The sequence below is a fragment of the Heloderma suspectum genome, chromosome 2 (genome assembly GCF_057233095.1).
Source record: "Heloderma suspectum isolate Gila_16-S chromosome 2, 16-S_ref, whole genome shotgun sequence".
In the NCBI taxonomy this organism is placed as follows: Eukaryota; Metazoa; Chordata; class Lepidosauria; order Squamata; family Helodermatidae; genus Heloderma; species Heloderma suspectum.
This window is the reverse complement of record NC_139459.1, coordinates 222,478,558-222,597,317: the sequence shown is the minus strand read 5'-3', so window position 1 is coordinate 222,597,317 and position 118,760 is coordinate 222,478,558. Positions and strand designations below refer to the sequence as shown.

The window sequence follows — 118,760 nt, the reverse complement described above, 5'->3', positions numbered from 1 at the left end:
TTTCATTTCCATATTTTTTCGTTGCAGTCTCTACACCAGTGGCAGAAAAAGAGTTTCACTGTCCTCTGAAGCACAAATGGGGTGGTTTTTTGCACATTAGCTGCGCAACCTATTTGTGATGGTTGTGCACTGACTGTCATAACACTTGTGTGCTGTGGACAAGTGAGACTCATCTCTGACTGTGCTGGGAGGGGAGTTGGTGACAGTTCATTCTGTAGCAGCATGAGGAACATTGCAGGTGTGGATGCTGCTCAGATCTATTGTAGAATCACCCTTTTCCAGCAGAGGGCAGTACACTGCTGACATTATTAAACCAGTTAGTATTTAACCAAACAAATGGAAGAGATTGGCCTGTTGAAAAATGGACACACTTGATTAAGTGCTAGGCTTCATCAACTCCAAGAATGGTGTGGCCTGAGTAATAAGGATATTAGACAACAGTGGTGACTACTTTAAACCTGATAATGTAGATGATGGGAGGAGGAACCAGCAAATGCAAAATCTTTGGCAAGCTGCGCTGCAACTTTCTCCGTATGGATTGCCTTGACCAAAGCTGCACAACCCTTTCCCACACAACTACTGAGTGAATTTTTAAAATGATCCCCACTTATTATCAACCTGTAGCTACTTGGTTTTTCTTTCAAAGGTGCTGAGAAGAAAAACCTGTTTGAAGGGGAGATGATGTACTTGCTTTCCAAAAAAGAAGTTTTTCAGGCACTTCTTAGCTAGGTACCCAAAAGTCAGAAATGTCCATATCAAAAGTCTCTCAGTGAATCATCTGAACTCTTAGGCATTTCCAGTGCAATCCTAGGCATGCCTACTCTGAAGTAAGTCTTAATTGAGTTCAGTAGGGCCTATTCCCAGGTAAGGATTGTAGCCTTGTTTCTACAAAATGGAAAACTGGGCATTAAGCCATGATCTTCTGTCACTGAAGAGCTGTGTTGGCTCCTTTGTAACACAGCTTCCTCTGTTCAGTCAGGGCAAACTGAAACACAGAAGTCAAACACTTGGATAATCTGACCATATGTTAATCAGATCAGAGAATTGGAAAACTAACAGATGCCAGCTCAGTCTCCTTTTTTAAAAACTCTAGAAATGAAACTGGAAGGCCAGACCTTCCCAAAGGTTTGAGTCAAGCAGAGAAAAGGTAGACATGTTCAAACACTGGAAGGTAAAGGCCCCCATGTTTACAGAGAATTCACATCCCTTTGTTGTGTTTCATGTTTTCTGCTGCATCTGTGTTTCTTTCTGAACTGCCAAACCACAAAGGCTGTGCCTTGCAGGTGCTCAGGGTAAGGAAAAAAGAAATATCTACCAGTTGACAACGCTGGTGGATCACTCCTCCTTATAAATCTTATACAGCTTATAAATCACTCCTCCGTTGGGCTGTGTTAGAGTCCAGCTCTGTTGATCCATCCCTGTGACATACTGAGAAGATGAGCTGTTACGGCTGTTTGTTACTAAGAATACAATTATCCACATGCTAATGATCACTGCCTTGATAGGATTACCCAGAAAGATAATCACAGCTACAACCCTGGAGACATTGTCTTGTCCACTTGTATCTAAAGTGGATTTACTTGGTCCTTCTATCACAAGAAATGAGTGAAATATGAGTTTATAAAGGCACACTCCAGGTAGGATTTATGCCAAAACCATTTAATCTAGTAGGACTAAAACAGGCTAAATAAAATAATTTGACTTCCCTTCAAGGTGGAAAATGAACCCAGTCCTTAAAGCCAGAGGTTTGGGGCATGTTTGAAAGCATACTTGGAAGTGTGACCGTTGGGAAATTGTCTCCAGTGTGGGTACTGTAGACAACTATGCCCTCTGCTACAAAGGAAGACAAAATTGGTTTGATGTGGTTTGGTTGTGTTGTGTTGTGGTTTTAACTCTTAATAGAATGGAATATTCTGAAATGTCAAGGCATGCCTTATTTTAGGAAATTGGAGCAGCCCTACTTACGCAACCCCATATTGCTAAGGCTAACCCCTTTCCCTTTGGCCTGCAAGCTAACAGCGTAAACTGAAAGTGTGTATATTAGGTGGCTGCAAGCAGCTCCACACACAGGGATTGGGTTCGCATGACACACCACAGCTCATCAAGGCTTAAATAAACCACAACAAACCGCAGCCTACACAGACGCGTTCCTGAATATTCAACCCCCTCCTGGCAGGGGTTATGCAAGAGTTAAACAACCCTCACATAACCCATGGCCTGTTCTAGGGTTATGCAAGGGTTACTTAACCCTCATTGCGGCCTCAATAAACCACAACAAACTGTGGCGTGTTGTGCAAACAACCCTCTAACCACCTAGCCCACCATGCAGTCTCCTGGCAATTCCTGAAGCCTGACTGCCCCTGAGTAGTGATTATCTTTAGTGAGTCAGCAAGCCCCGTAAGCGCTTGCTCTCTCTCTCTCTCTCTCTCTCTCTCTCTCTCTCTCTCTCTCCCTCTCCCTCTCTCTCTCTCTCTCTCTCTCTCTCTCTCTGTGTGTGTGTGTGTGTGTGTGTGTACACTTCAGCACAAAGCATTCCATCCACTGCCTTAAACAGAAAGTAGTTACTAAGGCTGCAAATCTATACACAATGGGAACAAGTCCCATGGATCTCAGTGGTGCTAATTTTGGAGTAGAAACATATAAGACTGCACTGTAAATATACCCCAGATAAAACTAGGAACTGTAACATGAAACATAGGGACTGCTATCTATCTGTAAGGGCTTAAATGGTTCATTTATACATACCTGTTTAAAACTTTGGGGCATTTTTTCATGGAAATGAAGAGGAGTTGTGGATGAAAGCCCAAGTCATTCCTTCTCTTTTCTGCTCTTCCAGAGTACTGCCAAATGTCATAGTGTGTATTTTGGTTGGCCTACAATTCCATGTCAACAAAATTGGAGAGCATATTAGAATCCAAACCAGCATTAGAAGCCACTACCTTTCAGCAACAAAACAAAACACCTACCCTCAAAATCTTAAAACGGGCCAAAGCAGACAGAATGCTACCTGTTCGTTGGTGTAATTTTCAACATTAGACATGAAGAAGAGTAAGGTGGGGGGTGGGAGGACTAACACTCCTGCTATAGTTTCCCTTCTAGATCTTTGCAAATAGCATCAAAGCAGACACCCTGTACCATTCCTGCCTCCCAAGGCTCCTCAAACAGTGCCTCTCCATGTGCCTGGCAATAACTCAAGACCAATAAACGTGATGGTTGCATCTGCATTGACTGCAAAATTATGGTGCCCGTCCTTCCCTCCCCCTCCCCCTCTGGCTGAAGCAGAACAGGGAACTGTAGGATTAAGAGCTCCTGTTTACAGGAGAGCACATCAGCCCCAGGATATGAGCTTGGCATGCAAGCTTTAATTTCCCTTTCCTGCTTCTGGTTTATGCACAGGCCATGGGACAAATCCAGGAGTGCTGGGGCATCATGGAAGTGCTTTATGTGGGTGGGGCAGGGGGTAGAGAAGCTTTCTGTCACTTTGTGCCTCATTTCATGGCACATACATTAGGGATTATTCTTCTGGCCTTGCTAAGCAAGGTATTGTGATGGTAACTATATTGGATGGTGTAAACTCCTTGGGAACAGTTCTGGAGAAGGCTGGATAAATGAGAGAGATCACATTATTTATACAGATTCCATATTAGGGGAATACTTTTTATTCGACCAACTTGAAGGTTGCTGTGCAAGCTTTCGAGTTCCCCAGAACTACTCTGTTGCAATCCTGTGCATGCTAAGACAGAAAGAAAAAAAAAAGTCCTACAACTCCCAGTATTCCCCAGCCAGCTGCTGCGGGGATGCTGGGAGTTGTAGGACTTTTTTCTGTCCGAACATGTATAGGGATTGTGTCCTTAATCAGGTAAAATGGTAAATAATGCAAAGAAAGAAAAGGGGGAGGGTAGGTGGCTGATGTTCAAGCCACGGAGCCTGCCTCCGGTTACAGCCTTAAAATGGAAAGTGACAACATGTACAAGTCCACAATCGCGGGGGGCGGGAGGAACAACCCGAAAATCCCCAGAACTTTTGCGGCCCGAGAGGCAGAAGTAGCAGCTGTGGGCAGGGCCCAAAGGTATGACGCGTGTGTTGTGAAACCCTATCCAGCTTCAGAAGCGAAGGGATTTCATCGGCGGCTGCTTCTGTCAGACGGTCGCGCGTGCTTGTAGGCCGCTGAAATTAACCAAAGCTGGTCAGTTGCACGGCAGCGGAACAAGGGAGGAGGAGGAGCGAGGGAAACGATCCGTAATTAGTAGGGGCAGCTGCTGCTGCTGCTTCCTGGTCCGTTGCGGCGGGCAGTGGTCTCGAGCCTCGTCCAGCTTAGGTCTGCGTTGCCGCCAGAGGAGGAATGGACGTAGGGGTCGACTTGTACATCGCGGTCCCGCTGCTCTTCACCGTCTTGGCGGTTGTTCTGGCATCGGTCTTTGTGAAGCTGCGATCCTCCTCGGAAGGGGACAAAGCTGCGGAGGCGGCTGCAGCAGCAGCAGCAGAGGAAGAAGGCGAGCGCCGAGCCCACGAGGACGAGGCGAGCGCTGCTGCGGCAGACGGAGGAAAGAAAATCCGGGACGGGGGCGCAGAGCCAGGCAGAGACGGGCTTCCGAAAGGCGGAGTGGAGCCGGAGGCGGTCAGGGGAGAGGTGAGATGGGAGGAAATCGGGGCTGAGGAGGACGAGGAGGAAGAAGGCGAGGAAGAGCAGCGCCAGGAGAAGGGAAGCGGCGCGGGGGAGGCGGCTGCAAGGACGGGACAGCGGAGTCACCCCCCGGAGGCGAAGATTTCCAGCCAGGCTGCTCCGGTGGCGGTAGAAGAGCAGGAGGAGGAGGAGGAGGAAGAGGAGGAGGAGGAGGAGAGCAAGGTAAAGGAGGGGCGGGGCTTTGAAGCCGGCACGCCGCGCTTTCTGCCCCCGGCGCCTGGCGCGCCTGCCTGCCTGCCTCTTGGCGTGTGTGCCGCCGTGTCCGCGGGCAGGATGGGCGGAAGGGGCTGAGAGAGCAGAGGGCGCATCCTTGGGAAGCAAATGCCCCGCGCCGGCCAGCCGCCATGGGAAGCGCTTGGCTTGCGGGGCACTTGGCGGAGATGAACGTCCTCGGCTCGCTGCTTTCCTTCCAAGGCGATAGCAAAGCCACCCACCCAGGGAAGGGGCTGATCGCCCCTCAAGGACCCTCTCGCCCTTGCCCCTGGCCTTGCTGCTCAGCAGCGCTTCATGGCCGCTCAGTGTTCCAGGCCAGCGCTACGCAGAGCCCCACAGCAAGGCCATCGTCCTATGCAGTGCAGCTGCTCCTAGGACTTTTGCTGATCTGTGCAGGCTGCCTTGCTCACGGCCCCTGAGTCAGCATGGTAATAAACCGGGGGGGGGGGGGTGTCTTGGATCTCTGACAGCATTGACCCTGATCTTGGCTGTAACAAGCAAGCTTCCTTGACTTCTCTTGGTAGATCCCACCCCGTCTACCAAAGGGACCTATGCAGTCTTTCCATCCCGCTCTCCCACAACACCCGCTTTGCTGTTACCAGCTCAGAAAAGCCCACCTGTTGCTTCAGAAAGTGTGAGCGACGGCTGCTAAAAGCAAAGGTCTGGTTTATTAAGCCTCAGTCACTGTCATCCCCCATTCAGAAAAGAGACTCTGAGATTCCCAAAGAAATATCATGCTTATTGATGGTGGCGGTAATACTTCTATCATTAACTTATCCCCAGCAATGTATATAGGACTTGACAGAAGTCATGTCAGTACAGACTAGCGTGCTTTCCTTGTGCTGACTTTTGTGAATCTGATTTATAAGGAGCTTTGCCATTTTTGTCATCGGCCTTCCTTCCAGAGAAGGCAAACTGGGCTCTGCAGTTTCCATTCTTCCTCTCTCGTGCATAAAGATGAGATCCCCCCAGGTGGCCCCTTCTCCAGCCTTGACACATTACCTCTTCTGCTGCAGTCTCGTGTTTTCCCATAGAGTGAGATACATTGTGATGTCACTGATTTCCCCAGAAATGTGCCCTGGGTATGCGCAAGCAGCAGGGCAGGAGGCGGTGGTATGCAGTGAAAGCCAATCATCCTGCCTTCACAGGCAGTCCTGGGTTGTTTCTGATTAAAATATAAATGAGCAGTCCTAAGGGCACAAAGGGGACAGGCAGCCTGCCTCGCCAGCACACACCTGGCTGTAGTCCAAGGGAGGAGGTTAGTTAGGTTTTTCTTGCCCAGCCCCAGAAAACTGCAGGGATGAGGTTTCCCCATCTCCCCTCCAGATTTGTGTGGGAGGGTTTCCTCCTCCCTTTCCCCGAGTGTTTCATTCCCTTTTGCATTCCTGAGGAAGGCTGGATTGGGACTTGTTTTTGTTTTTATTTTTAAAGGGAGGAGTAAAAATCTCTATTGCTTGGACTCTGAAGCAATACCAGTCACCTGGGGTGGATTGCATGAGAGTGGATCCAGCAATTCCAGGCTCTGTTTTTATGAGCAATGCTGTGCTTAGACGGAAAAAAAAGTCCTACAACTTCCAGCATTCCCCGGCCAGCATGGATTCCAGGGGAATGCTGTGTGTTTTTCTTCTTCTGCAACATAGACTGACATGGCTACTCTGTCCCTCTGGAAATGGTTCCAGAAGGTATGCTGCACATTCATTAGAGACATACCTAATCTTTCCTTTCAGCAACAAATTCGCTGTTGAGGAAAATCAATCATTCCATATCGAAAATAAAGGTAAATCACACACAAGAAGAGGGGGAAAGTCTTATGAAGAGACCAAGTCCGGCCTCACCACTGCTCTGGCATGACTCCCTGGGAGTGGGGGACACTGATTCCTCTGGATCGACCAGTAGATCTGTGGGGGATTTCTGACTCCCAATTGTTTAATAATAGCAGCAATATTATACTGTTGAACTGAAGAAAGCTTGGGATAACCAGGAGGGGCTTTTTGTGTGGACGGAGAACTGTGACTTCCATTCAGTTCTGGCGTTCAAAACACATTCCTGGGCTCAGAATTCTAAAATACTAAGGGCACAAGCCTGGCTGACTAGGGTATGCTGGGAGTTGTAGGCCTTTTTTCTGTCTAACCTTGCATAGCATTGCACCTTTAGTGTATGTTTTTTGCACTAGACAAAAACCTCAGGGTTGATGGACCTCAGAGTTCTAGTAAAAACCAAGGTAGATCTCACAAGCCTGACATCTGCCCACCCCTGCTGTAGACAATATGATCTGCAAATCAGGAAGTGCCCAGTTCAAATCTCACCTCAGTGATGATCTCAGTAGGAAACCACAGTGAATCTGAATCTGCATTGCTTATTTACCCCAGACACCGAACATGTTCACCTATAACAACACACAAACTCCATTCGATAAATCAGCATGTTTTATCATTAAGGGAGACTTATCAGCCTAGCCTTATGATTAGAACAGTCCAAAAGACCAGGGCCTGATTCAGTATATGTGAGTCTACCAGGCCCAGAGGGGATATAATGAGCTGTGGACCTGGCTGGGGTCCAATCTAGAATGCTTTGATTTAAGATGATCTAATCCCATTGAAGTCACTGGCTTAACTAGTTTGTGTTGTATACTGTCTCCTACAAAACTTTCGGTCTATCAGGCCCAGCCTCCCTTCTGTAGTAGGGGACTAATAATAATGGTCTGCTGTACAGGTCATCAGAAAGGTTAACTGAGATAATACATGTTAAATTCTTTGAACCCCGCCCCCCAAGTGCTATATGAAGGCTAGATCATGACGCTATATAATGCACTTTCAAAGCTGTCAAAAATAATAGCTTAGGGAAGGCAATGTTCTTACTTCAAACCTCTTCCAGGTCCCATCTGAGGCCTCGCTTACTCCAAATCTCGCAGAGACCCAAAGTCCAGTTTCACATCGGAGTCACAAAGAGATTGCATAGCCGGCCTGACAAATGAGTCCCATGTTTGCTCTGCTCATTTCTGCTTCTTGTCCTGGAGGAGCCTCGGAGGCCTCTCTCTAGGATAAACACTGCCTTTGCTTTGTGAAGTAAATGCAAGCAGTGCGGAGTCAGCTCATCTTAAAAACAGGCCCCTAGCGCCCGGATGCCATTGTGCAAAAATATGTCCATTTTTTAAAAAGCATCCCTGGGTCCTGTTGATTACTTTTCACACCCCTAGCTTTTGTACCTGTGCCTGTTTATGCCTTTTTCCTTTGTGTGATTTCCCAGGGGAAACCTTGGCAAGACAGAAAAGTTGCCCTGAGCAGGCAGTCCTGCTGTGTTGCTGGTAACCAGATGGGTTTCTCTGCAGCTCAGATGGCAAGTGAGCGGCATAGCGCTTGCTGGCTTTTCTGGCTGGAAAGGTACAGCATAGGCCAGAACACGGCTGACCATAGTCCACAGTCCTGACAATGTGCTCAGCTGGAGTCTCGCCGCAGCTGTTGCAACATGGCTGAGTTTCGTGCTCGGGAAGGGGTGACCTCTCTTCCTCTGTCATAGGGCTGGCCGGCCCCTTTTCTCTGGTGTTCCAAATGTTTATTTTCTCTGTAATAGTCTCAGCTTATCTATGCTTTCTAAGGGCATCTACAAAAACATTTACCCTGGATGTGTATATAACATTACCTTATTTTACTGGCTCTTTACTGTCTGTGTACCCAAATACATCCTTGTGGTATTGCCATGTTCTGCAAACTAAAGGGCAGCTTCCCCTGTCTCCTAGCCTTCACCAGCACGGCCGTGGTATGGAAATGACTCTTTTGTGATTCCATGCGAAATTTGGTACAGAATTTGGATTCCTGCCAATCCCAGTTTTCATTTTCCTCCTCACCATCCCGCAAAAAATAAAAGTTGCTAACCATTACAGTTCTGAGATAATTTTAGCAAAGGGTAGGCAGAGGTTCTACCTTAATTCGCTTTGTGCACAGAAAAGCTAGCTGTTCTGTTCCCATCAGTGTCTCCCTCACTTCCTGCGTGGACCACCAGCACCTCTCTTATCTATAAATATAATCCTTCTCTGCCACCCCGTATTTCCTTGTCTTCCTAAGATCACAAAGGGCACTATTCAGTGGTACTCCTACACGGACTAGACCCACTGAAGTGAATGGGCCTGGTCTGGGTAGGACTACTATTGGATCCTGCCCCAAATCTGCACTAATTCAAGTCTTATGCTGTGGCTGAAGTAAACAAATGTGTGCAAAAATGAACTTTGCATTGCACTTCTTAATTGTTTTGTGTTGCACTTATTCATTGCTTTACGTCATTTATTTGACCTATAATTTGGCTTTCTGGCCATTCTTGCTTCTTTAATCCCTATTGCTTCATATTTCTACCAAAAAGGTGCCCTGAGCAATGCACAAATGCCAGGACAAGAACAACAAGAGACCTTCAGCTTTTGGGCAGTGTAGAAATGTAAAAAAATAAATGAAATAAACAACCATAAAATTATAGCATTGCTTAAAACATGCATAAAGAGACAATCCTATGCACATTTTCCTGGGGGTAAGTCTCCTGGTACCCAATGGGACTTATTTCTGAGTAAACATTCTTAGGACTGCACTGTAAAACAATAAACAATAACTTTTAAAATAGCAGCAGCATGGATCACATCCAAGTGCCTGGTGGAACAGATAGGTCTTTACCAACTTTCCCTTGTGGAGGGTATTCCCCAGCTTTGGTGGCATCACCAAGAAAGCCTTGAACTTAATTTCCTGGGAGGGGTAGGGGAATGGATGGACGGACTTGGAACAGGGTTTCTCCAGATGACTTCAGCTGGCAGAGGCTCAGATGGGAGAAGACTTGGGTACACTGGGCTCAGGCTGTTCACAGGTTAAAAACAGTGCCTATTCCATCATTCCCAGAAGCAAACTGGCAGCTATGAGAGCTCCAATGTTTAATGATCACTACATCCCTGTCAAAAGATTGTTTAAAAAACAATGTTTTGCACCCAGATGAAGCTTCTGGACAGTCTTCAAGGGCAGTCCCATGTGGCACGCCAGGACTGGGAACTAAGGTGGCCACCCATCACCAAAAAAAGAGGAAATGCATCACCAAAAACGGTGGCTAAAAAGGAGATGGATTTGCAAAACCGTGCATGTCCTGATTTATATGCCTATGTCCACAGTTAGAAATAACTGCTGTCATTTAGGAAGCAATTCAGTACATCTCACCATAGTGGGGAAAACTGACCAAGTGACCTATGTTCTTGCTCAGTCCGCTGTCTAGGTGCCAAGTGTTGATGGGCAACGTCAAGGCCCCTGCTGCTGCTCTCCCTTCTGATGGTTCTTCATCTTTAAACTGGACTTGGACTGGGCAGCCCTTCAAAGGGTAGACTGTTCTATGTCTAGTAGGACACCCGATTTGGAACTGCTGACAAATGAAGGCCGGGAACCTTGATTCTTGTTTGGCCGGATGTGATCTGGCATCTTAACTAAAACTGAGAAGTGGAACAGGGTAGGAGATAAATTCCACTCTCCTGGCTTAATTTGCCCTAGTGGTGTGAACCCTGCTTTCTGCAAAAACTGAGATTGCAAAAAGGTGGGTGTGAGGCAGGGATAGTCGGCCCTTCTACCATTTTAATTCAGGGTGGGTTCGCATGTCACCTTTAAGCCATGGTGGTTTATAAGCTACTCCCAGTAGTTTATAACCTACTGTATCCCCCACACGGTTGGACAAATTACACTACTATGTGTAGCTTATTTTCCCCACCCTTGCCTCTCCTCCCTCTACAGTCCTCCTGATCAGCTGGGTTGGTATCCCAGCTTTCTTTGCACTGGGTACCACTCCCTGCCCTCACGCTGCAGTTCCTGTCTCTGAGTTGCCCAAAGGAGTAAAACACAAACCCATTTGCACCAAAAAGGGAATGGCATCTATAAACCCTTGGAAGTTTGCAGGATCAGGACAAAACTCCATACATGGTTTCCCCTAGTAGGGAGGCACTTGATGCACCATCAAAACCATGCACGATTACACACAGAGTGAAAAAACCCAGTGTGCACCAAAAAGAGGGTGGTGTCTATAAACCCTTGGAAGTTTGCAGGTTTAGCACAGAACTTCACACACAGCTTCCCCGAGTAGGGAGGGACCTGATGCTCTGTCAAAACCCTGCATCCCCCCTTTCACCTGCATCCCTTTCATTTCCCCTGCGGGCAGGAGCACGCTTTTGACAGCTCCTTATTTTTACTTTGCACTATGTAGCGGTATCGTGGTAGCACTATTTCACAGTTGCACACTTCCATACTTGGGAGATAGGGTGGTTGGAGCTATGTAGAGCAGCTCTCTTTTTAATTTGCACTATGTCATGGTAGTGCTATTTCACCGTTGCATGATTGGAAGATTAGGCGATTTGCGCTATGCAGAGGAGCTGTCTTTTTACTTTGCACACTATGTCATAGTAGCACGGTTGCCCTATTTTGGTGTTTCAGGGCGGTTTAGAGCTTTTGTCGTTGGCTATCTGTACCTGGCTGCTAGGCAGATCTCAGAAACAGAGATCTGCCAGCCAGAGCAGAACGGTGGCAGCAGGTTTGTCCGCTCTTGTCAAGCAACTCTGTAGAGGACCTTTAAACCACTCTTTAAGCCACTGTGGAGTACCAGACGACACAATAAGCCATGGTGGTTTAAATAAACCTTACCGCAGACCATGGCTTATCAGAGTGGCTTATTTTGGCTTAATAAGCCACCCTGGCAGGGGAAAACCACTCACAGACAACATGATAAGCCATGGTGGTTTATAAGCTACCATAAGGAGCTTATAAACTACCATGGCTTATCGTGATGTTCGAACCCAGTCACAGTCTACTCTACTCAGGTCTCTTGGAATCCACAACCTTACACCAAACTGGCATCCGCATTGCTTCTGGAATAAGCCTACACAAATACCTTGAATAGAAAATATGGTCTTCCTAGATCAACAAGCAAATTCCATTTGGCCCAGCACAGCAGTATCTGTGATCAGAGATGTATCAGTCTAGCCTTCTAGTAAGAACAATCAGGGAGGAAGGGTGCTTGGTTAAGTGTGTTTTGAGTCTACCCCGCCCAGAGGGGATTAATGAGGGCTGGGCTGGGCTGAGATCTGAGCAAGAATACTTTGATTTGGGCTGATCTAATCCCATTGAGGTCACTGGCTTAACTGGTTTGTGTTGTAGTTTGTATGACAGCCTGTACATGTAGCATGTTCCCAAGAGCATGCAGCAATATTTTAGGGTTGGAAGATGCCCTGTGTGATCAGGGACAGGCCATGTTTCTGAAAATCACAACCCCTTTGAGTACAATGCAAACCACTCCAGCATCCCTTATATTTAAATTCTTCAGCTGGTATCCTTAGGGCTTTGGCAAGTTGGCAGATCTTCTAAAGTCAAAAGACATAGCGTTTATTATTTATTCATTTTTGCTTTGAAAAAACTTCTACGGAGTAGCTACTACCCACCGGAAACCTTGTCTACATTATAAACGAAACACAAAACAGCTTAGGTTGGGATAACAGGGATCATCTTCACGCCACAGTCTCGCCATCTCATTTTGTCCCTCCCACACCACTGGACCTCTAAAGCATGTCCAAATAATCCGATTTATGACTTCGCCACCATTCGCCGCATGTTGCTTGTGGGAAGAATAGCCCCATTTAGGCTGCTTGCTTTGCATTGCTTCTTTTGGTCAGTTTCGGAGGGAGGCTGTGCCTGATCCAGAGGGAGGGACATTTTTCTGTCCTGAGTAAGCACTTGAAAAGACTGGGCTGGCACAATGCATCTGAGACTTGGCGTGTGGCAGGGCTCCTCTGAGCAAGCTATTTGTTTAGCTGGCACGACAGTAAACAATGCCCACTGAATTTAAGATGGGAGGGGGGTTGCAGTTGTTGCAGAAACATGCTGTTCCGTAGCCTTTGAAAATATGGCCGGTCACAACTCTCACATCCCTCATGTTTCTAGCTAGAGTTGAAATAAGCTCACTTTTTTAAAAAAAATTTAGTGTAGCTGAAATAAGAGTGTCTTTGAATGGATGCTAATTGTATTTTAACTATTTAATCCCAGGCAGGGTGTTCAGTCCCCCGAAGGAGGTTTCTCGGCAGTGCCGGCTCCAGGTTTCTGAGGGCCCTTGGGCAAGACCCCCTCCCTGGGCCCCTCCCTCAGTGTTTCGGCCTGCTCACCGCCATTGTCCCCAGCTGCTCTCGCTCCTCCTCCTCTTTCTCCTCATTGCGCCCCCTTGCTGGCTTGGCGGGCAGAGAGCCAGGGAGCAAGGGGGCTGTGGCATCTGCTGCCCCTCCTCTTCACGCCACCCTTGTCTGGGCCAGAGCGAGAGGCAGGTGAACAAGCAGGCTTCCATGGTGAGGAGGAGGAGCAACGCCAGGGGCCTCTTGTCGGTGGGCCCCTGCTGGGGTTTGGGAGCTTGGCAGATGCCCAGCCATGCCTACTCTTGACGCTGGCTGTGTTTCCTGGATTTAGAACATAGGATACTGCTTTATGCCAGCAGGTCAGACTAACTGTCCATCTTGCCCAGTTTGGTCTGCTCTGACTGACAGCAGCTTTCCAGGGTCTCTAGCAGGGGATTTTTAACTGGAGGTGCCAGGGCCTGAACTTAGGAACTTCTGCATGCAAAGCATGTGCAGTTCCACTGACCTATGGTCTCTTCCTTCTTTTTTCTCTCTTTTGTTGTTGTCTGGGCCAGCCCTGTGAATTCTGACCACTTCTCTGGTTTTATTTTAGGGCATTTCATTGGTCTATCAGATTCATTCAGTCATTTTCTCATAAACATCTTCCATTTGAGAATATTGTTGTAATTAATATTCCCTGTGAAATCCGTAACATCCTATACTCACTTGCCTGGGAGTAAGTCCCATTGAAGTCAATGGGGGACTTACTTCTGAGTAGACATGTAAAGGATTGTGCTGTAAATCTGGATTGGGACATTCCAGGTGCTTCCAGGCAAGGCTTTTACGGTGCCGTTGCCCTGCATCATTCACAGAATTTTATAGGACGGAGTGTGTGTGTCCAGATGCCTTCATTTTCAATTCATAACTGCTTCTTGCATCATTTCTCTTATCACAGATAATCCGTTAAGAAAGAAATGTTTGAATAGATCATAGAATCATAGGGTTGGAAGGGGCCTACAAGACCATCGAGTCCAACCCCCTGCTCAGTGCAGGAAGCCTAATTCCCAGGTGGTTCCCCATCCAAGTACTAACCAGGGCTGACCCTGCTTAGCTTCTGAGATCAGACGAGATCAGGCGCATCCAGCCCTTGCACAATGGCTTCTCATTGGTAGTGCTAGGAGCCCTCCATCTGGAAGCACCCTCCAAGTCAGCCACATTTGAGAGAGAGGGACTTCAGCACAAATAGCTGGTTTAGCTGTTCATGGTTGACTTTAGTTGTTTTTACACACAGAAAGGGAATGCTACTCAGGTATTTATCTATCCCATACCAAAACCGAACAAAACCCTGTCAAGCAGAAAAAATTGAAAGAAGTATTAAGCAGATGTTCACCTTAAAATACACTGATTATTGGGACAGAGGCTTAGGAGAGGTAGCCAAGAACTGGAGCTGTTTAACCATGGAGATTGGGTAAGGGAGTTGAGCCATTGCTATCCAGATGGCTGCTTAGGAAGGGCCGTTACCCAACAACTATCTCTGAATGCCTGGAAGCGTCCGGATATTCCATGGCATTCCATGCCTCATGGCTAATTGTTAATCTGTGGCAGGCATGATTTATTAAAAGCATTTTACCTAATCCCCCAAACCCCCTCTAGATATACCCACTGCCTGAGATTCCTAGACATGGTGAGCTCAGCCATCCATTCCATAGCAACCTCGGGGCTTTTCTGGGCAGACAGAAGGTCTCTTTTAATTGAATCACTACATCAGGAATGGCCTGGAAAGAAAGGATGATTGCCTCTTTTCCCTTGAAGTGGCTGGATCATCATGCATCAGGACATGCAAATATTAATCAGTCAGCCAACTAAAACATTCATTGATAAAGATGTTCCTAGGGTTCATGGAGATTGGTAGGCTGGTTGTTCATATCACAGCTTTAGAGGTCTTATCCCATCCATCTTCACAAATGGGAAGTCCAAAAGGTAGCCAGCCCATGTTTGTTCGTCATCCTGTTATCCATAGTTATTACTATAGCAATATCTTTGAATATAGTGCTTTACAAAGTCACATAAGCACCATCTAACTTATAAGTAACAAACAAAAAGGGCAGGTCCTCCTGGCATACTGCAATAGTAAGAGATGACCTGCATGGCTGTTTGCAGCCCCCCCGATGCCCCCTAAGACAGCTAAGTCCAGGGTCTGAAATTACCACTGGTTAGCAGGGATATGAAATCTCTGTCTGTGTGGTGTGGTGTTTGAGCTGTAATGTAATTACATGTAATGACATTGCATGTAATTCACACATACAAGTCAACCCCTTGCTGTTGCAGCCATCAAGCGATGAACATGTGAATCATCTCTTCCTCTGGATGGTTTTCCTTTAGTTTCTTGGCTCAGAAATATAATACAGCGTATGGCTCAGCTTTTACACCTTTGACATCATTGCTTGAGAGAGTGATTGTCCACTCATACAGAAAAGCAAGGGTGTCTCTGACAATTTAGAGAGAGGTGCATTCTACTGACTCAAGAATGAGTATCTACAGCAGACAGATGGTGGAAAGAAAGTAGACAGATGAAGCTTGATCTCTTCTGCTGGAACAATAGATACTAGGTGTGTGGAAACTTGGTGCCTGAGATCCACTGGCATTTGAAAACTGGTCCGTCTTTGCCCACCCGTCCATGAACAAGCAATAAATACAGTCAGGCAGTACTCATACACTGCTCACCTCAGTCTAGCACCTCTTATTTGCCACATACATTCCCCCTGTCCCCGATTATTTGAGACTCTGAAGACTCAGTCTTGAGACAGAAGAAGATGGCTCATAATTGTATTTACCACAAAGGCGGAGTACGCAAAATAGCACCAAGCTGTTTTGGTGGAGTATGTTTGCCATTTTTTGTTATCAACTTTCTCCTGACCTGAGCTCAGGCTAATATGACATCGAATGAAGTGCAGAAATAATGCATAAACGGGTCCTATCTGCCCGTCCTTCCATCTCTTGTGTATTTTATTGTTATTTTATTTAAAGTATTTTTATCCCATTCCTCAGCCCGCCCGCCCCCCCAGCTTCTGAAGAGGCTCATAATCAGTAAAATAAGACGATAGACTTACAATCTAAAAAGATATGACACACATGGAAAAGGGGATGGAGAGGGTTAGGGGAAGAAATCAGTAGATTTTCAGTGGCGCTGGTGGAATGGCCCTGCTTCATCTCTCATCAGCCTTGGGGGGTGGGCAGTCCAACTGGAGCAGGCCATGATGTTCCCTCTGGGAGCCTTTTTTTGGCTGACGAGTGGGATAAAATACTACTACTACTACCAGTAACAACAACAATAACATACACAAGAGTGTGAAGAAATTGTATTGCTTGTTCATGTTTAGTAAATGACTTGTTGAGAGAGGGCGAGGTATATCAACCTCTGGACATGAAGTTATCCAATTGTTTCCCTCAGATTTGACTAGGGACACAAGCACCTCTTCCATCACCCATCCATCATGTCAGCTGTCATGACTGAGCCTGTTCAGTTTGTTAGTAGAAGAGACCCATTGGAGAGAACTGTTTTCTTGTGATACGGTCGGTTCTCTTAAAAGGATGAGTAAATCTAGCTATCAGCTGTAGGGAGGTTATCAGGTGGAAGCTCCCTGGCCTGATTTGTTGGCCACAGAATTTGCCTCAACAACTCCGTGGACTACTCCACAAGCTACTCAGTCATCCAAGGGCCTACTCCACAAACAGGAACAATAGCCTGTTTGGAACAGGTGCCCCATCTATGTCACTTGTTCCAAACAGGCAATTATGCCTGTTTGTGGAGTAGGCCCTCACTTTGCAAAAGTAACACATTGCAAAAGTTCTTTACAATTGTTATAGATGTAGCCAACAATGTTTTTGTGGATAAAATCCCTAAATCCTCTCCTGCCCTGTGAGCTGGATCAGAAGCAGGTTTGTGCTTCCCATCTGCTCATCAGGCTGCAAAGCTTTGACGCAGAAGCCATTTTAAACAGGATCTGGCATCCGGCTCAAAAAGGGTACTGCAGTTCAGATAAGAAAGGAACCTGACCCCCAAGCAAAGACTAGACAAGACTAGATACAGCTGTGTATCTTAAGGCCCCCTTGTTCTCCTTTGCCTGCCATGCATCCTGCTTTGGCTGAAGTTGCTGAAAGGGAACAGATGCTTGCATTTATAACCATTCATTTCCCCAGTGAGAGACCCTCAGAAACCCACAAATGGCAATCTGTGTTTCAAGTCAGTCATTTCTTCAAGCCTTTTCAGGGTGCTCCCCTGCTCAGCGAACTTAAACATGGATTTAAAACAGGGCTTGTAAATCCTCCCACCCACTGACGTAAGATGGCCAGCTGACCATGAGGCAAAGTGAGGCATCTGCCTCAGGTAGCAGATGCTGCGGGGGGCAGTGGGGTGGGCTGAGCAGTGGCAACTATGTATGAAAGGATAGGGTGCTGTGTGCCACATGGCCTGCCCTGTACCCCCTAAACTAGCCTGCTGCCCTCACATACAGTGGACGATGCAGTCCCATCCCCAGTGCTGAAATAAGGTTCAGCTGCCAGTCCGGCTGGCTTCTCTTCATGAAATGGGAGGGCGCCATCTTGTCCTTTGCCTCAGGCAGCAAAATCTCTCAGGCTGCCACCGCCACCGCTGATTAGCGGGAAAGGAGAAAGCCCTCCTCACCGCTCAGGAGCTCAGTTGCCCTTGCATGTATTCATACAGAAACTAGCCCTGCTAAATACAAGTCCAGCCTTCCCCAACCTGGTGCCCTCCAGACATGTTGAACTGCAAGTCCCATTATTCCCAGCCAGCATAGTGCAGTCCGCATCTGGAGGGCAGCAGGTTGGGGAACGCTGCACAAGCCCTGCCTGCTAATCTTGCCCTCCCACCGTCGTTCGTTGTGTTCTTAAACCAGTCAGTCAAAATGATTCCACGCTGGAAGCTTTTATATTGTGACTCCCATTTGCAGATTATTAACCCAAGGTTGTAGTGCATGTGCATTTTTAATTTTACAAGTATTGCATGCTGAGCAAGCAGATGACCAAGCAACAGAATGTGCAGCATCTCGAGAGTCCCAATCCAGTTGCTTAGCCACTAGGCCTTGGGTATGAGAGGCCAGCTGGTGGTGACCTAAAATGACCTATCAGACCACTGCGCTAAGTGTTATTAATAAGGCTCGTATCTTTTCCTGAATCACAAATGCATCTGCCCATGTAGCCTTCTTTCTCTCCGTTCCACAGATGCAATGCTGTGGCGCCTTTCGACATCCTTACTTAGGAATGAAAGATGTTAACTGGGAAGATGGTCTTCTTTGAAACAAAGAAGATGGGCAGTACGCTTGAGCAAAGGAGCATCTATACACGATGTGTTGCTGGATGCAAGCTCAGATTATAGACCCTGACAGTTTTTTGCTTTGGTTTGGCTTTTAAATTGAGACACAGTGCCAGTAAATGGACAATCAGTAATCTGCATACATTCACATGAGTTTACCAGTGCAAAAGCAAATGCAGATATGATTCAGGTAGTGGTCATGGGGATATGAAAAGTCTGGGCCTAACCTAAATGCACTATTGCTAGTTATGGGCAACATAGGCTAAGCATTCTGAATAGCTTTAGAAGCCTGATCAGCAACTAAGGGCACAATCCTATGCATGACAGAAAAAAAGTCCTACAACTCACAGCATGCCTAAGCCAGCATGGCTGGCTAGTGCATGCTGGGAGTTGTAGGACGTTTTATGTCTAAACATGAATAGGATTGCCCCTAAGTCTGATGACAGAAAGGAGAGCAGCGCATTAAATTTCTCCACAGTAGACTGCTGCCTTTAAATCCCACAGCCGTGGCTGCTGTTCCCATGCCTCTCCCCATTTCACCTCAACAAGGAGACCATTTGACAGTAGAGGTTGCTGATTGGCTGTGGCCGCACGTGTTCTGTGTTTCCGAATACCCTGGAAGCAGTAAACAAGGTGGTGGAGCTGTTGCCTACGAGAGAGTGAAAGAGGGAGAGATGAGGGGGAACTATCAGGTTCAGGACTGAACATAATTAAGAAGCATGGCACTTTTCACCTGAATTTCTCCTGAACATCTGGCACTGGTTCCAGAATCCTCTTCAGATTCTGGAATTGCCATCCCAAGAGCCGAGACGGGACTCAGAATAGCCTGGGCTTTGATAGGCATTTACTGAGACCTCTAGGCTCTGACATGAGCTGATGAGATTGTCAGCCTATGTGAAGAACAGGAGGTTTCTGCATGTGCATGGCAAGGTTTAGAGAGGCATGGCGGCTTAATAGAACTTGATAGAAATCCTGCCAGATGTTGGTAAATCCTTGTCCCAGTTCAGCCAAAAATCACCCTGATTGGTGGGGATGATGGGAGTTGTAGTCCAACACATCTGGAGGGCATCCGGTTGGGGGAGGCTACTCTAAACAAACTCCATCAAATGTTTTGGCCTACATCTCCCATCAGCACCAGCTAGCATGGACAATGATCAGGGATGATGGAAGTTGGAGGCCAAAACATCTGGAAGGACTCCGGATAGGGAAGGCTGAACTTAAACCATTCTGAGAATGTATGGAGGAAAGCTGCTCCGCTGGCTTAATGTATCCCGTTGTCTTCCTAATGATCTATGTTCTGAAAAGACTCGGGTCTTTCTTGTCTCCCTATTGCAGCCTTCCCTGATCTGGCGTCCTCCAGAAGTGATGGGACTGACTACAAGCTCCATCCTCCCCAGTCAGCAGGCTCTTGACCATGCCAGCTGGTGATTGTGGGAGTTGTAGTCCCACCACATCTGGAGGGTGCCAAGTATGGGAAGGCTGCCCTATTGGTCTATTTGGCACTGCAATATATACACGAATGCCATTTTCCATGCTTCAGCTCTCCATCTGTTATTTGTCCAAACTATTACAGTCTTCTGTGTCCAAGCATTGTGGATTGCTCTGTTGTTGTTTGTCGGGGTCCTTGGAAACTAACTGAAATCGGAAAGAATGTTTAAAAATGACCGATGTCAGTGGAGCTTAGGGTCAATTTGCACATGGGCCTGCAGCCTCCAGTGATGACTTGTACACGTGAAAGGGCCATCAGAGAGACAGACACAGCATTCTCTATACTTGCGGTCATTTTGCCAATATATATTTCCCTGGAGGCCATTCACACAGTCATCTGAGTCATCAGATAATATAGACTAGGTGAGGTCTATAGATGTGAATCGGTCCTTAGCTACTCTTCCTGCCTTGTTGAGGGTTAATTAAAAAACACACACCAAGATCTGGAAGAGCGTGCCTGTCGCCAAGCAATCAAAGATGTCAAGATCACAGTGTGGCAGTCTTAGTTCCTCAGAGCAGGGACCACCTCTGACAGGCACAGCCATGTGGAAAATGAATTGTACTAGACAACAGCGGTCTTATTCACCCAGTGAACGGACACACCTCCCCCCTCGCAGTCAGCTGCCTCCTAACTCATGCCTTGCTTTTCAAGCAGACAAGGTCCTGATTAATGGGCAGAAGATAGATGTTATCCCAGCTGCCTCTGTGGGAGTTTCTCCGGAGGAGGGGAACAGGAGTTGTGGATAGCAGAGCTGCCAGATATTCCAGTATTAGTATTAGTAACAGTATTAGTATTAAATTCCCGTGTAATGGGTGGGGCAGTGGTGGTCCTTGTTTCTAAACATCTTTTAATTTCGGGATGCAATAGCGGCGCTGAAGTTAATATATAGGGAAGGATTCCTGATCTTTCTCTCTTGAGGGGAGGAGAGATGGGGGCTATCCTTTGGTGTTATGCAATGCAGGATCAGCTCTTGAAGAAGGGGTGAGAAGGGAGGGAGCTGAAGGGTGAGATCAAGTAATTGAACCAAACATAGAAGTTCAATTAAGAACTGTGTAATTATTTTATGCATATTCCGTTCTTTTCAAAAAGCCCGCACATGGTCCGGCTTCTTTGGCTCCATTTTAGCTTTATAGACCATGGACAGGGGCTTGCTATGGTGGCCAGAGAATTAGCTTTTAAGCATCCTATGCAGTCCCATAAATGTATGCGAACTTCCCCAAAATACAACACAACAAACGTGTGATGAGTTTGGGCAATATTAGGGAAAGCTAACATAGGGTGGCCACCTATGGATGGCCAAAAAAGAGGAAGTGCATCACCAAAAGAGGATACCAATTTGCTTAGAAGTTGCATATGCTAATTGATATGTATAGATGCAAATTTAGAAGTAATTTGTTATCATTTAAATAGAAATACAGTACACCTCACCACCGTGTGGAAGACTGTGACCAGGAGACCTGTCTGCTTGCTCTGTCTGCTGTCCATCAACATTTAACCACTGATGGGCAACTTCAAGGCCCAGCTTTTCTTTCTGATGGTTCTTTATTTTTAAACTGAGCTTAGACTGGACAGACCTTCAAAGAGAGGACTGTCCTCTGTAAAAAAGCACACATGGCCACCCAAGGCTAACACCATATTATTGTCATCTTCATGGTTATTGGCAGGTAGTGATCCCATGGCTTTGCTTCTAATTTTTTCTTTTACTTCATGCACTGGCTCTTGAATCCCTTTGAAAGGTGATAGAAACATATTTTTAAATCTCATACAGCGAACAAGGCCAAAACCAGCCCGCCGCCCTCAAATCATAAGGTTATAAACTCAGTCCATATGTACAAGCTCTGGCAATGCCATTCTTTTGTTAGGGCTGCTGGGACAGATGCCATATGCTGTCAGAGTGAGTCCAATTAGGACGGCCTTAATAGGCTACTGTCAGTTCTATTTTAGGGGTCAGGAACTCAGAAAACCTGTTCTGCTGGTGTATATCACACAGTGCTTGATCTCCTTGTAGTGTGGTACGTGACATTAATGACAAACACAAGCAGCATCTTCCCACAGGCCTTCCCCCCCATAATACCATTACATCCAGAATCTAAAATTACTTAACTGCACTACTGTTCACCAACTGTAAATCAGATGGTGGGGGATATAGATCAAAGCCTCAATGGGTGGGCTAGAAAATGTGGGAGATGGTCCTTTAAAGGTGTGATCCTATGCATGTTTAGACAGAAAAAAGTCCTACAACTCCCAGTACTGTAGGACTTTTCTCTGGGAATTGTAGAATTTTTTATGGGGGTATTATGGGTGCTCTTTAGATGGAGATGTATATTACTTCACTTACTTCAAATGTTTGGGGACCATCCATAAGAAGCCATTTGGTAGAACAAGCCAAACCTGACTATATTATCCCTTTTAGAGTATATGCACACAGTTTTGGTTTGTTTGGGCATGTCCACCTCATCACCCCTCTGTGGAGATACTTAACATTTCATTTTTCTTTTCTTCCTCTTGTCTCTCAGGACTACTAGACAGGCCTTTGTGTCTTCCTGTCAGGGGCCACCACATAAGGAGGACAGTCATATCACCCATATAGGACAGCCTGTAGTCTCAGAGTTAGCATCAGGCAGGGTCTGGTTGGCCACTGTTGTGGACAGACTGCTGAACTAGATGGACCCTTGGTCTGATCCAGCAGGGCTGTTCTTGTGTTCTTATGGCACAGTGGTGTGGACACCCTCCATATTGTCCATTTGAAAAAGCTGTGGCCTGTTCTTGCATGGTGCCCTCATGTGTCGAACCTGTAGGAAATGGCAATGTAGTCATAACCCTAAACAGCATGAATTGTTTGATTCTGATTCTTCCCAGAATGTGGTTATTATTCAGGTTTCTTTACTGCTGAGCTATCCCAATAACAGTTGCTGTCTGCGTATAGCTAAAAGGCTATTGTGTAGAAGATGGCACAGACAGGTTTTCTGCTGTTCCAAAAGGCAGGACTAGAACTCATGGGTGAACATTACAAAGAAGTAGATTTCGGCTAAACATCAGGAGAAGCCTTCTAATGATAAGAGCTGTTTGACAGTAGAACAGACTGCCTGGAAAAGGGCGGTCGTCTCCTTTGATGGGGACACTTAAGCAGAGACAGGGCAGCCACCTGTAAGGGGTGCTGTAGGTTCCTGCATTGAGCAGTGATAGACTCCAAGGTCCCTTCCAAGAGTTGTAGCCATTGTAACTCCTACTTAGAAAAAACCCATTGAAATGAATGGGGCTTAAGTTAGACTAACATTGGATACAACCCCAGCTCTAAAATGCAATCCCATGACAAGCTAAATCCAACGGATATGGGTTGGATCCAGCTTCATTTGCACCAGCGGGAGCATTCTCCAAACGGAGTTCCACTGAGAATACTTCTACCAGCAGAAACTGGGTGTGTGTGTGATGTTTGCCGATTTCCCCCTCCCTCTTTAGCCTCCAGCACCACTTCCCCCACTGTTCCAGAGGGACTCCCAACCCTCCAGAGCATATTTCCGGAGTGTAGGGAATAGGGGACTGCAAGGGTGGGGAGAATTGATGAAGATCCGCACCTCCCTTGTGCGATCAGTGAAAATGTCCACCAGATAGGAAGCCTTCCAGAGCCAGAAGGCGCCCATCCACCTCTGGAAGGAAGATGCTAGATCCAAGCCAGTGGTTCTGTAATTCTAATATAGATCCATATTTCATGTGATCCATAACCCTGTGAGGTAACTTAGGATGACAGGTAGTCACTCAGAGTGGTTGACAAAGGGCTGTGATGTTGCTGTTTACAATGTTTCTTGTAGTGGAAGCAGGGCCAGTGTCAAGGATAGGCATAGTCAGGCACCTGCGGAGGGTCCACACCCCACTGACAAGAGGCCCCTGGAGTTGCTCCTCCTTTTTACCTGCTCGTCCACATACCTCTCGCTCTGGCCCAGACAACAGTGGTGTTGAGAGGGTGGAGGAGGAGGAGATGCCACTGCCTATTTGCTCACTGTCTCCGTCTGTCAAGCAAGCAAATGGTAGCAACAATGAGAAAGAGAAATAACAGTTGGTGACAATGGTGGTGAGAAGGCAGACTCACTAAGGGAGGGGCCCATTGAGGATGTCTTGCCCAAGGGCCCTCAGAAACCTGGAGCCAGCACTGAGTAGAAGTAGTAATAAATGGAGCCAGACGTTTATATGTTATCATTTTAGTAGCTTATCCTTTCTCTAAGTAGCTTATTATTTATGACATTTATATCCTGCCTTTCTTCCATCACAGAACTCAAGGTGATATACATGGGGCTCCCACGCAGCCCCTCCTGCAGGCGCTTACTGGACTCAGACCTGCTTAGGTTTAGCAAAGGGGCTCCATCATGTGCCTGCAGACCAGGCCCTGGGGCCCAGCTTAAGGCAACACATATGTGTTTGTCCTGTTTTGCCTAGATAAAAAAAAACCTTTGTGATAGCTTGGACTAGGAAATGGTGGCTTTCCCAAGACCATCCAGTGAGCTTCATGAAGAACCCCGGTCTCCCACATCCAAATCTAACAATTCAGAAAAGACACTAAAAAAGCTCTAGTGCACATGGGGAACTTCCTAAATTTAAAAAAAAAGAAAAAAAGTCAACATTGTTCAAAAGCCATGGTTTCTATGCCCTTATCCCTGTCAGTCTCTGGCCAATCTCTCTCCCAAGCAGTTCTTTGCATGAAAAAAGAAAAATCAGTTTGTAAAAGAAACCAAATACTGGGTTCAGAATAAAGCAGGTTATAAAGACAGCATTAACATGGGCATCCCCTCCAAAGGAAAAAAACTGTTGTGCTCTTAACTTTGCAGTCTGAAATGGCAGCCCAGCTCACAATATTCCACATGCGAACCGGACATAGTTTTGCCGGTGCAAAATGGGAACATTGCTTGTGGCTCTGAAATGGCTCAGAGCAATGACTGTGTAGTACTTTGATGAGAAGCAATGCGTTAAATGGGGATTTTCATTTTTTTATTTTTAAAGTTTGCTACTGAACTGCAGACATGAGCATTGTGTAAGACAAACTAGTACAAAAGAACTCCCTTAAAAAAAAAAAAAAAAAAACCTTCTGGAGAACCTGTGCATCAGTGGATTTGGGGTGAAGTGCCATTTTTATTTAGAAGTTATAGAAGCAAAGAAAGTTGGCATGCTGTGCCCAAGAATGCACTGTAAGTCCCAAACAACCAGCAAATTGAACATAGTTTGCTTTGGGTCCTCAGTCCCGAGGTGTTATCATTACAAACAGCAATGTCCATGGTTTTGAAGCTTAGCTGGAATCTATTCATAACAATGCCTGGGCACAATGACATCGTACGCCATCAGGCAAATGCAGCTGGAGGTCTGGTATTAATGAGCTAGTTTAGAAATGTTATTAAAAAACAGCAGACTCAATCAGCCTAGCAAAGCATCCCAAGAGGATGGGCTGGGTGGTGCTGGGAGCCCTTTGTCAGTGCCTCCCTTTATTTCTACATACAGGGTAGGGACAAATATAGAAGGGGGAATAAATAGCAGATCTGTGTGGCTACATGCCTGCTAATAAGGAATTTGTCTATGATTGGCTCTGATTATCTACCTGGGGATGCTGATACCAAGGTGCTGTTGCAGGTGACTGGCTCCTGAGAGCGATAGTCCCCCCACCCCCCAGGTCATCTTCTTGTCTTCAAAGATCTGTGTAGATATAGTTTGCTGGTCTGGGAAAAAAAATGGGGGAGAAGTCTCTTCTAGCAGCATAACGACGTTGCTGCATCATTACTGATGGCCGTTACAGTCTCAGCCTGTTCTCTAAAGGGAATTGAGTTATTATCACTTGTAGAACACCTTTTAAAGGTAATCTCATCCATCCGCACAACATTGCTGTGAGATAAGTCATTATCCCCCTTTTACAGATGAGGAGCTGAGGCTGAGAGAAGCTTCTCAACCACCTGTGATTTCCTGGGAAATCAGAGATCTGTACCCAGGTTCAAATATGTCCAACCCACCATCCACTGGATCACATTAAGTCACTAGGATAGCAATGGCTGAGGAACAGAGGAAGCTGAGGTCTCTGGCTATGTTCACACAACAATATATCCTGTCGACATGAAGGCCTTTGAGGCCCATTTCAGGATATGGGTTATTGATCAAAAATAGGTCACCTTATCTACTAGAAAGACAACATTACAGCATGAGAGATGCCAAGCAGATGTGTGGAAAGAGTTTTTTTAGACCACCCTCTGTAAATAAGAATACTTGAGCTGGATCCGGATTTAATCATACTTAGACACATTGAAAGCAATGGGGTGTGAGTTATCACAACTACCTTAAAGTCCTATCGATTTCAGTGGGTCTGCTCTAAGTATGACTACATCGGGATCCAACCCAGTGATGATTATACAAGATTTCATTCCAGCCCTGCTGCTGATCAGTGGCTTGGGCGTTTGGAGTCTAGTGCCGGCTGTGCTTGAGGGGAGGAGGCAGAGGCAGGTCTTCTCTCGACTTGTCCTGTTTTATCAGGGCTTGAGGGCTGGTGACCTCCACAGTACAGATGATCTCCACAGATGATCTTTCAAGCTTCAAGGAGCAGCAGGGGGAAGGAGCACCTGGACAGAGCTTATCATTGCAGGGAAAGGTTAAGGCAGTGGAAGCTAAGAACCAAAGCAATGAAAGGGGTTGCAAACAGGCAAGACTGAGATAGCCAGGAGCCAAGCAGCAGAGCCGTCACACTAGCACTGACCTTACACTAGCCGACGATACGATGCCTTGAAATGCATTTGTCTCTACCTGTTTCTACCCCATTCTTCAGCCCTAAAGGGATTTCCAGGGCAGCTAGCAATTAGCAACAAAAATGCCAACGTGGATCACATCAAAACAATAAAGCAACAGAATGCAAAAACAGTGGTGGGTATTACAATCCTTCCACACCCTAAACAAAACAAATATCAGCACCATACCAGCCTGAGCTTAGAGTAGATTTCCTTGGCCCCAACCCATCCTCTGATCAGCTATGGCTTCTTAAAGGACCAAGACCCGAGTTGCTAGTCAGACATGTTGGTGTCTCAGTGAGACATCACATGCAATTATTTACGAGAAGCTGTGCATGTGTGTATTTTCAGATGGATGGGGCACGTCCTATGGGGTGCTCTAAATAACAAAAGTGTATTATGCTAGTGGAATTTTCAAAATTAAGAAAAAAGCTAGGATAAAAAGGTAACAGTGCAATAAGAGAACAAGATGCACTTCTATTGGGGTCAAGGACCTATCTGGATGGAATAAAATGTAAGATGCCTATGCCTTTAATAGCTGTGCAGAAAGAAAAGGTTTTGGCATGTGCAGCTTATCATGTGGGGGATGAGAAAAGATGCATTTACAGAAACGCCCTCTTCTACACAGCTATGAATGGTGCAAGAGCCCTGTCCTCCTTTGTATCTGGAACATAGGGAACGTCTAGCCTGTGGATCCATCCTGCCTGTAAATACTCTTCTGTATATGTAGTCATGCACATGGGGTGTAATGTGCGTGCACGCAGATACAAGGTATCAATGCCTCTCACTTCAACACTCCCTTCCCCCCTTTTCTAGCTTTCCCCAACCATAATTCCCATAATTCCCAGCTATCATGGCCAATGGCTGAGAATGCTAGGAATTGCAGTCCAACACATCTGGAGGACTCCAGGTTGAGGGAGGCTGCCATTACTCTGTGCCACACTTCTTGTGGCTGCGAGACGAGAGGAGGCTCTGCTCCTTTTCAGAGGCGCACCCAGCACTGGCTCCTCAAGTCTCCACTAGATTAGCAGTGATTATTCCAGCGGTCTGGGGAGGTGTTTGTTTTAGCAGCTGTTTCCTTCGATACAATATACAATGATGAAGAGATCTGGATGCAGGATTAGGGTGAGAGGGAACAGGACATGATGTAACCGTCTCTCCAGCCACGCTCATGGAGCGTGCCTTTCACTCCAGACTTCATTCTCTCCCTTTTCCTCTTGCAGTATCTTGCATCAGGCTTGGGTCAGAAAAGCAGAGCCATAAATGGCAAAACGTTACACACTTCTGCACAGTAGCCAAGAGTTCTTTTCCAGGCTGTGCTTTCCATCTTCAATGCCCCTTTCAAAGCTGGGTGTTTCCTGTGCACACTTCTTCTTCCCAGGGACTGAGAAATCGCTCAGATTCCTCTTCCCATCCTCTTTCTCTCTGTCTCTCTCTCTCTCTCTCTCTCTCTGCACTTGACGTTGCAGCTTCAGCTTTAAAAAATAACCACCACAACAAAGCATCTGGCAGGGCGGGCGGGCTTTGCTTCTTGTTTTCCTTCTGCAAGGAGCACCTGGCAATATTAGCGGTTGTTGCTCCACGGAGGCCAGGGGGGGGGGGCAAGGGGGGATGGGGCTGCAGGAAATCAGCAACGGGGATGTCATGGTTCTCCCTCTCTGGAAATAAACTTCAATGTAGATTACAGTCCAATTTCAGAAAAAGGGTGCAGGTTGACAGACAGGGCTGGTCCTACCATTCAGCAGAGTGAGACGGTTTCCTCAGGCAGCAGGTGCTGGGTGGTGTGGAAGGGGTAGCAGTAACAGCCCCCTGGCTGTTTTCCTATGCTGGAGGGCAGAGCTGGGTCTTCCAGGCAACCTGCCCTGAATGCCCTAAGCTTGCTGCCCTCAGGTGAGATGAAGGATGCTGTCCCATCACCAGCGTTGAAGTCAGATTCAGCTGCCATTTCAGTTGGCTTCTGTAGGAGGAATTGGGCTTGGGGGGGGGATCTTGAGGTGGGGGGACCTCAGGCAGCAAAGCGTCTTGGGCTGGCCCTGTTGACAGACACAGCAAGTAAGCTGAGACAAGGTTTTCTGCCCACCATTTCCCTTCCTATCATGCTCCAATGAGTATAACTGTCAACATCTGAAAGTGTCCAAAAGAGGCAGACCCTGGTTTCCCCCTCCTCACCCAGAAATTCCCTTCCTCTGGGACATTAATGTTTCCTTCACACAGAATCCCCAGTCTCTGTCTGAAGCTAAAAGCAAAGCAAAAAGGGAAAAAGAAAAGATGATGAGGTAACAGCATTCAACAACAACAGCATTCCAAAATAGGTTTCACAAAAAAGTGTTTTAAAATAAGTATTTAAAATTAAAATTAAATATTTTATGCTGTATTTGTACATTCTAATCTTAACAGAATTGATTTTAGCACTTGCAAAACATAGCTTGCTCATTATAGCTCAACTTGCAAAGGAGTTGAGCTCCTGCAAGGAACTCTGGTTCGATTTAGCAGCTGATCTCTTGCAAAGCTCATAGTAATTGTTGGTAGCATTGGTTGAGATGCCTCAGTAAATAAATAAACACTGTGTACAACTCTAGATTAAACTGAATAGAAGAAAAGCTAGGGGGAGATAGATGGATTAAAGTAGATTATCCCTAATTATGGTCGTTGGCTGCTCAAACAGGTCCAGTTGGCAGTATCTGTGACTCACTACAAAACAATCTCAGGAGGACATCACAGACAGATGGAGCTGGGCTCAGACAATAGTGTTGCTAAGTACAATCAATTCGAAGAAGCCCTACAGTGGAGTTGCTCTTGTGCTGGCATCCGTTTTTGGGACACACCAAAATGACATGCTTCTAAACTTAGAAACAAAAGACTAGGGTGGTCTGTGTTTGGTGTTCCAAGTTCTTACCTTAGCATCCCACATAGCCCATTACAGCAAATATGCAGATCGCAAATCTCTGTCCATGAGAGAGACATGGCTACATGGTGCCCAGTTCAGCTTTTATTTTACTCCTGGTTACTTCTTACCAGCCTTGAGACATGAATGCCTATCCTACAAAGTCACAAAGATATCATGCTCAGTATATTTACCTATTAACAGATGTGAAGGTCTTGATTTCCTTGATCTTATTTTCGGGCTTTTCTACACAAGGCAATTATCATGCGCTTGTCATTCCCTACTCACGGCTGTTTACGGGTACTTTACACAATGTCGTGACCCTCCAGTTTTGCTTGTGTTTCTAACCTGCACTTTTGGTGAGTTTTTTTAAAGCAGGGAAAATGTGGTATTTAATTGTGAAAGCAGAAAACTGCTTTTTTCACTTGTGTATTTGTGCTATTTCACTATACCACAGTGCCACCTAGAGCCTATGTAGGGGAAAAGCAGGAAAGAAAATGCTCTTCGTGTAATGCTTGGATCTCAGTTTTGTAATTAAAATGAAAGTAGATACAGCCAATTAACAGGCTTGTGTAGAAAAGTTCTTCGTCACCCAAGGGTTCATATGAACAAGGCCCCAGGAGATTGGTGCAAATGGAGAAGGCAAAATGATTGGACTTGGAACAAGCCCTCACTGGACTTGGAATGTCAGGCAGCTGCTGGGCTTGGAGGCCTCTTTATTAATCCAGTAAAGTGATCTTTGTCTGTTACAGCAGCTGTCCAAGCTGCCTATGTATGCAGCGGACCTCCAGATGCTCCCAGATCTGTGCCTCTTTTCTCCTTCGGGCAGGGAGGTTTCTACTGCCCTCCTTCCTAAAGGAAAACCTTCTTGCTATCCATGTCAATGTCGCTCTCAAACCACAGTCAGCAAACACTGGGAGAGCACAAGCCCAGGGGTGCCATGGCCTATGACCTGAAAAAACCGCTGCTGCTGCTCCTTTGCATGCTGCTTGCCAACTGGGTCGAGTCTTTTTAAAATTATTTTCCCCAGACAGGCCTTTCTGTCCTCTTGTTTTGTCTATCATTGAAACAGCTGTTCCATCTTACAAAAGAGCCACTTGACTGGGTAACGCTAAGGGAGCCTCTGCGTGACACGAGATTTCATTGTGGAGCTGAGCAGGGATCAGGCACACTTGCTGTGTGCTCCCAAAAAGCTGCAGGCTGGGCTGATCCTACCATTGGGCAGAGCGAGGCAGCTGCCTTAGGCGTCAGATGCTTAGGGGTGGCAAAGTGTTGGAGGACAGAGCTGGGTGTGTCACTTGGTCTGCCTTGCACCCTCCAAGGTAGCCTGCTGCCCTCAGATATAGTGGAGGATGCTGTCCCCACTGCCCATGTTGAAGTAAGATTCATTTCTCAATCTGATTGGCTGCCCTTGATGGAATGCAGGGGGTGCCATCTGGCTTTCGCCTCCAGCAGCAAAATGTCTTAGACCAGCCCTGGCCTCAGCACACCTTGATCTTGATTGTGAGGAACTACAGACTGGGCATGAGTGCCACATCTACCCCAGCCTGGTGCCCTCCAGATGTTGAAATGAACAGGACTTCAGTTAGACTTACACTGGAGGCAACCCACTGTCTAGGAGCGCACTTACCCTACAATTCTTGGGGCATCTCTAGAATAGTGAAGCAATGGCCATGCTGGCTAGGGATGATGGGAGTTGTAGCTGAACACATCAGGAGGGCACCAGGTTGGGGAAGGCATTCTTACAGGCTGGAGGTGGGCCAAAGACTGCCAGCTGAATGATGGATGGAACGGCGAGATACTGTAGCCAGAACATCAGAACAACAACCCCCACGTATGGAGCAGCATTTATTTGGGCCTGGTGTATCTCTTACTATGCAGGAGCCATCTTGCAAGCCATCTTGTCTCTGGCATTCCTCCCAGAACGATGCATTCGGAAAAACCTAGCTTGCTGGGTCACACTTCCTCTCCCCCAAATATGGGCTAGGAAAGAGATGAATGAAGAGGCGAAAGGAGCTTCCATTTTTGGAAGCATGGACTCAAATAGATTGTGTGTGTGTGTGTGTGTAGGAGGTGGAAATGCAGGGTATGTGTCCGGTTAGTGAGTCAGGAATGCAAGATGCACCCACAAAGGCTGATGATGAGTAATGTACATTCCCCCCGGTGATGCTGCTCATTCAGATCTGGCCTCTGGGTAACACATCAAATTCCTGGTTTCTACCAAACTGCTATTTGAATTCCCAAGATGTTTCTTGCATAGGGAGTACTCTTCTCTCTCCATGTTCCTGATAAAGGCATGGCCCTGATGTTTGTATTAGCTCCCTTTGTTTCTTTCCCCTCTTGACTCTGTCTTCCTAATTGAGGCTGGCAGCCACCCTGGCTCTTCCCCTATGCACGCAACGTTCTCTACAAATACAGCAAATGGTAGCAGCTGTAAAGACCCCGTCCCATTGAATCAAACATGGGAGATTAGATGAGCTGGGGAGGAGACAGGCCCACACAGCATCTGGAAGCTGACTGGCTGTTCCCCTCCTCTCCAGGGATGCAGAGGCACAGAGAGAGAATGTGTGCTACTTGCTGCCTTGTTGTTACGCATTCCAGCACCTAAGTACTAATGAAAAAGTAAGTGTATCTGTGTGCATGTGCACATATGTGTCTTTGACTGGGGGGGGGGGATAGTCACCCTCCCACAGAACTCCATTGACTAAGGTTCCTTGGGGAGAGAGAATGGCTTTTCAACCTAAGCTTGTTGGATAGATACATCCTGTACAGCAGGAGTGGGGAAGTTCAGGCCCTGGGGCCAAATTTGGCCCTCCTGGGCTCCCAATCAAGCCCTCTGGGCTTCCCCAGATGGCCACTTCCCCTTTCCCCGAACCATCAATCGTTTGGTGGTTTCCCAGTTTTTGTGCAGTTTTTCCCCTATTCTAAAAGGTTGAAATGCCTCTCCAGAGGGCTTGGTTACTGGCAGGGAGAGCTTTCAGCTACAATGTGCTGGGTTTGTGTTTTGTGTGTGTGTGTTCCCCCCCCCATTGCTTTTGGCTCCGCCCACAAGCAGAATGCAGCCCCCGAAAGCTTCTCCGAAATGACATTCGGTTGAAAGCGGTTCCCCACCTACACTGTATAGAAAAGTACCTCTTACTATGAGCATTTGCCATTCTACCAATGATTCTGTGAATACATGTAGGGTGCTTCCAGGTGGAGGGCTCCTAGCACTACCAATGAAAAGGCATTGTGCAGCAATTTGTCTCTTCTCCCTTGAAGGTTTTTTTTTTTTCTGGGAAGAAAAAAAGATGGAAAAAGCCATGGGAAAACAAGGAGGGTTACAAATGGAAGAAGATGACATTTCGACCCAGTAAAAATCCAGGCTGATTGCAGGAAGAAAGCCTTGCCTGGAAGCGCCCTTGGACTAGCAGCAGAGGGACTGGTCTGTGCTTGCCATTTTCCAGTACACTGAGATAACACACCGGCACCGCTCACCTACAGAAGGCAGGGTGGGGTGGGTGGGGCAAGCAATGGGTTGTATCCCACCTTAGTCCTGCGTAGAGCAGACCCATTGAAATGAATGGGACTTAAGTTAGAGTAACATTGGCTACAACCCACTGTCTGGAAGCACACTTAGCCTACAATTCTTGGGTCATCTCAGAACAGAAGAAGAGGAGGAGGAGCTTATAGGGGATTCCTTCTTTTTCTCAGCTCACAATCAAAGTGGTGGGATCAGATGTTTATGATTCTCTTTCAATTGCCTCACAGGGTTAAGATATGATGGTGCCCCCAGGTGTTATTTTACCTGCCCCAACGGCCCTAGAATATATTAGGATGCACTCCTATGTATGTTTAGACAGAGAAAGGTCCTGGGAGTTGTAGGGCTTTCTGTCTAAGCATGCATAGAATTATGCCCTTAAAAACGCAGCCATTTTTCAACTAGATTTCAGACTGAGAGAGAAGGAACACCAGCAACCCACTCTCTTCGGCTTTGCGGTATCTATGTCAGCCTTCCCCAACCCGGTGCCCTCCAGAAGTGTTGGGCATGGCCATTGGCCATGCTGGCTGGGGATGATGGGAGATACATTCTAACACATCTGAAGGTTGCCAGCTTAGGAAGGCTGATCCACCCTGATGTGCAGCATCCCTCCAGGGTGTCAGGCAGGAGTCTTTCCCAGCCAGCCAGTCAGCCAGCCAGCCAGCCCTGCTTGGAGATGCCAGAGATCGAACCGGGGACCTTCCACATGCAAAGCAGGTGCTCTGCCACAAGGCTACCCTAGCTGCAGCCCTTTCTGTCACAGCCGAGCAAGTTCCTTATTTATTTTGCTGATTGCATAAGTAGTGAACAAGTGACGACCGCGACAACAAAGGGATCCAGATGCAATGGACAGAGTCGTTTCAGTGGTCATTAAAAATGATTCACCGTCTAAATCAGCTGTCTATATTCTTTTTTAAAAACCCTTTGCTTAAATATTTCCAGATATGGAGAAGTGGACTGATTCTGCTGTGCAGAGATTCTGCATGGACAAAAGCGAAATGTGGCCAATGTTACGCCAGTTTTGTTCCTTGCTACCATTAAAGCATTTGAACCTTCTATAGCAGGGATGGGGAGCCTGTGGCTCTCTGGATGTTGCTGGACTGCCGTTCCCGTCAACCCTCACCACTGGCTATGCTGCCTAGGGCAGATGGGAGGTGCAGCCCAGCAACATCTGGTGCGTTCCATTTAAAAATAAAGGATCATACAAAGGGAGAGCAGCAGCAGCCTTGAACAGGCGCACAGGGCCACTGGCCACAGGCCTCCCCACTATGGTGAGATGTGTTGTATTTCTTTTTAAAGTAGAATTATTATTTCTACATTTGTATCTATTCATTTCAATTAGCATGTGCAAATAGTATGCAAATCTGTGTCCTCTGTCGCCCTCTTTTTTTGGGCAGTGCATGAGTGGCCACCTTTCCACTGAGGTATGGCCCAAGTGTGAATAACATAGGATCATGAAAACCATGACATTTTTCCATGGCCATCTGGGTAGTTTCTCTTGCTACATTTTGCATTCAGCTTTCGTAACCGAAGTAACTAAATCTACATGTCCTATGTTACACCAATGGTGAAAGTGAGTATAGACAAACAATGCCTCCTAGTCCTGATGGCTGTATGTTACCTCCAGTATCAGAGGCAGTATGCCTAAGTGCACCAGTTGCTGGGGAACACAAGCAGGAAGGTGCTGTTGCACTCATGTCCTACTTCTGGGTTTCCCACAGGCTGGCCACTGTGTGATCAGAGTGCTGGACTAGATGGACCTTTGGTCTCATCCAGCATGGCTCTCCTTCTGTTCTTAACGTGTGGAGTACTGGCATGAGGTTTTATGCTATAATCTTTAAAATGTCTTTTTTTTAAAGGGGGAGTATATTTGTGGATGTTGTCAAGGGAGGCGTGAGCAGTTCTTAATTTTTTAAAAGTTACCTGCTGGGCTCAGGTTTTATGGAAGCGCCTGCCATCTGACCTGGAAGGAAACCCTGCTCCTTCATTCTATAAAGTATAGGAACATGCTGCAGCTGTATAGTGGTGAGAGAAATCACTCTGCACATGCTCAGAGGTCCTGTACTGTGCATATGAATTGTATCATTTTTTTAAAAGACATTGGCATGGCCAAAGATGGATGGGGCAGGTTAAAATGCTTACAGTTAGAATAGGAGGGAAGGGCCTAGAAGTCCAAGACTAAACATTCCTTGCAAATGACATTTTTCTATTTACCCCAGTGGTGCATGCATATATAAAATCAGCGGTTTTCCTTTTAAAATACAGAGAAGCTGCCAACAGGAAAGGATTAGGCTCCCCTCTTAGGGTAGCTGCGTGTGCATTCCATGAATGTGTGTATGCATGACAGGAACGGGACAGGAGTCGTTTCAAATTGAATGTGATTACTATCCAATGAAGATTTTGCATCTCTCTTACAGAAGCAGGTCATTTAAAAAACAAAGCAAAAGACATTTAGTTTCCATGTGTAAAAATATGGAACTGGAAAGTTTAAAACATACATACTCTCTCACACACACATACACACTCAGATTTATCTCTTGTAAAAATCTTCTGCCTAGCCCTTGCTGTTGTCCTGCTTTGAGAAACAGTAGGTGTGCCCTGAGGCTATGTTTAAATTAGATTCTATAGATTAATAAGCCTTTAAATTGTATCTCTGCACTGCCATTGCTCACAAGAGCAGTCGAGAGGAAAGTTTAAGTGAATTCAGGGTTATTTAATAATGTGGAACGCTTTTCTATGAGATCCAGCTACAATTCTATCTCTGAGCTATTATGAATATAATTCCCTTGTGATTTCTTATATGGCTCAGTTTGTTTTGCAGGGAGGTCTTACTGCCAATAGCTTTGCAACCATTTTGATGTTTAATTCCTCTGTTCCAGGAGGAAGATCAAGAATCAGAGAACGAAAAACTAGTGGTGAAGGAACCTGAAACAGAAGACGGTAAGTTCTGGGATGCATATTGACTGGAGGGAAAGATATCAGAGATGAAAGCCTTCACAACAAAGATGCAACGAAGAACATCATTTAATCTGGAGACCATCACTTGTGAATATTGTTAATGTAAGATTGGAAGAGGAATGGAGCCATTCTTATTTAGTTATTTTTTCTGAAATTCTCAACCATTATAGTCTGTGGGAGAGAGAAACGGAAGAGGGGCATTTGTAAAAAATAAAATAAAATGGAATGCACATCCTTGTCAGTGTAGGTTTTTGCATTTGATTTACCAGTATGGGAAAAGCAAAGGTCTGTTTTAGTGTCACTGTGAAAACAGCTTTAGGATTAAATTAGATCTGAATTGAAACTGTGAACTGTAGAGTGGATGTGCCGCATCCTCCAGAAAACTACAGCTCTAAAGAATTCCATCGGACCGGTGTTTCTCAAATGGCGTTCCGCACTATGTGAATACGGGTTCTGTGAGAAAATTTCAATGGTAGCAATATTTTTCCTTCTAAAATATTAATTATGGAATTATGAATGTATCCAAAATACTTAGTTGAATAGTATTTAGTTTGTAAAGGCTGCTATTGGGATGTGGCCATAATAACGCCTCAGTTGCTTCTGCAAGTTGTAGCCAATGAAGAAGACAGAGCAACCCACACCCCTCAGCCATTATGGGCGACCTTAAGAATGCAGGGCCCCATCAGAGCATTTGATAGGATATGCATCACATGGCTGGTGTATGCAACCAGAGCCAGGACTCAGGATATAGACTCACCAAGAGACAGAATCTGGACGCAAACCTTAGTCTCTTCTGTAGGTAGTAGCTGCAGGCTTCTGAGCAGAGTCTCCCCCCCCCCTAATTTAATTTTTGTTTCTGAACTCTCTGTGTGTGAGAATGGGGGGTAGCCTGCAAGCCTGTCAGCCAACTTGAATCCTTCCAGACCCTCAGCAGACAGCAGCAGGAGTCAGAAGGTAGGAAAGTTTTTCAATTTTCTTTTTACAACTTGATTGCAGCTCTAGGCTCTGTAAATCAATTTTTAAGGCTTGGGTGCAGCTCTAAGCTCTATAAATTAACTTTGAGGCCTTGGGTGCAGCTTTAAGCCTTGTACATTTTTTGTACTTAATTTTTAATTGTTATTCTTAGGGTTGCTACTCATTGTCCTATCAGAAGGACAGTTGTTCATTCATTCAGATAATTTTCCTTCATTCTGTCCTCTTTATTATTTGACCTTTGCAAAATAAAACCACCACCCTCCACCTCACTTTTAAAAACTCAAATAAAAAATCAGACACATTTTTGAGCATTACATGCAGTGGTTTTTCGGTATGAAAATAGGCTTAATTCCCTCTTTTTAGTCCAAAATTTCCCTCACTCTCCCTTTTTGCCAAGGGTTTTCCGTGCCTCCCAGACCTGCATTTAGGAGTTCCATCAATATATTTCAAGCCCGAAAGTATTCTGTGGTCAAATTAGTTTGGGAAATGTTGCATTAGAGAAATATCATAGCACCATAATGTATTGTCACTTGTTTAGCTTTCGGCTGATGTTCCTAGTTCTTTTTATAACCCGATGGGTTGGTTTGTTTGGATGGTTCCATTTTAGTCCCAAACAAGGTCCATTTTAAATATGTATACTCTTAAATGTGATTCAGCAATATGTCATGGGAGAGGTGGCAACCCTAATTCCATATTGTTTCTTAGTTCTGAAATTTCAGGCTGTTGTTTTAACTTCGGTAGTAGGCCTGAGCAAAGTTCCTCTAGGCCTTTCCTAGGTTGCTTCCTTAACTTTGGACCTGCAAGAGATCTAGGAAACATCGGCAGATCTCTGCCAATGTGGAGCTCCCTGCCTCCTTTCTTTGTGTTGCTCAAGGAGAGTGTATTGTGGGGACATCATTCCAGAACATTTAAACGTGAGTGGCAAACATAAAGCGGCAATCCTCAGCGCCCATAGGTGAAAACAAACGAACACCTGAATCCCTGTCAAGGAAGTAATGTAGGATGTCACTGGATGGAACACCTGAGGGAGACTTCTTGGTTGTGAAATCAGCCCTTATGATGCAATGTCAGGGGCTGGCAAAGAACTCTGGTGTTTATGACGAGAACATGGCCAATTCTACACTTTTCCTCTAGGCCTCTGCCCTGACCAGGCAGCAAATGTGAAAGTCCAGGGAGCTTTCACTTTACATTTCCAGTTCTCTCCTACTAGCAGAGGTGGCAGAAATCCGGAGGGGAAGAGAGGGTGGAATATGCCGCAGCTTAAGTGTTCCCCACCCTGCCTAGCAGAGCCCTGCTTTCTTGTGTGTGAGCTGGAGAGCCTGAGCCCAGATATAGGACAATTCTAAGCTCCGATAAAGGACTAGGGCACGGCTGTCACTTTCTGTACATACTGCCTTGGGTGAAGCAGGGCTGCCGCATCCCTCCTGGGGGGAAGGCAGAGGATTAGCTGCCTGCCCCCAAGCAGCTGAGACTGAAGGCAGGCGGCTTCCTCTTCCTCCTCCTCCTCCTGGTTATTGAGCTGTTAATTCTTTCCAGTTGCAGAGGAAGAACAAAGAGACAAAGGGCAAGGCCCTGCTGGAATTTGTCACTGAAACCTTGCAGGTTCCCCCCCGCCCCCGCCGCTATACGGTGGGGAGGGGGCTAATAGGAGAGGCAGGGGAAGGGATATGAAGATGAGTTTGGCTAATCCTAAACTGTACAAAGGATGCAAAATTGGGCATTGGCTAAGCTTGGAACCAAATAGGCAGATGGCATATTAATACAGCAATTCTGTAAGACTGTGCAAGGTCTAGGACCTAGAAATCAGGAATATGGGAAGGGCTTCCCTAGCACTAGCAAAGGGAAACAGTTCCCTTATTTCCAGTCTCTTAGGACAGATCAGAGATAAAGGAAGGGTTTCCCTTGTTATTGCTGGCAAGGGAATTCTCAGGCTTTCCCCAGCTAGCATTCGCGCAAGTGCTAGCAAGGGAAACAGTTCCCTTTATCCCCAGTTTCAGGATCTCTCTGATCTCTGGATAGATTGGAGATAAGCGACGGGCTTCCCTAGCACTAGCAAGGGAAACTGTTCCCTTATTTCCATTCCGTAGGAAAGACTGGAGATAAGAGAAAGGTTTCTCTTGTTAGCCCTCATGCTGGCAAGGGAAACTCAGGCCACACTGAAAGTGTCCAAGGGCTGCATGCAACGTACAGGCCCTCAGATTGCGCACCCTGGTCTAGGTCCTGGTTCTCACTCTTTGGGGCAGGATGGTAGCAAGAACTCCCTCTCTCTATGATCCTAAAATGGGCCTTTCACAGAGCTTCCTTCCAGATCAAGACTGGAAAACAACTTAGGGCCACTGTGGTTTGTATCTGCTCCGTTGCGTTTCATTGAGCTAGACAACTTAGGATAACATTGTTATCTGCAGTGCTATAATGTTTGACATGATATTTGGACAACACTTGGCCACTGCTTAAGGGAGCAATCCTACCTGGGGAGGGCAACTGAAAGGTCATGGGATGCTGTGGACTTCAGCGGGCAGAGGTCTCCTCATAGCAGCAGCAGAAAGTTCCACTGCCATTGCTAGGAATGTACAGATTGTGTAAAATCCATTCCATCTGTGTTTCGCAGATTATAAGGCACCTTTCATTCCACCGTCCGCCCATCCCCGGAATCAGATTTTTTTTTTGTTCCCAAATTTGCACAAAATCACATTTGCACAAATGTGCATCTGTGCAAATTTGCATGCGCAAAAATGCGCAAATCCCCCCAAATGCACATTTTCACACTTTAGCCTATGGGGGGTAATGCACATTTTTGGCTGTTTTTTTATTTTGCATAATTTTGGATGACAAAATTTGTGAGAAATTTGGGCAAGTTAGAAAATGGGTCCACAAGTCCGCAGAATCCGCCCAACAAGTAAAACTCCAGTCCGCTGTGGAATCTGCAGGTCAGATTCATGAAAATCCAAATTCACTGGATTCCACTGTGATTTCTCTGACATCCCTAGCCATCACTGTTCTGCCTGCAGTGCTCCAGAGTTTGTGGTCCCCAAAATGGGGTGTGTTGGGGGCATGTCATAGGAGGCCATGGATCTGCAGAATCCTAAGCTACCTCATTCCCTGGACACCGCCACCCCACCCAAAGGGGCCCTAAACTATGCCAGCCTTAGAGCTGGGATAGTTAATTCTCTGCCATTGTGGTCCATGTGAGGGGAAAAAAGGGACAGAGAATGGGGGAAAGCAGGTTAGGAAAAGCTGCCCCACCATGACTTTCTGCTGTGGCGGCAGCAAACCAGCAGGGCTTTGGATTCAGCAGTAGATCTGCTATGGCATCCCCTCACCCCACCCTACCCCATTAGGATTGCTCTGCCCATCGTGTTTCTGTGATCTGTGGATTCTTATTATAAATGAACAAAAGGTACACTATCCTAACACATAAAACTGTATCCAAAAAGCCTCTGAGCTTATTAGCCTGGAGGGATTTGGTTCTTAGTAGAATCCAGAGAATCCCTGTTTTCATTTTGTTTTAAACTGAGTGTCCTAGTTACAGGGAACATTTAGCCTAAAATACTAAAGAATCTGAAGCAAAAATAAGGAAAATGACACAATACATGGGTTTCCAACTTCCATGATTTCTAAGTATTGACAGCCACTTTAAACGCTCCTTGCCAAGCCTGGAAGGCAACTCTAGAGAGGGTTATATAGAGCTCTGTTTAAGTGTATAGTCAATTAGTTGATTAAAATAAAATGATTAATTGACTAATTTGGGAAGAAAACACAACATAAAACAAGACAGATGGATACAAATGTGTCTTAAAGCCTTTCCAGACAATTTGAATTAACTCCATATTTTATGCAATGATCAAACCCCAGTGGCTTGAATTCTTGGCTGGATCTACACTTACCGCCTTTTTTCGCTTCCATTGAGGTTTCACTGCCCGCCTTCCACACTACGCAGTAGCCGCCTCGAACTGGAACTGGAATTTCCCACTTCCGTGCTCCCGCTTTCAATACCCTAATATCCCGGTATTTCCCCTTAACATGCTCTGATTTTCCGCCTTCGCTACCATATCCAGTCGTAGTCCCCTCCCCCTCCTGTCCATATGCGGCAGTGTTTGCATTTCCCTCCTGTCCAATCACAGCTCTCGACAGCCCCATGTCTTCTTCCGGCTACCGATCGCATAGCTTCCTCAGCAGCCCCCGTCTCCTTAGCAACAAGCAAAGGGCTGGATGTGCGCGTGCTTGTCTGATCTCGGAAGCTAAGCAGGGTTGGTCCCCGTCAGTGCTTGGATGGGAGACTGCCTGGGAATCAGGCTTCCTGCACTGAGCAGGGGGTTGTTGTATCCCTTCAAATGAGATTAAGTTTTACCCCCTCCTCTCCCCTGCTCTGGATGTTTTTTTTTAAAAAAATCAGACATTATCCTCGCAGAATCGGGGCTTCTCCGCAATGTTTTTTTTTCTAATTGAGGCATGATCTTCGAAGCTTCGAAGATGTGCAACTTCAAAGCTTCGAAGATCTTGCCTCAAATAGAAAAAAAAACATCGCGGAGAAGTCCTGATTCTGTGAGGATAACGCCTGAATTAAAAAAACACACATCCAGAGTGGGGGAGAGGAGGGGGTAAAACTTAATCTCATTTGAAGGGATACAACAACCCCCTGCTCAGTGCAGGAAACCTGATTCCCAGGCGGTCTCCCATCCAAGCACTGACGGGGACCGACCCTGCTTAGCTTCCGAGATCAGACAAGCACGCGCACATCCAGCCCTTTGCTTGCTGCTAAGGAGACAGGGGCTGCTGAGGAAGCTATGCGATCGGTAGCCGGAAGAAGACAAGAAGACATGCTTCACAACTTCGAAGCTTCGAAGATCTTGCCTCAATTAAAAAAAAACATCGTGGAGAAGCCCCGATTCTGTGAGGATAACGCCTGAATTTTTTAAAAAAAACCCATCCGGAGCAGGGGAGAGAAGGGGGTAAAACTTAGTCTCATTTGAGGGGATACAATAACCCCCTGCTCAATGCAGGAAGCCTGATTCCCAGGTGGTCTCCCATCCAACTACTGACTGGGGCCGACCCCGCTTAGCATCCGAGATCAGAGAAGCGTGCGCAGGAAAACAGCGCTCGAGCACAGCGCTCGAGTGTGAACCGAGCTTGCACATTCGATGAAGCACTGCAACGGGGAAAATGGGTGAGTATGAATAATCACGTTTTAATGCGAGAGCGTTTAACCCGACGAGACACCGAATTCATTGTGATGGCAGGCGCAATGTAGATCGGCCCCTTGTGACCCAACTAGGGTTGCCAACTTTGAACTGGCCCTGGAACCTGGGCCTTCAACAGTGATGTGATCTGTAACACTGAGCAGGTATTCTGCCCTTAAAACATCAATTCTTCTGATTTCTGCCATTGAAACGGTAGGAACAGGCCAGGTTCTGTTGGGTTTGTGTTGGGAGGTTTTCCATTTGGCAACCCTAATCCCAATATCCTGTCCCTATGTATTTGAGGCAGCACTGGGTGTGGATTAATCTGAGAAGTTCATCACCTTTATGGAGAGGAAAACAAACAATTTCAACTAGTTTACAAAAAGTTGTCCCAGTGCTTTTTACAGCTTGCCTTGTACTAGGAGGAAATGAAGCAAAATCTATTTATTATAGCCTTTCCCCTTTTCTCTGGGACGTTTAGGATAGTACACATGGGGGCGATTACATTTTGTCTTGACAACATGGCCGGCTCTACCATTAGGCAGAGAGGTGGCCACCTCAGGCAGCAGATGCTGGGAGGCAGCAGCAAGGTATTGGAGGAGAGAGCTGCGTGCCAAGCGGCCTGCCCTGTGCCCCCTAAGCTAACTTGCTGCCTTCAGGTGCAGTGGAGGATGCTTTTCCATTGTCAGTGTTGAAGAAACAGCCCAGTCAGCTTTTTGTGCATGAAACAGGAGGGGGCGCCATCTTGTTCTTTGCCTCAGGCAGCAGAATGTCTTGGGCTGGGCTTGCCTGACAATAACCATTTGAAGTAGATTAGGCTGAGAGATAGCATCCAATGCTATTCAGTAAGCTTTATGTCTGGCCACCAGGGTTCTTCATTCCAAGCCTAACACTTGGTCCACTAGGCTACACTGCCTGATATACATCCCTGGTGCTAGCTAGAAAGATCCAAAGCTAGAAAACCCCTTCCTCCTGACCAATATATCACTGTGAATTCTTAGTCTTCGCCTCTCAGATTATAAACTCTCGTGCCTTTCATGTAGAAAGAGGAAGCTGCACTTTCTTGCCCCACATTCCTGCCGCCCCTTGAGGCCCCATTTCACAGCCACAAGCCTATTGACTCAGGAGGATTATGCTTTTAATGCTTATAAACAGTCTTTAATCCTCACACTTCATGTCTGCAAGGCAAAGGGAGGTATCATCCCTGTTTTACATAGACTGGGGAACATCATGCATAGCATTGCTCCAGCTCACGTAGCAAGTCAGTTTCCCGGGGAATAAAAGACCGAGTTGTCACATTTCTTTGCTGGCCCTGCTGTTGAACCTTTAAAAGCAGCCTGATGGGCAGAGACTGAGCAGATGAACCCTTTCGCCATCATTCATCTTCATGCAAGGAAAACGTGTACTTGTTAATGGCACAAGAGAACGGGCTTGTTCAAAAACATATGAAGCTGCCTGATCCTGGGTCAGACAATTTGTCCATCAATCTAGCGCAGTACCATCTACTGTGACTGGCAGAAGTTCTTCGGGGTCTCTGGCAGCTGATCTTTTAAAAAAACAAACCCTACCTGATGTTGAAAATAAAATAAAATAAACCCTGGAGATGCCAGGGATTGAACCTTGGATCTTCTGCATCGAAAGCATCATGTACTATGCTTCTGAGCTGTGGTCCTCCTTTCCTTTTTTTTTTATTTATATATTTTTATTTATTTTATCTTTATAAACACTACCAAAATTACCAACAACCGACTCAATACTTCAATTCTCATCCATACAATATTTTAGTTAGGACACCATAATAACAGAAAGAGAAGAAAGAAAGGAAAAAAGAAAAATAAACTCCAACATCTCCCAACCTCCAATGGTATTGTATTTTAAAAAACTATATCTATTATACAATCTTACAATTTAGTAAAACAATCTTTTATATCAACGCAACAGTTCTACACTTAATTCCCAAAAGCCTGAATATTAGTAATAATAATAGTAATCAAAAAGAGAGAGTATAGTATTGTATAATAATAAAACTTGAAATAAATCTTCAACAGTTAATATTTTTATACTAGATATTTTGTCTATTTTAAAATATAAAATAGAAGATACATAAAGAGAAAGAGAGAGAGAAAAAAGAATACATAAAGGTAAACAAATATATATAAAGTCATTTCTTCTGGGTTAGCCTAGATCATGAAAACTACACACAAGCAGTTAACAGTACTTGTTTAGAAATTCCATTTCATGGAATTGTGACAGAGTTCTCACGCCTTTTAACATTCAACCAAGCCTCCGCCATTTCATGATTCGTAAACTTCTTCATCTGGTCTTCAGACACAATACAAAGTATAGCAGGATATTTTAAGTAATATTGTAAGTTCATTTGTTTTGCCAGATTCTTTGCTTTGATAAATTGCCTTCTTTTATTCGCCACTTCTTTGATGTAATCTGGGAACAGCATAATTTTATTCTGTTTCCAGGAAAGGCTTCCAGCTTGTTTTGCCAAAGTCAGGATATAACACTTTGTGGAGGCTTTTGCAAATTGAACTACAGTTATATAATCATTCCCTTTAGGATTTGGCACACGAAATGCCTGCTCAATATCAAGAGAATAATCAGAGGATATAGAAAGTATCTCATGCAAAAGTTTTTCCACAAAAGTAGACAATTTCACATCGTTAGACAAGCTTTTAATCCCCACTATACGTATGTTGGCTCTCTTCGTATAGGCCTCCAATTGACACATTCTGTCAGATGTATTTTTGCAAATAACTTGTGTCGTAGTTTCATTTCTTGCCACTCGGTCTTCAAGCTCATTAATTTTGGACTCCATTTTTTTCTCTGACGCATTAATTAAATCCACGGCTCTCTGCATATCAGTGATGGAATTTTGAATTAAGTCCAGCCTTTGAACCAGTACTGAAAATTGCGAAGATAGGGTTTTCATCATCGGAAATAATTCTGCTAAATCTTCTGTTTTCGGCACCTTTGACACAAGAGTTGTGGGAGGTGTTGAAGCAAGCCCTTTTCGCCTCCTCGGTTCAGCCATAGTTTTCTCCAATAAATCTTACAGGTCCTCAGATGATCTCAAATATTGTTCAAAGTTCTTAAATTGTCTCTCATTGGTTGCTGATTTTTCTTGCAGGATATATTGTTATGGAACACGCCAGCCCTGTTTTCTCCTATAAAATAGGAGTCTCATTACAGCTTTTCACATTGATACAGCCCTGGGGGAAACCCTGGCATCCAGCTTCTCCACTATCGCGTGGGGGTTATCTTACTCCAGGCAAAAATCCAGTGCTATTTGCCTTGCCCCCCCTTTCATTTCTAGGGGGGAGATGAAAAGGTTTTTCAACCCTTTAAAAAGCTGTTTGAGAAAGCTCCCACAGAGAGTCTGTGGAAGCTGCCAGGGCTACATCGGTCCCAAACTGGAAGCCTTTCCTGAGAAAGGCTACATTTACTGGATTGTACCTTTGCAGCCTCTAATTTATATTCTGCCTTTCTGTGGAACCCAGGACAGTCTACGTAAGGCTTGCAGGAGATCTCCCATCTAGGAAGTGACCTTGTCCAGACTTGTTGCCACAACATGTGCCTTCGGGCAACAGCCCCGGTTGAAGTGGAACCTACAGTTACAACTCATAAACTCTAGAGATGTCCCAGATTCAAGCATCTATGAAGCTCCTGTATCAGAGCTATGTAGGAGAGACCCTTTGTTAGGTTAGGCACACCTTATCCCTACACTGTAGCACCTTGATGGGAGATGGGAGAAGCTGAAACCCAGGAGCAGTAGCATTAGGTTTCCAGGTGCAATGTGAAGCTGGGCTCCTGTGTGTTTAATAGTTGTGCGCAATGGATAATTTAACAAGTATATCATTGAGAAAAAGATACAGTAGTTGAATTTTTGCCTGTTGGGCAGCTTTTAAAGCAGGGGTAGGGAATTGCTTAGCCTCCAGGGGGCCGGAATGGCTTTCTGGATCACCCCCAGGGGCTGGATGACATCAAGGGACAGGCCCTCCCCTGAAACCCCACCCCTGATGTCATAGGGTAGTTTCTCCATGCAGAGAAAGGCACGGAGGAATTACAAAGAAAGGCATGGATGACATAGGGCAGTTTCTCCATGCAGGGAAAGCCATGGAGGCAATCACCCCATGCCTCTCTCTGCTTAGAGAAAAAGGCAGCCCCCGTCAGCAGAAGAGAAAGGCAGGCTGTTATTTCCAATCAGAGCCTGGAGATAAGCGTGGGATTTCTTCTCCATTGGGTTAGAGAAAGCCTGTTTTTCTCTATGGCTGGGAGAGGGGGTGGAGTCTCCACCCTCCATGGACTGTATGGGGAACCCCTACAGGCTGAAGCTTCCCCATTCCTGTTTTAAACTAATAGGAGCCAAAAGAAAAAGGTGGCAACTCTAGGCAAACAGCCACAGACTGTGAGGGGGGGCTTTTAAGAGCGAGGCCATAGCTAGACATTAGTAGCCAAGCAAGGTTCTGGCAGGAGTACAGAGCCGTTTCTCATCAGTGAAGCTCAGGCTGCTGGTGTTAGGATGACCAGATGCAAAGAATAATTGTAGTAGATAAGGGAGGGGTGTTGTTTTTTCAGCAGGTGCAGTCTGTCTTGCTCGGGTGAGAAAGGCACAGTTATTTGCACAACTGTGAAAGGTACCGGATCCCAGGCCTCCTTTGTATCTGGTTTTGCTAGGTGATATGTGTCATGAATATGCACTGCTAAGTGGAAATGAGAAAGGTAGCCTCTCCTTCTGCATCTAGCCTTCATTACTGGACCTCAGTATTAAAGGAAAAGGGTGGAAAGCACCATCCTAAGAGAAGGGCAAAGTGATTCCTGATGTAGCAGAGGGTGTTCGGAGGCTTCGTTAAGTTTAGGTCATACAAAAACTTCGCAGGACCCTGGCGTTGCTGCTGTGTCAGCTGCTATATCCTCCCCTCTCTTCCTCCAGAAAAAAATTACATAATTCAGGCATATTAATAGGACTAGCCTCTAGCAACCATGTGGAATTTGAATGGTCAGCCAGCAACTTTTGTACTTCCCTAATGCATTTTGTTTCAATCCAAGCCTGCAGCATCCAGGAGTCTTAAGCATCTATCTGTTGGAAATGGAGGTCTCTCTCCCCGCACCCCCACCTTTGTCAAAGAGAGCCTATTATTACAGTATGACTCCTCTCTGCTGCTTCTTTTTATGCATGACTCTATGGGTGTTCTTTGTTTTGCCTTTTTTTCAACATGAGGGTGAGTCTGATTTCAGGTAGGGGGCTTCTGTAGGAGACTGTCCACCAAATTTCAGTGCTGCAATCTCGAGCCTGTTCATATTTAGGCTATATGGCAGTCCATTGCCGAGTTCCTGATCAAATACGTCAGCACTGCAGTGTCAAATATTTCTTTTTATTTCTGATGTTTGTATCCCACCCTTCCTACAGGTTGCATGGAACCTCTAGGGTCGGCATTAATATGCCAACAAATACCAGTCACTCCTGCTGGGGAGCAACAAGTGAGTTTTAGGGCTGACCAGGTATTTGGACCAAAGGCTCCATCCAAATTTCTATTCAGTACATTACACTGGCTCTCAGTAGTGGAAAAATGCTGCTTCAGAAGGTCAGGGTAACTGGCAGCAGAATGCTTGATACAGTGCTATTTGTATTATGTCTTGAAAACTAGCTGGCTGGGAGGTTAGATGCATTTAAATCAGGGGTGAGCAACTTGTGGCCCTCCATGTTCTTTGCCCTACAGCCCATCATCCTCACAATTGGCTACGTTAGCTAGGGGTGATGGGAGTTGTAAGCCAAAAAGTAAAATAAAAATAAAAATCTGGTGGGCCACAAGTTGCCCACCACTGATTTAAATAGGCATCTTGCCTTTCTTCCGTGATGGAACTCAAGAAAGCATACATTGTGTATCTCTTCCCAGGCAATTTCTCATTCCAGGCATTGATCAACCTTAGCTTCAGCAAGGTTGTTGCATCATGTGCTTTCATACCATACCCTGGGAAACTCTATGGAATATAAATAGACCATGGTCAGGAAGACCTTTAACTTCTGAGGTCTGAAAGCTGGATGTGAACTTCAAGAGATAAGGGATGTCTCGATACTGTTGCTCACTCCTTCAACTTCTGATACTATCACTGTTGGAGACACAAGAATAGATGGACACCAGTCACTAGTTTTTATTTTACCAAGCTAGCATAAACCTTTCTGTATGTTCATTTTTCTTTTCTGGTGCTAGCCAATATGACGCAAAGCCACTTAAGCTAATGCACTAGTCCTCAGAATGGGTTCATCTCATAAAATAAATGAGTCTACACAGACTTTCTTTAGCCCTTTGTGGGGACTGCATTTCATATGAAATGAACTATTTTGCAAATCTGCCACTGACTTCGCATGCAGGCCTGGCCCTACCATTAGCCAGAATGAGGCAGCTGCCTCAGGTGTTGGGGGAGAGAGTTGTGTGCCCTGTGCCTCCTAAGCTTGTGTACTGCCTTCAGGTGCAGTGGAGGATGCTGCCCCTTAGCCAGTGCTGAAAAAATATTAAACTTCCAATCCAGTCAGCTTCTGTACAGGGAATTGGGGGGCAGGGGGGATCTTGTTCTTCAGCTTAGGCAGCAAAATATCTTGGGCCAGCCATGTTTGCATGCTGCATATTAGAATCTAAACCTTTGTGTTGCCTAGTTTCATACTGCTCTGTCTGCGTAACAAACTGAAGTCAGAATGGAGCTTTGCCACCGCTGAGACTGCCCACCAAAGCACCCTTCTTCACTGTCCTTAAATATGTGACATTACCACCATGCAAGGATCTCCAATAAGCTGTCAGATTCACAGGATTAAAAGTCCAAGTAAGCCTGCAAGTATTCATGGGGCCTAGGTCCCGTTGAGCAAATTGGGATTGCTTCTGAGCAGTCATGCATAGGATCGACTTGCAAGGAGCATAAGGTGGAGATGGGTTTAATTTGAACTAAAGCCCTCTTGAAAAGATGACTGCTTGGAAGAAAATTAACTTATGAGGCAGAGCGTCATGGCATCTTGCAGGCTCTGAATGGGGTGGGCAAGGACAAGGGAGAGTCTAGATAAATGCCTTTTAAAATGGTATTTCTTTTCCAGGTGTTTTCTTTCCACTCCTCTTACATATTTTACAGCAAATCTAGAACTTGAGAAGTGTTTCCTGGAGTTTGCTGGAGGCAGCAAAGACCTAAATATGTGCGGGGTTTCTCTTTACAGCACAGCTCCAATGGAAAAGGCTTTCTTTGCCATATATAGAATGCTTTATACCACCTATGGATGATTTCAACTGTGTGCTGATGGAGAGAGAGAGCTCTAGGAAGTGTGTCTGTCACTTTGCATGGGGCGGGGGGAGCACTCACATGGGAAGTAAAGACTAGAAGAGAGCGAAACGGGGAATTAGGTTACAAGTATTTGGACAGGTGACTGTGTACTTCATTCTAGAAACTTATATTACTGTTTGAAGCAAGCAAAACGTCTTCACTATAGATTAATCACTCTGAAAGTTGTTTGTTTTTTCTTGAAAACTACATGGCCTGATTATGTCATGAGCGCTAGATGGGAGAATTCAGTATTTTGGAAGAGCTATTCACGCCTTCATGCATCTATCACCTGAATATCAGAGTGTCAGGATTCCTCCCCAGCCCAAATCTGTCCCATCTATGACTTGGCAACTAGACCCAGCTACACTCTGTCTGGTTTCATTTCATCCTCTGACTACAGAAACAAGGGGTCACCACCGGTCTGGTCAGACAGTCTAGACTGGTGCTTAAATGGACAGGAAGCCTGAAGAGAGTGAAAAAGAAAGGGAGAAGGAAGGAATTCCTATAAAGCAGGGATGGGGAATGTGTGGCCTTCCAGATGTTGTTGAACTTCAACTCCCACCATCCTTCTGCGATGGCGATGCTGGCTAGGGCTGATGGGAGTTACAGTCCAACAACATTTGGAGGGCCTCATGTTCCCCACTCTGCTCTAGAGTATAGCAACATCCCCTACCCAGCCCTCTATTCTAGTACTGAACCAAGTACTCAAGAGGGCATATATGAGAGAGACTAACTCCACACAACTCCTCAGCTCGGGTCTCAGGTATACGTACCAGCCAGCCTCCTCATCCAGAATCAAGACATGTATGAGGGAGATCTTATTATTAACCAACCTGGCATTTAACAACCGCTCCAGCAGACCAGAGGGCAGGCTACTAAAACCACCACAGTTCTTCTGGGAGAGGGAGAATCCAGAAGAGGGGATAGGCATAAGATGTCTAATAGCTCTTCTCACCTGGATTTTCAGTCCACCAACACTGTACTTCCCTCTACCCTTAACTACCCTGATAGAAGCCTCCTTATCAAAAACACCTCTCAGGCATATGATCTTAAAAACCTACTGTACATCACAAATCAGAGCAGAGTGAAAAAACAGCAGGAGCTAGTCCTAACCACAGCAGTAGTAGGAAAGCACAGAGGAGAGCTTAAACATTTATCCCAGCTTTTCCTGCTGCTGCAGTGACGTTTCAGTGCTGCTGTTACTTTTAAAGAGCGACACAGCAAAATATACCTCTATCAACTTCTTATACTTTAAGGGACACCATGCCTTCCAAGAAGAGCTCAAGTTTACAAAGTTTTGCTCCATCTTCTCAGAGGTAAATGGGGTGGCTCTTGCATTCATTCATCCCCTAAAGTAGGACCCTCAAAGGGGTGACTCTCTTTTGGTGTCGTCCCCTTTGGGGTTGACCAGCTGCTTGCATCAGGCTTGGGAAATAGTTTGGGAGTTGCTGCTTTTTAGATTGGGAGTTGTAAAGCAGCCAGTACATATGATATGATGGTGGCCAAACTAACCAAACACAGAAGAACAATAAATCCTTTCTCCTTGATTCAAAGGAATGGGTGAAAAGACCTGGTTTTCTTTACCTGTATAAATCAGTGGTGTTACTATCGATTTATATTGATGGATGTTTGAATTGGTTTCACTAACATTTATTGAGGAACTCCAAGATCAGTGACCCATTAAAAGCCCCTTTCAAGCTCTCTTAGTAGAATATGATAATGGAATGAGCTAAATTTCCATTCACTTCCAGTTAACCAGACTTGTGTGCCTGCTATGGGCAGGGAACAGCACTGGTTTTTCTGGGATGGGAAACAAGATTTTACAAAGCAGAATTTTTTTAGGCTTCCAAGCCAAGGCTTTGGTGTTTGGTGTGGTTGTGCTTGCTGGCTGTACTGAAAGCAGTTGGCAGTTGGGAAGGGAGTGAATTTGTGTGAAGCTACTTTTCAGTATTTTTGCTCCAATGCTAGAAAACAAGCTTTTGTATCTGACCTTTTAAGCTCTTGATTTAGGATGTTGTCCCATGGATATGCAGTTGGAATCTAAGTGAAACATGTTGCCAATTTGGGATTAAAAAGAAAGGGATGTTGGTTCAGAAGAGTGAATATCCTCCAGAAGAGCGTTACGGTTGTTTTATTTATTTATTTATGATTAAATTTATTAATCGCCCATCTGGCTGGTCACCCAGCCACTCTGGGCGATGTACAACATATAAAAAAACAGTTTAAAACAATAAAATTCTACAATAAAAACATTTTCTAAAATACTCTAACCCACCCCAAATGCCTGCCTGAACAACCACGTTTTTAATGTATGGCGGAAGCTCATTAAAGAGGGGGCATGACGGAGTTCCTTAGGGAGGGAGTTCCACAGAGTGGGGGCTACCACAGAAAAGGCCCTCTCCTTCGTCCCAACCAGTCTAGCTGTCCTGGCTGATGGGACAGAGAGAAGGCCATCCGAGGCTGATCTTGTTAAGTGGCCTGTCTGGTGTTGCTGGAGGCGCTCCTTAAGATAGGCTGGGCCGGAACCATATAGGGTTTTAAAGGTCAAAACCAATACCTTGAATTTGGCCTGGAAAACAACTGGTAACCAGTGCAACTCCTTCAGCACTGGAGTGATGTGATCTCGCCGGCAGCTGCCTTTAATCAGGCAAGCCGCCGTGTTCTGTACCAGCTGCAGCTTCCGAACTGTCTTCAAGGGTAACCCCACGTAGAGTGCATTACAGTAGTCTAAACGAGAGGAGTCCAGGGTGTGTACTACCGATGCGAGCAGATGGTCGGGAAGGAAGGGGTGCAGCCGCCGTATCAGATGGAGTTGGTACAGTGCTGTCCAGCTTACAGCTGACACCTGAGCCTCCATGGACAGCTGGGAGTCCAAAATGACCCCCAGGCTGCGGACCTGGTCTTTCAAGGGTAGCCGTACCCCATTCAACACCAGGTCAACATCCTCCAGCCTCCTCTTGTCTCCCACCAAAAGTACCTTGGTCTTGTCAGGGTTCAGCTTCAGCTTATTCCTCCCCATCCAGCCACTCACCGTCTCCAGACATTTGGCTACATGGGTGGGCCCAGTTAGAATATGGTGCAGCTCTCAGGAAGCCATGGTCTCCATGAAGTCGCAAGGTGCCTCCGTGAGGACAGCCTCTGAATGTACATTGAAGTCCCCCAACACCAATAAGTTAGAGGACCGCACATGCACATTAGAGACCCCCTCAAGCACCTCAGCCAGGGAGTCAGTCGTGCAGCGGGGTGGACAGTACATTAGCAGAATTCCCAGACTGCCCTTCGGGCCCAACCTCCAGTACATGCACTCAGCAACCTTGGTCTCCCGGAGAGGGGGTCTGGTGAAGACCAAGGACTCTCGGTAGATAACAGCCATTCCCGATCCCCAGCCCTCGGCTGCTGTGCATACGAAAATCCAGCTGGACACATGGCCTCAAGTGTTGGAGCAGCAGCCTCGGCCAGCCAGGTCTCCGTAATACATGCCAGGTCTGTACCCTCGTCCAGGATCATGACATGGATGACGGAGGTTTTCTGGGTAACAGACCTGGCATTGCAGAGCAGCAAACGAAGGCCAGAAGATGGAGTCACGCCTCGCCCAGCCATCCTTTGGCTCTGGACAGGCCCGGAGCTGGGGACAGATACTACACATCTCTCCCTTGTTCCCCTTACCTGGCATGGCCTTCCCCTAGTGCTCTGCCAGCACCTGCCGCCCAGCCTCGGTATGTTCTGGCCCCCAACACTCTCCCCACTGCCTCCATCAGGTGGACACATGCCCCCTCGCTCCCACCTATCAGGCAGGCTACCCACCCCTAATAACACAACAGAATCCCCCAGAAATTAAAAACAACAACAACAACAACAACTAAGCAGCTCCTTCTGGCTTTCATTTGGCCCAAGTTATCGGTTTACCTATAATGGGGAGGATAAAGTAATTTGAAAAATGTTACCTTATTTTTGTCTTTCTGTCTGTAGTTTGGCTGTTAGGGGGCCAATCACAGCTAGACAGAATTCTAGTTCCCTCTCCTAAGTAACACTTCAAACACAATTATACTAAATCAAATGAGAAAGGGTTGTTTTTAAAGTAGCATAGGACAAGAAGATGTGGATCACATTGCACAATAAAACACATCAGAACTGCAGCTGCTTTTAGTCTAAAACAGGCTGCTGGACTAGAGATGAAGAATAACTTTTTGGCGTTACTAATCCAAAGAAGACTAGATGCTGTCACTGCAGACTGCAGCACCCGCCTTGCACGAGACCCAAAGATGAAAACTGCAGCTTCCTTTTAGTTTTACCCAAGCTCTAATCTCATCATTCCCCCGTCCCTTATGGGCTGTTCTTCCATCTTCATCCCAGAAAATGAATGCTGCAGAGGTGGTGGTTGTGTCAGTGTAACCCAGTTTTCCCCTCTTTGTGCCCATTTCCACACCACAGGATGAAACCAAACAGATCATCAGCCTGACCTTTGGGCATGCATATTTTACTCATCTGGGCAGGCAGGATAGTTTCATGGGTGAGAAATGAATTCGTTTCATCCAGCAATGGGGAGTTGGGATGATTGAACTGGCGACTATTGTTTTTGAGACTACAAAATGGAGGGGCTGGTGTGTGTCAGAAATATGTGGGGTTCTTACTTCTCCATACGTAGGTCACTGATGTGAACCTTTGGAGGAAACTGGCTTTCTCTTGTGTGGTCTGAACTGAGAGTAAAGCAAGGTGGAGCTCTGTAAATACAGGTGGAATGAGAGCAAAGCCTTGAGCACCACCACTTTTGGGAGGGGGGCCCAACCATCACTAATTCCCATTGAATTCATGTCCACAGTGGTCAGTGAATCAATTTGTTGGTTAAAGCAAATGTTTAATTCTTAGCCTTCTACCTGACACTGCCAGAATTAAGCTGGGTGGCAGTTTGGGGCAATCAGGCTCCACTACGAATCCAAACTGTTGTGGGCAAGGAAGCCTAGGCTGTTGCTAGGAGATGACCAAGCGGTTGCTTCTCATCGAGTTCCTACCTACCCTGGCCCAAAGACAAACACCACTTAGAGCCTTAATGAAAGTAACATGGCAATTCCAAGCTAAGATGTATTGGCGATTATGTGCAAAGTGCTGTCTGATGGTTCTGTACTCTTCCAAATGAGATGCAAATTGCTGACAGTATGTCATTATGTTGCTGATGGTATGGCATTAGCATATACAAATTAGCTGCAGTCCTCTGGCTGGTAATGAGTTGTGGCTCACAGTGGTGGTGGTGGTGGGGGGGGGAACCTGCTCAGCCTGCGTTATAACCACACCATTGACACTGTTGTTACAAATAAAGGCTGCGCTCTAAGAATAGACATTTCATTTCCCTACTACTCTCCTCACACTAAAAACAACCTGTGCCCCTCTGGAGTTTTCAACAATGCACCAGCATTGTCATTTGGTGCAGAGTTTATTTAAACACAACCTTTATATATGTGTGCTTAAAAAAAAAACAAACCTGACAGGCACAGGTGCAGCCTCTTGCCTTTGGCAGCTTTAATTGGCCTCCAGTCCTTTGTCTACTGGGCTCTTGTCGGAAGATAGGCCAGAGGAGTGTTTTAAAACATAAACAAAGAACTCTAGCGAGATCTGCTTTGAATAGATAAACCTCTGGCTCCATGTCTGTTAGCTGTTGTGCTTTAATTAGGGCAGAGGTGTGGTCTAGAGGACTCAAGAAAGAAAACATCATTAATTGTGCAACTGCTGAGGCTGGCCCTAATTGTAATGTAAAGAAAGGCGCCACATCCAATTTATAGCTTAGGAATTCTGTTCTTATCAGCGAGTAAGAAATAAAACCTGATCCTACCCTGATTTCCATCCATTTTTAGCCAGCTGGTAGACTTACGACAGACCATGTTAGCATACTATATTTACTTGTAAGCTTTGTGAGTTCCAGTCTAAGTGTTTTTGTTTGTTTGTCTGTTATCCACATGCCCTGCCCACTGCTATAATTATTCCTCTTGACGAACTAGCCAAATATTGGATCTCAGGATCCTACCACAATGCAGCATGCTGATATTAGCTTGGGGGTGGACCCGGGAAGGGAAATTTGACATGTCCGGTTTTATCCTAGATTGACCTGACTGATGTAGGACTGGTTATCATAAAACTGATTATCATTTCCAGTGACAGGGACGTCTGTATTTAATCTTAATTACAGAAACTAAGGCTGCAGTCTTAGCATGGTGTTACAGCACTTTGTTAGCAATGATAGTTCAGTTGATTAGTTGATGTTTTCATCCGTGGGAGCTAATGACCTGGTTTGCACATAATGACAGCCCATGGGTTAAACAACCCATGGGCTGTTGTGCATGAGTGGGAGAGCATGGTCCTGTAGCTTGCCTGCCATTTCTGCTTTTACTCAGCAACCCATGAGTTGGGTTCTGCTTTTATTCAGCAACCCATGAGTTGGGGTCTGCTTTTACTCAGCAACCTCCTTTGTAGGTTGCTGAGTGTGACATTCAAACCCAGACTGCTGGGTTGTTTAGGGGCTAAACAACACAGCGGTTAACCTATGGCATGTTGTTGGGTTAACCACTGGGTTGTTTAGCCCCTAAACAATCCAGAGCTCCAGGTTCAGCCATCATGCTTAGCAACCTACGACAGATAAGCAGCTCAGCTCCATTTTAGCAATCCCATTCCCTAACCACTTAATGCCTTATTCTCATAAACAGATTAGGTGGTAAACATATGTCTGGACGGTGCCACTTAAAACTGCAGGTGGGGTCACATCACTGACTGCTTCTCCATACCACCACCACCAACAGCTACCCAACACATAGAAAACTAGATGCTAAGGGGAAGTGATCAGTCGTAGCCTTCTCTCTCTGACATGCCTGGTTTGTATGTGTGGGAATTTTTTTTGTTCTTTGAGGGATTATTCCATCGTGGAGACCTCCCCTGTAGTCTAAGATGGTACAGTTCAGATACAGGTTTACCACCTGTTCTGCTGTTTGCCACTGAAATATAAGACCTTATGTTTCAGTGGCAATGTCAGCAATCTCTCCGACATCACAACTTTATGGAGAGAATTGGAACCCATAACAGCCCAACTCTTTTTTGAAGTGTAGTCTACATTGTTATGTAGCGGAATCACCCCTTCTCAAAGGCCATTTTGCAAGAATAATTTTTGGTTCTGCACAGTTAAAATGCAGTGACAAATAATGCTTCAGCCAACATAATGATTTTAATTGATGGATGATAGCTCAAAACAGACCAATAGCATATTCATACATATAGGGAGAGATTAAGGGAATAGTGATACAAGTAGGAATAAAACTGTCCTGCAATCTACTCAGCAGGTTGCAGTACAACTGATCATTATATTTCATGAAAATATTCATGGGAAACACTTCATACACTGATAATTAGAGATAAACAAATATGACAGAGTTCCACCTTTAATATTTTTAAGCATTTCTTCTGATTTTGAAAGTTCAGATGGGGAAAATCTGAAGTAGAAATTTCAAGACTTGTTAAGATTTCAGGGTGAAGGACATTTTTGTCCATCTTTAATTACCGCACAGCTTCCTTTTTGCATGATTATAGATTAGTTGCAGAATGAAAGCATAGGCAGCTCAGAAGGGAAATGGATAAGCTCTAGTTGGAAGGAAGGCAAAATCTGAATATTGCAGGGTAATCAAAATAGCATTTGATTCTTCCTGTCAACTATGCAGGACTTTACTTCAAGGAGAAAGGAATTAATACACTGACAATGCAATCCTATACATGTCTGCTCAAAAGCCCAATGGGGCTTACTCCCAGGTAAGTCATAGGATTGCAGCCTAAAATTCTTTCCTATATAATAACAGCTCAACCTTCTCCATTTTATTGGAATCAAGTCTCACTGAGTTTGACAGCCCTCATTCCCAAGTCAGTATGCATAACCTTGTGGCCTTAGTTGTATCTCACTACAAATGGAATTACACAGCCTGGAAGTCACAGTGGATAGATTCTAGGGTCATCTCATTGTCCCTGTATTTGCATTTCCCGTGTTAGCATTTCAAATGGGGAAAAAATCAGATTGATCCGAATGTGATTTTAAATAGCATCCTTCTGTTTTCCATTGAGTACATTAACAACCATCCACCGCAGCCTTTTCCTTGTTCTGAGTATTTCACTCTCTCTTTTGTAGCAGATGAACAGTTCTCCTTTAAATATAGTCCTGGAAAACTGAGGGGAAACCAGTATAAAACCATGATGACCAAAGAAGAACTTGAAGAAGAACAAAGGTAGGTTGGGCTTCCTTGAAGTAGAACAGCATCTGGTGATTGTGAACCAGCTTCTCTTGATTTCGAGTTGCAACCAGGAATTACTTGATTGGGATATTCTATCCAGTGGAGGCTGGTGGCTCCAATGTCAGTGGGATAGTGAATCTGCTCTGGATTTCAGTCAGAACTCTAAAGGAGCTAACCAAAGTGCAGAGCACCTTGGATAGCTCCTTTAGAGTTCTGACTGAAACCTGGGGCGGATTTATCACCCCACTGACATCAGAGTCACCAGCCTCCACTGATTCTATCCTTTCCAAAAAGTAAAAGGAGTCATGGTGTGTTTGTGCCAGCTATTGTCCTGGGGATCAAAGACTGACTAACTTCCATGTGGTATCGCCCATCATGAGGATCATTCCTTGCTTCCTTGGAAATGGGTGTGTTGACTGGCAATGGCCCCAGTCTCCCATTTCAAATAGGTATTTTGAGCCTGCCCAAATGGGAAGCATCTAGCTTTTCTTAGTGTAACAAGGCTTATGATTAGTGTTCTGTTGTCACCAGAGACCCATCAGACAGGCTCACCTTAAATTGTTTTCCCATCAATTCTGGGCTTCCATTTCTTGGCCAGGCTGTGTGGGCTTCTGGTGCCGTAAACCCTTTTGTCCTCCAGGGGGTGCATAGTCAGGGTATCAAGCCTGCCCCGGGAATGATGAGACGCCATGACATAGGGTTGTTCCCACTGGGCTGTTTTCAATGAGGACCGCAGCTAGGCTGGAGCTGTTTATTGCAGCCAGTGCCAGCTCCAGGTTTTGAGGGCCTTTGGGCAAGACACCCTCACCAATACCTTCTCACTGACAGCATCACCAGCTGCTATTGCTCCTCATCCTCTTTCTCCTCATTGCTTCCACTTGCTTGCTTGACAGACAGAGAGCCAGTGAGCAAGCAGGCAGGGGCATCTACTGTTTCTCTGTCTCACCACCACCCTTGTCTGGGCCAGAGCGAGAGGCAGGTGAACAAGCAGGTTGCAATGGGGAAGAGGAGGAGCAACTCCAGGGGACTCTTGTCAGTGAGACCCTGCTGGAGTGTGGGCCCTTGGCAGGTGCCCAACCATGCCTACCTTTGATACTGGCCCTGATTGCACCTCTGCTGCTTTTTGAAGCAGTGGAAACCATTTTTCCAGTAAAAGAGCAGCTGCAACCTTCTGCTGCATCGTATCTATTATGAGCAGCCACCCCTTCCCCTGAAAAATATGAGAATTTCTCCCAGTCCCCAAAGATCTGATTAGAAGCCATTCTGCCACTCCCTGAAATGTCAGAAAAAGTCTGGGCCAAATAGTTTGTCTTAGCGCTAACAAAACTATATCACCCCATGCCCACCTGGCTCTGTAAGTTGTGCAGCACAAGCCTAAGCGTGGTTTCTCAGAAGTAAGCCCCAGTGGCTACTGCAGAGCTTCATGGCTCAGAAGTGCGTTTAGGGATGTGGTTGTGCAGGAATAACTTCATGTGTCCAGCTGGGAGATGGTATCATTTTATGTTCCAGGAACATTCCCCTACTTCAGGGGTGCACAACCCATGGGCTATGTATGGCGCTCCATGACCCCCTACTTGCAAATTATTTTTCCAGTTTTCATATATAGAGAGAATAATTAGAAAAACAGCAAAATATGGTCAAGTGGCTTCTTTCTCTTGCTTGGTTATTTCCTCTTGCAGTGTTGCTTCATGATGTGGTCAACAAAGATTGCTTTGTCTTTTTCTCCTTTGTTCTGTGAAGTCTGTTTGGTCTGAGCTATGTGGAAATGTGCTTATTAATGGAGACCCGAGGCCAGATTCATCAGTGGCCTCACTAGATATGGGTCATATGCTCGCAAACCTAAATATTTAATCAGTAACTGCTTAAATTGTAAGCCTGGCTTTAAAAGCACAAGATTTTAATAACTAATAACGCACTTGCACTTTTAACCTTTGTTTCAATAACAACTCCTCTTACTTAAAAGAGCAAAAATGTTTGCTGCAGCTTCTGTTGGAGCTCAACCTAGAATTCTGCTGGCGTTTTCCAAAAATCATATGGGTCTGAAAAGAATGTCATGATGGGGGAAGGATGCCAGTTCTAGCACTGAATCTTACATTCATATTGATGTTAGCTAGTTAAATAGCCCAAATTTTCTCTGATTTCTACAAGCAAAATCCCCATAGGAAAACCCAACAGATTAATCTGGAACTCATTTATGAGAAAATGGTTAGGATTAGGGTAATTTGACCCACTGAATTTAATGGAGCTTGACTGACTTTAGTATAAATGCTTTGGCTTGCTTCAGTTGTGGGTTGTGACCATCTGCTAAGGTGACCAGGTGTAATAGAGAACAGGGTTTCTATATCTTGAATAGCTGTGTAGCAGAGGGAATTTCAGACAAGGTACATATGCCAAAATATCTGCCTGCATACCTATTAATGAGATATCACATCCTTGTCCTCTAGCGCGTGTGTTCATCCTGTCCCCAACAGCTGATCCAAACAGTATAAATGAGCAAGCAAAATAAATGAATAACCAAAGAAATATACAAATATGAACTGAGTGGTAGGCACATGATTTCTTGTGGTGTTGTTTGCCAGGTAAATAACTATGTCAAAAAGCGATATATTAAAAAAAATACTCAAGGAAATGGAATATGAATTTACAGATTCATTTAAAGGGTTCAAAATGTGCATGTATATATGTGTGCGTGCACATATATACATAAGTTTATTTTTGTAAGTCCTTGATTGGGGAAAAAATGGGGTTCACCTAATCGGCAACATTATATGCTCATCAGGCGTGTCTCTAGAAGGAGAAAATGTCTTACAATGTTCTGTGAAACATGGGTAGCATTTAAATACCCACTAGCTGCATAAGGTGAATACAGGCATTACCTGTTGCATCTAGACATAGAACATGAGGTTTGGAAAGAGCCTGGAGGCCATCTTGTCTGTCCAATTGCCTACCCTTAGAAATAGCCTCTTTACTCAAATATCCTTAACAGAGGAGCCAATATGCATTAATTGTTCTGGTGAAATGCCTTCAGCTTGATGTGGTTAGCAATGTGTCTCTTTGGAAGGGAGAGCTTTACATTAACGTGGGCAATAAGATAAAATCAAACCACCAAAAACACACATGTGAGCTCCAGTTATTTGCTGAGATTCATCCCTGACCAGCCAAACTCATTTTGATATAAGCTTTGCTATATGGCAATCTTACACCTCGATCTTAAACTCGTTTACTTAGGAGTAACTCTTTAAGGTGCAATCCTATGCAAGTTTAGACAGAAAAAAGGCCAACAACAGGCCTATAGCTGGCTGGAGCATGCTGGGAATTGTAGGCCTTTTTTCTGTCTAAACTTGCATAGGATTGCACTCTCTAACATGTATTTATTTAATATTTATATCCTTCCATTCCATTGTAATCACAATGCTCAGGCAGCTTGTATTTTTGTATTAATGAAGTGCATGAATGCAAAAAGTGTAAGTCAGTTGCACTTCTGTATTTGTTCATATCATTAATGCCCAAAATGTAGCATACATTTCCAGGGAATCCAGTGTACATGTCAGAACAGAATTTGCTTTCCTTCCAGTGCTGGTAATTTTTTTCAAGTAAACCACGAGGATCTGACATGCTCGGCAATTTCGACCTCTTCCACTGTTACCAATATGAAAAGTTCCACAATTGCTAGTTAGCTTTTAACGGATGTATCAGTAGGTAAAAGAGGCTCTAGGTGACCTCCCCATTGCTGCATTGGCTGTGCCTGGTGTGAAAACGTCTTTCATGTTTTTCTGCTGGATCCCCCCTCAACCACTACTGACGTGTGGGCATGTTTCTACTAGTGTGGTCCCATAGTTTCATCTTGGAGATTCCTTATCAAAATGGACTGAATAATTGAATAAAAGTGATGTGGATAGGCTTTTAGGAATTATGTCTTTAAACCTAGGTAACTGCTAGAGTTTGGTTCTGTATTCAATAGGAGCCATACACAATATGCAGACTCATGGCAATACATGACATGCCAGCTGTGTATGGCAGTTTACGAAATCCTGAAACTACACAACTAATAACACATTTGGGACTTGATAAGAAACTGACATGCTAGGTATGTTTCAGGGCCGATATGTTGTGCAGGCCTGCTTTATAGACTCATTCATTCATTGTGTAGATGCTGTTTTAACCAAAGGTGTTAAGCCAACTGATGCAAGAATAAACTAGGTGAGATTCTCTAGCCTGCATTGCAGAGGTGTTCACTGGTGATCATGACTGATGTTCTATCCAACAGAAAAGTGAATAATTCTATAGGACAGCTTTTTCATAAGGGATGAATGTATACTCTTGAATCCCCTTCCCGTCCTCGATTGCAATGTCAGCGTTTAAAAATGGTGGTTTGCTTTCTGGCTGACAGTGTTTCCTGTGCCATATATTACCTTCCAGAATTCACCTGGAATACTTAATGCTTGCTCACTCTGTGCAGAGCCCTTTGCAAAACTCCCCCCCCCTCCTCCCACAATAATTGGCATTGGCAGATTGTTGCATTTCTTCTAACGGATTCTCTGTTTCTTGTCAATGTGCCATATTTTCTGTGTGTGTGTGTGTGTGTGTATTTGTTTTTCCAAGCTCTATTTCTGTTTGTTTTCTTCTTTCCCACTACCTCCGAGTGCTGGTTGTGGCATTAGTAATTTTTCATTTCAGGCTTCTCCAAACCATCCCTCTTTCTAGCTGGGTTGTTGGGGCAGGGCTGCCCTCAGGTAAGGAGCTACACTGGATCAGCTGAGGGAAGCCATGCCATTCACCACCCAATCCTTTTCTTCCCAGTCCCTTGCACGCTCACACACCCGCTTTTATTTCCCCCCACTCCTGTGAGGCAGTACTGCCATTTTGATGTGACCCAGGTTTGCTGCGTTTATATTACAGGATTGAGCTGACCTCTGACCTCACATCCCTGTAGCAAGTACCTTAGGTCCTCGGCCACAAATATTCTTACAAATCTTTTTGGTAAGGAGACAATGCTTCTTAGAAGTAGTGGTACCACCTATAACCTCTGCTAATGTGACTTGGAACTAAAGTTGACCATGTTTTTCCCCCCTGCACCTCCCACCTTCCCTTCTCCCTCTTCATAACTAATTAATTAGTCTCCTTCCCCTCTGTGCCCCCATTTCATTTACCATGAGCATCACAAATCAATATAATGAAACAGGATACACTGGCCTTTTCCTAGTGGAACATATGCTGGCCTTTAGCATCTATTATCTGGCTTACTCCTCCTAGATAGCAAAAGCTAAACATATCAAGAATGAGCCACAGGGGTTCATCACCTCAATTTTTATCTTTCAGATCTTTGAATCTGAATTTTTGACAAAAAATGGCAAACTTACCTCCCAAATCTGAGAATACCCAATTTTCAGTCCAGTTGACTGAATGAGCTGGATAGCATTTCTTTCCATTCTACATTGGGTTGAGTTTCTGACTGTTATCATTGCCCCCTTTTGTTCCTGGAGGAACTGTCCACCCGAAATTAATGGCATGCAGCAGAATGGGGTTTTTACTGTAATATAATCATGGATAATGTGTTTATATGTAGGGGGCTATGGGTGAGAGACAGTGGCTTGCCTAAGGTCACTCAGTGAATTGATAGCTGCACTGAGAACTGACTTTTCTGTTTGAAGCTCCTGGATACCAATGACACAATCTAACCAAAGCTAAGCAAGTGCTTAAATCCATTTAAATCCATGGGATTTTAAAGTGCTTGCCTTTGACTGGATTGTATCCTAGGTCTTTGATAGTAGAATTAATCTGGCGGGCAGCACTAACAGCAGCCAACATGGAGAGAATACATTAAATGGCTTGGACATCTGAGTTTTCTGATCATGGACAATTTAAATCTTAAAAACAAAAAGCCATGTCAAATATGTTCAGCACTTCACAGGGAGTTCTATGGAAAGGGAGTGCAAGGGCTATGTTTGTAGCTTGCCCAAGTCAGAAACCAAGGAAATATACAAGAACAGCAAAATGGAAAGATGGCTGAAGTCTATGGGCTTACGATCGTGCCAAGGGAAGTAAGCCAGGGGATTGATCCAAAGTTAAAGCTGAAGGGGATCAGTCCAAGGTTAAAGATCATAATGGCAGAAATGAGGATTGAGGTGGGAAAGAAAGACACCATTCCAGGAGCAGAGGGCAAGGACAGGAAGGGAAGAGCAAGCTATGATGCAGGAATCGCGAGTCAAGAGCAGCCAGTGCTTCCAGGGAAAAACCAAATGGTAAGACTAGCACACAGGTAGAGAGTTCCCTAGCTCTGCCAGAAATCCAGCTGTTATGCACAGGCTCTGCCTGAGTGGTTTCTCATCAAAGCCTTTGTCCTCTTGACTTAGTTCCATTTCAGAGCTTGACTCAGTAACTGAGAATCAGTACCAGTGCCCAGTGCCAGTTCCAGGTTTTCGGGGCCCTTGGGAAATATGCTGTCATGGCGGGGGGCTCCTTAAGTTCACCCTTCTCCTCCTCCTCCTCCTCCTCCCTTGCCAGTATTGCCACTGCCCCTTTGCTTGCCTCCCCCTTTGGGCCCACTTGGCACCCTCTTCCAGAGAGAAGGAGGACGAGGCATGAGGAGGTTCCAGCTCCTTCTCCTTGCTTCTCTCACTGCTCACTCAACGAGCAGGGCGGAAGCGCAGGAGGAGGTCCAGGATACGCCAAGGACTGGTGATGCCCTCGTCCCCTACCGAGGCATGGGCCTCAGCAGGTGCCTGACTACTCCTTCCCTGTTATGTTGCAGGTTTCCCAGTGAAATTTGTGAGGCTCTTCTTTGCTAAGCAAGTAGTTTTTGGATTGTAGCATAAAGCTGTAGTCCACAAACGACTTCAGATGGCAAACATGCACTTAAACTAGGTTAGGCCCTTTGGCTTCAAGGGCACTAACACACAATTCCAGTCCTAAATACGTTGCATGGACGTGCGTCCAGTTGATTTTGATGGGATCTGCATTATGTATTATTTATAAAAAGTTTTAATTTTCTTCCCTAACTCCCGCCTGCCTGGAAGTCTAAGCATTCATTTATAAGGCAGCTTCAGTAAGTGATTTGTGGATTACCCTGTATATCTCCAGTTCTGTTCATTTTGGCATTTGATCCTGCAAAAATTCAAAGAAGGCTCCGATTCTGTATGGGCTCCAGGCTTTTAGTTGTGCTGTATTTTTGCTGTTTTCCTGGGAAGACAATATAAAATTCCTGGTGTTGAGGCGCCCTCTGTAGATCTCGACAAGCCTTTCTGATTTGAAACCTGTAAGTCCCAGCTGTAAAATCTGCATTGTTTGCATGAAATGGCATTGCAGTTTGGGGTGTGGTGCAGTGGTCAGTATCATTCACAGCATTCTCAGCACCTCTTAGAACTACAATTCCAAGCATTCTTTGGAGAAACTTCAAGGTTAAACTGCTATTAAACTAATACAGGTTATTGAGTATAGCTGGACGGGCGGTGGGGGGGAACACAGATTTACTTGGTCACCAGGCTGCAGCTCCTTACTGAAGTTGAGCATAAGCTTATGTAGACTAGTTTGCAACTTTCTTGAGAAGTCTTTAGTTATTGTTAAAGACTAGTAAAGGAATAGGTTTGGCAAAGAGAGAACCTGTCCAGTTTTATGAGCCAAATGTGTGTGTTGTCTATTCATTTGGCTGCAAAAGTTCTCCCCTCTCCTCCTCTCAATATCCTCTTTAAGGACCATAGATGAGAGAAACTGAGAGTGTAGCTCTTGCTCTGAGGGTGGAGTTAATCGAGGGTTTGGGCCTAGGCCTAAGGCACATGGTAATAAGGCCTAGTTGGCTCATGTGAGATTTTCATTTTGAGGGGTGTGGGTGTACATTGCCCCTTTCAGCTGTAAGGTCAACCAGAGGCTAAGGATAACATAAAAGCAGGTTCTGAAGGTACAATAGGCTCAAAATATTTTCAAAATTTCACCTCTCTTGAGAAATCTCATCCTAGTTAATCACCTCTTGGTATCACCAGGGACTGGTGATGGTAGGTAATAGACAGCCCTAAAGCAGTTTTCTGAGGGCCAAGCCTAGATAGCTTGAAAAGGGTATTAGACAAATTCTTGAAGGATAAGGCTATCAATGGACGCTAGTCAAGATGGGTATATGCTACCTACCAGTTGCTGGGGAACAACAGCAGGCGAGTGCTATCGCCCACATGTCCAGCCCGTCAGCTTCCCATAGGCACCTGGTTGGCTACTGTGGGAAACAGGATGCAGGACTAGATTGGCCTTTGGTCTGATCCAGTAGGGCTCAGCTGCTATTGAAAGAGCAATGGAACACCTAGGCTCCCTTCCGCCTTCACCATATGTAGTAGAACTTAGCTTCCATTGTGGCATCATTATGTCATGTTTTCCTGGCCCCACCCCTGGCAGCCAATGATATGGAGCGGGGAATGAAGAGCATCATGATATAACAAGTTCTCCTCATTACTGTGTTGTGGGGCGGGAGGGACAGAAGATGTGTGGTGGTTGTGTTAAGCAATAGCCACTCATGTAGTTTAGCACTGAATGGGCTAATTCCAACTGGGGAAGTGGAGAATGGAGTGAGCCCTGGCCATCATAGCCAGTGGAGGGGCACACGTTCCCCATCTCTGGTTTAAGCAGACCTGGAGGAGCCCTCCTGTTTGAGCTGCCCCAAGATTGAATGGGGAAAGCTTGCAGCAAATGTGGGTACCACAATCTGAAACTCAAATCTCATACAATGGAAAGATCTATGACAGCATTATTTCTGAACTAAATCTTAGACCACAACCCCTTGCTGAAATCTAGCAGGGTGAGGCATGAAGGAGAAGAGTTTTCCATTTTGGGTCTGCCCCTGTTTTTTTGTGGACAACAGACAGAATTATTTTTTAGCCACAAGAGCACCACTGTTGCATCATTGTAGATTATATGATCAGGTTTGGAGTAATATCATAAAGATAGCTCCTCCTAATATGCCAAATGAAAGAAGCAGTCGCAAAGGATTAGCCAAAGCAGCGAAACATTTTGCCAGCTTCCCATTCCACAAACTCATCTAGTCCTTCAAAGGGGTAGGGGATACATTTGGGCGGATACCCTTTGGCATCTGCCAACTCTGCTCTCCAGTGCATGCTCCCCCTCTGCTTGCTCCTCCATGATTTCTGCTTGCTGAATCCTTGTGTGTAGCCTTTGGATGGTGAACATCTTCTCCTTCCATTGTCATTCTCCCTTTCACTGCTTGCATTCTCCTTCTCCTCTCACACCTTTATCAGCAGCTTTGCTTTCCTGTCCAGCATGGTGCTTCTTTGGGATAAGAGAGGCTGGTAAGTTTCTGTTCCATTTTGCTTTTCATCTTCTGCAGCACGATAGAGCACTTGAGGGTGGGGAAGAAGCAAGGAGCCTGGGGCCACTTCTGGGGTGTTACTACAGTCAGCATAACTCTCTGCCAAGCTATTTGTTTCTCTACAACTGTAGTTTTAATGCTCTTCAAGCTGTTAGCCAGCATAAGAATTTTCAGACCAAACCACATCCAATAAATGATACAGTTGGATTTTGATTTTCTGCACATTTCAGTAATGTCAATCTAGCAGTAGAAATGAACGGGATATTCCTGCACCTTTGCAGGCTTCTACGGGGCTGCAAATGCCTAGTTGCTGGTGGTATTATTTTTGATGATGGTGATGATGATGACTGGAGTAGGATAGAAAAAGTAGATAAAATTAAAGTCCTCCCAGAAAAATCCTCCAACAAATTTGCTATCTCAACATTTTCAGACGGCACAGCAGCAAGATGTTTCTTCCCGCAATAATCTGACTTCTTGTGCCCAGAATGCCTTCTCAAAAATTCAGCAGCAATCTGCATTGGGATGAAATCCCAGTATGGTTTGGGAAACAGCAGTGACTCTGACCGACAACCAGCAAATTATGAGGGTGCTTTGGAAAGTAATAGCAAAAAAGCTGACCACATTACATTTTTTAAAGCTGCCGTTATTTTTGGAAGCAGCACTGGGTTGTCTTGAGGCCAACATCTTGCCATGCATGTTTAACATGTGTAGTTAACAGATAAAAACCTGGTGCTTTGGTGACATTTGCTGTATCAGAATCTGGAGGAAACTTCAACAAAAGTCCTCTCTACCTGGTTGTCCTTTTCCTGTGTATTTCCTAAGCATAGTTGGCAGAGAACTGACCCAGGGCTTCTTCCATCCATACATAAGATCCTTTAGTTACATTATGAGACCATTTATATAGAGGGTGAGGGGAGAATCATGGTGTCTTCTGGGTTGATGTCTCTCTTCATTCCAAATGCAGTACAAAGTCAAAGAGAAGAGAGAGCGTAAGGGGAAAGTTGCTTTGGCCTCTTGATTCTTTTCTGTTTCTGCTCAGCTTCTAGTTCTCCCCTGGTCTCTGTTGTTTATCTGTGTCCCACCTGGCATCTCTTCACAACATGCTCTCATACGTTCTGCATTATACTGATTCTTCCACAGGCAGCCTGCCATTCTCCACCTGCTAATATACTGGGTGTTATGGGTATTCTTCTGTGTCAGAAAGCAGTAAGAGGTTGGTAGATGGATAGGAAGTTTCAGGAAAATACTGACAAAAATGTGGACATTAGCAGCCATCAGGGGACTATGAGTGCATATTCCCATAATACCAAGAAGTTATAATTCAGTTCCTATAAACATTTGCACGGTATCTTGGAACTGTGGCCCTACAAGGAGGCAGCCAGGGTTAGCTAAAGTTACGTTGAATTTATCGTCTGTATACAAAGGCATTATCCTATGCAATTCCTGATATGTCAGGTAAAATCTGAGTACATTGGCTTAAACAGGCTGTGGATTGGGCTTTTAGTGAGTTGCCCAGAAATGTGCATTTTGGGATGGTTGTGGGTAATTTTCTTATGCCCTAAAAGCATGATGTTTACTTAGCTTCCTTTTCCTGTGCATGAAGAAGATATGTTTTGTTTTCTGAAGATATGTCCATTTGCTGCCCTAAAGTATTCAGCTGTTGATCTTATATGTTGGTGACTGGCCACAATGCTAGCAACCTAGAATGCAAAAGCATGAGGGTTTCCCTTGCATGATGTTGCCTGCATTGATGCTGAAACTCACATTTTGGGAGGGATGTTTCGGCTGAGGAGATGGATAAATACCTTAAGGAGAGATGTTATGATATGAAGACAACCACGTGTGGTCAAGCAGCCCAAAAGGACTTGACGGGGTTTGCATAGGTCATTGGGCGCAATCCTATCCAGATAGGCGTCCGCCTCCAAACTCGAAGGCGACTGCCTATCCAAAGCAGGGCAGGAGAAGCACGGAGGGGATTGTTCCCTCCGTGCTTCTCCTGCCCCGCATTTTCGGCTAGTCAGTTGATTGCGGCTGTCTAGCCGTGGGAGGACGGAGCGGGGAAGGAGGCTGCATGGGGTTTGTTGTACAGGCATTTCCGCCCTCCCGGCCCCAGAACGCCCCCAGACACGCCCCTTTTCAGCCTCTCGGCGCTCCTCTTGCAGGCTCAGAGGACGGGGCTGTTCTGCGCTGCCTCTGAGGCAGCATGGAAGTGGGGGGAGGTTGGTTCTCTGGGAACCAACCTTGGAGCGTGGGCTCCAAGGTCAGTTCCAGGATAATATGATATCCTAGTGGCCATAGGATTGCTCCCTCCGTATGTTTTTTTAAAAGGCACCATTTGTGAAGAGTGTAGCAGGGGAATTCAAATGCATTCAAATGCACTCTGCCTTTGAATTTAAGCTCCATTAACAGAAATGAGGCAAAACTAGTCTAAGGGCAGGCCTATCAACTCTTTAAGCAACACCTTGTTGACTGCAGCCCCCAGAGCTATTCCATGATCTCTTATGCTGCTTTAGCCTGAATAACATCAGGAGGTCCGCATCACTATAAATGGTCATTGATTCATCCACTTTGCCTCTTCCCCCCTTTTTCAACGTATAAAAGGGGATCAGAAATGTCTGAGGGTGAATGGATTATACTGTCATTTGTAAATCAGTAAGAGACTGTCAGGCATAAAGAGGAATTTGGCATGTACCTTTTAATACTGGATGATTAGGTGAAAACTCTTGTTGTCTGTCACATAAGATGTGGATGGTATGTATAAACAGTAGCCTTGTCCACCGCTGCCTATGATTAATGGTTACCAGTGTCCATATGTCTCAACAGCTCCCCTTAGGAAGCATGTGCTCTTATAATATTTTTGAACTGATCCAGTGCTTGATGTACATTTTAGGAAACAGTTGTACTGCCAGTAGAAAGGAGGTTGTTCATAGCTATTCACTGCAGTGATCCTCTCCATTTTAAGCTCCAGTTCCTTGAACTTGTGAAAAGGGCTTCTTACAGTCATGGAATGGCTAGTACCTAATCTCTAATCCTTAATGCCTGAGCAGTGCCCTGGCACCAGGTGAGAATCATGATGTATGATCTGTATGAATCAGATCATAGGCCCAGCTTCATAAGTCTGAACAAGCGTACATCATGAAACATGGTCAGATATCCAGAGGATGAAATGAAAGGTTTCTTTGTCTGCCCCCCCAAAAATGTTTCAAGGGATCCTTACAAGTTTTCAGGGCTAGAATAACTTGAAATACTCCTGATGCAATGCAAGAGTTGTTGTCAGTACTCACTTCCTTGGGTTTAGACTATCCTGCTGCAAATGATGAAGCAAATGCCTTAAACCTTGAGGCACCCTTTCTGCTAACTGCTTTGTATGTGTGCCCAGGTGGTTCAGAAACTTTCCTTAGAACTCCCTCCCTGCCCTAAGTTCTTCTCCACTTACCATGGAAAGTATTAGTAGTAAGTAACCCACCATGGGTGACATGACTGAAATGAATTCTCTTTATTTTCTTCTCGTTTCTCTTTGTAGAACTGAAGACTATATGAAGTTATCCCTAGACTCTTCCTAAGGCTTTTCCTTTGGCATCTTGAAAGGCTTGAGAAAAAACAAAACCAACCAGTTACGCATACACAACCGAAAATAAATAAAATAACCCCTCAAAATATAGGATTTTCTCTTTGGCTGAAGCCGAGTTCCTCAGAATAAATCCTTGTAATATCAAGACTGGAGAGAATCTGTGTGTTTGGTCCTGAGAATTACATGGGCTAGAGAAAGTGAGAAATTACATTTTGAGGGTTCTGTTCTGGGATGTGAAAGATCCTTGAACAAAACAAGCACACTTTGTTGTCTGAACTGCTGTATATCTGCTGCATCCCCCAAACAATTAATCTCATGGACAAAAGTTGCCCATTACATTGGACCAGTCCAAATATACCACTATCTAGTCCCTTTCCACCACTCTGCCCTGGACCAAAGCTTCCTTGATATCTTTAAAGACAATGCATTGAGATTTAAAACATTGTGAAGGTTCCTTTCACCCCTAGATGGCAGGTTGGTTGTTGTATGATTTAGACCAGAGGTAGGCAACATTTTTGGTCCTGTAGGCACATTTGGCAATTTGAGAAACTCTCCTGAGCACCACCACAAATTGCACAATATTGGCATGCAGCCACCTGCCATCTTCATTTCCTAAGGATGTCTCTGAGCCCCTCTTGTTGCCTAGATGCATTCATGGGAAAAGAAGATGGGAGCAGCTAGAGACCCTCATTTTGCTTTGAAGTGATCCCAGCTGCCAGTAAGAAATTTTGTTATTTAAAAAATAATAAAAGAGTAGGAGGGGTAGGACACCTCGGCAGGCACTAACTAAACGTGTTGGAGGGCACTGGTGCCCACAGGAGCCCCATTGCTTATCCCTGATGTAGAATCTAGTGTAGTCAATCTTGCTTCGTACCTTTTTGAAGAAGAAACAGTCCTCCATCTTAGGGAGAGAGAAGTCCTAAGAAATAAGAACGATTTACAGTGCAATCTAGGCATGTCTACTCAGAAGTAAGTCCCATTGAATTCAATGAGGCCTACTCCCAGATAAGAGTATAGGATTGCAGCCTTAGTGTAATGGTTTGTGACTAATTTTCATCATGAGAACTAGAGCTTCATTAGTGCTCAATAGCCAATGCTTCTGTTTACTTGGTCCTTGCTCCTGTTCCAAGAGTGGAATTTGAAAATGTAAATTGTGAAATGTAAGGCACCTCTTGAGTTATTAATTACAACTTTCCAGAGTAACATCAGATATATGTGTTTTCTTTTGTCATAGCACCACAGTGATATATCATTTCCTTTTTGAACTTATTTTTGCTGCTTGCCTCAACCAATCTATCAATGTAATGAATCATTAACCTGTAGTGAAAACCAGATTTGTTGGGTCATATTGGTTACTGCATTGAAACCATAATTCCTGAAATTGTTTTGTCAATAGGTCTTTTCTTCAATTTCAATATTATACTGATTTCACTTCCATTTTTGTAGAAGTGTCACTTTAGGTTGGATTCCCCACCACCCACCCAAAATACTGTTTTCCCATCATGTTTGGAGGGCAGGTTGATTTTTAGCTAACATTTCATAATGTATCAAACCCAGGCTCCTTTAAAAAACCAAAATCTTAATTCTTTGGGAATACTTGAAATTATTTAGTCAATCATTCTTTGGAGCACCTAGGTTTGGGGAATGTTTTTCTCTAGCATAACTGTTTTTAAACGGCTTATTTAGGAAACAACAGGAAGTTTTGGCTATATGTATATTTATAAAGCTAAGCTTCCACTTCTGTATCTGTTTTCACTAGCATAATACAGTTTGCAACTGAATTCTATTTATATAAGGACACTCGGCTTTTAAGATACCTGTTAGCAACCACTCTGCCTCCAATTCACATTGTTTGACAGATTCAGTGTTCCAAATATCATTAACTATGCAAAGAATGCCTTATATACAATATAACGTTTCAGTATACAGCAATACATATATTGTACAAGGAATATGACTAGTGGCAGTGAGCAAATCTATCTCAATTATGACAAAAATGGCTGTCTGGGTATTTTTTACTTTTTTTTTCTAAATGTGAAGGTGGATCTTATACACAGGACTGTAATTTCTAGTGGCTTAAAATGTATATTGCCATTATTCAGTCCAATAAACCTTTAAATAGTTTATATAAATGGTCATTGTGTGTGTTAATGCGCATGGTATCCACACCTTTCTGCCCCCAGCTACTTCGTTTCAAAGATTAAACCATTAAAAAAAAAAGACTTTTAACACCTTTATTAATGTCCACCTTGGAAAACAATACCATTGTTTTACTCTTGCACAGAATTAGCAGGACAATATCAGCTTCAAGGGACAGTGCCAGAACTAGATTCTGTAAGAGTAAATGCAAACACTTGACTTAGTCCCAAACTACATATGTCACCGTTACATATATCTTTGCATCGACTCTCCCCCTCCCCCCTCCCACACTTTATTTCATGCTTTTCTAGGTCATATCTATTTGCCACACACACACACACACACACACACACACGAGTGGTTTATTTGTGTTAGCAGAGTAACATCTAAGGCAGGGGTAGGGTAGGTAACTTGATGCCCTCCAGATGTTTTGGACTACAACTCCCAGAGTCCCTGAATATTGGCCATGCTGACTGGGTCTTGTGGGAGTTGCAGTCCAAAACATCTTGAGGACGCTATGTTGTCTGCTCCAGATTTATAAGGATGAAACTTATACAAGATTGCACAGCTCCTCCATAATTACAAAATATTTTCCTGTGCATAGAAGAGGAGCTGCAATTTCATGTAATTTCTGATAGCATGTGAATAGAACACATTCCTGAATGGATAATTGCGCAAGAAAGCCCCCTGAAAGAGAATCTGAACTGGCTTAGAGACCAGCTAAGAAGCAGACAAGAACCTAGCCCAGTCAAAATAACTGGGTGGAATCTAGGCAGTTGGAAGCTGACAGGGAAGCTGAGACTGCAGCGAGCAAAGGAAACTATTGAAAATCGTACAGGGTTTAGAGAATAAGGTCACGTCTAGGCAGCTGAAGGTGAACTGAGGGGAGGTTGAGACTGCAGCAAGGAGGGCAAGTAGTGCAAAGAATCGCAAAGGAAAGAAGGTTGCATCTGGATGGCAGCTTTGGCCCAATGAAGAGCACTAAATCTGAAAGACGGAGGGGAACGATACCTCAACTGAAGAGGTACCCACAATCCAGGGGGAGGAGATGGTGGTGCTGCTGATTTGGGTGGTGCAACGTGGACTGATCCTGCTAGTCCTTTTGAACTAGCAGGGGTCAGCACTGTATGACATGTAGGTGTATGAATGCTCATTCAGGACACAATACAATATCTAGAAGCACTCAGAGTCAATGGAGAACTAAACCTTAGGTTGCATTAAAAGAGATGTAGATATAAACCCAGGTGAGGCAGTGGCTGTTCTGGATCAGTGCCTGGGCACGGTAATGGACGGGATGAGGACCAATAAACTGAGACTCAATCTAGACAAGACAGAGGAACTGTTGGTGGGTGGTTCATCCGCCCCTCCTGTTCTGGAGGGGGTTGCACTCCCCCTAAAGGGTCAGGTTCATAGATAGGGGGTGCTGCTGAATCCAGAACTGTCACTTGAAGCACAGCTGGACTCAGTGGCCTGGAGCACCTTTAATCAGCATAGGCTGATATACCAACAATGCCCTTATCTGGACAGAGATAGCCTAGCTACAGTTATCCATACTCTGATAACCTCTCGTCTGGATTACTGCAATGCGTTATATCTGGGGCTGCCTTTGAAAACCAGCCTGTGCAGCTTGTCCAAAACAGGGCAGTGAGATTGTTAATGGGGACTGGCCAACGAGATCACATTACACCAATACTTTTCCAGCTGCACTGGCTGCCAGTCCATATCCAGGCCCAATTCAAAGTGCTGGTGGTTGTTGTTCGGTCGTTAAGTCGTGTCCGACTCTTCGTGACCCCATGGACCATAGCACGCCAGGCCTTCCTGTCCTCCGCTCTCTCCTGGAGTGTGCTCAAGTTCATATTCATTGCATCGGTGATGCTATCTAGCCATCTCATCCTCTGCCGTCCCCTTCTCCTTTTGCCTTCAGTCTTTCCCAGCATCAGGGTCTTTTCCAGTGAGTTTTCCCTTCGCATTAGGTGGCCAAAATGTTCCATAGGGTTTTCTTGGCAAGAATACTGGAGTGGGTTGCCATTTCCTTCTCCAGTGGACCACATTTTGTCAGAACTCTCTGCCATGACCTGTCCGTCTTGGGTGGCCCTGCACAGCATAGCTTATGGCTTCACTGAGTTACGCAAGCCCCTTCACCACAACAAGGCAATGATCCATGAAGGGGTCAAAGTGCTGCTATTAACATTCAAATCCCTAAACGGCTTGTGGCCAGGTTATCTGAAGGATCGTCTCCTCCCATATGAGCCTGCCTGGACCCTAAGATCATCTTCAGGGGTCCTTCTCCAGGAGCCCCTGCCAAAAAAAGGTGAGGTGGTTGGCTACCAGGAGGAGGGCCTTTTCTGTTGTGGCACTCCAGCTGTCGAATGAGCTCCCTAGAGAGGTTTGCCTGGCACCTACATTGTCTCCTTTCGGCACTAGGTGAAGACGTTTTTATTTTCTCAGCATTTTGTTACTCTAGTCTTTTCACTCGGGTGTTTTAAATCTGTATTTTAAATCTCTGCATTGTTGCTAGGTTTTATTCTAGTTGTACTTTTATATTGTGGTTTTAAGCTTTCATAATTTATATTGTTTTATGCTGTATCTTGTGTTTTAAATTTTTGTGAACTGCCCAGAGAGCTTTGGCTATTGGGCAATCAATCAATCAATCAATCAATCAAAGTCCCCGTCTTTATTGACCAGAAGAGCCAGTCAAGAATGTATAAGAGCATCAGCTACCAAGAATCAATACTGGAGCCTTGCTTGTAATTTATAAATCTTGAGTGCTCAGGTCAATATGCTTATACATCAAAGGCCTGGGCTTAATACAGTCTATGCACTGGATTGCTGTTAACAGCGTGTTCCGCTACCACATGTCCTTCCTAATGGCAGTTGCTGTACTGATACTGACTGTGGGCCAAACTACTTGTGATGTTCAGTTACATGAAGTTTTCCTCTGATGTTTCTTAGTATTTTCTTTTACAAAATGCAAATGTGGGAGGCTGCAATCTGCAGTGGGAGGCTGCCATGAGAAAGGAGGAGTTGCCCCCTCTGGTTTTTCCCATAATCCCCTCCCCCCAAGCTGTTGTTGCCCCATGGGCATGCCACCAGAAGGGAACCATTCCCTTTAAAACCCATATTGTGGTTTTAATGTTCTATATATTTTAAATTGTTTTATTGTGTGTTGTTTGGTTTTAGTTTTTGTGAACCGCCCAGAGAGCTTTGGCTATTGGGCGGTATAGAAATGAAATAAATAAATAAATAAATAAATAAACCAGCTAAGCCCACCTGCTTCACCAGAACCCACCTGCACTGAACCCATCTTCCACTACAGATTGCAGTTTCTGCAGCTGTATTTTTTAGAATGTCAAGTAAAAACATCAAGACACACCACTGACTATCTTGTGTAGGCTGACCCCATAGCTTTATGCTCATAGAGTCCCTCACTATATCATTGTTTTGGTGGGGGAAAATAAAATGAAACAATATTTTTCTTAAACAATGGGAAAGCTGTGTTTATGCGAGAGGTTTCACTGAATTAATTCTAACTTATTTTGAATTAATTACAGAAGTTACTTTTAGTTACTATCAAAGAAGTTAAGTCAGTCTTCGCCCTTACTTTGCAAACATTTCTACTTTTGACCCCCAAAGAAATCGCCATTGAATTGAACTGCATAAATTCAGGAATGTAGATGTCCTTTCAATGTTACAGTAGTAATTGACCCACCTTTCTGTGGGTTCATCCCATGGCATTGCTGTAACATTTACAGGCCTACCACTGTATGTCATGGCCAATTATATAGGTCTTTACGATGCAGTCATTACCTGACCTGGATTGAGAGCAACAATTGGGTGGTAAGGAATAAGGGCTGTGATTGGCTCCACACATGGAGGTGTGCCTGGATTCATTCCTAGAGCTAGATCCTCAAGTTTCAGCAGCGGCCAGAAGTGATTTTACTTAGCTGAGGCTGGTGTACCAACTATGCCTACTCTTAGAGGTGTATGACCTGGCCATTGTAACACATGCCTTAATTACTTTTTGTTTGGATTACTGCAATGCACTCTACGTTGGGCTGCCTTTGACCAGTGCCAGTTACTGGGAGCATGTGGGCAGCATCCAGCTGTGTCATTCCATTAGTACAAGTGATGTTGTGCTAGTGGAAATTAGGTTCTGAATATGCACAAGAAAAGAATCCAGCTAAAGTTACATTTGCACACCCATGGTTGTGCAAGTGGTTGCACAATCTGTGCAACCAGTTGTGCATTACCCTTGTGCAACTGCTTGCACCTGTTGTGCAACCCGTTGAGCAATCTATTGTGCAACAGGTTGCACATTCCACTTGCACAACCTATTCTGTAACCGTTTGCGCAACTGCTTGCACAAGCATAATGGGCAACCAATTGCACAATGGAAAGATTCAGCAAAGCTCCGCTAGCACTATTTGAGTTTGCGGAATGGTACTGTTGGAGATTGCCCTGACTCCTAAGCTACAACAGCTGCATGGGCTGCCGCTCCATTTCTGGGCACAATTTGAAGTGCTGGCTATGGCCATTAAGGCACTAAATGGCCAGGGACCAGGACTGATTTATTCCGTACAAACCTGCATGGGTGTTGAGATCTTCCATTCTCTCCTTCCTGCCAACATCTGATGTATGCCCAGCAGGAACTTGAGAAAGGGCCTTCTCAGTGGCTGCCCCCAAACTTTGGAACTCCCTACTGAGGGAGACTTATTTAGCCCCTTCATTCACAACCTTCCACTGGAGGGGCTGCAGAGCACCTGCCTGGCATGCAGAAGATCCCAGTTTCGATCCCTGGCATCTCCAGGTGAGGCTGGGCAAGACTCCTGCCTGAAACCCCAGAGAGCCACTACAAAATACTGCACTAGAAGGACCCATGGTCTGACTTAGTAGAAGACCAGCTCCTATGTTTCTTGTGCAAATTCTGTTCTCAGACCTATTGCACAGGAATTCTTGGATTTCTAATAAACCATCCAGGGCAAGGGTAGGAAAGGGGCACTTCACAATTAAATCCCAAAAGAGTAATTGAATTAGGCTGCAATCCTACACACACTTATCTGGAAGCAAGTCCCATTAAACACAATGGGCTTACTTCTGAGTAGACATGTCTATGACGGTATTGAGTCTGTTGAAGACAACCCATGAAGTAGGCACTTGCCTATGAAAGTTTGTGTTACAATAGACTCTAAGGGATGGTTAGTCTTTAAAGGAGTGTGTTACTTTGGCTTTTAACATCAGAGGTAGGATTTGGCTCAGTCTTTCATAGTGAAAAAATCAAAACTACTTTCTACTTTCGTTATCAACAGACTTCTTAATATGCCTGTATAAGGGGAAAATACTGAACTGAGATTGCCAACAGAAAATCTTGCAGATTAGTATTTTCTTCTCATGATAAAATGTGTTTAGAACCAGAGTCTCAAAGATATTTCCCCTGATATCAGGCATGTTCTCAAATAAAATATGACAATCAGGACATGGTGTTCATTTGTACAAACATGATGTTCTCTTGCCACTGAAGGCTTATTCTCATCTGGCTTGCTTCTGAATAATACATTTTCCATTGGATCCTGGCTCAGACCCTTGTATCAAGTTCATTGATTCTTGAATAACTGAGGATTAATTTCAACTAAGATTAAGTGGTAGACCTGTTCACTGATAGCAATGGAGGTTGAGACTTTAAGGGAGCAATCCTTTCGCGATGCCCGCAAGTCTCTGAACTCAGAGGCTTACAGGCCTTCTATGCAGAGTGGGAGGAGCAGCAGAGGTGATCTTTACCTCCGCACTCCTCCCTCTCTGCGTTTTGGCTAGACAGGTTTTTCTAGCTGGGGTGCATCAGAGCAGGAGGGAAGGAGACTGGGGAGACTTCAGGATATCCTGTATCCTGGCTTCCCCAGTCCCCTCCCTGCCCACTGGTACATTCCCTTTACCCCCTCCCCCCAGGTCACCTCTGCAAGCTGGCAGTTTTCTCTGCTCCCTCTCTGAGGGAGCAGGAGCAGGGAGTGTGGATTCTTGGAACCGCAGTCAGAACGCTGTCTTCTACCTCACATCCAGGAATCCAAATTATCCCATGGCGCCCCAGACCCAATGGAGCAATCCTATACATTTCTACTCAGAAATAAGTTCCACAAAGTTTAATGGGGCATAGTCCCAGGTAAATAGATATAGTTGTCAGGAGCGCCCTAGCTGCCTCTTACAGTCCCCTCCAATAGCCAACTCAAGACACAGACGAAAAGGATTCTTTCCAAGGCTTTATTCCATTTATAACTTAATGACTCATTCAGAGGCTAATCACCAGCGACTAAGCAAGGAACTGCACTGGGGTAGTTAGCAAAGTAGCCTAAGTTCCAAGTAAGGCAGTTGGTCCCCGTTTGAAGGAGGAGAGCGGGAAACCTCTGAATTTATGGGCTATGGAGAGGTCCTCCCTCTTACCCTTGGGTCCTCGGGATGTGACCGTTGTTTTAGCACCAAGCGAGCAGAGCGCCTCCTTTTGGCGCTCTCCATCTGGCGCCGCTCCCTGCGTCTGCGCCGAGCGTCCAGCAAGGCCCCCTCCCCCGCTCTCTCGCTGCCAGGGTCACGATCTCTCTCAGGAATGCAGGCAGGAGGAATCTCCCCCTGCCGCTGTGCCTGTGAGAGATGAGCGAGCTCCTCTCCCATGGGTTGTTGCTCTTCCTCAGAATCAGAACTGCTCTGGGGCTCTATGGGCTCAGTTGCCACCCTGACAATAGTTTTGCAGGCCAAGAAAAATACATTTGGGAACCATATCTGTTGTAAAGGATGAGGATACACTTCAGAGGTGCTGGTTTCTACAAAAACATTAAAACCTTGTTCCAGCTTCATGTTTTTCAGAGAAACATTTTTGTACCCATGAAAATAACATGATCCACAGGAAAATTTTGTTCGCATTTTGTACACATGAAAATGACAACTGAAAATGACAAATGACAATTGAAAATAACAAATGACAATTGAAAATGAGAATTGGAAAAATTGAAAAGAATTGGAAAAAAATGAAAAACATTTCAAAAAACAGAAATTTCAAACTTCTCAAAAAAATTGAAAAAAAAATGAAGAATGACAAGTGAAAATGACAATTGAAAATGTTGTACACATGAAAATGACATGAGCCACAGTGCACAACCAACACCCAAACTGTAACACAATGGTGCAGAACCTCAGGCACAGGGGCCAAATCTGTCCCCCTTCCCTTGGCCGGCCTTCCTCCCTCCAGCCACCAATTGTTTGGTGATTTCCCAGCTTTTGTGCAGTTTTTCCCCATTCTAAAAGGTTGAAGTGCCCCTCCTAAGGCTTAGTTACTGGCAGTAAAAGCTTTACACTAAAATGTGCTGGTCTTTTACCCCACCCATTTGTCTTTGCCCACCACTGGATTCCAGCCCCCGAAAGTATCTCCAAAATGGAATTTGGCTCTCAGGCAGAAAGAGGTTCTGCACCTCTGCTCTAAGGGATGGGAGAAGAAACCCTAAGATTAAAGATGCTTTTGAAGCGGGGCTGGGGAACTTTCCATGATTTGAGACGTTCCAAAATAAGCACTGGAGAATATGGCACCTAGGAACCCATAGAATCTGGGGAAATTGGGCTCTCATTTTTTCCCTGTGCTTATGAAGAGGTGGCTCCTGTGAATGAGAAGCTGCCCAAGCTAATGTACTGTCTGAGAAGATCACGGGTGCCATCTCCTATTAATAAATGAGCACACTCATAGTGGGAGTTAGAACCCATGCTCGAAGAAAATACATATGCAGTCTTCTATTCTGCATGTTAAGGTAGAGTTTCATTCATACGTCCTACCATAATGTAATCTTTAGATACTGGATAGATTGCACACACTACAGTGCCACCAGACACAACCACAGAAGATAATAACATTTATGAAGTATCTTGTCAAGCTCCATTAACCCTGCTGAGGGGGACTCTTGGCTTATCAAGCAATGATATCTCAGTTTTTCCTTTCTGTTATTGTTCTTCTCTTCTTGGCAGGATTCAGAGAGAACAGCTGGCTGCCATCTTCACCCTCATAAAGGAAAAAGCAGACACATTTGGGGAGATGTCTGAAACTGACATCAAAGAACAGCTGAATCTTTATGACATGTAGGCTGTGAGTCACCAAGCCTGACCACCATTTTTGCTATCCTTCAGTATACTGGAAACTGCAGGACTATAGACTTCCAGCATAAGTACATAGAACAAGATCATGTTTTGAGTTTCAACTTATGAAATACTTTAGACTCGCCTTTTCTGTCTTTTAGAACTGATTTTTCCTAGAAGAAATGTATTTTGGTTGTTTCTGGCTAGTGAAGAAGCTCTGTGGCATAGTCTTTAAGATGGAATAGACCAGCAGCTGTCCCAATCAACATTCCACACATTGTTGCTGAAGGGAGGAAACCTTAGTGCTGCAGGCAGATCTATGATAGGCAGTGTTAATGTTTAACAACCCATCTCTGAATTCGTGTGTGGAAACACAATTGTTTGAAACGATCTGTGTTGAGAGAATGTATCCAATCAGGTAGTCTGATAAATGGCAGTTAGTATATCAGAAACACATTATTGCTGAGAATAAAGTAATTACTTTAATAAATCACCTACTTATGATCTTCCATTTGTTTCCAAAGAAATCAATTGTTTACATTACTTTTAACATTGCTTATAAAAGCATTTACTGGGGATGATATTAAAGATTCCAGAAATTACCCAATTCTATATACACCTGATGAACTATTCTGATGGGCACTATGGAAGGCAAATACCTAAAATTAAAAAGCAGATGGTAAACGCTAACTTAAATATATTATTTAGATGCTGGAGCATACTATTTAGGACAGATGAGCATGCTGCTGAAGGAATGCCCAGCCATTTTATGATTTCAATTCTGAAAAGATTCTTTTTGTGTTATTTTCTTAAATACATTTAGGACGCAATCCTATCGCAACAGTTGGCAGCCTTTGAAGTCAGAGGCTGCCAAGTATCCAATGCAGGGTGGCTGTAGCATGGAGGCGATCCTTGCCTCCATGCTCCATCTGCTATGCATTTTTGGCTAGACAGCCGATTCCAGCTGTCTAGCTGCAGCTTCGGGGAGTGGGAGAGGAGACGGCTGCACAGCGCATAGGAAGCTGTGTAAACTGGCTTTAGCTGTCTCCTCCCTTCCCTGCCCCCAGGACCGCCCCCTTTCACCATCTCTGCACTCCATTTCCTCTGCACCCTACAATGGGGTGGGGGAGGGGGCAGGGAGTGCAGTTTCTGGGAACTGCATTTGGAGCCCGGCTCTGACTTCGGTTCCCAGAAACCGAAAAATTCTATCACAGCGTCTGGTGGCTGTAGGATTGCTCCCTCCTTCTTGTTTAACATAAACCAGGACTGCCGACATCTCCTTTTCAAAGAAAAATAACCTTTTCATCCGTTTTTCTGTTCAGATTCGGATTTGGCTTGCTTCCCTGATAGCAACAAGCCATGCCGCCTCTGGGCTAAGTATTCAATGATACAGCTAAGAATCCACAGAATATAGATATGTACTGGCACTACTCTAGTTAGGTAGAAATGTTATTTTATTTAAAGATCACAAAAACTGTGCAAGTTTTCAAGGGAACTGGAGATCTCTCAAAAGCTTGCACAGTATTTGCAATCATTTGGTTGACTTAATAAAGGTATTGTTATTATTTTCATTATTATTATTTATTACATTTCTACGCCACCCCATAGCCAAAGCTCTCTAGGCGGTTCACAAGGATTAAAAACCAGATTTAAAAAGGTATTACACTAATAGGGAGAGTAAACCCCATTGAGCTCAAGGGGCTGACGTGATTAGGACTGCACTGCACAGGGCTTCATCACACGGAGCTTTTATCCTGCGACTGAGATTGCCCCTTCACGGAAGTTTGCGGGCTCTTTACATGAGGCGGTGATCATTCAAGGTGATCATTCAAGGCGTCTCCTGCACTTACTGCTCTTTGTTCCGTTTTTAAATAGATCGCAGATAATGAGCTATTAAATTACCCCGTTGTGTTCCGCTTGTTTCCTCCCTGAAAAGAGGAAAAGCAGCAAGAAGAAGAGCGAGATCAATGAAAGATAATGGAAGACTCAAAGATGGGGAGAAGGAGGGGGAAGGGGGTGGGGGAGAAGGAAGCACGTGAAAAAGGGAGTCGTTGTGATCCTGCATTTAAAACAGAAGCAGAAAGCCTAGCTTTAATTGCAGGATTTTAGGCTGGTGTAGGGATGCCCACAGGGAGCGCTGAAAGAACAAAGTCAGCTCGAGCAATCAAGGGAAAGCTCACTTTGCTGCCTGGCCTGCCCTGGCTCTCCTTTTCCAGACTCCTCTTTCCTCCCCACTTGAAGGGAACTGTTTCCTATTGCGCATGCGCTGCTTTATGACGCTATTTAAAAAGCAAAGAACCATCTTCGACCACCTGAGTAAAGAAAAGGCGCTCTCCTCGACTGCTGAGGTCTCTTGCGCATGCGACCACACTCAAATGGACTGCGCTTGCGCGTGTGTATTTATAGAAGGACATCAAGGGAAGTGCCCGGATGGGGTGAGGGGTGACCTCATCCAGTTGGCTGGGGCCAACGTAGGTATAAGACCGGAAGCAATGAGAGCAACTTGGCCCTCCGCAGAGAGATGGAACTTCTGTAAACCGTTCAGAAAGCTTCTGCTATGGGACGGTATAGAAATGTAGTTAATGATAATAAATCTTGGTTCCTCCCAAGGAAGGCCTCCCTTTTTTAAAAAAAAACTCCCCTTGGGCGGAAGTAAGAGCTGCCCATAGCAAACAATGGGGGGGTGTCTAAATCACAGCCTAGCTGTGATCGGGCAGCAGCGTCACCGCAATAAAAAGCAAACAGAGGAGAACATGCTTTAAAAAAAAAAAAAACTCAGGTGTTGTATGGAAAACGGGATGCTTTAGGACTTTTTTTTTTTTTTACATTTAAAAACTGCCATACAAACGCCAACTCACCCAAATGCCTGAATTGCAGATTGGGGTGGTGATGGCTGTGGCTGTGGTTTATGGCAGCTCTGCAGTGTAGTCCACTTCAGTAGTCCAGTGTAGTAACATCGCAGGTTAGAGATGGGGCTAATGCTCCTTTGGATTTCTAAGCAACCCCGTCCCCCCTTGCAGCAAAGATCAATCTACTTACATCTCAGCATAAATCCAGCAGTCAGTCACGCGCAAAAGCCTTTTGCTCCATTGAACTGCATGCACAACAGCTGCCCTTTTAAATGTTTCAAAACTAAACAATAAATAAATTATATTTTCCATACAAACTAACACCTGAGCTAGAAAGAGCGTGAAGTCCCATCTCTGGTGGTGGAAGAGAGGGACTTGCATGCTGTTGCCCAATCAGAGCTTTGTTGTTGTTTATTCGGTCAGTCGCTTCCGGCCAGTTTAAAATCCTGGACTTCTTCATTGATTTCCATTTCTCATTTCTCACGTCGGGGGGGGGGGGGGAGGAAAAAGGGGGACCAAGAAGTGCGCTGAGCATGTCAATCTAACCTTTACAAATCTATGGCCACCAAGATCTCTCCCCCACCCCCCATCGAGTGCTTCCTACATGACCCGGATGAAGACTCCTTTGCTACGGTGGCTGGATAGGTTCATTCCCCGCTTAGTTGCGTGGGGGCTGTTCCCGCCTATCTCCCGCCGTTATTACCGATTGAACCTCGCTCGTGGTCGGAACGGGGAGCCGAGGCAGCGAAGCGTCGCGGGGGAAGAGCGGCTGCTGGTGAGGGGGTCCTGAGTGGCGTTTGCAACAGCTGGCGGGCGGGCCACGGTGGTAGCCCCCCCCCGAAGTTGAGCACCTGGTGCTGGGAGAGGCGCGGCCGTCGGTGGGGTCACGGTAGTCGCCCTCTGTGCTGTTGATACGGCAGCTGATAGAAGCGCCGCGTAAGCCGCCGAGCTGAGGCCGCCCCAGGCACCCGTGGAGAGGGGTCGGGAAGGGTTCTATCGCCCTTCCCTTTGGGGTGCGCCCGCCAGAGCAGAGGCTTGGCTGCCGCCGCCACATGTGCCCGTAAGGATCCTACGTTTCGCCCCTGTGCTCTCTGTTGGAAGTGGCCGCCCTGCTCCATTCGCGCCGCCAGTACCTCAGGCTTGGAAGTGAAGCAGTGGCCCCTAAGGTAAAGTCAGCGAAGCGCTGACCCCGGGAGGCAGGCAGTTCTTTTGCTAGAGATATTACTTTGGTGGTTGCAGCAACTTCAGTGAGGTTTCCCTTGTACCAGTGGTAAAGTTTGACCCTATTGAGCGGTCCAAGGTCCTCTTTTCCCCCTTGTAATGGTACCCATCAAGGGGCACAATGACAACAACCCTTGTAAGACCCCAGCAAACAAGGATCCCAAGCCGCCTGATCCGAAGGACATCTCCTCCAACCCGTCCCTTTTGAAAGCCTTGGAGGCAGTTGTGGCAGCTGGTAGACGTGGCTTGCTTGGTCCAGAAGCTATGGCAGCGGCAGCGGCCATTCCAGAATTGAATCTGGGCAGCAGCAATGGAGTGGTTTCTCAGCAGCACCTGAATCCTATTCCACGTGTGGAGACACTGGAGAAAAGAAAAAAGCCGGGCAATGAGAAGCGCAGAGCTGTGATAACGGTTGTGCAGTCGGCAGCGGGTAAGTCAGATAAGGCAACCTCCAATATGCTGGGGCCACAGATGGGAAGCACAAATCTCCCATCTCTCCATTTTGCATGCACTGCATCTATCTTTCACTTCTGTTGGAAGAATGACAACAGGTGAGTGGGGATGGAAAAGCTCCCAATTAAGAGTTATGTAGTGTGAAGTGGTAACTGTGCCAAGTATATTTTTATTTAGCAGGAAACTGAAAGCTTTGTCTCTGTGTTCTGTGGTCATTAATAGTGCAAGCAAACATGGAATTAATTGTTGAATGGCAGAAACAGATGTTCCAGTATTAATTGAACATGTATGCACAATAATAAATACAAATGCATGCTTTTGGTGACTTTGCCCTAAGCTGGGCAAGCAGAATGATCAAGGTTATAGAATACAGAAGAGATAAAAGTTTGGCTTTTAATAGAAACTAAGAAGCTAAGGGTTGAAGAAGGAATCTAATATAATAGTATATAAAATAATGAGATATTTAGAAAAAGCACTTATTGAATTGGTGTTGGTATTGCATCATGTGTGGTAAGCTTAAACGTTGTTTCACACAGCAAGTCAGGCAGTGGATGCTCAGGGTGACCGTATGCTGCTGAAAACTAGATCTGAATAGTGGAGGAAGTACTTTAATGACCTTGGCCACTCTGTACTTAACATGTGGCTCTGTCTACAGCTGATTCACGGATACTAGATTAACAGACTAATCCTGTATTTACATTGCACCGAAAATGGAGATATGCCACTGCTGTGCCAGCCAAATGACTGCAATATATCTAATGTGTGTTCAACTGTGGGAGGGAGGGGAAAACACAGAACATGGAAAATACAAAAATAACATAAAAATGAAGGGCACACCCCTAGCAACCCTGGAAACTCCACCACAACCCACCAGTCAGAGACTGTTGGTGACAACATTCACATAGAATTTGGATTTGGGGGAGCCAACCTGCAAGGCTGAGCTGGGTGTATGTTTATCGTGTTGCCATGCCCCTGATATGCAAGAAATGGAGAGAATTAGGCAGCAGGTACAGTCAAGAGAGCCCTGTGGCACTGTCTGTTAAAGCAGTAACAAACACACTTGGGAGATTGCTGGTTCGGACCTCCCCACACACACACACACACACTTTAAGCAAAACCTCTTTTTTACCTCTCCCCTGCTCCCCAATGGGAAAAAAGACAAAAAGCAGCAAGAAGCAAGGGAACCCCATGGTGTAGTCTACAAAGGAAGCAGAAGTACATTTGGGAAATCGCTGGTTCAAATCACCTCATGGACAAAATATTTTCCTCTATCCCCATGGAAGAAAGGCATAAAAATGGACCGCAGCAGTAAGCAAGAGGATCTTGTGTCAGTCAGCACAAACATGCTCAAGCGTTTGCTGGTTTAAATCCACCCAGCCATTGTTCCTTGAGAAAAGGTGGTCAGTCAGTACAATTGTGGAAACCAATGAATAAATGCACACATGCTGCCAGGGATACAGGTTCAAATACCCCAGGGGAAAACATGTTACATCCACCCCCATCCCCAGATACTGGCTGGAAGGGTCTGTTCCCAAGGTCCCACTGGTCACTAAGGAGGAACCAGCACCATACCAGAGCCAGGTTCCATGTAGCATTGTGATCTGGAAATGTGTCTCTAGAGAATGAGTGTAAGTATGCAGCAGCTAGCGGACTGGGCAGAGGGAGCAGCTATGGGCATTGGGTTGCAGGACCAAGGGGCATAGGTGGATTGGGGAACCTATGTCATTGAAACCAGGTATGTGTGCCTGGGAGAATGAGTAGCATGGAGCTATGTATCCAGTGACCTCTCACTTGGGCACGCCAGGGCCTTCGGGGACAAGGGCCACCTAGGACATCTGCCCGTAGTGTCACTGGGTGAGCCCTTGTGGCTGTAACAAAAATAGCAGCCCAGAGACACCTATTGCTCAGTAGTACCCAGGATGTCCTGAGCACGTTGTTCAGGTGTTGCCAAGATGGCAGTAGCCATCACATGACTCCAGGGTGGCCTGAGAGGCTGTAATCAAGCATGTTGTCATGGACTATGTTGGGACATTGTAGGCCAAGAATGTGCCTAGCAATGGCAGGAAGAGGAGGCTATTGCCTTCTCTGCTGTACAAGCCCTCGTCTGGACTGTGAGCTGCAGCCCACACCTGCCAACCTGATGGGGAGCTCCGTGCCCCCTAGCTCGCAGGCCGGTGGGGGTGTCTGGGCCAGAGGGGCCATGTGTGATTTATGAGTGTTTCATGTCAGTGAAGGAACATGGGTATTTGGAGCACCATGGGGCTCCCATTGTTGATCCTCCTGCTTCCTGTGAGCGGATGCTCTGGCTATGGGAGCGGATGGCAAGTGTGCTGGGACTGGTGGCATACAAGTGAGGACCAGGGGTCAGGAACACATGGCACGGCAGAGGTGGGCCATGCAGTTGTGTCATGGCTGAGCTCCTGGTAATGGCCTTTTTCACCTTTCTCTGCTGCTACCGCACTGCCGTTGCCAGAGAAGACTTGCCATCTCTCCCACCCCATCCCCACCGCCCTTTCCGCAGGTCCTCAGCAACACTTCTGAGTCATGGCAAGCTGGATCCCTTCCCCAGCAGCAACACCTCAGCTGGGAGGAGGCAGCCATAAGAGAGAACAGCCAGAAGAGGAGAAGGAACAGCAGCTGCGACAACCTATACCACCACTACCGACCCTGCTACCAGTGCCAACCCCAACACATCAACAGCAGAAGCTCCCTGTCTGATGTGTGTGCACTGGCGAGATACTGGGCCTGCTTCCAAAGGCAGGGCGGGAGTGGTAAGGGCACAGCACCACTCAAGTTCAGTTCCTGGGGGTGGGGGTCGTCGATGGCTTCGTGTCATCATGTGGCCCCGGACTGACTTGCAAGAATAGAAGGGAGCAGAGGTCTAGGTTGCACTGGTCAGCCAGTGCCACTGCTCCCTGTTGGGTGCCTGGAGGGAGCAGCTGGTCCCCTGGATTGCCTTCCCAGCTACAAGGGCTCAGGACCTTCCCTTTGCATCCCCCTCAGGGATCTCTGTGTTTTCCCTCATGTGTATCTTTTGCTCCTCTCCGTGGAAGCACACACAGACTTGGCTTTCCCCATCCTTGGCTGTGACAAGCGTTTGCCCCTTTTATTGGTCAATATGTGGTGCTTGGCTTGCTTGCCTGGTTCATTTCATGTTTTTCCACCAGCAAAAATCTGGATCCTGGGGTGGGTGGGGAAACTTAAGGAAGGTGAATAACATAGACTTTGAGTAGAGGCATTTTTGAACACAAGGCACAGGAGGGAGCACATAGTGCTTGATGAATGGGGGAAGGACCCTGGCTGCATTCTTTCCATTGAGAGAACAGTATGTAGGAGAGGGGTTGTAGGTCAGTGGTAAAGCCCCTGCTTTGCATACAGAAGGTCCAGCGTCAATCCCCGGCATCCCCAGGTCAGGCTGGAAAGACTCCTGCCTGAAACTCTGGAGAGCTGCTGCCAGTCAGTGTCAACAATACAGGCTGGATGGACCAATCATCTGACTCAGTGTGTGTGACTTTGTTAAGAAGTGGCTTTTGTGTTGCGGATTTTTAAAGCCCTGTTCATGGCCATATATTATCACATTTTTCTTTAGCTTTAATCCATTTAATAAAGGGAAACCAACTAATTGTAGTCAGAAGTTCTTTTTGAAAATATTATTTTTCCTTCTGGTGTCTTCGCTTAAAACTCCTGTAAAACGGGGTTACAGTAGGTGGATATGATTGACATGTCATGGATGTCAAAGTAAAAACTTAAGTTTAATGGTTGTGACCTGTGTCCCGTATTTTCCTCTGTGTGCTGAACTTGGCAGCTAATGGAGTCAAAGAGAATCTAAACATCAAGCTGCATTATGTCACTGGTGTAGTTTTGATGCTAGAAAAAACCTGTCAAGATAGGTTCTCTACCCTGCCATCACCTGCCATTCAGGTGGCCATCTCTATACTGTTGGCTACTTTCACTTGACACAGCACTATTGCTCCTGTGGTTGTTTATATCAGCCTCTGGTTGACAGGTGGATGAGCACAGATGTAGGCATAAACTCTTCTGTTGCTGTCCTTTCCTGCCTGCCATCTAGCCTGCTGCTCCTAGGTGAAGGGGTAGTGGTGCTGAGGCTGGTTTTCCAGGCCAGCCTCTTGCTTGCCTTGTGGCACTGGTGGCCCGGAGGGGGAGGGGGACCCTTCTTTCATCTGCTCCTGGGACCCAGAGCATATGTTTGGAGAAAGCAATCCTTACTTGTGTGCCCGCACCACCACCACCTTCAGCTTCCTGGCTGAGCTCTACTGCACCATTCACCCCACCCAACCTTGATTTCCTCAGTGGCTTTTCCCCAGTCTGTTGTACTAACAGGCTTCTGGCAATTTTTAACTTTGATACATATTAGTAGAACCTGAGTTCTTGAATGTACAACCAGCTTGCTGCTCTTTCTTCTTTTTGGCCTTGAGAGAATCTTAATCAAAATTGTCTAGTGTATTAATGTTTTTAAAAATATTTTAATTTAGTACTGGATCTATTGGGATTGAAGAATAGTAAAATTATATAGCGTTAAAACTGATGGTTTTGAAATAATGTGGCATTTTACTTTTAGATATTGGATGCCTGCAACCTACTCCAAAGGAAATCTGGATATGTGGCAATTCTGTGATCTTGGCATCAAAGAAAAGAGCCAAAAGTCATCCAGATGGATTGCAGTTGGGCATCTCTACTTCAAGGGCGCATGTGTATTGGCATGGGATACAGGCAATGATGTGGGAGCAGCTCATGCCTCTTCTGCATGAAATTTATCATCTTCGATCTCCTCCATCCATTATAATAATTCATGTGGGAGAAGATGATCTGTTGCCCAGTAATAACATTTCACTCATTATCTCGATGAAAAATGACTTAGCCATTCTTAGAAGAGCATTCCCAGATGCCATTATAGTTTGGTCTTCACTGTTGCCAAGACGTTTTTGGAAGAAAGGTCAAGAACCTGAACATATGGACAGAATTCAAAAACATGTGAACAGGAAAATGGTAGACTACTGTAATGAAATTGGTACACACTTTTTGTCACATAACTTGATTGCCTCTGATAAAACTGGCCTATTCTTGCCTGATGTCAATGACCTATCTGATGCAGGAGCTGATCTCTTCATAGCAGACCTGAAGAAGGTCTTAAGGTTCTATCAGATATTTGGGTAAGTGGAAGAAAGGTGTTGACAATATGTGCTTGTAGTTGTCAGGAAGGAAGAGCCTGCTGTTTCCCAAATAAGGATGGAGATGGGTTCCCTACTCACAGGACATTTTAAACTGTAGTTTACACAGATAAATGATGCAGGTTAATAGACATGTTCCTATAACTATTTTCTGTAATGATGGGACCATCTAAAGAAAGTAACGGATTCATCTTACCATCATGAAGATTTTAATGTATGTTCTCATTGTTACTGAAACAGTTCTTTTGATTTGTTGGAGAGGTGCTTTGTATGTAAGAAGCTGTAATGAAAAAACTTGTGAACCTGTGAAATAGACCTGTATCTGCTTGCTGCATAGTTTGTGTACTGGTCTTTAGAGGGGGACAGGTTCCATGGTATTTGACTGTTGAGTGAGTATCATGAGCTCTATCAGGACCATGTGGAACAGTTTTTCATGTGTATGTGAAAGTGTATGGGGAGAAACGACTGAGACTGCGGTTAAAATAGGTTTCTGTATATACAGGTCTTTCCATGTTGGATATCATCAAAGGGTGTAACAGTAGAGCTCCCAGAGATTGTATATTTACATTTAAGTTGATCTTCTGTTGCAGTCAACAAACAGTTTATTCCAAAAGACCACTGATGGTTATGGGCTATTTGAGAGTAAGCCATTTGGGGATTGTAAATGGCACTATTCCTGTCACAGACTAGCACCATTGTCTGCAAGAGGTAATTTGGAGCAGTAGCTGGCTATGATTCCCAACTGTCATTTTCTAGTGTGACGGCACCTAGACATGCCTTATAGCAGCTTATTGCCTTTTGTGCCAGTTTAGCTCTTTTGTCTCACCTCTCTATTTGTAGTTCTGTTGTAAACCTCTCTACTTAACTATTTTAAGGACATAGGATTATGTGTTATAAGTGCTTAATATCAAGGCTTTTCCCTGAAAACTGTATTTCTGGATAATAGCAGGTGTAGAGAAAGTCTGTTTTATGATAGTACTGCCTCTCTATCATCCATGATTAATACAAATTGCAGGCACCCCTGTTGTTCACTAGAGAAAATCCAGACAGCAGCCATAGCATAATCCTTTTATTAGGACCAACCAAATGTCACAAAGTAGTGAACTAGCTTTCAAGTTGCACAGAAATTTTCCTCAGGCTGAACACTAAACGAACAAAGGGAGGGACACAGAGAGAAGAGAAAAAGATGTTGCTGGTAAGAGCATGGTGGAAGGACATGATGGAAGCCTCCTCTGAAATATATGGTAGTTTTAACATGGTGATTCAGAAATCTCTTTGCCAACAGATTTGGTTAGTTTGTGCCAAGTGCAAATGATTTGAGGTTCCACCTGAAAGCATATTGCGACAACAACAAAAATGGGAGTTATTTGATTTTGTCTTGCATCGAAGTAACTGCTGGCTTCGTTATTTTCAAAGGGGGAGTGACCCTTCCTTCTTTGTCCCAATGGGCTTTGGTGCAACTAGAAATAATGTGCATATGATACTAATTAACCTAATCAGTCTGCAAAGTGCTGAGTTGACCTTATCATATGTGACAGATTGGGCTTTTACCATGCCCTTTAGCAGCAACATCTCTCTTCCTTTCCCCTCTTTTGTTTAATATCCTGTCTGATGAGTAAGAATAATAATTAGTTATTTTTTATGCTCTCTTTTCCCCTTCACTATTTTATTATAAATCTGCAAGTTATAATTTAGTCTAGAGGAGTCAGGATAATGTAAATGTATAATGACCAAAGAACTTACACATCAGTTTGTTAGGATCATCTTCCTGCTAAGGTTAAACCCTATCTATGCAGAAGTCAAACATGGGTGGAGAAATAAGCTCCATACATAGTTTCAGTTAAGGGTTAAGTAACAGTATTGTGCAAGCCATCAGTGTGTATTTAAGGCAATTGGAGTTTACCAGGCAGAGACCACCACTCTTCCAGATGATTCTTTGATAGTCATGGAATTATCCAAGCCAGAAAAAAGAAATGGGCTTTGATTTGGCTGCCTGGAATTGTGCTATCTGTTTTGGGTTTTTTTTAAAAAACCAGAAGATTAATGTAAATATGTAATTGTATTGTAATAGAACTATGACTTTGTGTAGTGCCTTCCAATGACGTAGCTTTTGGTATTGCAGAAAACTTTGTGTGTTGACTTGATGCAACAACATTAGAGGTAAGTTGCTAGAAAAACTGCTACCTCTTGAGAATGAAGGCGCAAATGTTTCCTACCACTAGTGCTGTTGGATGCTGTGTCCATATCACCCCAGGAGCTTAGGGGAACATGGGCATCTATGAATGTTTTCTTTTCTTTTTAAAAGAAGGTGAATAGAAATGGGAAAAGTTGGAGATGTCTGCAAAACCAAGAAACTGTTATTTCTGTAAAATGTTTATATTCACACTTTAGTTCCACAGTTGGTTTGTAATATACTCTGTGAAGTTCTTCTGCTCAGGGTAGAACGAGGCCTTGCCAAAACTATCTGTAGAATTGGATCATCTTTGTATTTGCAAAATTGGTATATGCCAGAAGTAAAGGTCACAGGAGCAAGCAAAAGGATATATAAAGCAAGATGTCTAAAGAGGATTATGACTGCATACACACTTGGAAGAATCTGGATTGCATACTGTGATGGACTGTATATTATTCTGTAGCATCTTGCGTGTAAAACCTATATACAGTCAAAGGTTGGCAGACCCTGCTACTATTTTGTTTATATATGTTAAAACAATTATCTGCCTTCCTTTGGAACTAAATCTGCTGTTTCTAGTCTATCCTCTGAGCTGCTGTTCATGTCACTGTTAATTTTGTTAGTATTTTCAGCCTGTTTCTGTCACACATTGCTACAGTGTTTAAACTGCACAGTAATAATGTATTGTTACATGAGCATTTAAAACTGATTCTGGTTTATCCACAAGCAATGGTGATGTCACTCCTGTATCGAAAGGATTCTTCTCTTGATAAAGGAAGAAGTTAAGTTGCCTTATCTTAGTTTTCATCTTGATTGATCACATTCTTGAGTATAGACTGCTATAACCATCTTGTCCAACAACTTTCTGAGTTAAACTCAGTCCTTTCTATGCTCCAGTTGAGTTGCTAGGTCTACATATGCTCTCGGTCTCTAAATATTTGTCAGTGAAGCCACTACTCTTCTGGACTGATCTGACTTTGAATGAGTGCAAATCTTATAATGCCTATTGCAATATTCTCTCTCCTTTCATCTCATGTATTTAGTACAGCTGCAGCAGTGCAGGAAAAGTTTGATTTCTTTCAATTTGGCATTCATTATTTGCTCAGGAATAGACTTTCAGCATTTTCTTCTATTTCCTTATGATCTTGTGGGTCACCCAAAAGCACACTGTGATCTGCTGAATTAAGAATTACTGAATAAATTGATCAGAACTGAATAAATGTATATATTCCAAAAACCTGTGCACATGTTTAGGCTTCTGTGCTCTGCCTATTGCTATTTGTAGACGGACTCATATGTAGTTCTACTGTGTGGTTATGTATGTGTGTGTATATACATACCAGTCATGGAATCTAAAATGGAAGACACATGCCTGGGGAGGGGGGTTAATGCTTTTCCTTCCAACAGTTAAGCAATTTTCAGCAGCAATTTTCAGCAGCAAAGGGTTAAAAAGCCCCCTATGTACACCCTCCCTTGCCCTATTATCTTGTGTGGGGAAATATAGCCATTACTTAGCATGACTTGCAAGCAATATTCTTCCAGCAAAGGACTCAAGTAACACTTGTCCCTTTTGTCAGAAAGTGTGGTGTATGTGAGTTCACTGAAGATGAACTTGACAACATATGTGTGTGAGTGTGAGAGAGTTATAAGACTCCCCGTTTCCTCTTTTTTAAACTTTAATTTCATTTCTTTAAACAGCTAATGCAGCCATCCCTAACCTGGTATCTTCCAGAAGCTTTGGACAGCAACTCCCATCAGCCCCAGCTACCTTGGTCATTGGTCAGGGATGATGGGGGCTGTAGTCCAAAACATCTGGAGGGCACTAGCTTGGGAAAGGCTGAGCTAGTGTGGGTGCAATCTTATGCATGTTTAGGCAGAAAAATGTCCTACAACTCACAGCATTCCCCAGCTAGTCATGCTGCTGGGGAATGGCTGGAGTTGTAGGACTTTTCTCTGCCTAAACATGCATAAGATTACACCCTATATGGACTTAATATACACAGTTGCAACTATCACAACTACTTATACACAAAGAAAAGTATAGCTCTTCAGATGAGGAACACCCAAAGTATGCCAGAATAAAGGGGAAGCACTTTGGAGGATTGAAAAGATATAGTGATATACTTGCCCTGCCCTGAATCCTGCATACAGTTTTAATTGTAATATCCTGAATGTGTTGCAGGGTCTGGTTATTACTCAGTATTGATAGCCATGATTTTTATTTTATTATGGATACTAGTTCATGTCTCATGTTAGAGCTTCCCTATTTCAATTTATTAAAATGTTTGGTTATTGGGCACACATTTTTTCTTGGAATAAAGCATCTGTTTTTATTGCAGTGAGAAAAGTTGTAGCGTGTTTCACTGTTCACGTGTATAAAAATATACTTTTAAAGTCATGCTTAGTAAAGATGTATACATATGATTTAAGTTAAGCTAAAGAAATATTCACTCATAATACTGCCACATGCTGCCATACTGTGACACTGACTTTTGACTAGGCTTATTAAGTCAACACGGGAGTTCAGGTTTTGGATCTGTTCTATATTCCAGTCCTTGGCTTCCATTTTATTTGGGAGAGGGGGGAACAAATGAAGTTCAACACATACATTCAATTGAATGGGTGTAATCCTGTGCACACTTACCTGGGAGGCAGCCCCATTGAACTCCTTGAGGCTTACTTCTGAACAGACATGGATAAGACACTGCTGTTAGGCTGCAATCCTATGCACGCTTAGGCTTGGATCCAGAATCCTTATTCTACCAGCAGAAGGGTACTACTTGTGGAACAGGACTTCTGTGTCCTCTCCTCTCCTCTGGTTGGGAGACCCTCCAGAGGAGATTTGAAGGGTGTGCAGGGGAGAGGACAGGACACAGAAGTCCCATTCCTCAAGTGGTACCTTTCCACCAGCAGAACAAGAATTTTGAATCCAACCCTTAATTGGGACAAAGCCCCATTGAAATCAGTAGGACTTCTTCCCCACATACAGTGCTTAGGATTGCACTGTTAGTTGTATCAGCTCATGGTTTTGGAGGAAAGATTGAAATATTAGGATAATCTACTTCTGAGTATTTCAAACAAAATGATCAAATGTATTGTTTTCGGTACTCTCTACGACTATCTTTTTTTTAAAGGGCTGATGGATGGTTTCTTATATTCACAATTAACTGTATTAGTGTTTGTGGTTATCTCAAATGATCTCCCTGTGATGAAAATAAACTTGTTACACTTCCCAAAATGCCAGAAATCTTTCTGGAAGTCAAGTGTAACACAAAAATCATGTATCATTGAATCAATGTGTATATCCACCAACCATAGGAGGATAACCACCACATTCATGCAAATATAATGTAAAATATATTGTTTGCATATTCAAATTATTTCTGTAATGAAAAATGCAAACTGTGGTCCTCCAATTCAAATTCCATGGCAGTTATCTATGATGAATGCATGACCTATTCTTGACCTAAAAGGAGCTCAGTTTCAGTGGTCTTGGAATGTATCGACCTGCCCAGAGTGTTTAAAAAATAAGTGCTATCTCTTGTTTATGTTTCAGCCAAACTGTTTCAGGTGTTTTTAAAAATCTTGCATTTCTGAGTGACACCATCTGTATTCCATTGGTATTATGAAGACTAGGTGTATCTAAGGTGTTCTATATATATTAATGATTTACATACTGAGATGGGTTTATTATCCGGTGGTAATTTAATTCCTACAACTGAATCTGAGGGAATAGAAAATAATTTCTTTGTTTATACAAAGACAATAAAATTATATTGCAGGCAGTAGATACTATGTAGTTCCATATATGGGTAGTTGATAACGAAATATTCCCAGGGACAATTGGATAGTCCACTAGATGGTGCTAGTACTAAATAAATACTTTAAAGTTTCCTCATGGTTGGTTGCTGTTGCTAGTTTTTGTTACTGTAGAAGTTTAACCTATATTTGATCTGATTTACTAGATTTATATGGCTGCACCCATCAACAGATATTCTCTGTATTCTCTGTCTTTTTAGAGATCAAACCAAAATGAAATGTTAAACATCTGAAATAGAATAATTAAAACAACAACAGTGCTAGTGCTGTGATTCAGGTAAAGTAATATTTATGCCTTAGCCCATTTACTGTTTTCAGTAAGAAATGAAAGTGTTTTCTGTATGGTGTGTGCAGCCTTCCCTTGTTGGCAAATGGTGTAGGCTCACCTTTTTGAGCCATCTAGCTTTACTCCTTTTTCTCTTGTTTCTTGTTTCTGTGGCCTGTTTGGAGCTCACTGTAATAAAACTAATCAATTGATATATTTTGACTACTTATTTGGATTTGAAATATGTAGCATGGAGGATATATTTTAATGGAGGAGACTGGAATAGATAGCCTTTAGTCCCATCTTGCTCTATAGAGTCATAGGAAATGACTGGACTAAAACATTATTTTCCAGTTAGGCTGTATTCTTTGCATTTGGTATTTGATGGAGTGAGGCAGTTATTAAAAAAAAGTACAGTGTTAACATGAAAAGAACAAGTGTTGCAGTGTACGCCCAGCTCCTAACAAGAAATCTGGTCAGGATTCCAGCCAGCCCGAAATTTATTTATTTATTTATTTATTTAATTTATTTATTAATCACCCAGCCACTCTGGGCGATGTACAACAAAACAGTTAAAACAATAAAATTCTGCATTAAAAACATCATAAAAAATACCCTAACCCACCCTGAATGCCTGCCTGAACAACCACGTTTTTAATGCACGGCAGAAGCTCATTAAAGAGGGGGTATGGCAGAGTTCCCTAGAGAGGGAGTTCCACAGAGTGGGGACCAACACAGAGAAGGCCCTCTCCCTTGTCTTCACCAGCCTAGCTGTCCTGGCTGATGGGACAGAGAGAAGGCCATCCGAGGCTGATCTTGTTAAGCGGCCTGTCTGGTGTTGCTGGAGGCGCCCCTTAAGATAGGCTGGGCCGGAACCATATAGGGTTTTAAAGGTCAAAACCAACACCTTGAATTTGGCCTGGAAAACAACTGGTAACCAGTGCAACTCCTTCAGCACTGGAGTGATGTGATCTCGCCGGCGGCTGCCTGTAATCAGGCGAGCCACTGTGTTCTGTACCAGCTGCAGCTTCCGAACCATCTTCAAGGGTAACCCCACGTAGAGCACATTACAGTAGTCTAAACAAGAGGAGACCAGTGCATGTACTACCGATGGGAGCAGATGGTCGGGAAGGAAGGGGTGCAGCCGCCGTATCAGATGGAGTTGGTACAGCGCTGTCGGGCTCACAGCTGACACCTGAGCCACCATGGACAGCTGGGAGTCTAAAATGACCCCCAGGCTGTGGACCTGGTCTTTCAAGGGTAGTCGTACTCTATACATCACCAGGTCAACATCCCCCAACCTCCTCTTGTCTCCCACCAAAAGTACCTCGTTCTTGTCAGGGTTCAGCTTCAGCTTATTCCTCTCCATCCAGCCCCACTCACCGTCTCCAGATATTTGGACAGGGATTCTACGGCCAACCTTGGTGAAGATTTGAACAAGAGGTAGAGCTGCGTGTCATCCGCATATTGATGACACTGCACCCCAAACCTCCTGATGATAGCCCCCATCGGCTTCACATAGATGTTAAATAGCATCGGGGAGAGGATGGAACCCTGTGGCACCCCACAAGTGGGTGGCCACGGGTCCGAAACCTCCTCTCCCAGTGCTACCCTCTGGTACCTGCCGGAGAGGAAGGACTGGAACCACTGCAATACAGTGTCTCCAATGCCCAACCCCTCCAGGCGGTCCAGGAGGATACCGTGGTCAACGGTATCAAAAGCCGCTGAGAGGTCAAGGAGAACAAGGAAGGAGCATTCGCCCCTATCCAGAGCCCTCCTCATATCATCCACCAAGGCGACCAAGGCCATTTCTGTCCCATGCCCAGGCCTGAAGCCCAACTGAAATGGATCTAGATAATCGGCTTCTTCCAAGTGTGCCCTGAAATAGCATTGTAGCAATTATTTGATGCTTGAGTGAGGGAAGAGATTTCAAGAGGGGGAAAGGATAAATGACAGTATTTCCCCCACCCCATTCTCCTAACAACAACAAAAACCCTTGCAACAAAAAAACTGAGTGTGTTTGGGGTGGGGCCTCCTATCAAAGCCAGCTTGCTGAGGCTTCTCCCTCTGGCTACTGTCATCAGCTGACCAGCTACTCTTCTACCCCACATGTATTTAAGAACAGGGGCTGCCAGAAGCCCCTCTGCATGTGCCTCAGCAGCGCGCGAAGTGCGGTGCTAAGTGCGCACTTAGCGTTGCACTTGGAGACACAGAGAAGAGCACACGCAAGACCCACTCTACTGCCTTCCCAGAGATGCCTGCAACCAGCTAATAATAGCAAATAGCAGCAGCAGATGGAAGCAGCTTCAAAGAACAAGAAAGGGGCAAATGCAGATCTTCACTTATTCTTCCTTCACTGTTGCTCTCTCTTTTATATTGTTTTATATTTTAACATTTTTAATATGTGCCTGGGAAATACATTGAGTAACTCAGGGAGTCGGGGGGGGCACCGTAACTGTGGTCATGGGTATGGTATTGGGGGATTAACTGAGAAGAGGGGCTAGATACTCCTCTTCTGGTTCTTCCCCCAACTAGATGGTTCCTGGTGGCCTTGCCAGCTTGCCCCAGGTCTGGTGCTGCTGCTGCTGCTGAATGCCAGGTCGGTCCAAAATAAAATCTCCCTCATCCATGATTTGATTGTGGATGAGGGGGCTGACCTGGTATGTATTACTGAGACCTGGGTGGGGGAACTGGGCAGGGTTACTCTCCTCCTGGGTGCCCTCCTCGGTACTTGGTGCAGCACCAACACCGGCTTGAGGGTCGGGGAGTGGTGGTGGTCATGGTCTATAGAAATTCTACCTCCCCCTCTAGGCCTCCTGTTCATTTGAGTACAGATCTTCAGTGTCTGTACCTTGTGTTGGGTACCCAGGACAGATTAGGGATTCTGCTGGTGTACTGCCCGCCCCTCTGCCCATCAGAATCCCTGCCTGAACTGATGGAGGTGGTCTCAGACTTAGTGTTGAAAACCCCTAGGATGATGGTTCTGGGGGATCTCAGCTTCCATATTGAGGCTGCTGTACCCAGGTTAGCTCAGGACTTCATGGCTGCCATGACAACCATGGGGCTGTCCCAATATGTCATCCGCCCAACTCATGTAAGAGGACACACACTCGATCTGGTTTATTCAACTGGGCAGGAGGATGGTGCACTGAAACTGGGGGAATTAACATCTGTCCCCTTGTCATGGTTGAATCACTTCCTACTAAGGTTTAGACTCTCAGCAGCCTTTCCCCTCTGCAAAGGTGGGGGACCTATTAAAATGGTCTGCCCCCAGAGGCTAATAGATTTCAGAGGGGTCTGGGGGATTTTCCTGTTGGTATGGCTGGTGCTCCTGTTGAAGCCCAGGTCACTCTGTGGAATGCAGAGATGACTTGGGCGGTTGACACGATCGCACCCAAGCGCCCTCTCCCTCTCAGCAGAGCCCCACCAGCTCCTTGGTATACACCTGAGCTAAGGGCAATAAAGCAAGAGGGGAGACGGCTAGAATGCAGGGGGAGAAAACTTGTGCTGAGTCTGACCGAACACAGGTTAGAGCTCATTATCGAGCCTACTCTGTGGAGATGAGGGTGACAAAGAGACGGTTCTTTTCCACCAGCATTGCATCTTCTCAGTGTCATCCAACAGAGCTCTTCCAAATGTTTCGTGGCCTGTTACTTTCTGGGCTAGGGAGAGAGTTTGTGGAACCCTCAGTAGCATGCTGTGATGAGTTTGCATGGCACTTTGAAGATAGTCGCTCAGATTCATCATGAATTGGATACTATTAATGCAATTCCATTAGTAGAGGCGTTCAGAGCACGGTCTGGTCCAGTTTTATTGGATGAGTTTCAGTTATTGAGGCCTGAGGATGCAGACAAGGTACTTGGCCAAGTCCAGTCGACCACCTGTGTGATCGACCATTGCCCTTCATGGCTTATTACATCAAACAAGGCGGGGATGTCTGGTTGGGTCCAGGATGTTGTAAATTCCTCCTTGAGAGAGGGAGTAGTGCCAGCCTCTTTAAAAGAGGCAGTAATCAGGCCACTCCTAAAAAAGCCTAACCTGGACCCAGGGGACATTAAGAACTATAGGCCAGTGGCCAACATCTTCCTGGGCAACGTGCTTGAGCAGGTGGTTGCAGGACAACTCCAGGCACTCCTGAATGAAATGGATTATCTAGATCCATTTCAGTTGGGCTTCAGGCCTAGTTCTGGAATGGAAACTGCTTTGGTTGCCCTGTGGGATGGCCTCTGCTGGGTGAGGGACGGGGGAGTGTGACCCTGTTGATTCTCCTGGACCTCTCAGTGGCTTTCGATAGCATTGATCATGGTATCCTTCTGGATAGGTTGTCTGGGTTGGTAGTTGGAAGCACTGAACTGCAGTAGTTCTGCTCCTACTTGGATGCCTGATCCCAGAAGGTGGTTCTGAGGGATTATTGCTCTTGCCTTGGCAATTATGCCATGGGGTTCCACAGGGCTCTATTTTATCCCCTATGCTGTTCAACATCTGCATGAAACTGCTGGGGAGCTTATCTGGAGATGTGGGCTGAGGTGCCATCAATAAGTGGATGACACCCAGCTCTACCTCTCTTTTTCATCAAACCCAGGTGAGGCAGTGGCTGTTCTGAATCAGTGCCTGGGCATGGTAATGGACTGGATGAGGGCCAATAAACTGAAACTCAATCCAGACAAGACAGAGGTACTGTTAGTGGGTGGTTCGTCTGCCTGGCTAGGTGATGTTCAGCCTGTTCTGGAGGGGGTTGCACTCCCCCTAAAGGATCAGGTTCATAGTTTGGGGGTGTTCTTGGACCCAGAACTGTCACTTGAGGCACAGGTGAACTCAGTGGCATGGAGCACCTTTTATCAGTTTAGGCTGGTATACCAACTATGCCCGTATCTTTACAGAGCTAGCCTAGATACAGTAATCCAGCTCTTGTCTGGATTACTGTAATGCGTTATACGTGGGGCTGCCTTTGAAAATGGTCCGGAAACTTCAGCTGGTCCAAAATAGGGCAGCAAGATTGTTAACAGGGACTGGCCAACAAGATCACATTACACCAGTACTTTTCCAGCTGCACTGGCTGCCAGTCCATTTCCGGGCCCGATTCAAAGTGCTGGTATTAACATTCAAAGCCCTTCACAGCTTGGGGGCAGATTTTCTGAAGAATCACCTCCTCCCATATGTGCCTGCCCAGACCCTAAGATCATCCTCAGGGGTCGTTCTCCATGAGCCTCTGCCAAAGGAAGTGAGGCAGGTGGCTACCAGGCCAACAATATAATTCTTTAAATATATCAGAAGCAGAAAACCAGCTAGGGAGGCAGTTGGACCGTTGGATGACAGTGGAGTTAAAAGAGTACTGAAGGAGGACAAGGAGATTGCAGAGAAGCTGAATGAATTCTTTTCATCTGTCTTCACTGCAAAAGATATAGGACAGATACCTGTGCCTGAACTGATGTTTTCAAGAAGGGAGCCTGAGGAACTGAGGCAAATAGTGGTGACGAAAGATGAAGTTCTCAACCTTATTGATAAATTGAAAGCAAATAAATCACCCAGCCCAGATGGTATCCATCCTAGAGTTCTCAAAGAACTCAAATATGAAATTGCTGATCTTCTAACCAAAATATTCAACATGTCCCTAAGATCAGCCTCTATACCAGAGGACTGGAAGATGGCCAATGTAACACCAATTTTCAAAAAGGGATCCAGGGGGGATCCGGGAAATTACAGGCCAATTAGCTTAACATCTGTTTCCGGTAAATTTGTTGAAGGCATTATTAAAGATAAAATTAGTAAGCTTATAGAAGGACAAACCCTGCTGAAAAAGAATCAACATGGCTTCCGCAAAGGTAAGTCCTGTCTCACTAACCTTTTAGACTTCTTTGAGAATGTCAGTAAACATGTAGATGGGTGAACTGGTAGACATTGTTTACTTGGACTTTCAAAAGGCTTTTGACAAAGTCCCTCACCAAAGACTCCTGAGCAAACTTAGCAGTCATGGAATAAGAGGACAGATCTTCTTATGGATCAGTAACTGGTTAAAGAACAGAAAGCAGAGAGTAGGAATAAATGGTCAGTTCTCCCAATGGAGGGAAGTAAATAGTGGGGTCCCACAGGGATCTTTACTAGGACCAATGCTTTTCAACCTGTTCATAAATTATCTGGACTTAGGAGTGACCAGTGAAGTGGCCAAGTTTGCCGATGACACCAAATTATTTAGGGTGGTTAAAACAAAAAGGGATTGTGAAGAGCTCCAAAAGGATCTCCAAACTGAGAGAATGGGCATCTAAATGGCAAATGCGGTTCAATGTAAGCAAGTGTAAAGTGATGCACGTCAGGGCAAAAAATCCCAACTTCAATATAGCCTGATGGGATCTGAGCAAGTGGTGACTGACCAAGAAAGAGACCTTGGGGTTGTGGTGGACAGCTCGATGAAGATGTCAACCCAGTGTGCAGCCGCTGTAAAAAAGGCAAACTGTGTTAGGCATAATAAGAAAAGGAATTGAGAATAAAACTGCCAATATCATACTGCCCCTATACAAATCTATGGTACAACCACACTTGGAATACTGTGTCCAGTTCTGGTCACCACACCTAAAAAAAGATTTTGTAGAGCTGGAAAAAGTGCAGAAAAGGGCAACTAAAATGATCAAGGGGCTGGAGCATCTCCCCTATGAGAGAAGGTTACAACAGCTGGATTGTTTAGCTTGGAAAAAAGGAAAGTAAGGAGAGACACGATAGAGTCTACAAAATTATGCATGGTATGGAGAATGTGGACAGGGAGACATTTTTCTCCCTCTTTCAAAATACTAGGACCCAGGGTCATCCTATGAAGCTGATTGGTAGGAGATTCAGGACAGATAAAAGGAAGTACTGCTTCACACAGCACATAGTTAAACTATGGAATTTGCTACCACAGGATGTAGTGATGGCCACCAATTTAGATGGCTTTAAAAGGGGGTTAGACAAATTCCTGGAGGAAAAGGCCATCAATGGCTACTAGTCTTGATAAGTATGTGCTACCTCCAGTACCAGAAGCAGTGAACCTATGTACACCAGTTGCTGGGGAACATGGGTGGGAGGGTGCTGTTGTGCTCATGCCCTGCATGTGGGTTCCTGGTCGACAGCTGGTTGGCCACTGTGTGAACAGAATGCTGGACTAGATGGACCCCTGGTCTGATCCAGCATGGCTCTTATGTTCCTAAGAGGGCCTTTTCTGCTGTGGCACCCTGGCTGTGGAATGAGCTAGAGAAGTTCACCTGACACCTATGTTGTATTCCTTCCAGTGCCAGCTGAAGACCTTTTTATTCTCCCAGTATGTTAGCATTTTAGCTTCCTAGTTTTCTAGCTTTGGTGTTTTAAATCTGTATTTTAAATATCTGGATTGCTGCTAGGTTTTATTTGGGTTGTACTGTTATACTGTGGATTTTAGCTTTCATATTTTAATTAATTAATTAAAATATTTCTTGGCCGCCTTCCAGGGCAGAAGCCCTGAAAGCCCCAAAAGAATAATTTTATATTTTTTTATGCTGCGTGTTGTGGTTTTAGTTTTTGAGAACCATCCAGAGAGCTTCGGCTATTGGGTGGTATACAAATGACATGAAATTTAAAAAACAACCCCCCACACACACTATGTATTCTTCTCCCCCAAAACCTTATATAGAATGAGAAGAGTTTTTTTACGGTAATGACATGCAATCCCCCAGTTTTAATCCTTTGTCCATGATGCCATAAGCAGTTAAGGTCTTAAGCAGGCAATCCTCTCCCACCCCCCACCCCTTTTAGCTGACACCCTCAACATTCCATTAGTCCTGGAAGGTACTGAGCATAGATCCTTGCAGGGCCATTTTTGTTTTTAGATTTTCTTGTTTTTTTCTTTTAATTTACAAACTAATATGCTTCTTCATACTTAGTCCCCCGAGTATGAGAAACTGCTACCTTATCTTTCGGTGGCCCCATTCTGCTTCCAAGCTGATAGGCACAGGTCGCACAAATTCAGTATTCGAGGGAACAGTGCTGCGGTGTGTGCCAGCCAGCCCCTAGCATGACTGCTGCTGTTCAGGGCTCCAGCCAGCCTGAAACAGAAGGTGTATAGCACTATTCAGGCTTACAGAGGAGAAAAGGTTTTGGGGGTGGGGGAGAGAGAGAAAAGTTACACCTTTTTCATTCTCCTCCAATCTTCTTGTGCTAAAGGGCTCAGGTTCAGGGCTGGCTATCACCTTGAAGCTGAGAACTTTACTGCCCTCCTCTGGGTGCCTCTGCAGTCACAGGTACAGGGGGCCAGGGAAAGGGCCTTCTCAGTGGTGGCATCTGAGCCTGGGGAGGAGAATACTCAAAAGTTGGCACATAACCGCTGAGAAGACCCTTTCCCTGGTCAACTCCTGCAATATATGTGATGGCAAAGGCGCTGTCAGGAGGCCGCCCCTGCCACCTTCTGAAATCCTCAGATAGCCAGAATCAACATGCAGACAATAGGGCTCTTTTCCAAGGCTTTATTCCCATTCAACCTAATGGCACTTACAGATGCTAATTGCTTGATCTTACTAGTGAGACTTAAGAGAGCTGCCTACTCAGGGGTTCTAACCTTAGGAATCAGTTGATCTCCATTTGGAGGGGAAGGTGGGAAACCTCTGTACTTATGGGCTAGGAGGAGAGAGTCCACCCTTTTCCCATGGGGCATCGGGGCGCTGCTGTTGCTGTCACGCCAAGCGTACTGAGCGCCTCCTCTCAGTGCCCACCATCTCCCGCTTGATGCTGCGCCAACGCTTAGCGTCCAGAAACTGCTGTTGTGCCTCCCTCTCCCTGCCAGAGTCACTATCACTCTCAGGAATGTGTACCGGGAGGGGCTCCCCCCGGGCTCCTCCTCTGAACAGCGCACTGGTTCCTCTCCCGCGGTTTCTATCTCTTCCTCAGAATCAGAACTTCTTTGGGGCTCTCTAGGCTCCGATCCAACCCTGACAGGCACCCAGAGGAAGGCCTCCAAAGACGATCTCAGCAGATGGAGATAGGCAATCCCTTAGGTCACAGTCGCTCTCTTTTTTGAAGGTGGTGCTTCCGTTCTGGGAACATCACCTTACCACCAAACTTTAAAAAGCGATGTTTTATTGCTGTGCAATGCATATTGTTCCCTGAGCTAGTATACCAATTGCTGTTGGCAGTTCTGTATGGAATGTAGTTGCACAAGTCCTACCTTCAATTTCTTCACACAGCACATAGTTAAACTATGGAATTAGCTACCACAGGATGTAGTGATACGATAGCCTCCAGCGTGAATGGCTTTAAAGGAGGATTAGACAAGTTGATAGAAGTTAAGGCTATCAATGGCTACTAGTCATTATGGCTATATATATTGCTTCCAGTATCGGAGGCAGTAGGCCTCTGTATATCAGTTGATAGGGAACATCAGCAGGAGAGCACCATTGCCCTCAAGTCCTGCCTTTGGGCTTCCCAGATGCATCTGGCTGGCCACTGTGAGAAACAAATGCTGGGCTAGATGAGCCTTTGGTCTGAATCAGCACAGCTCTTCTGTTCTTAGGAGGGAAGGGGCTTTGTGGGCCGGCAAATGGATTTTCCCAGCAATATTTTGTTGTGAGGTATGACTCCAAGGTAGAGCACCTGCTCTGCATGCATATATTCTCTGTTTCAGTCCCTGGCATCTCCAGGTAAGGCAGGAAAAGCTTCTGCCCAAAACCCTGGAGAGCCATTGCTGCCAGTCAGTGTCGACAATACTGGGCCAGGTGGCCCAATGGTCTGACTCAGTATAAGGCAGCGTCCTGTGTTCCTATGTGCTTTTCCTGTCATAATGCAAAGTATTTTGGTGTGGCTTGGTACTGAATGGGCAATTAAGACCCATTAGCTTTAGAAAGGATCTATCTCTGATGGAGATGAAAACTTCTAGTACTGCTTTGTTGAGACAGATGAATACAGCTGCCTGTATTTTTGAACTTTCCTTGGAGGCATGGCTGTGCAGACTGTCATGATGACTACCTGCCCTTCAAAATTTACCACCACGCCACCATTCCAGCATCAGAGGCAGTACACCTCTCAATACCAGTTGCTATGGAACACGAGTTGAAGGGTGCTGTTGCACAATGCACTGCTTGTGGGCTTCCCATAGGCAGCTGGTTGGACACTGAGGGAAACTAACGCTGGACAAGATAGGCCTTTGGTTTGATCCAGCACAGCTCTTCTTATTTTCTGTTCATGTGTGCTTAATGCTACACTTGGATTAAATTTTTTTCAGAATCTAGAATCTTGCAACACAGGGCCCCATAGCAGAACCTTTTGTAAACCTCATTAATCTCAAATCACAATTCTCAAATGTGCAGTCATGAACTTTCCTTATCTTTCAGGACCTTCAGTTAAATCTAGCACTTTCCTGTTCTCCAAAGCCACATTTGTTTTGGCCTTCAATAGGTAGCGCCATGTTTGTCATACTTACAGATGACCTTTTCCTCAAGCCATTGTTTCATTTTTTTAATTTCCCACGACTATCCTCAAACTGTTCATGCCAATGTAATCCTGTTGCCTTCAAGGTTATTAAAAGCATCCAGGGCCAGTGGAGGTTTAGAGACCTGGTAGTAAATACTTCCTTGAGGAAGGGTGTGGTCCCAGCTGTTCTTAAAGAAGCAGTAGTGGGACCCTTACTAAAGAAATATAGCTTAGATCCTCTGAACTTGGACAACTAATGTCCAGCCTCCAATCTCCCCTTTTGGAGCCAGGTGTTGGAGAGGGTAGTGGTCCAGGTGGATTAGAGACTGGATGGTGGGAGTGTAATCCTCTTAGACCTGCTGGGCCTTTCAGTGGCTTTCGATACATGGACCATGATATCCTTCTGTCCTGCCTGTCTGAGCTGGGCTTAGAAGGCATTCCCAGAAAAGAGTTCTGGGTGAGTTCTGTCCCACCCCATGGCCTCTGGCTTGTGGAGTGCCTTGGGGTTCCATTTTATCACCCGTGTTCTTCAACTATTGGAAGCAGTGGAAGAGGTCATTCAGAGGTTTGGGCTATGTTGCCATCAATATGCTGATGACACACAGCCCTACCTTTCTTTTCCATCTACGGATCCCAGGGAATCTGGATGGATGCAGGAGAAAAAAAACTGAAACTGAATCCAGATAAGAATGAGGTCTTGTGGGTTGAGAGGTCTCTTGTTCTGCATAGATGTATGAATCTGGTTCTAGATGGGGTTGCACTCCCACTGACGGGCCAGGTGCACAGCTTGGGGGTGTTCCTGGACTTGTCACTGGCTGAAGAAGCACAGGTAGTATCTGTGGCCAGGAGTGTCTTCTACCAGGTCAGGCTTGTACACCAGCTGCAGCCCTATTTGGAGTGGCAGGACTCTATTGGTGCAAAATACAGCTGCCAAAATACAGTTAATGGGGCCAGAAAATCTAAACATGTGACACCACTTTTGTGCCAATTGTACTGGCTACCAGTACATTTCCAGGCCCAATGCAAGGTACTGGCATTAACCTTCAAGTCCCTAATTGGTTTGGGACTGTGATACATAAAGATTGCCTGCCCCCATGATCTAAGATATGTATCAGAGGTCCTACTCATCTGGTTACTGGTGAAATTGGTTAAGTTGGCCACTTCACGAGATAAGGCCTTGTCAGTTGTGGCCCTGCTGTTGTGGAACTTGCTTCCAGTTGCCTGGCCCCTTCAGTTCTGTCATTCAAGAAGGCCTTAAAACGTGTCTCTTTAGTACCGCGTTCCCCTAAGGGAATTACACAATCTAAAGCAGTTTTTTAATGTGTCTTATTTAGCTGTGTCCACTTAATCTCTGATGTTCTCTCTTTCTGTTTTTGTGTGTGTGTGTCTGTTTTTTTCTCAGTCCCATACATCAGTCAGAGAAGGAACAGTTGTGTGGAGCTCGCTTCACCCTTACCTGCTAGAAAGAACACTTACTGTAACCAAAAACTGAATCTGCTTTTTCCCCTCCTTCCCAATCCCTTTTTCTTTTAGGTCATGTCATTTAGATTGTAAGCCTGAAGGCAAGGATTGTCTTATTTATCTTTGAAAGCCACTCTGGGAGTTTGGCTCAAAGGTGGAGTAAAATGCTGTAAATAAACTTACAAACAAATAAAGACAAACGATACTGCTCAGGAGTAAGTGATTTAAGAATTCTAAACTGTCTTACCTGTTTTTGTAAGCTGCGCAGGTAGTTGGGCGGGTGGTGGAGAGAGCAACTGCCCCTCTGTCTGCTGCTACTGGCCACCCACCCTTCAGCAATAAAAGATACAAAAAGGGTTCCACCACCCAGCATGACCCCATATTGAGCCTTAATACAAAGACAACCTTTCACCTGAGGTCAAAGTATCAAAACCCTTGGCAGAGACCAAGTTGCAAGTTTGCACGCTGATTCTGCCCATCATCACCCCACCATCTACTCCACAGCAGCCCCATTTTCTGATCCCCTCTTTGCCCATCATCACACGCCTCCCCAACGGCGGTGCTGGCACACACACACACCCGACTTGATACATGCAATTCAGGAAGTCATGCAGTGCTTTACTGCGGAACCCAGGAAAACTTTGGCGAACGTTTATTTAAAATAGTTATATAGCGCCCTTCCCTAACAATTGGCACACAGAGTAGGGTGACAAATTTGTTAAAGGAACAATTAACATTGAAAAAGAAATCCACAATAAAACACTAAGCTAGGCATTAGAACCAGCAAAGTCTGGGTTAAACAAATAGTTTTGAATATGTTCTAGCTGCAGGGCTTGGGAATAGCTGCACCTGCCGGGAAGAAACCCCAAACCCTGTGACTTGCAGTGATGTCTAGCCATCTCCTCCCAGAAATTGGAGCCACTGGGAGAAAAAGAGGAGGCTTTGCAGGGAGAGGATGGGAAATGCAGGCTTTGAGGCAGGCCTCCTCCTCCTCTGAAACCCATTTGCTTTTGCGGGTTAGTTTTAACTTCTGAACTTCACTATTTCTGCATCATTTTTAATGTGTGCAAAGTGCTTTACAATCTTTGTATCTGTCACATAAATAAGTCTGTAACTGGGTTGCAGTTCACATGTATGGCTTGATCATATTTTAGGAACTTTGAAGTGGCGCATAATAAGTGGAAACAGTTGTGTAGTTGGGTTTTTATTGTGAAGTGCTATTCATAAGACAATAAGTAGAATGAGACTGTTGCTGTGCCACTCTCATGAGAGCAGATACATGTCTCAACAAGATTCAGTCAGTACTGCCTTTAAGCTTGGGGAAGGAGAGGGTTTCTGGAGGAACCAATAATCCAGTTCCTGTAATGCAGTCCCGTGAAAAATTCTGGTCTGATTTGTGTAACCAACAAACCCACCTAGTATAAACATAAGAGAACCAGAAAAAATTGGGTAGACAACACCATAGTCTGGAACAGATGTTCTAGACACCATCTTTCAAAATAGCTGCCACAAAATTTTAACTGCACCTATTTTGGCCCCTAGAACACTTACAGACATCATTCCGGTGTCTAAATATATGTTTTGGGGGTCAAGGAATTCAATTATAAGGTTCTTAAATTGATATGGATGTTAGATTTTGCAGTAAAAGGGTTTCTTGTTATTAAATAAGAATGAAATTCTGATTACATGGTATTCAATGTATATAGTTACATAAATTTCTCTGTTTCAGCTAGAGGACCAATGAAGAAAAATGAATTGTGAATGAAGACTTGGAACTAAACTTGCATCTGTTCATCAGGAAGAAATCATTGGATTGGAAAAAGTGCATTATTTGCCAAACTGCAGACACGAAGACAACAGTTACTACAAGTATAAATGATAGAAAAGGAATATGGGAAGCAGCTGACATTAGAGATGATGTGGTTGCAAAAAGACTTAATTATGTGGCAGATGAGGATGAGTTTGTGTATCATGTGACTAACCAATGCTACAAAGTATTCACTTTGAAAAAATCTCTTGATAAAATAGCTGAACAATGAGATAAAGAAGTAAGCAAGCACAAAGATTTGGTCAGCAGCGAAAAAGCTGATTTGGTCAGCACTGCTGGAACATCACATAAAACGAGGTCAAGAGTTCCACCACGAGTGCCTCCGTCTTTAGTTATGCCATCAATGCATGTAAGATGTATAGTGTGTGGACAACAAAGTCCACAGTGTGGTGTATGGCCGAAGTTTTGAATAAGTGAATCAGAAACAGCAAAGAATTTTTTGTCCACAGCTCTTTATTTTCATGATGATGTTTACACTCCTGTGGTAGATCTGGAATCAGATACTCAGGTATTTGGTGTGGACGTACTGTACCACATGGATATTTAAAGTTGTATAAAGATGGTATGCGAAATTCTAAAGACTGAAAAACAATTTCAGCAAATGATGTTGCCTTTGAAAGAGGTAATGAAATTATTGACCCGAAGCTTAGAGATTCATGCTGTCGGAAATCTGTAATCTCATAAATAAATTGGCTGGAGAAGACCTGTTTAGAAACAATGAAGTAAAACTTTGACTACAAAAATGTTATGGGGAAGACATATGCTTCAGTTCAGCTGACAGTAAAAGCAAATCCTTGATGGTGTTTTCAGCAAATGAAGGGATTGATGAAATAGTCCAACACATACGAAAAGTAGATAACATTAAATCAGTTGCAAAGGACATCAGAGAAGCTTTAAAGGAATTTAATTTTGGACTTGCAGGCAGGTTCTGTGATTCTGAGGAACCGAAGACGACGTGGATATGGCTACTGGGATGCCAGATTAAATGTTAGCATTTTATCCGCATTTTAAAAATGTTAATAGGGACTACCGATGTCAAATTGTATTCCTCCCGAAGATGAAGAGGACTCAGAGTAAGATCCATCAGAAATGGACAGTGATGATGATGCATGTAATGAGGGACAGGATGCTCCTACCTTCAGTGAAAGAAAAATGGCTGTTTCTGTGAAGGTTATCTACCAAATACTATATTGTCCTCTTCATCATGGAAAGAAACAGACACCTCTTCACATTATGGTAGGTCATGCAATATAGACAAGTGCAAAAGTAGAGACTTAATTACATGCATGAACAAAGTAGTAGTGTCAGTGAGCTACAATGAAATATTGCAGAAAAAGACAGCAATTAACAGCATACGCTATACAAGCAAGTGGAGATGGAAATACACCACTGCCAGGCCATTTTGATACCAAGAGCTTCACTATAGCTGCCATTGACTATTTTGATCATGAAGATCAATCAGCACTATCTGATGCTCATGCTTCACATGACACTGTCAGTTCTATTGCAGGTGCATCCAGGACCAGCAAAGTTACCAACTAAGCCAAAGATATCTCAGCGTAATTTAAACCAATGAAGTCACTACTTACATAAAGAATTGCCGTGTCAGAGGGCTATAAACTACACAAGACCAGTTTATTATCTCTACTAGATAATTTCACTGTTGAGGTAAACTTGATTTCGCTAAACAACACAGAAGAGCGACATGGTGAAACTGAGTTTGGAGTCAGCTTGGTTAAACATGGGACTTCTGAAGAAATAAATAATGAAGTTGTTCCAACATGGGCTGGATGTCGTTCTTTGGTATCAACCACCTGTAATGCAAGTGGGATTCCTTCCATTCATTCCAAAACCAGTTTTAGATCATGCAACAGTTTTCTTAGCTTTGAAAAGCTTACAGAATGTTCATTCACAACTAAAACAGCCAGCTTTGCCAGTATTCTCAGATGAGGGTATATTCCATATCATTGCTGATATCATAATGAGTAACCCATCAGTTTCCTGACATCATTCCAATACTTGGAAATTTCCATTGTGCAAAAATTGTCATGCATATTATTGGAAAGTATCTGCGTGGCAGCAGTGCACGGGATGCACTAATTGAGTGCAAAGTGTTTGGTGTAAAGACAGAATCAGTAATGAATGGAAGCCATTATTACAGATCCTTTAAGGGATTCCTTATTCTTGAAGAAGTATATAAGATAAAATGGATGGCATTTTGGAAATGTAGGACCAAAGAAAAATACACTGAGACTATCAAGCAAGTAGAGAAAAAGAAATTGCATTTTTCAACAAAGACTGTAACAACGTGCCCAGCCGAGTTTAACGAACTTTTATCTGGGATGTCAGAGTTGTGTGATGACTTCAATCAATGCTCTAGAGATTGTGCCAGGAAATCTTAGATGTGTAGATACCGGGATACTTTTCTTGAACAAGTAAACCTGCTGAAGTTTCTAACAGCAGCCAACAGAGATGGTGATTGGGATAACCACCTTCAAGCTATTCAAAGTATTCTACCTATGTTCTATGAATTTGACAGTATTAACTACTTACAAGTATGTATCATGGTATCTGGAAAAAATGAGAATGTTACCAACGGATCATCCTGAAGTGTACCAGAAGTTTACTACTGGCCATTTTGTACTACAAGAAAGCAACCGGCCATCATGCCTCATAGTATTATCAAATGACACTGGTGCAGTTTACTCTTCCTTCGATATATATTTGAATTATTCACAAATGGTTTGGAAGAAATGTGGATAGAAGTAGAAGCGAGAGACAAAGTGTGCTATGTACCTCTTCACAAACTTGCAAAGCATCTTGGATCTATGCTGTGCAGTATTCTAATTAAGGCACTTATCATTACAGGCTGTGATGTCACAAGTAAGGTAGGAACAAAGTCATCATCCTTGAAAGCAGTACCAGAAAAGCTTCTACTTGGTCTTGCAGAAGAAAATACTCTGTCTCAGGAAACACTCAACAAAGCGGAGGAATATCTTGTTCAGGTTTTATATCTATCAATGCAGTGTAAGACATTTGATAACCTTTGATATTCACTGCAGACACACCAACCCATAACAGAATGCCCACTTTCACATTTCATTTAGAAATGGACATTTGAGAAGATGCTTTTTTATTCTTTGTGCATGCTTAACTCTTTCCAGTATACGCTTTACTTATGAAGCTCTACAACCAACAGACTTTGGATGGTAAAAAACATCAAGTGGTATTCCAAAGTCTGAACTCTGTTTTAACATGATGCCTTCCAAAGTACTCATCCAGTGCACTTGCACAACTTGCGTTACTAGTAGATGCAAATGTCATTTAAAATATGTGGCTTGCACAGAGTATTGTAAATGTGGAGAACAATGTAAAAGATTGTAGTTGAAGAGATAAAAAGCAGGAACCATTGTCACACTTGTATTCGCTCCACCCTGATAATAATTTTTGTGTAAAAAAGTTATGATGAGTGCTTACATATACCAAATATATGGCTTTGTTTGAATGATTCTGACAAAACTCTTCATGTTGTATACTTTAAGATCTCATTGTAATAATAAATCTTTCACAAAATTATGTTCAATATTCACGACAATTTTTATTTAATAAATAACATGAAACCTATTTACTGTAAAATCTAATATCCAAATGAATATTTAAAACCTTAGAATTGAATTCCTTGACCCCCAAAACATATATTTAAACACCAGAATTATGTCTGTAAGTGTTCGAAGAGCCAAAATAGGTGTAGTTAAAACCTGGCAGCAGCCATTTTGAAAGATGGTATCTAGAAAATCTGTTCCAGACTATGGTTTTGTCTACCCAATTTTTTCTGGTTCTCTTATATGTATACTAGGTAGTTTTGTTGGTTACACAAACCAGACCTGAAACTTTCAAGGGACTGCATTACAGGGACACGGCTAATAATGATGTCACCAACCACAACCACATTTTCTGTCACTTTAAGAGAACCTATCTGTGCCCAGTAACTTAATGTAATTATCTAGGACAGCCTTTAGCAACTGAGTGTCCTCCAGATGTGTTCAACTGCAACTCCCAACCAGGAAGCGGCAGTCCAACACATTCATTCATTCATTCATTTCTATACCGCCCAGTAGCCGAAGCTCTCCAAGCGGTTCAGAAAATTAAAAACAAAAATATAACAGAAAATACAATAGAAAATAGATTAAAACTACAGAATAAAAATACAACCAGAGTAAAACCTAGCAGCAGTGCAGGTATTTAAAATGCAATAGCAGATTTAAGATGGCAGAGCTAAATAAACCTGGAATGCTAAAAATGCTTGGGAAAATAAAAATGTCTTTACCTGGAGCTGGAAAGACTACAATGTATGCGCCAGGTGAACCTCTCTAGGGCGTTCATTCAACAACTGGGGTGCCACAGCAGAAAATGCCTTTTTCCTGGTAGCCACCTGCCTTACCTCTTTTGGCAGGGACTCCTGGAGAAGGACTCCTGAAGATGAACACAGCTGGAGGGCAGGAGGTTGGGAAGACTGATCTAGGACATAGAAAATCAGTATTTCCCCCTCTGTCTGTCAGGAAAAGTCAACAAGAGATTGGTCCCATCCACACCTGTTGTCCCATTGTGCTGGGTTGTCAGTATTAATGCCATCACATAGCAAAACACAATCTCACCACTTTTCCAGTCTGAGCTGCTAAATTTTGAAATACTGAATGGTATACTATTTTGTTGTGCGATAAAACACCTGTATGTTGTTTCCCCCATCATGCTGGAGGATGAAATCCCCCTAAGTCAGGTAGCTTCTGTCTCAAAGCAGATGGCTGCGGGGTGAAATCTCTTCCCAGCTGAAGGAACAAGTGGCAGTGATGGTAGCAAAAGGGTAGGTGAACAAAAGGGGAAAAGAAAGCACCCTGCTGCTAGCATGACGATATGTCCTACCTTATGTAGGACAGCCGTCAGAGGATAGTCCCCTATTTGAAGGGCTGTCCAGTCCAAGTCCAGTTTAAAGATCAAGAGCTATAAGATGGGTGAGCTGAGCCTTGAAGTTGCCCATCAACAGGTCACCTGACACCTGGTCAGTCTCCCCAACTGTGGTGTTGTATTCCTGTTTGCAAATTTTATGCAAATCTGTGCTCACTTTTGTCCTCTTCTTTTGGTGATGTATAAGTGGCCACTGTACCCACAGCAGAGTGGAGTTAAAGTCCTTTGCCTATGCCTCAGGAGAAGAAATGTGCACAGAAGGAAACAGATAAGGTTCATACTGAGGAAGGGATTGGCAACTGTCCTCTACCTCCAGACTACCAGCTTCCTGTTGGCTCTGATATCTTGCCAACATGTTTTTGTGATGCTGCCCAGGAGCAACTCTGCCTTCTGCTTAGTCTCAGTCCTTTACTTCCAAATGGTTAAATCCCTGGTCACAAATGCAGCATTTAATTTCTCTCTCTCTCTCTCTCTCTCTCTCTCTCACTTGCACACACACCACACACTGGAAGTAGAGTGTTTACACTGTCCACCAGCACTCGTTCACATCATGTTCAGAGCTGCTTGGGGCAGTGCCAATGTTATCGTTGCAAACAGTCCTCTCTATCTCAGTAAATATTGTTCATGCTACTAAAGCTGCAGTCCTATGTACACCTGCTTGGAAATAAGCCTCACTGAATTCAGTGCAATTTTCTTCTGAATAAACATGCATACAGGTTCAGGATGGAACACACTGACCTTCACATGATATGAGGGTGGCGAATAAGCCACCCCCCTGTGTGCTGGCTCATTTCCCTAATTACTCTCTCTGGGAGCAACTTGTTGTGACATCCAAACCCAGCAAGGGTGGCTTGTTGGGGTAGTTAACAAGCCACCCAAAAACCATGGCCTGTTGTAGGGTTATGGGGGGGTTAACAAACCACCCCGACTAAGGCACCTTCACTGAATGACATGAAAAGCTGCGCTGGGGGCAGGGGGCATGAACTGGCAACCTGGCACCTGCAGTCACTGCAACCCACCTTGGCTTAAATAAGCCACGATGGGCTGCAGTGATCATGTGAACTAGGTCTCTCTCTCCTAGGCTCAACCTGGAGGTCCTGGGTGCCTCCAGTGAGGCTTTCATCATGCCATCACCTTGCCCTGTTCACAGAATTATAGAGGAGTTTCGGATGTCATAATCTTCCATTTGTAATCCTCCCATGTTTTCAAACTGCTTCCCTTAGAATAGCTGCCCAATGCCTTTGGATTGGTAGCAGTAGGAGCCTGTCTGGAAGCATCCCTCAGACTACAGAGCCCTATACTATAATTTATTGGATAATCTTTGTGCTACTGCAACAACTTGCCCACCTGTAAGAATTGTAAACTTCTGTGAAAACATCCTAAGGAAGGCTTATTTAAGCCAATTTCCTCTACTTGCTAGAGCACTACAATATCCTTTCTCTATTCCTTAATCAACCCTACCGCTCACTTTTGTCCCGCTCAGTTATTTGGGTCCAGCGTGATGGCAAACTGGCAAGTTCATTAGAAAAGCTGGAGAGAAATATACAGCTAGCTTAGCTGTAACACATGCCCTGGAGCAGAGTTTGGATTATAATTGTAATTTCAATTGCTTGGCATTCATGTTTATAAGCCTCTGGGAGCCTTAATGAAACATTAGAATGATGCAATTGTCGCTCAAATGGCCATGTGCCCTGAATGGTTTGCCAGAACAGAAGCTGGGTGTGGAGTGAATAATGAGCTCCATGTGCATGACATACGCATACAATCAGCAGTAGGGAACTGATTCACATGACCCTAGAAATTAAGAATTATACAAAAAGTGTCTGTAACTACAGTTTTCTACTAGTCTGCATAACCACCACCACCACCACACTGTTTCTATGCTTTTATACCTCCAGCATCACTACTTAAAGGTGTCGCAGGAGTGCTTGTGCTGACTTAGGTCACAGTCTTAACATGGCAGCGTAGGCAGTACCAGTTCTAAAGCTCCTACTCAGTTGGCATTCTGCAGAGAATCGCAATGCCCTGCCAGCCAGCAGTGTGAAGTGGTGCCTGGATACACTAGAAGAACTCTTTTTTTGCCTCCCAGAACTCTGCTTGCAGCTAGCCTCTTGCATGGCTTCCACATTTAGGGCTGAAAGACAGGCTCAGCTTCTCCAGGCTGGGTGGGAAGGGATGTTTTCCTACTGAACGGAAAGGCACTCTTTCCCCTCTTCCCCACCCCAGGTTATTTTGGTAATTTTATCCCCCCCCCCTTTAATTGGGTGTAGCTTCAGGCCAGTTCCATGCCTCTTCTGGCAGTCGGTCTTCTGCGCAAGACATATGGCCGGGGTACAGTGACGTGTGCCAGAGTAAATGCAGACGTGTTAACTCCTCACCCTTTCAGAGCAACAATGTGTGCAGAAAGATCACCATAGCTGATGAGACTTTCTCACTGAACCGGGCGTGAACTTGAGCAACAGGATTTTCAGTTCTTCCAAATCTGATGCAAAATCAACATCTGTGTTTAGTTTCAAGGAGATCTAAAAGGGTCTTTTTTTTCTCAATGTGTAGTCAAAGGTACGAATAAAAGCATCAGATTTTATTTATTTGTTTGTTTGTTTATTTATTTATTTATTACATTTATATCCCACCTTTTTTTTCCTCTTGCAAGGAACCCAAGGTGGCTTACATCGTCCTCCTCCTCTCCATTTTAGCCTCACAACAACAACCCTGTGAGGTAGGTTGGGCTGAGAGTCAGTGACTGGACCAAAGTCACCCAGTGAGCTTCCATGGCCGAGTGGGGACTAGAACCCAGATCTCCTGGCTCCCAGTCCAACACTCTAGCCACTACTCCACACTGGCTCTCTGTTTTGAAAGATACTGGGCCGGGGGGGGGGGAGGCATGTGAAAATGTCCTATTTCCCCCTCTTCTTATACATGAGACTTACATCATCTTTCTTCAAACTGGTATGGGGATAAGCATGGTGCTGAATTCCTTACCGAACCACTGGCTTCACTCCTTTGCACACACCTGGAAGAAACCTTGGTGTGGCCTTGTAGGCCCCTTCCAACCCTACTATTCTATGACTATTCTATGAAACTGTAAGAGCTGCTCCTATGGCTCTTACAGCAGTCACTATTCCGGACTGGAGAAGCAGCACAAGATCTCCTTGAAACCTTTTCAGCCTATTATCATGTGCTGCTCATCTGCAATGCCATTTCTTGCATAGGACAGACACAGATCATTTCAGGGAGAGCAATGTAGTTGCTCCCTGAAAATAAAAAAGGGGGTTCACCTGGTGATGTACACCTGTCTTCCGGATGTTGCTAAACTGCTTCTGTCAGAGATACAATTTATCTTTTGAGCTCATAGAAATACTTCTAAAGGGAAA

At 44.8% G+C, this 118,760-nt stretch overlaps 2 protein-coding genes across 10 annotated transcripts; both read left to right on the top strand.

Annotated features, from left to right (window-relative positions):
• Positions 1 to 4,105: 4,105 nt before the first annotated feature.
• Positions 4,106 to 81,272, top strand: MXRA7 (matrix remodeling associated 7). 5 transcript variants are annotated; one of them, XM_084838215.1, is made up of 4 exons: positions 4,106 to 4,846; positions 35,849 to 35,909; positions 57,546 to 57,642; positions 80,655 to 81,272. In XM_084838215.1, exons 1-4 carry the CDS (start codon positions 4,343 to 4,345, stop codon positions 80,767 to 80,769), a joined length of 777 nt encoding a protein of 258 aa, XP_084694341.1. In that variant the 5' UTR covers positions 4,106 to 4,342; the 3' UTR covers positions 80,770 to 81,272. The 5 variants fall into 5 exon arrangements, with proteins under 5 accessions (XP_084694341.1, XP_084694345.1, XP_084694342.1 ...); XM_084838219.1 differs by having other exon boundaries at positions 4,106 to 4,630; positions 80,655 to 81,266; XM_084838216.1 differs by having other exon boundaries at positions 57,549 to 57,642; positions 80,655 to 81,266.
• A 2,966-nt stretch (positions 81,273 to 84,238) lies between these two features.
• Positions 84,239 to 113,993, top strand: LOC146354114 (uncharacterized). Of its 5 annotated transcripts, XR_014788306.1 has the most exons (4): positions 84,239 to 85,262; positions 89,865 to 90,456; positions 96,667 to 96,743; positions 108,538 to 108,831. XR_014788306.1 is itself a non-coding variant. In XM_084838213.1 (3 exons), the coding sequence occupies exons 1-3, from the start codon at positions 84,932 to 84,934 to the stop codon at positions 110,327 to 110,329; spliced, it is 927 nt and encodes a 308-aa protein (XP_084694339.1). In that variant the 5' UTR covers positions 84,463 to 84,931; the 3' UTR covers positions 110,330 to 113,993. The 5 variants fall into 5 exon arrangements, 4 of the variants coding, with proteins under 4 accessions (XP_084694338.1, XP_084694339.1, XP_084694336.1 ...); XM_084838213.1 differs by lacking the exons at positions 96,667 to 96,743; positions 108,538 to 108,831 and adding an exon at positions 110,326 to 113,993 and having other exon boundaries at positions 84,463 to 85,262; XM_084838210.1 differs by lacking the exon at positions 96,667 to 96,743 and having other exon boundaries at positions 84,463 to 85,262; positions 108,538 to 108,804.
• The last annotated feature ends 4,767 nt before the right edge of the window (positions 113,994 to 118,760 follow it).

What these genes read in the sequence shown, in the direction of transcription:
- MXRA7 (XM_084838215.1), top strand. Translation starts at nt 4,343, where the DNA reads ATGGACGTAGGGGTCGACTTGTACATCGCGGTCCCGCTGCTCTTCACC. An exon ending in AGGAGGAGGAGGAGAGCAAG is followed by an intron (nt 4,847 to 35,848) that starts GTAAAGGAGGGG and finishes CCTCTGTTCCAG; the next exon opens with GAGGAAGATCAAGAATCAGA. An exon ending in GGAACCTGAAACAGAAGACG is followed by an intron (nt 35,910 to 57,545) that starts GTAAGTTCTGGG and finishes TCTCTTTTGTAG; the next exon opens with CAGATGAACAGTTCTCCTTT.
- LOC146354114 (XM_084838210.1), top strand. Translation starts at nt 84,932, where the DNA reads ATGGTACCCATCAAGGGGCACAATGACAACAACCCTTGTAAGACCCCA. An exon ending in GGTTGTGCAGTCGGCAGCGG is followed by an intron (nt 85,263 to 89,864) that starts GTAAGTCAGATA and finishes TTTTACTTTTAG; the next exon opens with ATATTGGATGCCTGCAACCT. An exon ending in AGGTTCTATCAGATATTTGG is followed by an intron (nt 90,457 to 108,537) that starts GTAAGTGGAAGA and finishes TTTTTTTCTCAG; the next exon opens with TCCCATACATCAGTCAGAGA.